Source organism: Polypterus senegalus, chromosome 1 (genome assembly GCF_016835505.1).
Source record: "Polypterus senegalus isolate Bchr_013 chromosome 1, ASM1683550v1, whole genome shotgun sequence".
Classification (NCBI taxonomy): Eukaryota; Metazoa; Chordata; class Cladistia; order Polypteriformes; family Polypteridae; genus Polypterus; species Polypterus senegalus.
In genome coordinates this window covers 253,763,133-253,885,028 of record NC_053154.1, presented here as the reverse complement: position 1 = coordinate 253,885,028, position 121,896 = coordinate 253,763,133, and the positions used below count along the sequence as shown (strand labels likewise).

At 37.0% G+C, this 121,896-nt stretch overlaps 2 protein-coding genes across 3 annotated transcripts; one reads left to right on the top strand and one right to left on the bottom strand.

Annotated features, from left to right (window-relative positions):
• Positions 1-1,381: 1,381 nt before the first annotated feature.
• tbc1d12b (TBC1 domain family, member 12b) lies at positions 1,382-99,334 on the bottom strand. 2 transcript variants are annotated; one of them, XM_039772055.1, is made up of 14 exons: positions 97,958-99,334; positions 59,851-59,974; positions 54,424-54,480; positions 29,388-29,503; positions 28,574-28,656; positions 22,715-22,832; positions 22,297-22,403; positions 22,118-22,198; positions 16,894-16,988; positions 14,371-14,442; positions 5,601-5,729; positions 5,389-5,498; positions 3,261-3,519; positions 1,382-2,933 (listed from the first exon to the last, which is right to left on the bottom strand). In XM_039772055.1, exons 1-14 carry the CDS (start codon positions 99,019-99,021, stop codon positions 2,865-2,867), a joined length of 2,484 nt encoding a protein of 827 aa, XP_039627989.1. In that variant the 5' UTR covers positions 99,022-99,334; the 3' UTR covers positions 1,382-2,864. The 2 variants fall into 2 exon arrangements, with proteins under 2 accessions (XP_039627989.1, XP_039628000.1); XM_039772066.1 differs by lacking the exon at positions 54,424-54,480.
• Positions 99,335-119,285: 19,951 nt separating this feature from the next.
• LOC120519044 (D(1C) dopamine receptor) lies at positions 119,286-121,127 on the top strand. The gene has a single exon (XM_039742125.1). The coding sequence runs from the start codon at positions 119,682-119,684 to the stop codon at positions 121,008-121,010; it is 1,329 nt and encodes a 442-aa protein (XP_039598059.1). The 5' UTR covers positions 119,286-119,681; the 3' UTR covers positions 121,011-121,127.
• The last annotated feature ends 769 nt before the right edge of the window (positions 121,128-121,896 follow it).

The following is a 121,896-nucleotide window of genomic DNA, read 5'->3' as shown; positions in this document are numbered from 1 at the left end:
CCTTCAATCACCACAGGAGGTGCCAGAGAGGAAAAGTGACTATGTTGTGAAGTGAGACGAAGGACTAGACATTTTAGGAAGTTAGGCGGGTCACAGGAGGATTAGGAAAAATAATCCTGTGGAAGGATCACTCTGTAAAGTCAGAAAACATAATGCATTATGGAAAGGGGTTTCATTTCTGCTGCTCCTGTTTGTTGGTTTGGTTAAAGGCAATGTCCACAGTATGAGACGGATGTCTTCAGCAACATAACATACCATTACCCATTGTAGAAGCCAACAGCAAAGTCAGAGAACTGTAGAAAGGTGGCGGCGTATGGGACACCTGGGATGGAAGAACCTATAGAATAGGTAACTGTGTAAGTCATTTGGCTTGCAACAAACCACAATTTTATGTCTTTGAAAGTTCAAAGAAAGACTGATGCAGATGAAGACTAGAGTTGTAGTAAGTATTGCAAACCTGAGAAATGGATGGAAGCTGGTCAGTGGTACATGAATTCCTGAAGATGGCTTCTGTAACAAGAGGTAGCACCTTCATAGTCACCAACAGATCTTTAGTACATACCAGGTACAAAGCCTACGTTGGAATAAAAGTTGGAATAGCTTCGTCCCAATATGGCCCACAGTCCTTCTGATTAGTGTTATGAAAAGAGAAGGCACTGCGGTTATGTGCCAATTCTGAGTCTGCTAAGGGTGTGAGAGCAGGAGAATCTTAAACTTGATTAATACTGAAGACGTGTTTGAGGGCAATGAAGACTTCCTTGTGAGGAGTGACTGAATAAAGACAAGTAATGTCCATAGTAAAGAACTGAAAACTATCAAAGCAGCTGGTCAGCATCTGATAAATCTGGACAAACCTTTGACAAGTGGTCTCAATAATAAACAACATTTCCTCTGAAAGAGTACTGTAAAAGTGCGTAGTATGAACAAATGTAAAAATTAAAACTTTTTTGCTTACTAAAAGGAAGCTACAGCATATGTAATTATTGCACTATTAAGTAAGTTTAAAACAGATTCTATAATTTAACTGTGTCCGCAGCAAATCCTGAGAATCTTCCACATTAAATAAGTGAAGCTCTCAACACATCACGTAGTACAATTTGAAATAACAGCATTTCCATGCACCTATTTGCAAGTCCACTTACTTTGTGATAACTTTGCACATACACCCCCACGTGAGTAAGCTCTTATGGTGAGGAATTTCTTCTACAATACATGCATTTCATATAGTCCTAGTATTCTACTAAGAAAAAGCCAGTAGAGATGTTTGTAAGGATACACATGTAAAAGTATTGCCTTGTCCATGCCTTTTTATCAGAACTTGATTAACCTAATAAACGTAGAGAGAGAGATTAATAAGATCAATCAGTACAAAGCCCACTGATGCAGTTTGCTCAGAGATTTATTTACACATGGGAATTGCAATTAGTGGTCTTGTAACTGGGAAAGAGCCCATTTATTTACAAACAATTTCTATATACAGTACCTTCATGGTAAGTATGAAAAACTGTACAATCAAAAGGCAGAAGTAGAAAAAACAAGAAATAGATGACAGAACTTGAATATATAAATTAAAATCAATACCATCCAAATATATGCTAGTAATACCGCATTAAATAGACAAGGAAAAGGCAAAAAAATATAAACATAAAATCCCAACATAAATCAATTATGTGTGGTCAAATAAAAGAACTACATGATACTGTAATAACATAAAAAGACTATGTAAAATTAACCATTGAAAGGTGTACTGGAAAGTGGACGAGAAAAAAAAAAATGCATTCAATATCGTATGAAGAAAAAATTTAACAGACAACAAAAAAATGTGTTTCTTGAAAAATGAGAAAAAAAAAAAAATGACAATTTTTAACCTTACTCTCAATATGTACTGTACTGTTAACTTCATACTTGCGGACTTAACCAAAGCTTGCAACCACAGAAAAAAACTTCAGTTTTCATTTACCCACAAGCCAGAAAAAGGCAACATAACTGCAAACCGTTGCGCTGTAAAACATTTAAATCCCATGTGCCATTTTAAATTCTCTATTGCACTTTGTAAAAAATACAGTTTTTCAAAAATATTTTGTGTGCTCAAGAAATGCTTTCAGTCATTGGCTGGAAAATTATTACATTTTCTTTTAAGTGTTAAAACAAACTTGCAGTCCATATTAAATACATCAGTTTTAATGGAAAAACAACTCGGTACCAAGATGCCAAATGACAGCAGAAACAGTTTAGTTTTAATGAACTGTCATCCTGAAGAGTGCTTACCATAAGGAATGTCTATGGAATTGTATTTAAAGAAGTGACACCCCTCCCTATGAAGACATTTGAATAAAACAATCTAATAAAAGTGTAATAAATTAACTGGAGTGGCCCATATAAAATCTTTCTCATCAATCCATTAACCTTGTAGGGGAGATAAATTCAGTAGGACGGTTAAGAGTAATTTACCACATCTAGAAATATGTAACATGATGACAAATTTGAGTCAAAACATCTAAGTAAATGTGGTTAGTTTAGAGCACGTACTGGAAAGATGTTCTAAATTTTATGACGGGTAAAAAAAACAAAAACAAAAAAAACAAACAAACCCAGAACGTTAGTTTTTAATAAAATCTTTGCTTCACTTTCCTTATGCCCTTTGATATACACCTCCCCAGTAATACTGACAGTGGTGCTAGAAATCTTTGTTATTCACATATTGCTTAATGATTCCTTACTGACATAATAAAAAAAAGAAAAGTTTTTTGTCCAGGAATCTCCACTGGCAATAGTATTCCCAAGACTGTAGTGGTCTATTTTTGGATAGTTTTGACATATATCCATCGTTTGTGGTTAAAGTGTAGCACACATTCTCTTAAATATTAACTTTTTAGTGCTGGACTCTGATTTTTGTCTCCTTCCTTGTTATCCTTCATTAGTGTAGCAAATACCTATAATAAAAATGAGAGATGAAAACCCTTTAGTAAAAATACATTATAAATAAAAGCAATGCTTCAAATATATGCACATTATACTCATTTTTCATATTGTTCACTGCAGGAACATTATACTATTTGCTTCAAACAAAATCTCTTTTACAAGGCAAACAAAGAAAATAAACACTATAAATAACATTGAAGGGTGTGTGAAGATTTGGATGAAGCATTTATTATAATTATTATTTGTAGCTTAAGACATCTAAATGTTAGAATAGTCACACTGTGAAATTAAAATTGTTAATTGATATGTAATTTACATTTATGCAAATTCTAACTTACTTGGGCCCACTTTTTATTACTGCTCATCATCTGAATAGCCGCAATACAGCTGAAGAGTTTTTCAGACGTCATGTCTTCAGGCAGTTTAGTAAGAAACTGGGCAATATGAATGAAGTCCATCTGAAGAAGTATATCTTCATATGATTTAAGAATTCCAAGCCCTGTTCGAAAAAGAAACTCTTCCCCATCTCGACAGAAGACATCCCAAACTCGACAAGCCAAATCAAGTGGTAAAGACTTGCTATAAAGTGTAAATATCCTAGAAGTAATATGAAAAACGTTTTTTTAGTCTTTTGATGCACTGGAATATCAGCTCACTCTGTCATACTGCTTAATACAGGTAAGTCCTAGCAAGTAACTAGCACTCTCGTATAGTCAAGTCATGTTCGATTATTACCCAGTGCTATATACGGTCTTCAAACCTTGAGCAGCAAAGTTTTACAATTGTTGTTTCTAATGTAAAATCTTCGGGCCTACTTAATCCTGTTCAGGCCCTGGAGACTTGCTTGGTGCAAGGCAGGAAATAACCCTAGACATGGCAGCAGTCAATTACAGGGCCTACGCGCACGTGTGCACGCACGCACGCACGCACGCGCACACACACACACACACACACACACACAACCCCAAGACAGGACAATATGGAGCTGCACATCTTTAGAGGTGTGGTTGTAAATCACAAACATACACAGATAGAGAGCCAGAATGTGCAAACTCCTCTTGAACAACATATGGATGCAGGGCTCAGACCCAGGAGGTGACAGCACTACACACTGTCCCCGCCATGCTCCTTTGATTGCATTCTGAGTGACAGAAAATGAAAACTCTGTATGGACAACAACCTTAATTTGCTAACATCCATAAGAAACAAGAAATTGCGGGGAGGGTTGGTTTGATGTGCAATCTCCTGCCCAACCTGTAATTCAAACATGTCTGATGAGTTGCTCATTCTTCAAAATGTTCGACAGTGGAGAGGTGGCAGCAATCTAAATACAGGCACAAATGTGTCCTTATACTCTCCTAACTTTTAAGATACCAAGAGCACTTAACAGATTAATGCTTCATTTTTCGTTGTTGTAACACAGAAATAACTTTTCACTCTCACTGGGAAATAAAATTGGTTTATATTATTTTAAATTATTTTTTTTTTATTTTTGCCAATGCAATAGATAACATATGCTCTTCATTTTTAAACAAAGCTAAACTTGTTAACTCCATGTTTTTGCTCTTGTCGGTTTATATTTCAATCACCACAGCAAATTAACAAGACAAGACAAAGTTAAATGCATGTCTGAACTTGGCTACTTTCAAAGTAAAAAGGTTAGCACAATTCATTAAGATGAAGTACAGGGTGGTCCAGATCTAATTATGCAATCCCGTTATAACTTAACTTTATTACATAGAGAATTCACAAAAAATTATTTTTGTTGCCGATAGATGGCAGCACCTGCCCTCCAAAATGGGTGGGGTGTTGGTTGTCAGTCGAACAGCAATTCTATTGTCTTGTATTGTTTTCCTGCACTGCATTAAAACTTGCATAATTCCTATATTAAATCAGGAGTTAAATACATAAAAGTGAAACTGACATATTGATTATTATCTTTAGAAAATGATGCGACATTCTAGGCAACTCTGTCCTATCTATAGTTATTCACTATAATAAACCTACCTATTTCAAAGTATATGCATCTCTGATATGGTAACACTTTAATGAAACTAAGATTTTAAACGTGCATATCCTTCAAATCATTTAACTTATTGGAATAAAGCTGTGTGTTTAACTGCTGAAAGCTTAGATTTGAGTAACTGTGCATTCAATGAATGGTAAACATGGAAGAGATATTCCAGGAAATCACAATACCAGGTCATGAAACTACAGCATAAATAGATTATGGGATGCTGATAGAAATACAGTCATATGAAAAAGTTTGGGAACCCCTCTTAATTCTTTGGATTTTTGTTTATCATTGGCTGAGCTTTCAAAGTAGCAACTTATACTCAATATCTGACATGCCTTATGGAAATAGTATTTCAGCAGTGACATTATGTTTATTGGATTAACAGAAAATATGCAATATGCATCGTAACAAAATTAGACAAAAATAAAAAAAATCACAATTTTTTTTACCAGTCAATAAGATAGATGTCTGGTGTTAGGTTATAACTTTTAAAATGTGCAAATAATCTTGGAAGGCTTTCTTCAAAGAAGACTTCAAATGCGGCAAAATATTTCAACATCTATGGGTAGAAAAAAACAAAATGAAAACATTTCAAATGAATCATTAACAACTTGATCACTGGGTAATGGATTGCTAAATTACTGTATATGCTGCACATTACCAAATCATGATCCACTCGGAAAAAAGCCATCTGACAAGGCTTGTTAAGAAGATTGGCAAAAGCTATAAAAGCATCTGCCTCTTCTAAATTTAGGATGAGAACAGCAGCAATGAAAGACATTCCTTGAACCTGCAAAGAACAACATAAATAAAATAGAAACATTACACTCCAAAATGCAAACCTCTGCAATATGGGCTTTATATTTCAACAATCATAATTTTATGAGAGCTCCAAAAACTTGACATTTTTCATGGAAACCAAGAATCTGAAGAGATAGATGATCAATATGCAAAGTCTGCAGAGATATCAATGATGAATATACAAAGAGAATTTAATTTACTGGCCAATGAAGAAAAGGAACAACTACAGCCCCCCAAAAGTATTGGAACAGCAATGTCAATTTGTTTTTGCTGTGCACTAAAGACATTTGTGTGTGAGATCAAAAGATGAATATGAGAAGAGAAATTGGATTTTTCTCACTGCTATTTTGCCCTAGATATAGAACATCGCCCCTTTTGTATCAAACCACTCCGCTTTTCAAGTGAGCACAAGTATTGGAGCATGACAAGTGACAGGTGTTGGTTACCCAAGTGTGTCATAAAAGATTGACTGTTTAATCATTAAGTAGCCCTAGATATCCACACTCAGTTTAAGCTTTGGCTTTCACCTGTGAAGACTGCGTTTGTAGTTAAGAAGGATAGACCAACATTAAGACCAGATGGCTGTCTATGGGAGGGAGAAAAATATGCCATTCCGAAGCTGAGAAATGGGGGAAAATCCATCAGAGGTATTTCAAAAACACTGGGCATATTCAGTACCACAATCTGGAATGTCCTGAACAAGATTGAAATCATTGGTATACTGAGCTACAGACATCAAACTGCTTGTCCAAGGAGAACAACTACTGATGACTGAAAACTGGTGAGAGCAGTAAAAACAAACAAAAAAAAAAAAGTTTCTAACATCATGAACAACCTCCAAAGAGCAGGGGTGGAAATATCATAGGCCACTGTTCAAAGGAGCCTTAGAGAACAACAATATAGAGGCCATACTGCAAGGTGCAAATCACTCTTCTGCAGTAAAAAAAAAATAATATTGAAAAGCCAGACTGGAAGAAGGGATCTGCTTGGGATCCAAAACATACAAGCTCATCTGTGAAGTGTGGTGGAGGTTGTGTCATGGCTTGGGCTTGCATGGCTGCTCCTGGAACAGTCTCAATCATTTTTATTGATGATAACTCATGATGGTAGTAGCAGAATGAACTCAGAAGTCTACAGAAACATACTGTCTACAAATTTACGGAGAAATACATCCAAACTCATTGGGAGAAATGTTATTAGCACGAAGAATAGAAGGTTTTGGACTGGTCACGTCAATCATCAGATGTCAACCCAATTGAACATACATTTCACCTACTGAAGAGAAGACTGAAGGAGGAAACCCCACAAAACTAAAAGATGCTGTGGTAAAAGCCTGGAAAGGCATAACCGATGAAGCAACAAGAAGTCTGTGGGTCGTAAGCTTGATGCAGTTACTGCAAGCAAAGGATATGCAAAAATAATAAGTATTTTTGACTTTAATTTGGTTAAATACATTCTGTCCTAATACTTTTTCTCACATGAAAAACTGGGTGGTTTGTTACAAAATGTTATATGTTGTTTAACATATCTAGAAGTAAACACTAGGGAATTAGAGCTGAAACTCTGACCTCTCTTCTCAAATTCATCTTTTGATCTCACTCAGAAATATCTTCAGTGCACAGCAAAAACAAATTAATTGGTCTTGCTGTTCCAATACTTTTGAAGGACACACCATTCTTATAATGATCATGAAAAAAGGCAAATATGACGTCAGCCCATTAAATGCATAAGACAGACATTCACAAGCCTTATCGCAGAAACCAAAGTTACCAAATACAAAGATACAAGTAATACATTGAAAGGAAAATAGAACAAAAACAATACTTTAGCCAAGGAGTTTGTTTCAGCAAAACAACAATAAGACAACTCTTGGTTTCATGTACAAGCAATCTGGATAAAACTTTAATGCTGTTAAAACTCTACAAAGTAAACGATCTGCAGTTCTATCGGACTATTTGAAATTTGTTTAAATTAGCTCACTTATTACTGCTGATGTTCGCTGAAGGCAGAGAGAGTGCTGACGCTGCTCCTATTGTAAACACTATGCTTTATTTTAGCCTTTCCATAGAAAAATGCAAACTTTTTAGAAGGGCACATCAAAGAGACCAATTTTCTAACTAAAGAGAGATGTTAAGATTATAGCCAAAAATCTTGTGAACAAAAAAACAGAAAAAGAGCTTATTTCTATTTTTTCATGAGATTCAACTAGATATGTTAAAAGAAAACAATTAATTTCAAACCTTAAATACTATTATATATCACAGAAGCAAAACAGTTCCCAGAGGGCATTCATTTTTGATACAGAAAAGGACACCTTTGAGTCAAATAAGAGTACTTGTTTACCAAGCTTATTGGAACTGAGACTTAAATAAATAAACTGCATGGATTAAACATACTTCACCATGTTATTTACTTAAATATGTTTTAGTATTTGTTTTAGAATGTGGAGCAAGCTGAAGTGTCCTTTGTGAATGACATGATTTGCTAAAGCTATCAAAAACTTTCTAGCAGAATTGTACACATATAATTTCAAAATTATCATAAGCCATGCAGCAGAATAACAGATACAATAATCAATCAATGGGCATATTGCAATTCAATGAGAAATGCAAAATAGTTTATTAAATAGAAAAAAAACCTTAATTCTGCAGACAGATTTTATTTTAATAGTCATTAAAAAGCAATGGGAAAAATGCAAGGTTAAGAGAACAGATTTCCTAAATAAAAGTAAATTATGTAAAAGTAGCTCTAATAAACAAAACCTTATTTGTTTAGGCGCTTTCATAAAGCTAACTAGTACCGTGACAAATTCACAGTGAATTGCACTTGTGTATGACTCTCTTTTGAATTGGATGGTATGGATTGTTATTTTGTTATTCAGTTGACACAAATATCAACATTTTACAGGGGAAAGTAGAATTGCTAGCAGCGAGTGGCTATTGTGCAGTTACCAGGCAGTTAGTGGCAAAGGTTCTATGACAATGCACTTCAAAAGACAAAGCAATCGTCATCAATAGACTGGCTGAAACGGCTAGTAAAAGAATTGGTTTAATCTCAATGCTTTTAATATGCACTCAAATCATATCATTAGGAATTTCTGGCGCTAAATGAGATAATCCCATCACACCATGTACATTACCATAACCTTCTTGTTAAATATTACTTAAATATTCATTGGCATCAAAAGAAAGTCAGTCGCAACTGAAGTGTTTAAGAAGTGTGAGCTCCCTGTTTAACCTAATAAGGTCATTTGACAAGACACTGAAATAATAAAACACAATGGACAGTTATAGCTGGGAGGGAGTGGTATGGCTGTAATAATAAGTCAGTGGAGATGAAATGGAAACAACAGACACGGCTACAAGGTTTATAAAGATCAAATGCGACAAAACTGTAAAAATCTTACATTTTTGTGAATTATCTATATCCAGTGTAGGAAAGTTTATCATGTAACAGCACAACCAAAACACAGGGGAACACTGGCTTTTCAAATACAGACAATGGGTTAAAGCTACACATTTCAACAGGATGATGGCATAGTTTAAATGTGGGAAATACTGGATACCACAAGCAACAAACTGAATGACTAAATTAAATGATCTGCCTTCCTCTTGCTTTAGTAACCAGAAAATTCTGAAGTTCACAAATCCAATTCTTTAAAAAAAAAAAAAAAAGGAAATGGTTAAAGACAATTGAAAGACGAAAGAAAAAAATACAATAATCAATCACAGAAGTAGAGACTCTTATTAAAAAGTGAATACTACACTATTTGGCTAAATGTATGTGGACACCCCTACAAAATATCAAGTTCTGGTGTTTCAGTTGCACCCATTGCTAACAAATGCTGTGTTCATATGTTCTTCAGCAGAATGTAAAAATAAGTTTCGGGTGTCAAATTCCAAGGGAACTTGCAACAAACTTGGAGCTCCAAGTCTGAAAACAAAGGTACTTGATATGTCGGAGCTGTGAAGTAATCTTGCCCGAGTCAGTTGTATAAAATAAAAAATATAACCTGGTCAGTCAGAAAAGTCTTTTTTGGACTAAATTGCATTTGGGGCGAGGTGAAAAACATTGATTATGTTTATTTTATTCTTCATTTCAACAAAACATGCCATGTATCTTTAATTGCTTTTTACATGTCACAAATCAACAGCGACCTTGGGTTTGTCTGAATTGGCTGTCCAGAAACTCATGTGAGTGCAATGCAGTGGAAAAGTGAAACATCACAATTTGCATCTCCAAATAGTTTGAGAGCATGTGAATGCAGCAAAGCGTACAGAGCACAGAAAAATAACCTAGCCCTCTGTTGCATCAATCACAACGGTGTGACAAAATGCCCCTGGAATCAACATTAGTACAGGAGCTTCATGAAGTGGGTGTGACGATGTGGGTTCTGCTCCATGCTCCCTTCGGCTGTTCGGGAGCCATTGAACCCAACATAATCGATAGATATAACCGAGGTGAGCTAGACAGTGAGGCAACAACACTTGAGCAAGGGGATGATGTAAAAAAAAGTACAAAGTGCTTTTATTTAAACTCCAACAAAACAAAAACAAAGTGTCCACAAAGTGCAGTGATTCAAAACTGTTCAATAAAGTCTTCTTCAAATAAATAATTCATAAAATAACAAGCGTGGAGATTAAAAACACTACAAAAAAAAAAACAATCCTTTAAAACCAGAGGTTAAAACGTTGCTGGAAGCATCCTTAAAACCAATAAGCCCGGTGCTCTTCTACAGCAGCGTCTCACCTGCTTCTCCCGGCTGGGCTTTGCAACAGGCGAGACGCTCTCTCTGCAGCTGCCCTTTCTCTCATTCACACACAGGTCCAGAGACCCCCCGATCCTGGCTTCGGTCTGGCACTCAACCCAGGCCCGAGACTTGGACTCCCTGGTTTCAAGGATGCCCACACCAAGGACTTCACCTCCAAGCCTCCCAATTCCCGCCCTGCCCTTACGCGGACAGTCTCTCCTTCTTTGGTCACTCCCGCTACATGATCGCTCAGCAGGAGCGACTTCTACTTCAACTCCCGGACGTCGGCCTAACACCCAGGCTTCCAGGCAGCTGCCTGCGAGCGCTCCTTCACTCGCTCGCCCACACATACCATCTCTCTCTCCTGCTTTCTCCAGTCACCTCCGTCTTTCTCTCCTTTCCTTGTTTGTTTTCTCCTTTTTTTTTGTATCCTCCTAACCGACTCGTGCTTCTTTATATTGAGGGGGGGCCATAGCAGCTGCAGCATATTAGCCACAGGAACAATCACGGATGTGGGCAGGCAGTCACCTGGGCACTAGGTGAGAAACGCCCACATCGCAGATCGCCCTGCGGCTTGCTACAGCCACCATGAACCCTCACTAAACCGCCGCAAGCGCGGTGATTATTTATTTAAATAAAAACGGCCTTTGCTGAGCGAGCCGAGGATCCATAACACCACAGTGGGTTTCGATGAATGAACAGCTGCACATAAGCTCAAGTGTAAGCTGGAGTGGTGTAAAGCATGCCGCCATAGGACTCTGGAACAGTGGAAATGTGTTCTCTGGGGTAATGAATCATGCTTCACTATCTGGCAAATCTGACGTATGAATATGGCTTTGGTGGATTCCAGGAGAATGCTACCTTCAAGACCGCATAGTGCCTACTGTTAAGTTAGGTGGAGGAGGGATAATGGCCTGGGGCTGTTTTTCAGGGTTTGGGCTTGACCCTTGGTTCCAAGAAAGGATACTGTTAACGTTACAGCATACAAAGAAAGTTTGTTTACATAGTATAATCGCTCAACTGAAACCCTCCACCTGCGTTCTTGATCCAATACCAACCAGATTTTTCAAAGAAATATCAGGCGTGCTAATTGACAATATTCTGGACATAGTTAATTCGTCATTAGATACGGGGGTCTTTCCAGACTGTCTTAAGACTGCTGTAGTTAAACCCCTGCTCAAGAAAAATAATCTTGACCCCTCTGCTTTTGAAAATTTTAGACCCATTTCTAACCTGCCCTTCTTAAGTAAAATTCTACAGAAGGCAGTCATTATGCAGTTAAATGACCACCTCAATAAACATGCTATTCTTGATAAATTTCAGTCAGGCTTCAGAACAAATCACAGTACAGAAACTGCACTCGTTAAAGTAGTAAATGACTTGCGGGTAAATGCAGACAGAGGCCATTTATCTGTTCTCATCCTCTTAGATCTGAGTGCTGCATTTGACACCATTGATCATAATATTCTTAGAAATCGCCTTAGTCAATGGGTGGGCCTCTCTGGCAGTGTCTTAAATTGGTTTGAATCCTACCTGGCAGGGAGAAAATTCTTTGTGAGTTGTGGTAATCAAATCTCAAAGACACATGATATCCAATATGGTGTTCCACAAGGCTCTATCCTGGGTCCGCTGTTATTCTCAATCTACATGCTTCCGTTAGGTCAGATTATCTCAGGGCACAACGTGAGTTACCACAGCTATGCGGATGACACACAGCTGTACTTATTTATAGCACCTGATGACTCTGACTCTTTCGATACACTAACACAATGTCTTACTGGTATTTCTGAATGGATGAATAGTAATTTTCTCAAACTAAATAAAGAAAAACTGAAATTTTAGTAATTGGCAATAATGGATTCAGTGAGGTTATCAGAAATAAACTTGATGCACTAGGATTAAAAGTTAAGACGGAAGTAAAAATTTAGGGGTAACCGTTGACTGTAATCTGAATTTTAAATCGCATATTCATCAGACCACTAGGACAGCATTTTTTCACTTAAGAAACATAGCTAAAGTTAGACCTCTTATATCATTGAAAGATGCGGAGAAATTAATTCACGCTTTTGTTTTCAGTCGACTAGATTACTGTAATACACTCCTCTCAGAACTACCCAAAAAAGACATAAATCATTTGCAACGAGTGCAGAATGCAGCTGTTAGAATCCTAACTGGGAAAAGAAAATCCGAACACATTTCTCCAGTTTTGATGTCACTACACTGGTTGCCTGTGTCATTCAGGATTGACTTTAAAATACTGCTTATGGTTTATAAAGCCTTAAATAATCTCGCTCCATCTTATATATCGGAATGCCTGACACGTTATATTCCAAATCGTAACCTTAGATCTTCAAATGAGTGTCTCCTTATAATTCCAAAAGCTAAACTTAAAAGAAGTGGTGAGGCGACCTTCTGCTGTTATGCACCTAAAATCTGGAATAGCCTGCCAATAGGAATTCGCCAGGCAAATACAGTAGAGCACTTTAAAACACTACTGAAAACACATTACTTTAACATGGCCTTCTCATAACTTCACTTTAACTTCATACTGATACTCTGTATGTTCAATTCTTCATAATAATTATTCACAGTGGCTCCAAAATCCATACTGACCCCTACTCTCTCTTCTGTTTCTTTTTCCGGTTTCTTTGTGGTGGCGGCCTGCGCCACCACCACCTACTCAAAGCATCATGATGCACCAACATTGATGGACTGAAAGCCAGAAGTCTACGTGACCATCATCATCATCAGGTCCTTCCATGAAAACCCTAAATACAAAGAGGACTGTTTGACTTATGTTAGGTAGATTGCCCAGAGGGGACTGGGCGGTCTCTTGGTCTGGAACCCTACAGATTTTATTTTTTTCTCCAGCCTTTGGAGTTTTTTTTTGTTTTTTCTGTCCACCCTGGCCAACAGACCTTACACTTATTCTATGTTAATTAATGATGACTTATGTTTATCTTTTATTGTGTCTTCTATTTCTCTATTCATTTTGTAAAGCACTTTGAGCTACATTTTTTTGTATGAATATGTGCTATATAAATAAATGTTGATTGATTGATTGAAAGTTAAGAAAATTATGCATTTTCACCTTTGACAATTATTTGGGGAAGATTATTTTCTGTTCTGACATGATCGCACCTGTGCGCAAAGCCATGTCCAAAAGGAGATAAGTACCTGAATCTCACAAATGCTGAACTGGCACAAAATTATCATAAACACATTCTAGAATTAAGTGGAATGTCTTCCCAGAAGAGTGTAGGCCATTATGGCCACAAAGAGGGTTTAGGAACAACTCTATATTAATGCTCATGGTTTGAAACGGAATGTCCACTAAACTTATATAGGTGTGATGGTCAGGTGTTCACAAACATTTTGACGTAAAGTGTATCTTGGTGAGATATAAATTTGATAGTACTCTAGGAAATAAGCTGATTGAAACACTGACAGAAACTACTCTGAAGGTAAAATATATAGTGATATCAGAAATGGTGAATGCATGAATAAGCTTAACAAAAATGCAGAAAGTCAAAAACCTTATACAAAGGCACTGACGTGACACTGACAACATTTACTATTAGTTGAAGCCAATAATATTGCTACATAATATGTTGGTGGTTGAAAGTGACAGAGAGAGAGAGAATGCAGTTGTTCAAGTCACTTAAAAAATAAATCAGTGGAGTTTCCCACTTTGTGGTAATGCCCATGGTAAAGTTCTTATAATAAAAGTACAGTGAACCAAAATTTACAGCTGAATCATCAAAACACAGTCATCTCAAAACATTTTCTAGAATCACTACATTTATAACACATTTACAAATTTATCTATCTTGAAAAAGGAATATAAATTTTTACATATATATAATAGAAGATTACTTACATAACCAACATCAGGTCTATAGCAAGTATAGGCTCCCAGCACACTATGAAGAAGATCATGATATGGTCCCCCCTGTTAAAGATTTAAGGGGTCAACATTAGATATAACTCACTAAAGTAATGCAGGTTGAGTATATGAAATGCCTGGGACCAGAAATATTCTGGACTTTGAATATTTTCAAATTTTGAAATATATACAGTACATAAAGATATCATAGAAGCACACAAGTAGTGGAATGCAGCCAGACCAGTTAAATAACGACACGTACACATAAAATAATTCATATAACTGAGCCATTATTCTGTGCATTGATGTGACAAATGTATTAAACCTTAAAAGTAATGAACAGGAGGTAGATACACTATTGTAGTTCCCTTTTAAGAGGGCCAGTGTTATGTATTTGTGCTGAAGAACTTTTTTGATATTCTGTCATTTATATCGGCTACCACTTCTCAGGAAATTGGCTGGCAGGTCAGGAATATTTTTGCCAGCCTTCACTCCATCACACCTGCTGTTCGGGAAGTCATTAACTGGTGAAAGATGCATTCAGTTTTCAAATGGTGTGATCATACATAAAACATAATATGTTTTTGCCAACGTAAAAAGGCAATTTGCAGCAGTGTAAAGTTTTTCCTAATGTAACTGGAGCAGTTTACTGCACTCGTATTGCAATAAGGGCAATCCATTAACGCGCAAGTCATCTGCGATATCAGTATGAGCTTTGAGGCGCTTCACGTACCCACAGTTACAAGATGATTGCGGTTTATAAATTTATGCATACTTATAAATTAGATTTTTTTTGGTGTATGAATTTTCTTGTTTTTTGGCGTATGCATATTTTCAAGCCAGAATCCAAGCATGCCAGTTGTTACCATTTTACTCCACCCGCAGCATACTGAAACTGACACTTTGCATTGCAGTGCTTCCCTGGGGAAAGAGAGTCAATCAAGTGATGGTGCTTCATTGGGAATACCAACCCTGGTTGACAGTTGTGCATCCTATCTTTGTGGTGCTTCACAGGGGACAACTGTAAAAACCCCTCTCCCCCTGGTTTATGAATCATGTGCTGTAGCTATGTTGTGCTTAATGCTCCCCAGAAGATAAGACTCCTGATTCTGCCCTTGAAAACCTACAACTTGATGCATTAGGATTAAAAGTCAAGACGGAGGTAAAAAGCTTAGGGGTAACTGTTGACTGTAATCTAAATTTTAAATCGCATATTAATCAGATCACCAGGACAGCATTTTTTCACCTAAGAAACATAGCAAAAGTTAGACCTCTTATATCACTGAAAGATGCTGAGATATTAGTTCACGCATTTGTTTTCAGTCGACTAGATTACTGTAATACACTCCTCTCAGAACTACCCAAAAAAGACATAAATCATTTGCAACGAGTGCAGAATGCAGCTGCTAGAATCCTAACTAGAAAAAGAAAATCTGAGCACATTTCTCCAGTTTTGATGTCACTACACTGGTTACCTGTGTCATTCAGGATTGACTTTAAAATTCTGCTTATGGTTTATAAAGCCTTAAATAATCTCGCCCCATCTTATATATTGGAATGCCTGACACCTTATATTCCAAATTGTAACCTTAGATCCTCAAATGAGTGTCTCCTTAGAATTACAAAAGCAAAACTTAAAAGAATTGGTGAGGCGGCCTTCTGCTGTTATGCACCTAAAATCTGGAATAGCCTGCCAATAGGAATTTGCCAGGCTAATACAGTGGAGCACTTTAAAAAAACTGCTAAAAACACATTACTTTAACATGGCCTTCTCATAACTTCACTGTATTTAAAATCCTGATACTCTGTATATCCAACTTATTATAATAACTATTCATGGTGGCTCTAAAATCCGTACTAACCCCTACTCTCTCTTCAGTTTCCTTTTCCAGTATCCTTTTGGTGGTAGCGCATCTACTCAAAGCACCGTGATGTTCCAACAATGATGGATGGATTAAAAGCCAGAAGTCTGTATGACCATCAACATCAAGTGACTCTGTGAGAACCCTAACTACAAAGAGGACTGTTTCATATGTTAGGTAGAATGCCCAGAGGGGACTGGGTGGTCTCGTGGCCTGGAACCCCTGCAGATTTTATTTTTTTTCTCCAGCCGTCTGGAGTTTTTTTTTTTCCTGTCCACCCTGGCCATCGGACCTTATTCCTTTTCTATGTTAACTAATGTTGTCTTATTTTAATTTCTTATTTTGTCTTTTATTTTGCTTTTCTTCATTATGTAAAGCACTTTGAGCTACTTTTTGTATGAAAATGTGCTATATAAATAAATGTTGCTGCTGTTGTTGTTGACCCCAGTAAACAATGTTCAAAATGAATAAACACATTTGGAATTTACACATATTGTTCACTTCTGTTTGCAATAAAAAAAAATAAAGGCAACATACGTGGGGGTCATTTAGGCAGTTGAAAAGTCTCAAATTTAAGAGCATTTCAGATTAGATACATTCAAGTTGCACAAAATCAAGTATGAAACAATTCCTTTACTCATTTTAAAAAACATACCTTTTGAAATATAAAGAGAGATGGGAATGTTCTAGAAATATCCAGCTTTATCAATTCTAAACTTGACTCTCTATCTGCACCAGACAACAAAGAATCTGTAAAGACATAAATATAACTTTTAATTAAATAAATCTGAGCATCAACTGACTAATTGCCACGATCCAGTAATCAATAAAATTAACATTCAGAAAAATAGCTTATCATGTGTAACTTTAAAAATGTAATTACTTATCTCTAAGGTATTGCTATTTTGCTGCATATATATAGCGCTGCAGCTGTTCAAACAAATTCTGACATGATTCCCATGGACAAAGCAGGGTGACCACACATCCCTGAAGATCCTCTTTTGAGGCTTAAAATATTACTTGCCATAATGTATACAATTAGTAAGATTTTGAAGATATTTCATTTTGCTCTTATCCAGCTTGACGAAATAACATATTTCTTTACATGTAGTATTTTATTTGTTCATTGCACTACCTGACAGATACTTTGAATTTGCACGCAGTATAACTTAGCACTGTACATACTGTATTAAGGATGCGGCTAGGAAATGCAAAGGGGTTTATTTAAAGATGGAAAAGCATTTGACAGGTAGGAGGCAGAGACATATTATGACTGATTACCAAATGACTGACACAAAAAATGCCCCAAAACACCTGTACATTTACAGACAACTTTATATACTCAGACTACGGATGCTATGAATGTAATTACTCCGATCTCCAGGCTGTCAAATAAACGAACCACACGCCGTGGCACAGCGTAAAGGGACTTTGTCTCTGATGCTGATGTCCAATTCCCGCGAGGGTTGCAGTTGAGTGTGTATGCCTGATGAGCCCATATAAGAGTGAAACACGTGTCGCATACTCTTTGCATTTTTTGACAGTAAACTATGTAATTATATATACAGTGATACCTTGAGATACGAGTTTAATTCATTCAGTGACCGAGCTTGTAAGTCAAAATGCTTGTATCTCAAATCAATTTTCCCCATTGAAATTAATTGAAATGAGATTAATTCGTGCCAGCCCCCAAAAAAACCACCCTGATTTTTTGTTAAATGTTTTCAACATAAGAAAAATGTATTTATAATGAAAAAATATTGCATACAAACAAAATAAAACCTAATACATAAAAGAGAATGTAAAGAAATAAACAGATGTTGGCGAAGCCAATTAGCGTATTGTAATGTTTTTTTCTTTCACTTCTCTTTTGCTTAACTTAATTTTCTTCTTCAAGAAGTGCGTTCGTCACTTTCATTCTCAAGGCATTTCAATAGAAACCTTTTCAAGGAGCTTTGTTTAGTCTTCCACTTTAGAATGTTTCTGAAATGAGTTAGGCAAGTGTCATTAAATAGCGCCGATGCACGATCAGTTGCAACTTTTTCAGGGTGTTTCTTTTCTTTAAAGTTCGAAATTTTTTCCCACATTGCAAACACCTCCTTTATCTTACTTTAAGAGATAACCTCCTCCGCAATCTCCAGCAGAACCTCTGTATGTTGCTGCATCTGTAGTTCCATCAACTCCTCTGTCATCAGTTCCTCAGAATGTGCGGCAGCAAGCATTGATGGCTCGGATTTCGAATTTTGGCTTGTTAACTCAAGGCAAAAAAAAAAAAATCGACCTAGTGACGGCTCGTATCTCAAAAAACTGGTACGCTGGGGCACTCGTATCTCAAGGTACCACTGTATGTATGTATGTGTGCATATCTATCTATCTATCTATATATATATATATATATATATGAATATGACTTAGAGACTCATTTTCAGTCTGCTGTATGCTGTAAAATGAGAGAATGCATTAGTAAATGCTATAAACTATGAAAAACCAGGTAAAATGGCTATATATAGTTACAGCGTCCTCTGAAGTTGTTTTGACACTTTGCACTGTTAAGTAAATACTCAACCAAAAATAAAAAAAATAAAATAAATATATATATATATATATATATATATATATATATATATAAAAATATGTTACTAACCAAATGGAGTTTGGAGTGGTGGTGGCTGAGAAAAATGTTTACTCTTATGTTTTCATGCTGATGGACAGGACAGAAAAAAAAAGTTAATACTATGTAAAGGCAATACAGGACTCCTGACCAACAAATGTGTGGGAGAGGTGAGTCTTTGATTCAAAAAGTCTCTCATGAAGCGTTTAATTTCCTGTTTATGATTTGTGCTATTAATTCCAGAAGTAACTATTTAACAATATTTTAGGACAAAAGCATGAGCTTTGCACACTTTCAGCATATGACTGGATAACACACATGTGGATTATGCGACATGAGGAACATGCTATTTTTTTTTTCCTTTTGTCTGTAGACATTTTTCACATCTTTTGTCGTCGTACAGCATTGATCACTATTGGGTTGTATTATACGAAACTTTTTCTCCTTTCCATTCTGCACGAAAAGAGGAGATTAAACAAACTCTGTTACAAATAAAGAACATGGGTAAATAATATACAAAAAATATTTTAGGTGGAGTACTCCTTTAAGCTTCACTAACAGAACCAAGACAGCAAAAAGCCTTATGGATGAAAAGGATTGTGTGTGTGTGTGTGATGGCCAACAGAAAAAATGTTTAAATTGTTTCATTAGGTTTTAAGATTGTTAATTTACTGTAAATTATTTTTGCAACTAATGAGGATATGAAAGGCATTAAAAAGGAAACAAACTATGCAGAAAATACAGCTATACGTTTTATCTTCATTTGTACCATCATGGAAGAAAAACAAACTTTTTAAATAGCTGCACATGTGCCAAGTAGTTAAATAAAAACTATGAAACTGGAAAAGGTAATAAGGTGTTATAAATTTGGAGGCATGTATTAAATGTTGCCAATGCACTCACTCCTCTTTTATGAAAGCCAAAATATGTTTAACCGATACAGGTACAAAGTTAAATTCAACTACATAAATATTTATGGTTCATACAGTGATGTCTACACAATAAATGCAACTTAAAGATTTAAAGAAGGAATCACTATTAGCAACCATATCTACAGTAAATGATGATTAGAAAGCATCAAGAAACAAAGATGCAGCAAGGCAACATAAAAAAAAATAAATAAATAATCATGACTCAAAATTTAAAAGATTCCATAAAGCACAACACAACAATTTTGCGTCAGCCTCCATGTGCAACACAAAATGCACAATACAATCATATTAAACAATATATGATACGAAAAAAAGAATACAAAATTACAACATACTTTTACTTTCACTCTAATTTCTAATATATGACCAAAGCAAATAACTATTACAGATTTGCACAAGAAAGATGTCAAGTCACGCACCACAAAACGAAACAGCTTGGGATCCTGGTTGGCAACCCCCCAGGCAAACATGTGGTCCAGTCCTACCCTCCAGAAATGACCATCTATGTGCCACAGCCAGGCAGCAATAAGGATACTGTGAGCCGGATCACCCTCAGGGAATTGTGTCATATGGCCATAGTGACATAACTGATGCTTCCTCACAATGCAGTTAATGTGCCACATTTGGCACTCCATGAACACCCGTTCGTATGACACAAAGTCAAACTAGTGGTACCCAACGATTCTCCGAAGAGACACAGTACCGAAGGAGTCCTGTCTTACAAGAAAGAGGCAAATCCCAAAAGTGCAGTGATGCTCTTACAGAGTAACAATACTCTTTCCCAAATCCACAATGAAACATTTTGGATACTGGGAAATATTTTCTTGGAAATAAACTTTAAAAATATTTTAAAGTGTTCTACTGTAAATTCAATTAAGTACTTTCATCTTTAAAAGAGATCAAAAACGGAAAAGGGTGCAACATTGGTGTTTATCCTCCAAAAGCAAAAATACATTTAGCAATCATTGAATCATGTATGAATAAGTCTTAAGAGGAAAGATTATCTTGGATAGCCCCATCTTATCTCTCAAACAGCAATTTGAAAAAAAAAAAAGATAATTTAAAAATATTTTTATATTAGAAGCAAGCATTTTAATTCATTTTTTAATGTGCTTATATGATGAAGGAGATGTTCAGAATATTTGATGTGGACTTGCTGAAAGAAATGGCAGACCTTCCATAACATGCTGCCAACAATGTGGTAATCTTAAAAACTGCTTGAAATTAGTGGTTTGAAATATGTCCCACATTTAAAAAGAACAGACTTATTTCTCTGTGTATCTTTTTGCCCTTGAATATGATTATTAATAGCACTACTGTTGATAAGACAGACTTTCAATAGATTATTTCCCCAAGTTACAAAACAAATAGCAGCTGCTAGGTCCTGTGACTCAACTGATGATAGCCCTTCGTCAAAATATGTATCATAACAGATGCCTACACATTATACTTTCATAAAAAAACAAGCTTTGTATAAAACAATCATGGAAAAAATTAAGACCCTTTTACTGTTTTCAAGATTGAGGACTTTTTAACATGAGATTTGAAATAAAAGCCTAAAACAAATAAGAAGCATACTTTATATGCAAGCTACATAGTGTATATGAGATTACAGTAAAAACAATGTTAATTTCTTCAAAGTTCTCAAGCACTGGAAAATACCTTATGATGTTTTCTTCAAAAGACATAAAAATACTGTCAAGAAAATAAGTAGCATTTTTCCAGAAGTTCCTATATTGCGTGTGAGAACCTGCCAGTGGTGTGGGAGGTTTAAGGAGCTCTGGCTCTGTCGCAGAGGACTAAGAAAATGATGAGGTGTCTTTGGCAGAGAGAGAAGATATCATGAAGATCTTGTCAATAAACACTATATGGTCTGTTTACTGTGTGTGGATGAAGAAAGAAAAGAAGCTACTTTTAGCATCTTCTATAATTGAGTGAACTGAGACACGTTAAATGGTCCACTATAGGATTCACCTTTAATTTGTAACTTCATTCTGTTTGTCTGATAATTACAAATAGGTTCTGATATTTTTGAGGTAAACAAGAAAAAAGTCTGAAGGCAAGGTAGTTATATTCACTAATCCTGGTGCTGGGGAGTGGCAACATGTTACATGTTGCTTAGCTCATGCATGTGCAAATTTCACTGTATACATGACAATACTGATTTACCAAGGGTGCCAATATTGGTAAAGGGTACTGTATGGTTAATAATTAATTAGACAAATCATATGTTTTCTGCAACATATTTAATTAGGTTTTATAGTTCAATTATATGCTAATTGTGAAGTTAGTGATCTGCAAAAAACATAGTAAGACTTGTTTTTATTCTAACCAACCTTCTGGCTCATTCTCTGATGCTGTTTCACCAAAACTTCTCCACCTTTCCTTTGCTCTTGACAAAAATATTTCATACAGCTCTGTAAGAAAGAAGTAACCAACATATTAATGTTAATGTGCAGACACCATACTATAAATAAGTCCATCCAGACTTTACCGGAAGTAAAATATTATTCACCATGAGTAATGTTGAGTTCATTTCCAATTGCAAGACTCCAGACTTTTCCTCTCACACTGGGTGGTAGACCTTGCCACCACAACTCACGTACTTTTCGAGTATTTCGCCTAAAACATGAAGCAGTGCATTAATAAAAGTAGCAGTAAATGTTCTTGGTACTTTAATCCATATGTAATGTTATATGTATTTGTATAACTTTTACACTTGATTAATATTAACCTGATTATAAATTTACGATAAAAAAATATAAAGTGTACTTTTTGTACTTTTGTACAATGACAGTAATCAGTTAAGGAGTGGTTTGAAATTCTTCATTTAAAATGAACTGAGTTTTTTAATTTAACATATTTTACATATTCCTCCACAATTAAAAAGAACCTGAATCTAACATTATGCGAATAAACAAAATAGTTCTTACATGACTTCCCAGTTGGGAAGGATCTCGGAATTCCAAATCACCATTGCATTAGCTATTGTCTCCTCCTGCTTGTATCTTTCTTTCATTATTTTCTTTTTTTTCTGTGCCTCTTTCATTTCTGAAACAACAAAGTTTTAGCTACATAAACACAACACAGCTATATTAATAATCAAACTTAAATTCCAAAATAACTAAATACAAATCAAAAAAGACAAATCCAAACTGATCTGTAACTTGAAGTACAATATGCTCATTTTTAACCTAATTACCTTATATCAATTAGCTTTAAAAGAACACAACAGCCAACTTAGTATCTCAGCATTTCTAAAAATGTTAGCACAAATATTCAATTCAATTTAGTTTATTTTTGGATAGCGCTCTTCAACAAGTGCAGGCTCTGAGAACTGTAACAAGTTTACAGATAAAATTCAATTACAAACTTAAATCACTAATTATAAAAATAAACACTACCTATCAATATACATTAGAGCTTCGTTTCCCTTTTCTATGCATCCGTCTGTATAGACTAACTCCATTAGGGTGTTATCAGATGGTGCTTTCACATCAATCACTATAATTACATAAAAAAAAAAAAATCTACTATGATCTTAACAGGCAGGTCTGTTAACCTTCTTGTTTGTTCTATATTCCTGGCAAAGGTTAATACAGTTAAAATTTCCATGGCACAAGGTAATTTAATGTATCTCAATGCCATAATTAATGATAACTTGTTTATTGTTTATATTCCTTAGTATTTAATTTGGTAGCTAACATAATGAATGTTTGAGAAATGGAGAATCATTTTCTTTATTTTTATTGATTATAATCATTTCATACAGATAGATCAATTTTCACAAAAAATAGGATTGAAAACTAAACAATCCAACCCCCACGACTAAAAGAGAGCATGGCCAACCGAGTAAAACTTAAAGCTGGTCAAAATACATAAACTGACGAGTTTAATAGGCAGATAAAAAAAGGAAAAAAAATGCGAAAAGAATTATTTCCTCAGTGCTTTAAGAGCTTATTCTAAAATATTATTGATTAGATCCTGCCAGGTTTTGAAAAAGTTCTGCACAGATCCGCTAACTGAGAATTTCCAATTTCAAATAGTATAAAACATCAGTTACCCACTGACGTAAAATAGGAGAGTTAGGATTCTTCCAGTTAAGCAAAATAAGTCTGCGTGCCAATAGTGTAGTAAAGGCAATCACAGTTTGTTTGTCCTTCTCCGCTTTAAGCCCATCTGGAAGAACACCAAACACAGCTGTTAATGGGTTAGGAGGGATTGTGACACCAAGGCTGTCTGAACGGAACTTAAAAAGTTTTGTCCAGAATGGTGTTAATTTGGTGCAGGCCCAAAACATGTGACCCAGAGAGGCTGGGACTTGATTGCAGTGTTCGCAGGTTGGATCTTGCCCTGGAAACATTTTGGACAGTTTTAATCGAGATAGATGTGCTCGATATATAATTTTAAGTTGAATAATTGTATGCTTTGCGCATGTGGAGCTTGAGTGAATTCTCTGCATTGTTACCTTCCACTCCTTTTCTGATATGTTGAGTGATAGATCTTTTTCCCATTTTACTCTTGGATCTTTGAAAGGGAGGAACTGTAAAATAATTTTATATATTGCAGAAATGATGTGAGTTCTCCAAACTGAGCAATATTTTCTTCCGGCATGGAAGAAGGTGCGAGATGAGACAAATCGGGCAGGTTCTGTTTGACAAAGTTTCTATTTGAAGAGAGTGAAAAAAATGTGTAGCTGGAATGTTAAATTTGGAATGTAATTGTTCACAGGATGCAAAGATGTTGTCTATATAAACATCTCTAAGCAATTTAATCCCAAATGTCTTCCAAATATTAAAAACTGCATATGTTTGCGAGGGTTGAAAAAGGTGGTTCTCATGCAGAGGTGCCACAGATAAAAGATTCTCCATCTTAAAATTCTTTCTACATTGGTTCCATATTCTGAGTGAGTGAAGCACAACTGGGTTATTAGTGTATTGGCAATAACCTGCATTTATTGGGGCACAAAGCAGGGAATATCAAGAAGTACTACAGGATTTTACTTCTATTGCCGACCAAGCCTGTGTATGTTCATCTTTTTGTGTCCAGGTTTTTATAGCTTGTATGTTTGCTGCCCAGTAATAGAACTGAAAGTTGGGTAGAGCCATGCCACCTTCTGCCTTATGTCTTTGTAGGGTCCTTCTCTGATAATCTCCTTTATCTGATATGCATTTCGACAGTGAACTGCCAGTGGTTCAATGGCAATTGCAAATAGCAGTGGTGACAAGGGGCATCCCTGTCTGGTACCACATTCTAGTTTAAAGTAGTCTGAACAAATGTTGTTAATACAAACTGAGGCTTCTGGATTGGTACACAGTAGTTTGATCCATCTAGAAATATTCGGGCCAAACCCAAATTTCTCTAATGTAGTAAAAAGGTAGGTCCATTCAATCATGTCAAATGCTTTTTCTGCATCCAACGATATCATCATCTCTGGGGTGTTTGACTTTGCTGGTGAATATATTACATTAAACAGGCGTCGAAGACTGGAAGTGTCAGCCTTTAATAAATCCAGTTTGATCTTGTGATATTACTGAAGGCAGCACTTTCTCCATCCTTCTAGCTATGATTTTTGAGAGTATCTGAACATCATTATTCAGAAGTGAAACTGGTCTGTATGATGCACATTGTAACAAGTCCTTATTTTGTTTGGGAAAGATGGTGATTAATGCTTGGTGAAAAGTCTGAGGTAGAATTTGATTGTCTCTAGCTTCTGTAAATGTTGCTAATAAGAAGGGAGCTAGCCGAGTAGAGAATTTCTTATAAAATTCTACAGGGTAGCCATTAGGGCCTACTGCTTTCCTGCTTTGAAGTGACATTAAAGCATCTATTTATGGTATCTGTAATGTATCTAGAAATGCATTAGATTGTGTGTTGTCTTCTTTAAACTCAGTAGAATATAAGGATTTATAGTAGTCTCTGAATGTGTGCATTATATTTATATGGTCAATGATTTTATCTCAGTTCGTTTTGGTGATTGCTGGGATTGCATTGCAAACTTCTTGCTTGTGGATTTGTTGAGCTAAGAGCTTATTAGCTTTCTCTCTGTATTCATAATAATGATGTTTTGATTTAAAAATGAGTTGTTCAGTTTCTTTAGTTGTTAAGAGGTTGAGCTCTGAATGCAGTGCCTGTATTTTCCTATGAAGAGCCTCACTTAGACACCTATCATGCTCTTCATCTATTCTAGTGATTTCGCTGGTTAGCTCTGATACCTTATTGGTTTCTAATTTATTTCTGTGGGAAAGATATGAAATAATCTGTCCTCTGAAGGAGGCCTTTAGAATTTCCCAGAGTATTCCTGCAGAGATCTCTGAGGATGTATTTGTCTATAGGACGAAACTTGATTTTTTTGGATATAAATTTGGTACAGTTCTCGTCTGCTTATAAGTGGGTTAAGGCGCCATCTGCGAGATGGAGTGTTTGATCTTGGAGCTGAAATCATTAGGCCCCAAAGGGGCATGGTCGGAAATAACAATAGCGTCGGAGTTGCAAGATTTAATCGTAGGCAAGAAATTATTATCTATAAAGAAATAATTCTTGAGTAGCAATGATGCACTGGTGAGTAGAAGGAATAGGTTCTTGAGTTTGGGTTTAGAAATCTCCAGGGGTCTGATAAGTTGTGGTCAGGTAAAAACTGTGCATTTGTCTTTGCATTGTTAGACATCATCCCCGATGTGACAGGAGACCTTTCTAAGAATGGATTTAAAACACAATTAAAGTCCCCAGCCATTATAATTTTATGAATGTTGACATTGGGAATGGATGTAAATACATTTTGCATGAATTCCCTATCATCAACACTGGGTGCATAAACATTTATCAAAATCACTTTACAGTTATATAAATTGCCCATGACAATCACATATCTCTCTTGAGGATGAGATACTATATATCTGATACCACAAATGAGACTATTCTATGCATGAGAATTCCCACACCTCTAGTTTTCTTTGTAAAGCTGAAATGGAACATTTGGCCAGTCCAGTCTTTTTGTAGCCGGAACTGATCCTTGCTTAGTAAGAGGGTCTCCTGTAAAAAATACTACCTTAGCGTTTAAACCTGTTAGGTAAGAGAAAACTTTCTCTCTCGTTAATTCGTGATTCATGCCTTCAACATTCCAGCTCAGAAAGTTAACTGTCCCCGTTCGGTGTTTGGTAAAAAGACAACGCCATCATTGTCTGAAGCAGCCAGCAATACTGCCTTGAGACTTCAGAGGTTTTAATTATCGGAAATCTGAACTACAATTGGACATAGATCCTCTACAACCAACAACTAAAATTAGGACATTAATCAACACCAATTTAACATCACATGAATTGGAATTGTTTTTAACTACATGATATTGTGAAATACTGTTTAAAAAGCATGGATTCAATGCTGTATAAAAATGTATTTAATTGTTTTCTATTTTTTTTTTAATATGACACATTACAAAAATTAAAGAAGAATGTGATAAAGGATTATTTTATGAAATAACTAACATTTAAAATACTTCAATTTTCAAATTAGATAAATAAGTCATCAAATGCACCTGGAAAATTACAACATGCATACATTTTCTAACTTTCAAATACTATAATGACTAATGTTATAACAAAATGCACAGACCCCATTTAAAATACCCCAGGCAGAAACAAACTTTAAATTGTTAGTCAGCGAAAATAAAAATAATGAAGAAGTGATCTTCTAAAATAACAGGTTTACTAAAATATATCAAAGCTTCAAAAGGGTAAAACCCATTATTTCAGTGGTGCAAAGTACTAAACTAGTAAATAGGCATCCCACCTTGAGTGGAGATGAGGAGTTGGAGGGGGAAAATTGGCATGATAGCTTTTGGAAGATATTTTTCTCAAGTCCAACTAAGGTCTAAAAAGGATGTTAATGCATATAAAAACTAAGCCTGATGGTGATGAAATACATTTGTGATCTAATTTTAAATAAAATATTTCGTCCTGAAAAGACATGGACCGATAATAAAACCAGGACACTGGCCAGGAACCATTTTGTAAAATGTGAATGAGCTGCAAATAGAATAAGGACTACTTCTAAAAAAAAATAACCACAAGGATCAGTAAGGCATAGAGTTCATGGTATATTGAAATGAAACAAAAACAGTTTTTCGACTATCTAAAATTCACCTTTGGTTACCAGTGTCAAAATCTAATTCTTCAGCCTCAAAACAAAAGTCAGTTATTTCAAAACTCTCTTCTTAATATAGCTATTGTAAGGAAGAAAATGCATATGTGTGCTATATTCTCTAAATAACTTAACATTTATACCTTTTTGTGCTCTCATTGCTTGTCTTTCCATTACAGCTTTTAAAAACTAGCATATTGCCCCTTGAAAAATAGTAAAACTGTATTCATGAGTGAATGCACTTTCGCCTGCTGCATTAAATACAGTGTCTAACCAGCAAATTTCAATTGAGGAATACCAACGTTATATTGAATGACTAAATGACTGTTAGCTTCTGCTAAGGATGAAATTAATTTTATTTATTTATTTTTTTACATAATGTCTTTCACTGTGAAGTTCATCAACAAACTGTGATTTAATAACTGTAGCTTTTTGGTATATTATTAATGTTTCATAGTTTTAATACAATTCATGTTTTGCTACTTTAATGTACTTTATTTAAAAGAAATACATTTTTGAAAAAAGGCGGATGGTCATATGTAACATTTTGCACCTAAAGCTATTAAAAAAAATTGATTTAAGCAATAATTGAAATATACAATAATGTTTAGCTTATATACTAAACAAGAGTTAGAAAAAGATCAATTACAAACCTCGTTTCTTTGCCTCAGCCACCATTTCATCATACTCTTGTCTGTGTCGCAAAGCTTCTTCTGCCGATTTTGCCGGAAGATTTCTATGTTTAAAAAGTAGTAAGCACATTATTTCAGAAACTCAAAATTAAAAATCAGTGTTTTAGACTACAAAATTGAAAATGTTCACGTGAAATTTTCTTTTAACCATTATCTTAGAGTACTTAAAGACAGTTATTGAAATTAAAGCAGTGCCCATTTACACAAACCAAGAACAACCCACATTAAGTCACAACTAACTCATAAATTTTCTTTATGTAGTACAAAGTGTGCCTGAGTGCACAATTCCAAATACCTGCAGTTCATAGCCTCTTCTTTAATATCCAATACTTTTTAAAAATGTCCTGAAATTCTTTTATGAAAAGTTTTTTTTTTCGCCTACAAGATTATAGTATTTATTTTAAAATGTTTTTAATACATCAAGGAAGTTACATCCAAATTTTCCAGAAAATAGCATGCCAAGAAAAACAATATTATAAACTTCTTTAAACTACTTACACATTATACTCTACATACAGTTAAGTATGGTCAACACTCAGAAGTTGAAAATCCATTAACTGAATTTATGATATAGTACAATACTTACAATCCACGAACACATTCAAGGTAAAATGGTAAGAAAATAAACCAGTACACACTCAGTTAAAAGAATAATACAAAACACCCTGGAAGCCACCAATTCACTTATCTTTATATAATTAATACATTATTAGCACTAGACACAATCAGAATTAGTTTGCAGAAGGTTATTTTGAAATTTTAAGTAAAAACTCACGCAGGCCGGTCTTCTAAAATGAGTGCAGTTGTTGAAAGTGGTTCAAATTCAAGGTTTTTACGACGTCCCGACTGTGGATGGTGATTGGTTGTTCTTGTTGATCGTGCTTCATATTCCTAAATCAAGATAACATTTTTGCAAATTTCAAATTCATATGTAACAAAGTGTGCGATTAAAGTGCTACTGTTCACTAATGCATACAGGAAAAAAAAATCTAGTTTAAAAAAAAAAAAAAAGGACACTGCAAAATGTTAAACACATTTTCTGCCAAACTCAAAGATCAAGCCAAAATATAATAAACACGTTCAATTTTCCATTTCAAAGCAATATGACAAGCAGGTTTGTACAACACGCATATGCACAACATAGTACATAACTATCAATCTCAATTAAATGCCTAGCGATAATACACCAGAAGAAAAAGTAATGAAATGGTTCAAAGGGAAAGACATACACAAACAGCTAACAAGTTAAAAGCTTAAATAGTTTTTTTGAATAGATTAAAAAGACCTAATTACTAAAATATTAAAATCTTGTGAACCCCTTCTAAAAACATAATCAGTGAATACTGTTACTTCAATTCTGAAAATTTCAAATTAGTTATAAAATCTGGTAGTACATTGTAAAGAAAGAGGCAGATAACAGGTAAATAGACATACTGTGCCTGCAAGGTTTGGTTAGGAATGAGGCAAACTGCAAGATTTAAGAAATTTAAAATGTGGAATCACACCAGATGCACCATTAGAAGTATCCATGAGATGCGAGTATCTCCAATAGACCTGCATCACCCAGCTCAGCAAGTAAAAGAAGAAAACAAAATTCAGGGATAACTGAGAATGTAGCACTGGAACACAAAGAAGCACCTCAGAATGTATAACCTAATGTTTTGTACTACAGAAAGTACATAGCCGTAGGCAAGCTGCAATCTACACTAAAAAGTTGTCAAAATGATTGTAGGGCCAAGGCTAAGGTGACTGTTTTGTGAGGTAATGTACCAATAGAAAGATAGGACTTAATTTGTTGTATCAACAATACAGCCTTCTGACAGAATCTGGAACATATGCTAATCTCCTGATATGGACCAAAGAATGAATGTTAGGAGTATGTGGCACAACAAAAGCCCAAAACAGCATGGTGAAAAATGCACACAGTGACAAATGATGCAGCTAGAAGACCACCTTGGGTTTAGGTTTTTTTTCCCCTGAAAAGATATTTTCTTTTAATAATAGAAATGACATGTACTTGAGGCATAACAAAACATATAATGTGAGAAGAAACACTATACACATAATAAAGTCAGCACAAATGTGTGCCAAAATTATTATATTCTTATGCCACGTGTATATATATATATATTTTTTTTTTTAATATTCAAATGCAGGCATACATCCTGAATTAAATGGAGACCCAGTGATTTAACAAGAGATGCACACTAAAATCATGATTTTTGTTTTTATAAACAGTGCCGACATTTTGCATTCATTCATATTGTTATTCAACATAGCAGAGGGAAATTCTCATCATGAGGCAGCATTGTGCATTTGCATGAAACGTGTAATAAATCTAAATTGAAATATTTAACTGAGTTGCTGTTTTTATAACAGCCTTACATTTTGAAATAGTCAAGGCTCCTTGCATGTCAATACTGTGTTCACAATCAAACATACTAAACATTCAGCATTACATACTTTCTGTAGTGTGCTGCGTGCATGCAAGATTAAAACACACACACACACACACACACACACACACACACAGAGTAAATGGGTAAAAAAAAATTAACATTATGATACAGAGCAAAACCAGAATGACGCTGATTGAAGTGTCATAAACCAAGGATAAGGAATTTTAAAGTGTCATGAGTGGCTCTTGCTGACGATATGGTAATAAAAATTTTGAAAATGTCTGAGTTAATGTAGTTAGTAAGTTTCACCGTTTCTTCCTTGGAAAGGTTTACTCAATCCCCATCGTATGATTAGGTAGTAGCTTTGAGTTATGATTCATAGCTATTTTAAATCAACTTAATTTTTTTTCACATGCAGTTAAAGACAAGGAATATTTTTTTTTTTTTAAAGAATTATAAAGGAGACAGCATTTTATATTTGGGCATCAGCATTAAATAATGTCATTAACAGCTACTGGAGACGTTTTCGAAATGAAACCATGTCCTTGGTGATGAAAGGATGACCTCCACAGCTGACTTAATTTTAAAAAGACAATCTCAAAAAAGTTTTGCTTTATTTCCTTTCTAAAATGATATGGATATACAGTTTTAAATATGCGTGTGCAATCTCAATAATTTATTACACTCTTGAATTGAAAAATTGACATATTTGCAAGTTTGGCATGTTATAAGGCTTTTATTTTTGCATTTACACCTCTGTCCTTTCACCTCCATTTTAAAATGCTATGACAGGCTGGGTGTTGGTTGACATTTAAAATAAGTTAGACAATGAATGCATGGCATAACATTCAGGTAATTTCAACAACTATGTTAACTGATATGAATGTTTCGGCATTTCACATTTTTTATGCACTTCTTCCAAGAGTCAGATATTACATGTCTGTTTGTTATAGTTTTATAACAACGACTCCTATTGAAAAGTAACAGGTGACAATAGAATGCAATTACATGTGTTAGTAGAGTACACAACAAGCAAGCTTTTTAACAGCACTCTACAATGGAGCTAAAAATAGCACAAATAAGCTTGTGGTGGATCAGTAGTTTTCATACACAGCAAAATGTGATTCAAGTGGTATGAAAATGGCATCGACTGATGTGTGTTAATGGTGGAGGGTCTGTGAATAATTGTTGTTCAATTTTCTTAAACAGTTTTGAAAGTATACCCAATAGAGTAGTAACCAATACAGTAATCCCTCCTCGATCTCGGGGGTTGCGTTCCAGACCCCCACCGCAATAGGTGAAAATGTGCGAAGTAGTAACCATATGTTTGTATGCTTATTTTTATATATTTTAAACCCTTATAAACTCTCCCACACTGTTTATAAATATTCCCCGCACAGTTATACAGCATAAACCTTTTGTATTCTCTTAGATATTAGGTAAGATTCATTGAAATTATGAATGAATATATATTACTGTTTATATACAGTAAAACCTAATTATTATTTTAAAGATATCGAGTGTCTCCGATATCACATATGTTACAGCCATTATGATAGACAGGCCACCAGCAATAAATACGTACAATGCAAGAAAAATTGTATACAGTAAATGTGTGTACAGTGACACTAAACATACATACATGTACTAAGTACTGTAAGTAGAAAATTATGGTTACTCACGAACAATGACACGATGACTTGTCCGATAACAATGAGTTTAGTTTTACTGCACAACAAGAGAGTGTTACAGCTCTTCTAAAGGAGCCTCTTCAGGCGACTGTGTAGCACCGCGGTTGTTCTTCTGATTGGCAGTCTTCAATCCAAATCCCTAAAGCAGATTCCATCCAGACTACTGCCTTATTACATCCACTTACAACTCGCTTTGCACCCTGGTTAAAATGACACTGTGGCCGTAGATGATCTATTCATTTCCTACTTTTTAAATAAAAAGAATCGTAGCCTCATTGATGCCATAATGGCATCCTACAGCGGTGTAGCTTTTCCCTTCCTTCAACATATCCAAAACGTTTACCTTTTTGGCAATCGTTAACCTCTTCCGTTGGCGCTTGGGCACAGCCCCTGAAGCAGTAGCAGATTGTTTTGGAGCCATAATGAAGGGCTTGACTATGCACAAAGATAAACACAAAAGAGCACAAAAGTTAACTCTTTACACAGCGAAACACGTTGATGCTGAATGAGCAAGACGAGACTCCCTGGTTAACGCCGCGGAATCGAATTCAGCGCTCCATCGCTGAGCTATTCAGCACACGGGAACTTAACTGCGTGCTCTGATTGGTTAGCTTCTCAGCCATCCACCAATAGCGTCCCTTGTATGAAATGAACTGGGCAAACCAACTGAGGAAGCATGTACAGGAAGTAAAAAGACCCACTGTCCGCAGAACCCGTGAAGCAGCGAAAAATCCACATTATATATTTAGATATGCTTACATATAAAATCCACGATAGAGTGAAGCCGCAAAAGTCGAAGCGCGATATAGCGAGATATTACTGTAATTAGCAAATGAAAAATATCTATTAATACAAAAATGGGCAATACTAGCATAAAATCAGTATGCTATCAACGAAAGTAATAAAGGAACTGAAACAAGTTCCCCACCTAGCTATTAATATCAAAACAATAATTTACTAAAATTTTATAACATTATAAATACAGTAGAAATTAAATACCAAAAAAATTACTTGGAAAGGAACTGCTTTATTGTTTAACAGAAATATGAATGGTACATGAAAAACAGGATGACTGAAGAATGCTGGGATTGTTTCTATATATTACAAGGAGAGTGGGGTGATAAAGATCAAGGGTGTAAACCACTGAAGCCTCCAACCTACTGACGCCATCATCCATATTTAAACATTTAGATCACTTAGGGCAGCTGCACCTTTCCCGTGATACTACTCAGTTCAAACACCATTTAGCTGCAGCCTGATAATGTCAGTTCTTTACAATAATGATCTGTAGATAATATTGTTCAATGAATTCAGTTATATATACTTACAGAATTTCTTTTCCCTTTCATTTATTTTCAGAAATGTCTTTTTGTGCTCTATTTGTTAACTTACCTAAAGGAGCAGGAAAAGGCGCTGCTGTGTGAGCTGTTTTGAGGGCACTCTGCCTACTGTTTCACTCACTCGCATTGGGCATTTGAGCAGCTGTCCAACAATTAAAAGATAAAAATATGCAAAAAATACAAGTTCAAGCAACCACTTTCCTGTTTAAGACGGACAAATTCACCAAATTTGCTAGTGCTTTTCAATGGAAAATATTGAAATTTGCAAACTTTGTACAGCACAAAGTGTTTGAGGTATCTGAAAGGAAATTAAACTGTCTTGACAAATTACTATGTTGATAAGTGTGCCATATATAAACAAATTGGTTCACATGGCATGTCATTTCATGCAAACAGACAAACGGACTTTTCAAGTACTGCATTATATGCAAATGCACCTAAAAATGCTTGAGTTTGGAGCACAATTTCATGTGCATAACTACAATATACCAAGATCGTCAAAAAATAACTGACAAGAAAAATATCAAATATATCCTTTAACTGATGTAGGCAGCAAGCTGTATGGCCAAAAAAATTACATTAAGTTATGAATAAAAATTCTAATTGCTTTGGTCAACATTGCCATTAGTGTATTTGGACATTTCAGAAGGAATATACTCACTTATTACACACAGCTAATGTAGAAGTCCATACACAAAGACATGACAACAACAACTTAGGATCAAATTTCCCATTTCCTTTTATGATATAAAATACATAACTTTTTAAAAAGTATTCACAAGGTCTTCAATAATAAAATGCTGACTGGTTTCTTGCCAGGGAAGGAACAGATGCAATCTTTGTTATTAGGCAAATTTAGGAAAATCATCTGTCAAAGACAAAAAAGTGGCATCATAAAGGTATAAAACCTAAAACTAACAACATTTAAATGTACAAAAAAAGGACTCATTGTTTTTGTTAGGCCCACTACTTTAAATTACTGCAATATTCTTCACAGCAATTGCCCGAGATGAAAAGACCAGACCACTAGCTGGTGTGCACATTCTTCCTATACATATTTGTCGGTACACCCTTTATGTTGGGGCATTACATGCATCTCTTCATGGCAATTATTTAACACTAATGGAAAAAAACATAACTCTAATGTGCCATAACAAATAAAAAAACACTGCGAAGTGGTTCCCAGACAAGACAATCCTCTTTAATAAAACCCGTGTGCGTCCAGGTGTCCGTGTGTGTGTCTTCTGGTGAAGTGCGCATGCACGGGCCGCATCGTGCATCGCGCCGTGCCCCGCCCATGTGCACGGCACCGTGGAAACACACACACTGGAAGCTGGGCACACAGTGAATAGCCTAGCCACGGCCATGCATGATAAGAAATAAAGGACAACATTGCTGGGGAGAGTGCTGACTGGGTAGTCGCGGCCGTGCACATAAAATCCGTTGCTGGGAAGACGCCACACATACAATAATCAGCTGCACACCAGCACAGATTAAAATACTTGCTGGGGAACTAAACAGTACTTGCTGGGGAGAAGCCACGAACACAATTATCAGCTACACGCCACACATTAAATCAGTTGCTGGGGACACTCTACTGATTGCCCACTGTTGTGACAGAAAATTTAAGTCATATTACGGGCAACAAAGCCAGTATTACTGTCAGAGAAAATGACAGGCATTTTATGGAAATACAAACCAGTATCACTGCGAGGGAAAATTTAAAGACACACAATACAGTGACTCATATTACAGCCACATACAAGCCAGTACTACTGTAGGAGAAAATATTACGGACGTATCTACTAACAACATGCCACCCAAAAAAAAAGGACACGTCAAGTAGGACAAAAGACACGGACCATCAACAACAACAACAACAACATTTATTTATATAGCACATTTTCATACAAACAGTAGCTCAAAGTGCTTTACATATTAAAGAATAGAAAAATGAAAGACATAATTATAAAAAATAAATCAACATTAACATCGAATAAGAGTAAGGTTCAATGGCCAGGGGACAGAAAAAAAAAAAATCAAATCCTATATAAGCAACATCTCCTGGAAAAACGGTCAGCTCAACAAGTAAACATCAACAAAAGAAAGGCTGAAAGACAAAGAAAAATACGAGCAAATAGATTGATTCAAGAAAAAGAAACAAAGCGTCAGAAAAATGCTGAAAGAGAAAGACTCAGAAGAGCAAACCTTAGAAAAAGTTGGCATTTACTTGCCAGAACCAGTATTCAGCCACTGTCAGTTATATATTGCATTATCAAGAGTTAAAAGTTTTCCAGATGCTGTTGTCAAGGTTGTAGAAGGTCCTGAACAAGGTAAACTGTTGCCAAACTAAGACAGAATATTTACAAGAAATGTTATCTGTAATGAAATTTTATAGAAACATTTCATGAGGTAAAAAAATAGAAAATTTTTCCTACATATCTTCTTCAGATATTGTGTCTTACAGATTGTTACAAAGTTTTACACGAAGACAATATTAATTATACTTACTGTGTTGTCATATACGTTTCTATTTTATTTTTATTTTACTTTAGGCTTCTTGCAAAAATATTTTTGACAAAAAAAAAAAATTAAGACAAGAAACAGAATGAGGTCAAGGTCCCTGGCCATTTAATATAGACTGTTCCTACTAATGTTTATGCACTACTGTTCTAGCACCCATTATTGTAACGGGCTTAATGTCTAGTATTATACTAATTGTCCAAATAAGCAGCTGTGGCATGAGAAGTTAAGTCCTCACAAGAGATATTTTTCACAATCCAATCTGTAGAAACTTTGTAATACAATTTGAATGAGCCAGGATATATATATATATATATATATATATATATATATATATATATATATATATATATAGTTACTGTATATATGCACATAGATATAAACATATTAAGAAGCAGGCGTTAAAATCCCACAAGATATCATTTTCTCTTGTTAACCACAATTTACGACTTCATAGATTTCACTTTTCACATTTGCTTCTGACAAGCTAAGAACACTCCACATAGCTCATCTCTCTTGTTGGGGAAAACATCTCTGATGTCATGCACTGAGTAGATGATAATTCTGCTTTATTTCTGGATCAATAAACAGGAATTATGGGTAAATGTATTAATGTAATCATTACACTTCAATTTCATTACATTTGTGATTAAATTAGGAAGGTCTATTTGGAGACCTTAAATCATTATTATGGGGAAGCATGATAAAATTAAAATTATGCAGCCACCATCACAGTAAAGTACCATTCAGGTTGATGGATTTGACAGAGGGCTACTCTCATGAAAAACACATATGGCAATTTTTTTCTGACACTGACAAGTTTTTTTTTTTTTTTTTTTAAGAGAATTGCATACAAAAAAGGCTGCCAAAAAAGCTGATTGCTAAGTGTTTCTGAAATGTTGCATTTTTCTTTTTTAAGAAAACAAGAACATCAGCGGGAAAAAAAACAAAATCCTAGCAGTACTCTGGCAACTGTCATTTACATGCATGTTGCAATATGTTTGCAGCACAGGGACACCAGCTGAGTGCTATAACACCCACATAATATCATCATAAGGTCTTTGTGATTTGCATAGGCACCACAAGTGACAAAAAGTTTAAACACTAATAAAATAAAAAAATACATGTACAGTACATGTGACTCATAAGAGAATAGCAAGCTAAGTAAAAGAAAAGGCAAGCAGCAGGCAGGCTTGTTTTATTATTTTGGAGGTGTCCAACAGGCAGCAAAAGAGCACAGTTAATACCACAGCATTCAGAATAAAAATGCCGTCAGCACGCCTGTGGACTCACCCTAACAAGGGATTCCTCTGTGGTTTATGGGATTGACACGGTATCAAATCAGTAACAATTTGTGTACTTTCTCTTTTACAGATACAGTAATATTTTAACACAGGTGGCCTGAATATTTCTAATTACACATCACTGTTTTAGGCATTATATGTAAAACAGGCAGCCACATAAGACAGACTAATTGTAGAACACAGCATGCTGCCTCTTTAAAGTGGAGATTTTAAAAGAGTTGTAAAAATAGGAAAATCAGAATTATGAGTTATTTTCCATGTGCTTTAATGAGAAGGTCTTGGCAATAAACAACAGTAAGGGGCCTCAGATGGAAAATTATGCTTACAGGGCACCAGCAAAGAAATTAGAAACACTGCTCCACAGACACTTGTAGGATCAGGAAAATAAACTATGCTGTGAAAAGAACTAGCTCAAGTTTTGCAAAATGCGAGGAAATTAAGTGCAAAAACAGACCTGGCACTTTAAACAGCATGTCTAGAGCAACTTGATGCCAAAATTAGCCCAGGTAAAACTACCATATTTGAACATAGTTTTGTAAAAATTTGACTTGCTTGTATAGTCAGTTGTTTGACTTTAATAAAACCAATATAATCTATACTAATAAAAGGCAAAGCCCTCATTCACTCACTGACTCATCACTAATTCTCCAACTTCCCGTGTAGGTAGAAGGCTGAAATTTGGCAGGCTCATTCCTTACAGCTTACTTACAAAAGTTGGGCAGGTTTCATTTCGAAATTCTACGCCTAATGGTCATAACTGGAAGGTATTTTTCTCCATTAACTGTAATGGAGTTGAGCTGGAAAGACGTGGGGGCGGAGTTTCGTGTGACATCATCACGCCTCCCACGTAATCACGTGAACTGACTGTCAACGCAGTGCGTAGAAAACCAGGAAGACCTCCAAAAAGCGCTTAAGAAAACATGCATTATATAATTGAGAAGGCAGCGAAACAATAAGAAGCGAGCGAGTGACATATACTACCATATTCATGAGTGCTGCTACCTCGGAAAGAAAGCAAGGTGTAAACCTTAACTTTAAATTAAGTTCATAGACAGGCTACCGCTGGCGTTTCACATGCCCACAGGTAATGCGGGATACAAGTTTAATGAGAGGACGCAGGATATAAACGAGAGTTTTGATCACTTTGTAACTAAGTTAAAATTGTAGGTGAAGGGGTGTGCTTATGCAAATTCCCGAGACTGTGTTTGTGGGGGATTGACAGTTAAGGCGGGTGGGGGAGTCACGTCATCATCTCCCCTCCCATTTACCTCATTTCGCTCTGAGCTGAGCTCCTCGGCTAACGCTGTCTTCCGAAGCAACTTCGTCACACTGCCACCAAATACTCACAGAAAAATCCACAAGTTAATACACACGCTGTCTCTAGAGTTTCTCCACACTAAATCCTCCAGGCACTACTTACAAAAGGTTACATTGACAATCGTGTTACGTTATTTTTAAAATCTTTCCTTTTCTTAGCACAAGCACAGCTGAGAAGCTTGATGCATGTGCTCCATAACGCTTAAAAATAATGCATTTAATCACACTTTGCATTAGAAGCAAAGGGAGCTTTGTCAATGCATGATTTCCTGGTACACCGATTACATTGATCAGCGCATCCCGATTCATTTTACCCTCGCACCACCTTGGTTTGAGAAGAAGTATGAAAAAATATGAGATTAACACAGAAAAACAGATCACCAATTCAAGCTTTATGAATAATCGATTAAGCCATCAATAATTGTTTTGGTAAAGCCATCCTCCTTCCATTTTATAATTTTTCCGCCACTAGCCATGATTAAATGAACGGTAAAAAGTAAGAGCAAAGCGAGGTGACTTATTTAGGCAGGCATATATATGACAGCAACACTCATGACAATGTCAATCATATTACGTTATTATTAAAATGTTTCCTTTTCTTTTTCATTACTTCTTTAACACACTACTTCTCCGCTCGGCGCTGGTATTTTGTATATATATATATATATATATATATATATATATATATATATAATATATGAATTACCTCCAAAGAGCGCAAAGTGAGCACTTTTAATTTTTTTTATCCTCCCCCTGCGCTATAGCCCAAACAAGTGCAAACACGGGACCCCTTTTCTACACCATGGCAAAATAATATTAAGGCGATTCACACTTTCTTTTTGCACGTATACGATTATGAGGTCCTCAGCTCGGATTATGAAGACACGCACACGAGTGGAGGACTGACAGTGCCATCACAGCCGATTAATGGCAGGGACGTCTCACCAGTCTACACAAGACCCATCGCGACTGTCCCCAAAAGGCGATCATAACGTCAGCGAACACATCTCTCTATACTATATAAAAGAAAAAGGCAACTTTCCTTTCTTTAAACCTATTTTCCTTTTATCCCAAACCAAAGCCTTTCTCTCTTAACACTGCAGAGGACACAAAAATAATTTTCTTTAATTGCCGGTAAGGCACATTACCAGAGGCACAAATTTGAACGTTCACATAGAAAATGTAATTTCTATACCACAGCCGTCGTGTAGCGCCTTTCAAAAGGGATCTACTACCAAGAGATGATCCATATACATTTTAGCTGATGTTAGTTCTATTTACCTGTTGTGTTACACAGTCTTTAAAATGTAGTTTACCCGCAACCACTCCAGTAGTGCTCAATGTACCTGTACTTCTTAAAACGTTAATATTTTACTGTTTAATAACTTATAGACTATATTTTATTATTTTTCCCTTGCACTCAGTGACCAAAGCTATACACACACACATATAGACACATACAAAAGTTTGTTAGCTTTGGCAACAGCAGACACAGCTCAGCAGGGCTCTGTCCTTGGCCTTCTACTCTTCTGTATCTATACACCTCTCCTTGGCAATATCATTCGTAGCTATGGACTGGGTTATCATTTTTATGCAGACAATACTCAATTCTGTTTCAATGTTAAAAGTGAAACTTTATCAGTGCTTTCTCAGCTCATAACTTGCCTCAGTGAAATTAAAACCTAGATTGAACAGAATTCTTTCAGAATTGCTCTTAAAAATGTATACATTGTAACAAAATGGAACTACTGCAAATTGGCACTAAAAGTAATCTTAAGAAAATAAGCTCCTTCTCAGTTACTCTTGACTGTGATCTCATTGAACCTTCTTCAATTGCAAAGATTCTTGGGAGTCATTTTTGATTCCTGCCTTATTCCACCCACATAAACCACATTAAGAAACTTTCCTACTTTCACCTCCATAACATACCCTGTGTTCACGCATTCCTCCCCTTTTCTAACACTTAGAAACTTGTCCATGGTTTTATCACATCCCATATCGATTACTGTAACTCTATAATGGCAGGTGGCGCTTCTAATCTTATTAGTGGAATCAAAAATATGCTGAAAAAGAGCCCTTACAACCAGCAACAGTGAGCATATAACACCCATTCTGCTTCGCCTACACTGGCTCCCTGTGAATATAAAATTCTATTAATAACCCACAAAGCTTTAAATGGCCCTGCAACGGAATACACCAGTGACCTTTTCCATCGCAATCTTGTTGTGCCCCATACTAACCTGCTCTATGGGTGACAGGGCATTAAGCTGTATAGTACCTAAACTTTGGAATGACCTTCCTAAATTAATTAGATCATCTGACAACAGTCATTCTTTTAAAAAATACACTTTAAACTCATCTGTTCAGGAACTTAACCTGACACTCTGCCTCTTTCAGTCTTCCTCTGTCCAGATGCTCAGTTTTTATTTGTACGTGTGTTATACCACAAATTATGTTATTTGCTAGGCTTTCTTTTAGTATTAAATCTAGTATTTTACTCTGGTTTATTATCTTTTATTCTATTTAATGCCTTTGTATTTTCTGTATCTGTTTTAATGTTCAGTTGAGGAAACATCTATGTCCAATGTTACATTACCTGATGTTTCTTTATGAGACTCTGTAAAGCGCCTTGAGTGTGGGAAAGGTGCTATGCAGGACAAATTCCGTTATAATGAACTCCTAGGGACCTAAAAAATATTTTGTTATAACGAAAATTTCGTTGTAATGAGATTCTGTATTTGTTACTATAGTGCTTTCTTTAACTTGCACCCAGGCATCTGCAATCATTTCAATAGCTTCTTTTGTATTCATTTTAATCTCCTCCTGCCTACAAGTTATGATGACGAGAATTTTTCTCAGCATTTCCTTGCAATAAAACACTTTTCCCAAAATGCGATGGCAGCATCTGTGGAAGATTGTTTGCCTGTTGCCCGGGCAGGGCAAAAACAGGCTCATAGCGCTGCAGTGAAGTGACACAGAAGCAAATCATAAAAGATCAGGGTCGTGCTAGAAGTCCCTGTACTCAGTACTTTAGGAAAACCAACTTTGTTCAACTTGAAACAGGAACGGCACACTTATTTATTGTAGCGTGATCTGCCACTCTGCTATACACAGACACAGCAGTCAGGCTGCATCACCCATCGATATCTTTTCTGTTTGCTTTGGCGGAGAGACGCAGAATATCTTTGAGCCAGCGATAAACAGTCTTCCATAGACGTGGAGATCGGACATCGCGATGCTCTTTGGCATGTCATCCAGTTAGGGGAGGTCCCAAGAGAGTTTACAAACCTCACATTTACCTTGAATAAGTACCTCATTAATAGGAATGTTTCTTGAACGAACATCTCTGAACCATATAAAAACAGCTTTTTCGACATCTTCAAATGCAGCAGTTCACATACGTTTGCAACCTGAGATTTTTTTCTTTTTTTGCTCAGGCTTTCAAGAAAGTTGACAGCATCGATGGCGAAATTCCAAATTCACTGGCAACTTCATTTTTTTTTTGCCGCAATCGAGAGCTGCAAAAATGTAGTTTTATTTTTTTCTAATATAAACTGTTATTGTTTTTTCATGTCTACCGTTTCTATAGGAGGGTGACAATGAGTTAAATTCCAATGGATGTTTCTTAAATGTTGATGAGCAATAAGCAAAATTTATCACTGAAAACTGAAGGAAACAAAAAGGGCAAAAAAAAAAGTACGAGGAAAGTTCAAAGAAAGAAAAAAAAATTGCAATGTTTCTGTTTGGGGATCATTGTGCACAACTGAGCTGCGGCCACAGAACCAGCTGCTCTGCAGATGATTCATTCAGGCATTTCAAGGTCTTTTGGGCACTTCGTTATAATGAAAGTATCTGCTGAATGTACTTCATAATAACGAGATTTCTATATACTCGTGTCATATGGGGAAACAGTTGGGACCATAAAAACACTTCACTGTAATGAAAATTTCGTTATAAAGATATTCGTTATAACGGAATTTGACCTGTATGAATGTATTATTATTATACACCTTTAGCTCACTACAGCCAGTGATCTATTTATATACAGGTAGCTACATTAAAATTTGCCACACTTGGAGCATTATGCGGGTCCTCATGTTAGTAAAGGTGAGGTTCAGGCCTGAAAAATCATGTTCACATTCTGTAGTTTTTGGGTTTATATTAAAGAGCATTTTCATAGTCTCCAGTATATCTGTTCAGAGGCCAGACAGGTAATGGGGAGCATCTTTTTCTGTATAAGGCAAGATCTGTTTGTGATGGTATGCAGCCCTTTGATTTTGAAAGTTTAATTTTGCATTTCTTAAGGATGAACACTTGTAAAATTTGTGACAAGCATAGTTGGAACATTCATGTCATCTCATGTGATCAACAAGCTTCTGAATATTTTAGGTCATTTTCTCTGTGGTAGCAAGCCCTGTGTAAGCTGAACAATCACCTGCTGCATCAATGTACATGTTTATAAGTTGCACATGTCATGAAAGATTCCACACTGTATCAGCATTTGTAAGACAGTGCAGGCTGAATAGTAAACAGTGAAATGTCACTATGCTTTCTCATCATTTCAATCCTAAAATGAATCTGTCCTGAAAACACAGGACCACATTTTATAATTAATTTCTGGATCCTCTCTGCATAGAGCACGATGCATTCTCTGACTTGGTTGTGATGCTGTCTTCTCCCTGCTGTCATTGCTGTTTTCTGGAATATGCCCCACAATTTTGTTTCCCTCACTAAAAAAGTTCTTCCAGTATTTGAAAAGAAATTGGTTTTTTTTTGCTGAAGATATGATTCAATTTTGAATTCTTGGCATCTCTGGCCCTCTCTTGCAATACAGCTAATGCTACTGTTTCTATATTGCTTGCTTTATAGACTACTTTCACAATTTCAATATATTGCTTTCATGTGGGTGGGTTGGTGTTGGTGTGTGTGTGTGTGTGTGTGAGTGAGACAGAGTGTAGGCAAAACTGGTGAAGTGAGGTCGAGTATAATATTCTCATGAGTGGGAGATGTAAAAGTCTTCCTTGCGCTATTATGATCTGTTGTGTCATATTCAGCCCTTTGTTTATCATTTTGGTAAATACATAACCAGTGATTCATCGACATTTACCATTTAGGTTCAAAAATATTGTGCATAGAGCAAAATGAAAATACAGCACATGTCGCCGTATGTGACATGTTTGCTGTTCTGCCCTTCTAATCAGCACAGACTTGTGAAGTAGAAACCAGGCTTTAGACTGTGGTTATGGCAGTCTGGAGCGCAACGAGGTCTGTCTTTAAAGGCGATGCCAAACTTAAGACCGTACATGAATTGAGTTTTTTGTTTTTATCAAACTGTGTTTAATCAGGAAATCATTGCACAGACCAAAGTCCCGAAATATCTGGCAGTCCACCAGGTCTTTGCAAATCCGTACTTTGATTGTTTGGAATTAAAACTTGTTAGTCCCAGAAGTCTGGAATACCAATTTATCCAACCCAGCATACCCTACAATGCATAAAAGCTACTAATGACAGCTTTCATACTAGTTACATTTATGACTTCCAAAATACAGGGTGGGCCATTTATATGGATACTCCTTAATAAAATGGGAATGGTTGGTGATATTAACTTTTGTTTGTGGCACATTAGTATATGTGAGGGGGAAAACTTTTCAAGATGGGTGGTGACCATGGTGGCCATTTTGAAGTCGGCCATTTTGGATCCAACTTTTGTTTTTTCAATAGGAAGAGGGTCATGTGAGACAAACTTATTGGGAATTTCACAAGAAAAACAATGGTGTGCTTGGTTTTAACGTAACTTTATTCTTTCAGAAGTTATTTACAAGTTACTCTTTGTTCACAGCCATTGACATGTCACAGAGGTTAACACAAGAGGAGCGGATAGAAATTGTGTTGATGTCTGGTGAACGCAGTAACCGGGTCATTGCAGCAGATTTGAATGCAAGACACCCTACAAGACCACCCATCTCACATGCTACAGTTAGCAAACTGCTTGCTAAGTTTTGTGAAACTGGTTCAGTGTTGGATTTGCCAAAATGTGGACGCATGAAAACTGTCACTAATGAAGAAACATCAGTGGCTGTCCTAGCTTCATTCAGCAAGAGCCCACAGCGTAGCACTCACCGCATGTCACTGGAGAGTGGCATTAGTCGAACATCCCTTCGGCAGATATTAGCTACTCACAAATGGCACCCTTACAAACTCCAGCTACTGCAGCATCTCAACGAGGATGACCCAGATCGGCGCACTGAATTTGCAGAATGGGCAAAACAAAAATTGGAACAGTTTACGCAGAAGATTTTGTTCAGTGATGAGGCAAACGTTTATGTGAATGGTGAAGTTAACAAACAAAACCACCGCTATTGGTCTGACACTAACCCACATTGGATAGATCCCTCCAAGACTGTTGGAACAAAAAATTGATGGTATGGTGTGGTATATGGGGTACAAAGATAGTGGGGCCATTCTTCATCAATGGAAACCTCAAGGCCACTGGATATGCGAAATTGCTACATGATGATGTGTTTCCCTCTTTATGCACTGAAGCTGGCATGTTCCCTGAGTTTTTCCAGCAAGATGGTGCACCACCACATTATGGGTGTCAGGTCCAAGCATTCCTAGATGAACAGTTTCCTGGAAAGTGGATTGGTCGTCGTGGGCCAGTTGAATGGCCCCCCAGGTCTCCCGATCTGACCCCCTTAGACTTTTATCTTTGGGGTCATCTGAAGGCAATTGTCTATGCTGTGAAGATACGAGATGTGCAGCACCTGAAACTACGGATACTGGAAGCCTGTGCTAGCATTTCTCCTGGTGTTGCTATCAGTGTGTGAAGAGTGGGAGAAGAGGGTTGCATTGACAATCCAACACAATGGGCAGCACATTGAACACATTTTATAAGTGGTCAGAAACTTGTAAATAACTCATGAAAGAATAAAGTTACGTTAAAACCAAGCACACCATTGTTTTTTTTGTGAAATTCCCAATAAGTTTGATGTGTCACATGACCCTCTTCCTATTGAAAAACAAAAGTTGGATCCAAAATGGCTGACTTCAAAATGGCCACCACCCATCTTGAAAAGTTTTCCCCCCTCACATATACTAATGTGCCACAAACAGGAAGTTAATATCACCAACCATTCCCATTTTATTAAGGTGTATCCATATAAATAGCCCACCCTGTGTGTGTGTGTGTATATATATATATATATATATATAATTAATATATATATATATATATATATATATATATATATATATATATATAATATATATATATATAATTAATATAATTAATATATATATATATATATATATATTAATATATATATATATATATATATATATATTAATATATATATATTAATCTATACTAATAAAAGGCAAAGCCCTCACTCACTCACTCACTCATCACTAATTCTCCAACTTCCCGTGTGGGTGGAAGGCTGAAATTTGGCAGGTTGATTCCTTACAGCTTCCTTACAAAAGTTGGGCAGGTTTTATATCGAAATTCTACGCGTAATGGTCATAACTGAAAGCAGTTTTTCTCCATTTACTGTAATGGAGATGAGCTTCAACGCCGTGGGGGCGGAGTTTCGTGTGACATCATCACGCCTCCCACGTAATCACGCAGTACATAGAAAACCAGGAAGACCTCAAAAAAGCGCTCAAGAAAACATGCATTATATAATTGAGAAGGCAGCGAAACAATAAGAAGCGAGTTCTGCTACTTGAAACAAAGCACGCGATGTAAACCTACACTTTAAATTAAGTTCATAGACAGGCTGCCGCTGGCGTTTGTAATTTAGTGCCTGCCCATATAAGGCCGTCCGTCAGCGGCAATCCAATAGCAAACTGCCACGGGTAAATATTCACGGGTGAAGGACTGTGCTTATGGAGAGGAAGATGAGATGGTCAGGGTGGTGTTTGACACAAACTCAGCGAAACTGCGAGAGAAAGTTTTAAGTGCCAGGACTAAGGTAACATTAAATACAGCCATGGACATAGCGAGATGGCACCAGCACAGCTGGGAACCTTCGATGCATGTACACCGAGCGGCTCACGTGAACTGGCGCAGTGCACAGATAAAAGCAACAGTTCCAAAGAGCTGAACAAAACCGAATTACACAATTGAAAAGGCAGCAAAAATATGAAGCGTCTGATAAGCATATTCATAAATCCAGCTACTGCGGAAACAAAGCACACGGTGGAAAAAGTCAATGTCCGCTAAAGGAAGACAGTGTAAAAAACCCGTGCATGTAGTGTGTCAGGTCTCAGATAAAGAAGAAGACGAGCTGTTTATTGATGCAGTAAGAAACGAATCGATGAATGAAACCTGTCATCTTTACAGCGATTGACAAACACGGAATGTAACTTGAACACAACACATCCTACAAATACGAACCTGATTGAAAGAAATAATGATAATCAAATCCTTGATGACAGCAACACTCAGTAACACTCACAAAACAAATACTGTATATTGACAGTCATGTTACGTTATTTTTAAAATGTTCCCTTTTCTTTTCTACCTTTTTAACACACTACTTCTCGCTGCGATGCGGGTATATATATATATATATATATATATATATATATATATATCCCGCTCTACATACTCGAATAATGGATACTTTATTAGCCATCAATGATTGTTTTGGTAAAGCCATACTCAGTGTATTCATTAGATGAGCGGTAAAAAGTAAGAGCGAGGAGGATGACTCATTGAGGCATGCAGGCTGTAGTGCGTGTCAACTCTATCTGAATTGCGATCACATTTGAAAAAACATATCTTTTCAAGTTCTATTTAGTCCATATGTGTCAAACTCAAGGGCGCGGGCCACATCCGGCCGGTGTAATTATATCCGGCCCGAGATCATTTTATATACTGTATTATTGTTATTAAAGCCGGGTATATGAAGCGCTGGTAACACAATAAACTACAGATCCCATAATGCAGCGCTTCAGCTGCCTTGCATCAGGGTAACCTGAATGCAATTCAGAAGATACAGAAAACAGCATAATTAAATAAGAATCTGACACTTCAGCGGACGTTTTAACCCGTGCACAATCACAAAGTGATTTCAAGTGAAGCTGCTTTTATGGGAGACACAAATGCACCAGTTCACCTTGCCCCACTTTCCCTGTTGCCAAGTACTGTTAAACCAAGTCGTCACTACGGTGTTCCCAAATCGCACTTTGCTGATAAACTGGCGCACTGCGCACTGAGTTTGCACGGCGCTTTGGTGACTTTGATGAACAAAAAGTCCGTCTACATGCGGCTCGAACCTTGTGCATGTTTGGTAGCACATATCTGTGTGAGAAGCTCTTCTCAGTGATAAAGACTAACAAAACAGCACACAGGAGTCGCCTCACTGATGAGCACCTGCAATCCATCCTGAGAATCTCCACAACACAGAACCTCACACAAACAGAAACGAACTTGTGGCCAAAAAGATGCCAGGCGTCCAGCTCTAAAATGACATATGAGCAAAGACAACTGAATGATTTGATTTGTTATTGCGTAAGAGCGGGAGTCATCCGTTTTAACAAACAGCGTATTGCACTGATACGAAATAGCTGTGTGTGTATATATGTAGATATGTATGTATATGTATATATATGTTTATATATGTGTGTGTGTGTATATATGTATATATATATATATATTTGTGTGTATATATGTGTGTATGTATGTATATATGTGTATATGTATAGATATATATATATATGTTTATGTGTGTGTGTAAATATACAGTATATATATATATATATATATATATATATATATATATGACAACAACACTCATCACTCACAACAGTGACAAAACAATTACATTGACAATCAGGTTACGTTATTTTAAAAATGTTTCCTTTTCTTTTCATTGCTTCTTTAACACACTACTTCTCCTCTGCGCCTTGGTATTTTACTAGTTATATATATATATATATATATATATATATATATATATATATATATATTAATAAAAGGCAAAGCCCTCATGACTCATCACTAATTCTCCAACTTCCCGTGTAGGTAGAAGGCTAAAATTTGGCAGGCTCATTCCTTACAGCTTACTTACAAAAGTTGGGCAGGTTTCATTTCGAAATTCTACGCCTAATGGTCATAACTGGAAGGTATTTTTCTCCATTAACTTGTAATAGAGTTGAGCTGGAAAGACGTGGGGGGGGCGGAGTTTTGTGGGACATCATCACGCCTCCCACGTAATCACGTGAACTGACTGTCAACGCAGTGCGTAGAAAAGTCTACATGAGTCACAGGTGCATCTGGACTGTGCAAAGACGACAACGACTCAAGTGACGAGTTGGAGGTGGCCACATGAGCAGGCTGTGAAGGCGCGATGGTGGTCCGCCAGTTTTCAGTCACGGACGATTGTGTGTTGGTTCGTTCCGTGCATTGTTACAATGTTGCTTTTCTTGCTGATTTATTACATTTCCGATTTTTCAAATGTTAATTTTCTCCCTGTGCTTAAAAATCATTAAAAAACCGGCCTGATTATGCGGTGTATGATACGCCGCGGGTTGGCTAGTACTACATAAAAGGACAAACAGGCATTCCTTAAAGTTAAAAATTTCAGGGCTATTTTAGCATTGGGTCAGCTATAGGTTTAGTTTCAAGCAGAAAATTAAAAATTAAGTATTAATAAAAGCAAACTTACTTTGAACATTAAACCGTTGAACTTTTCACCATTTTGAATGTAATTAGAGAATATCCCAAAACTCTATATCACAATGTAAAACCAAGTCCTCTACACATTTTTACAAAAGAATATCATTTATAACAAATTTTACATGTCCAAAATTTAATTTAATAAAGTTTTAGTCTTTTATACAGTAATACAATTAGCTTTAATAATAGCATACATTAAAACTAATGCTCCGAAAAGCTTCTACCCATGGCTTACCGTAATAACAACAAAGAAAGAACACTTTTTTTTTTTTTTTAAATCAGTGTAAAAAAAATACTTCTCCCACTGCAAAGTCACGTTCAGCCATTTTATTTAGCAGATAAAATGTAAAATCAACCTTTATAATTAAGTTGATTTTTTTCTGAAAAAAAGAGAACTCTTGCATTAGGAAGTCATGACATCAGGAAAATTGGCAACAGTAAGGCATAATAGCTCCATGAACTTTGTGAACCTTGCAAGTTTCTACATCCTAGGTATCCTCCAGGTACTCCAGTTTTCTCCCACATGCTAAAAATATACATTTTATGTAATTAGGCAAAAATGAACCAGTGCATAAAACATCTTACTAATGGTGTGTGTCTGGGCAGATTACTGCTTATAAAAATAAAAAAATAATAAATATAATGCATACAACTGAATGCACCAATAGAATGTGATCAGTGGTCAGGCTAACCACTATATCACCATGTTACAATTTTTTAAATTATTAATTTATCAGACTTACAAATGCAGTAATTTCCAATACATATTGCTCAATATCTAAAGACGTTTCAGCATGTTGACTTCAGCACATTAAGCCTATTACATCACATAAACTGTATAATCAAGCAGAACCTTTTTTGTACTGTATCCTTGCTTTTGCAGAGCTGTTCTACCAAGTTTCTGTACTCTGCATCCATATATTACACAAATGCATTGCAAGATTAAACTTTAATTAAATTTCATAATATATATTTCATTACAAGAACTCTATAGATAATTTAGGATATAAATAAAAACAGAACATCCTAGAGAGCTTCAAAATAAATTAAATAAATTTTTAAATAACAGATGCTGTTTTTTAATCTGGAAAACACTCCAAAGCAAAGGTTTAGCTGCATGGTTGATGCTGATGTGTTTTAAACAATACATACAATGCCCTCCATAATATTTGGGATGAAGACAAATTTTTCCTTGATTTAGTCCTCTGCTCCACAGGTTAAAATTACAAATCAAACAATTCAGATATGATTAATGTGCACGTTGCACATGCAAGGCCTGCTTGAAGTCTGCGATTCATAAACATCACCTGGTGCTGGGTATATACTCTAGTGATGAGGTGCCAAACCTCTGATGGAGCCATCTTCAGCTCCTGCTTGTTTTCTCTTCAGCATATGGAAGGCAAGCTTAATAGGATTTATATCGGGTGTCTGGCTTTGCCATTTGAAAAATTTTCAACCTTTTACTTTTGAGAAACTCCTCTGTTGCATTAGCAGTATGTTTGAGATCATTATCTGTTGTAGTTTGACATGCCATATGATAGGTTTGGAGGGATTTACTCGAACTTTAGTAGAAAAGATGTTTCCTCAGAATTCATTGTGCGACTGCCATCAGCAGTTACAAAATCAATGAAGAGAAGTGTGCCACTACCTGTGGCAAGCCATACATTCCCAAGCGATAACATTCCTATCACCATGTTTAAAAGATGAAGTGGAATACTTTCTTTCTTGGGCAGTGTTTTTGTCTATACACTTTGCTCTTGCCATCACTATGACACAGGTTAATCTTTCTCTTGCCCTGTCCACAAGACCATACAGAATTTGAAGTACTTTTTCACAAACTGTGATCTGGCAATCTTGATTTTGGAGCTAACTAATGGCTTGCATCTTGCAGTTTGGTGTCTGATTTCTGTTTATGTACTCTTCTGCAGATAGTAATCTCTGAAACGTATACATCTCTTTCCTGAAGACTGTTTCTGATCTGTCGGACTGGCGTTTGGTTTGTTTTCTTTACCATAGTGAGGATTCTTCTGTTATCTGCAGTCTTCCTTGGCCTACCAGTCCCTTTGCAATCACTGAGATCACCGAGGTGCTCACTACTCTTAATGATATTCCTGACAGTTAATTTAAGTACAGTAGAGTCTCGCTTATCCGACAAATGGGCCGGCTGATGTCGGATAAGTGAAAATGTTGGATAATGGCAGGTGTTAAGAAAAAACCTATTAAACGTCAAACTATGTTATAATTTCACACATTACGAACCTAATAATCATGTTTTACAACATAACTGAATAAATTAACTGAAAAAATGAACTTAGTTACAGAATTGTCTGATGTTAAATATAGTATGTACTGTACTTAAAAAGTTCAGTCCTGTGATGATTTAAAGACATTTTTGATCACAGTCTGCTTTCCTGACGAGTGCCGTTTCTTCACTGTAAAGTCTCACCATCTTTGCAGCATCATTATGTTGATTCCTGTAGCTTCTTCTTGTTGCTCAATGTAATTAATTGCAGTTTCTAACCTTAACTCCGTCACTAATATAGTCAACATCCGTTCAAGTGTATACTGTTTACTACAGCATTGTGACTGTGTGTGTGTGTGTGTGTGTGTGTGTGTGTTTGTGGTGTGACGTGCGAGTCCCCGTCTTGCACCCGAAAACTCAAAGCTGAGTCACAGTACTTTTAGCAACACCAACTTTATTAAGCTTGAAACAGCAACAGCGTGGTTATTTAATGTAGCGGGATCTTTCATTCTCCTATACACAGATACAGCAGTCAGGCAGGGTTGGGGGTAAAGTAATACTGAGGCCAGCGCATTTATAATGTTCCTTGTTCCTTGTATCACCCATCAACGGCAGGAGCTTATAGCATGTCTGCGATCTTTTCGGATTGGCTTTTACATCAAACTGCTACAGAGCTGGCTGCCTGCGATTGCTTTGGGACGCTCTTCCGCGAGTCGTGTCGTCCCGTTGGGTGGAATCCCACAAGAGTTTAGAAACTCACTCACACCAGCCATGATTCTTTTCAAAAGGTAAAGTGCAGGTTAATTTGCTTTATGTATTTTTACTTTATATTTTATATTAATCATTTTTATATGAATAGTTTTGGGTTGTGGAACGAATCATCTGAGTTTCCATTATTTCTTATGGGGAAAATCGCATTGATATACTTTACCGAGTGCTTTGGACTGCAAGCACATTTCCAGAACGAATTATGCTCACAAACCGAGGTTCCACTGTAATTAGCTGCGGCACAGTCGGGAGCAACAAAAAATAGACTACGCTCATGCTCGCAACTTGCAGTTCTTGTTGCCGATTGATGCGTTTTTTTTTGTTTTTTTTGCGGTGGGACGTCGGATAATACAGAATGTTGGATAAGCGAAGGTAGGATAAGCGAGACTCTACTGCAATCCAAAGGTTTTACTGAGGTCTCTATTGGCTTTATTGTTGTTTTTCCGCCTTATAAGAGCTTATTTGAATATCACTGGCATAGCTGTAGTCCTTATGTTGAACAAGGGCAACTACAAACTCCAAAGGGTAGAAGCAAGCCTAGGTATCTTATACCAGAACTAATAAAGCAATGAAACACACCTAAATAATCACAAAAACCTGCAACACCAATTGTCCCAAACATTATTGTGCCATGAAATGGGGAACATGTATAAAAGCTTTTGTAATTTCTACATGGTGTGACCAAAATATATGCAAATACCCTTAAATTAAAGTCTGCAATGTGCACTTTAATCACATATGAATTACTTTTTAAGATTTGTAAACTGTGGAGCACAGGAATAAATCAAGGAAGAATGTGTCTTTGTCCCAAAAATTATAGAGGGCATCATATTCAGTTTGTTATCCAAAGTTAAAGCTGATGCACAGACAAAGGATTAATTTTACATATGCAAGCGAGCCAAAGGTAGCAGTGTAATGTCAAAGCATTTTTATTTTGCAGTTGAGAAAAATAAAAGCATATTGGGCACTAACATATCACAATGAATGTGTGCCATGCAGTGGGACTATGTACTATCTACTGACAGTGCACAAACTTAAATGAAAAAACAAGTTATGGAAAGTAATAAAATGAAGTTTTTTGGTTTTTTTTTTTAATATATAATTTTTTTTATATAAAACATGACCAGTATTTACCTGTTCATTAACCAAATAAACTTGTATTTACATTATACATTATATAATCATTAACAGCATGGACTATTACAACGTGCTTTACAGAATAAAAAAATAAAAACTATTTTCAAGTACTTGTCAATGAGTTTGCTTCTCCTTTCCAAATGGACCAACCTTATGGTGGTATCTAACAAGATTATTAATGCCAAATGGGAGAAACACATAATGTAGCTAAATCAGATGTTATAAGTAGGGAAAATCATTTTTATGACAGTAGATAACACCATTTCATATTAGTTTCATGATGCTTTTTTCATGCCACTATGAAAATGTAAGGTGCAAACTTGTAGTGAGCTATGGAAATGAGTGTTTTGCAGCTTCATGCATAAGCAGAAGGATGACTGAAATATAGATTGATTAAATTTCATACCACTGTGCTTAACAGATTTGGTGTTGATACAGATGTAAGATTGCCAGGATTAGTGTCCTGATAAGAGAAAAAAAAAAGATATATATTCTAAAGCAATGATCCATAAAGTCAATTATAAAATGACAAATGCTTTAGATTTCATGTTCCTATTTGTACAAAAAAGTTTAATTTTACAAATAACCCAAACAATGACATTTAACCAATAATACACCTAGTAACTTATACTTACTCAGTTAATTTCCAAGCATATTTACATTACAACTTGAATGGAACATCCTTGGCACCAATAAGTGCTGTTCAAAGTAAGTCAAACAGGGACTACCATATTACTGAAAGTTCTAACTAAAACAGATTTAGCCAAAACAAAAACGGAACATAAACAAAAAAATCCATATGTCATAATTTCCAAACAATTAAGAATTAATAAACTTGCTCCCCTTAAATAACCATGGAGTTCAATATTTAAGCAACACAGAAAGTCAATTTTAATAATTATCTGAAAAAAACACTAAGATTAGTAATAACTTTCTAAATTCTTCTGGTTAATTAGTAAAATATGGGCCAAGTAGTTAACAATACCCAACATAATTACAGATTACAGTATGTCTCTTTGCATTTATAGCATACACATTAGGATAGAAGTCGTCAACAATACTATGGGGTAAAACCTACAAAATGCACTATTACTTAATAATACATTTATTAAACAAACAAAGAAATGAAAGGCTGCCTAAACTTCCAAAGCATTTAATTTCATTCAGTGATTGAGGATTTAAAAGTCCATTTTTATTTAAGCAGGTCATGTCTGATTCTGATGCTAGTCATAACTTGACTGAAATTTTCTTATGTTTTGATAAGCTAAATTCGTAGGTTGATAAAACCCAAAGACATCATAAATATGTATAACTGTAGAAAAATTCTCATTTAAATGAGGATTTAAAATGTGGTTACCACAGATTTGTTTAAAACTGTCTACAGTATACTCCTGTATACTAATACCATAGATGGATATCCTCAAAATTTCACCACAATTTACACATATAGCACATATCCAGAATACTTCATAAACAAGTAATACTTCCATCACCTTAATAAATATTAAAGAAAACAACCTAATGCACTGAGTATCTTACCTTTCATGGTCATAGCATTTTTTCTAAATTCTCAGGTAGTCCAGTTTTTCTATTTGACTAGATGAATGTACCCCACAACCATACACAAAAGACTATTCAAGGAACAAAATGTTTTTGTAACAGTAGCTTAAAAAGTCCCTCTCTTGTAATGCTGGGACTCAAAGTTAAAAATCAGTAACTTCTGTTGAAGCATTTGAAATGTAGTAATGTTTCTATATAGCAATAACACAGCTTCAATTAACACTAACTTTATTGCAGAATATGCAGTACAAATTTTAAATTCTGTCCTATTTGCATGTTCCTTTTTGATTGTAATTACCAAGCAAGATCAGACTTTTAAGTGTACAATTTGAACTATGCTGCTTTTGGAATGATAGTGCCACTTTGTCGCAACTGAGAATATGTTTTATTCCTTCTGGCCAAATTTACTTTGTGAAATGTTCAAAAGATGAATGTTGTATTAAAAATTAAGAAATCACAAAAACCCTTAGCAATAACTACACAACTAATCAGTGTTCACAAACTAACACTAAATAAAAAAAGATTAGATACATGAAAGACTTCCATTATAATAGAGTTAAAAACAAGAAATGGATTTGACACAGTCAGGACAGCAAAACGATCATAATATTCAGTGCAAAATAACTGCAAGAAAATATTATTTTTAGTACCAACAAATGAAATTAGCAAAGTAGAATAATCATACTCATTTGGTGAAATTAATGCCATCTTAAACCTTGAGTTACAGAGAAGAAGACTTTGACATTGTTTAATTTCATCATCAGAGGCACATTCCCTTCCTTTAATAAAAACTCAACTGGCTAGACTGTTTTCATGCATCAAAGATTTTAACTGACTAATATGTTTTTAAAGCTTTTAATTGGAAAATGATATCTAAAACAAAACGAAACTGAAATTAAAAATGATTGTGTCACTTTGGGATGATCAGTAAAGCTCTTGATAGGTTTTATGAATTAAGGTACTAATTATTAACTACTGTCACAATTAAGCAGACTTTAGTTTACTTCTGTATTAGTTGTACTGTATTCTTATGTAATTTCTAAGAAACATGGTGATAGCATTCTTTGGTAAATGGAAGATTTTTTTTTAACTGTTTCTAAAGGCTAATAACTTACAAACAAGAATGTGAATAACTAATTCAGAGTAATGTCTTTCAATGCAATAAATAAACAGTTGCTAAAATAAGTAGATAATAATAATAATTCTTTGCATTTATATAGCGCTTTTCTCACTACTCAAAGCGCTCAGCAATTGCAGGTTAAGGGCCTTACTGAAAGGCCCAACAGAGCAAAGTCCCTATTGGCATTTACGGGATTCGAAGCGGCAACCTTCCGATTGCCAGTGCAGATCCCCAGTCTCAGAGCCACCACTCCGCCCAATTTTTACAACTAAAGAAAAACTGTTCAATAAAGCCAAGATTTTAAAAATCTGAATGACAAAACTGCATGGGTTAAACTTCCTTTGAAAAATCTGTTGTTTCAAGTAATATTAATAATTATTTGGGCAATAGTTACATGGTGAAATGTAAACAACTCTTAAGTCTGTGTTCCTTTATTTCTGGTGTTTAAGGCCCTCCTTTTACAGTTGCACGCATTCAGTCATCTTCTATCTTGGTTTTATTTATTATTTCATTAATGTATGTTTAGGTTATTTGCTGAACACCAAATAAAACAGTTGTCTGCCTAATTCACAAAACAAAAGTAAAAGTGGTTCATACATTGAAATGTATCTAATTCCCCACATTGGCAGATGACTTAAGTAAACATTAGAGGAATCACTGGCTAACAAAAATGTAATGGCAAACCACAGGAATGAGGTGCCTGCTAAATCATTTAAGGAGGAAACCACCAGATCAGGTGATTACAATAAGTGCTGAAGTGCACTTTGCACTGGGAATGACATCGCTGAGCAATAAAGATAGCAGTAACAAATAAATTAAATGTTTTTTTATCAGGCATGTGATCGACATGCACAAGCCACAGGAGGGTAATGGGCTTGAGATATGACAAGAAAAGATTATAAATGACCAATATTTTTATTTGCACAGTACCTTAAAGCAAACAACCCAGCCACAGGGGATGCTCAAACCAGTGTGTTTCTTTGCGCTGGTCCCAAGCCCAGATAAATGAGGAGGGTTACGTGCATGTGGTGTAAAATTTTGCCAGATCGATATGTGGACAACAATACAGATTTCCACACCAGATCAGTTGAGGCTCGGGTTAACAACGGTCGCCACCACCACTGTTAGCCAACAGGGTGCTGGTAGAAGTGGGCTACTGTTGGCAGAAAAAGAAAAGGGAAGATGTGTCCAGAGTCAGGGGGAGAAGAGGAAAGTAAAAAGAGTGTAAGTGAAGATAGGAACTTAGAATGTTGGCGGTATGACTGGTAAGGGGAGAGAGTAAGCTGACATGATGGTAGAAGGAAAGTTAATATATTGTGCATGCAAGAGACCAGATGGAAGGGGACTAAGGCCAAGTGCATTGAAGACAGGTTCAAACTGTTCTACCATGGTGTGGATGGGAGACTACCCTGAAGGAATAGCATGTCAAGAATGTTTTGGATGTGAAAAGAGTGTTAGACAAAGTGATGATTATAAAGCTAGAAATTAAAGGTGTGACGATGAGTGCTGTTTAGTGCATATGCCCTGCAAGTTGGGTGTGCGATTGATGAAAAAGAAGATTTCTGGAGTGAATTAGATGAAGTGGTGGAGAGCAGACCCAAGGGGGAGAGAGCGGCGATTGGAGCAGATTTCAACTGAGATTTTGGGGAAGTAAACAGAGGAGATGAGGAGGTAATAGATAGGTATGGTGTCAAGGAGAGGAACGCAGAAGGTCAGATAGTAGTGGATTTTGCGAAAAGGATGGATCATAGATGTGGTGAATACTTATTTTAAAAGGAGGTAGGAACACAGGGTGACGTACAAGAGTGGAGGAAGAAGCACACAGGTAGATTAGAAACTATGCAGTAAGACTGGTTTGAAGGAGATTGGAGATGGCAAAGTAGTCTCAGGGGAAAGGACAGTTAGGCAGCATAGGCTGTTGGTCTGTAGGAAGACATAGGATTTCAAGAGGGGGAGGAGAGTGAGGGCAGAACCAAGGATCAAATGGTGAAAGCTGAAAAAGGAAGACTGTAAGGTTGTGTTCAAGGAGTTAGGTAAGACAGACACTGGGTGCAGTGAAGAGTTATCAGATAGGTGGGATTACATCAGGGATTATCTTGGAACCCTTTCTTATTTGCAATGGTGATGGACAGGCTGACATACGAGATAAGATAGGAGAAACCATGGACTATGATCCTACAGGCATTGTGATCTGTAGCAAGAGAGCAATAGAGTGCTATAGAGAGGAGAGGAATGAAGGTCAGTAGGAACAAGACAGAATACATGTGTGTGAATGAAAGAAGTGGTGACGATGCAGGGAGTAGATTTTCCAAAGGTAGGCGAGTTTAAATACTTGGGATAAACAGTACAGAGTAATGGGGAATGTGGATGATAGATTAAGAAAAGGGTGCAGGCATGTTGAAATGGCTGGAGAAGATTGTCAGGAGTTATTTGTGAAATTAGTATATTAGAAGGTCCGCCCAGGGTGGATAGTCGGGAGACTAAGTCAGAGAGGCGAGATTGTGTTGGTTTAGACATGTGCAAAGGAGAGATGCTTGGGTATATTGGGAGAAGGATGCTAAGGATAGACCTACCAGGCAAGAGGAAAAGAGAAAGGCCTAAGAGAAGGTTTGTGTATGTGGTGAGAGAAGACATGAAGGTAGTGGGTGTAACAGAGCAAGATGCAGAGGGCAGGAACATATGGAAGAAGATCATAAGAAAATATTGCATAAAAATGACCTGGCAATACAATGGAACAACGTGGTTAGGTGCCAACAGCAAGAACCAGAGTAAAAAACACCACAACAAGTCAAATATTTTGGTATTATTAGGGATTCTGTGTATTTGTGTGAAAGAAATTGATAGTAACTGACAGAGTATTGAACCTTATTAAATAGCCTGGCATCATTTTCTGCTGGTTTTCTAAACTAAGAAAAAACATTCAGTGGATGATCTTTAGAAAGGCATAAACATCCTACAGCATCATAAGTCTCCGCAGGAAGTGTCAAACCTAAAGCAGGAAGAGTGTGCAGCTTCTTTAACAGTATGATTATTCTAATTGCTTTAAACACATTCCCTGAACAGAAAACTAAACTGGTAAATAAAACACAATTAGACAAGATAAATAACATACTAAAGTTCAATGATAAGTAGCCTAAATCTTGCAACACCAACCTGCTGAATAGTTTTTGGGTCTTTTGGAGGGGTTTCTCTCAAAGGCACTTTTCCAAATAATTTCCAGCCAGGTACACTCTGGGATGGTGGTTTTAAGTCTTTTATCTTCCTGGAAAATAGATTCCTGAAATAAATAATTATATTTTAGCAAAGTCAGAATTAGTTTACTCCAAAGTTAATTAAAACATATATTGAGATCAGATTGAATTTTCTTGATTTACATGAGAAATATTTTTTTAAGAAGGATTAATATTCATTTAAGAAACAGAAAAAACAGTGATATTCTTATCCGTAGACAGTACAAAAGCATCATTATCAGAGTTAATAAAAATTTTATAGTCCTGTTATGATAAAGAGAAAGTTGGGATGTTGGAAAAGAATGTACCAAAAGCAATGCACTTACTGTAGTCAAATAAAAGCACCAGTGGGTTAAACAGACACTAGAAGATTATAATGCATTGCTTTTAGTTAATAGGTCAGTATGCTCACACACACAAACAGCAAACAATATAGCAAAATTGTGTCATAAATCTAGAAAGCAAGGAAATTATACAATAAAAAGATAATCCATATTTATAAATACACATTAAAAATTACAAATGTCTGGCAGATACACAAAATCCCCCAAAAAACAAAAACTACCTGTATAAATGTAGTAAAAGTGTATTTTAACAGAAAACCGCTTTAGTGCAGTTAATGATTTAAAATAATTAAAACATGCTAAGTGCATGCACATTTAAACAGTGTTTAATTGCCAATATAAATTGATTGTATGAGAATATATATTTTGTATTGTTACAGAATGGTGAAAACATTTTTAATTAAACTTTATTTCAGGTAAGTATATTACAGAAAATTTTAAACAATATGACAGCTTGTAATTATGAGAAGCATTATATTTTCCTTTATGCCATATTTATTATGAGTAAATAATTTTGTATATATATTTTATTAAACTATGTACTGTAAGGATAATGATCTATTGTAGTATTGTTATGGCCAATGAACAATAAGCCCTACAGAATTTAGTTTTGTTAATAAAAAAAGAACAGTTAACAGCTATGGGCTATAGTTTAATTATAAAAATACCAAAATTATCACTTTAATATAGGACACTACACATTTATGCATCTGAGCTTAGTGTAAAAAGCTTTTTTTTTTTTTTAAAAAAAAAGGGACAAGGGGCGACGGGGGATCTGAATCAATCAGTCAAGTAACATTTAATCTAGAATCAGTATCAGCCTTAAAATACCTGATTGGAGCATCCGTAGTTTATACTGTCTGAATCTTTTTGAAATGGCTTTATAAACTTGATTTGGGCGCCCAATACATTATTCTCCTGATTTGAATGATGTGTTATACAGGCTTGCTCCTCCTTTACATGTCTCTTCAAATATTCAGTTTCATTTATCAGCTTCTTTAACTAGTTACCAACCTGACCACACTTTATCCCTTTACCTCAAAAAAAATCACTTATGTTTCACTTGCAAAACAGGACTATTTTAAATTGGACATTTTCTATCAAAACTAATTTAAATTAGTAATTCTTGCGCTTTTTTAAAGTTAGGAATAGATACATTCTAATGATTAAATATGCATTTAGTAGGTAAAGAAAGGAAAAAAAAAACTCAAAATATGCAACAAGTTCATAGAGAACAACTATACAGGTGCCGGTCATAAAATTAGAATATCATGACAAAGTTGATTTATTTCAGCAATTCCATTCAAAATGTGAAACTTGTGTATTAGATTCATTCATTACACACAGACTGATGTATTTCAAATGTTTATTTCTTTTAATTTTGATGATTATAACTGACAACTAATGTATGGATAACTGTCAAGTCAGCAGTCTTCTCCATGATTGTGTAGCCTACAGAACTAGACTGAGAGACCATTTAAAGACCTTTGCAGGAGTTTTGAGTTAATTAGCTGATTAGTGTGGCACCAGGTGTCTTTAATATTGAACCTTTTCATAATATTCTAATTTTCTGAGATACTGAATTTGGGACTTTCATTAGTTGTCAGTTATAATCATCAAAATTAAAAGGAATAAACATTTGAAATACATCAGTCTGTGTGTAATGAATGAATCTAATAAACAAGTTTCACTTTTTGAATGGAATTACTGAAATAAATCAACTTTGTCATGATATTCTATTTTTATGACCGGCACCTGTATACAACAACGCATTTGTTTTTTTAATATTTCAAAACTCGAAGAAACTTCTACTCTGAAGATGTGAAACTAAGTGAAACTTGAATAAATCAAAGTAATGAATATAGATAAAGTCAAGAACTACTGTACTTCATACCTGCTTAAATAAATGTAAGCCATTAACAGTCAGACTAAAATGATCATTATTTACAAATGGAACAAATCAGTGAAACAAAAGAAGTGTCAGTTTTAACAGAGGTTCTCTTATCTGATGTCACAGTACCTTTGAGAAAATAAATAAATCTATACTAATAAAAGGCAAAGCCCTCACTGACTGACTGATTCACTGACTCATCACTAATTCTTCAACTTCCCGTGTATGTAGAAGGCTGAAATTTGGCAGGCTCATTCCTTATAGCTTCCTTACAAAAGTTGGGCAGGTTTCATTTCGAAATTCTATGCGTAATGGTCATAACTGGAAGGTATATTTCTTCATATACTGTAATGGAGTTGAGCTCGAAAGCCGTGGTGGGCGGAGTTTCGTGTGACATCACGCCTCCCACGTAATCACGTGAACTGACTGTCAACGCAGTACGTAGAAAACCAGGAAGAGCTCCAAAAAGCACTGAAGAAAACATGCATTATATAATTGAGAATGCAGCGAAACAATAATAAGCGAGCATGTGACATATACAACCATATTCATGAGTGCTGCTACTTCGGAAACAAAGCACGGTGTAAACATTAAGTTTAAATTAAGTTCATAGACACGCTGCCTCTGGCGTTTGTCATGCCCACGGGTAATGCGGGATACAAGTTTAATGAGAGGACGCAGGATATAAACGAGAGTTTTGATCACTTTGTAACTCAGTTAAAATTGCAGGTAAAGGGCACTGCTTATGCAAATTCCGAGAGACTGTGTTTGTGGGAGATTGACAGTTAAGGCGGGTAGGGGAGTCACGTCATCATCCCTCCTCCCATTCACCTCATTTCCCTCTGAGCGGAGCTCCACAGCTAACGCAGTCTTACAGAAGTGACTTTGTGACGCTGCTACCAAATACTCACAGAAAAATCCACAAGTTAATACACACGCTGTCTCTAGTTTCTCCACACTGAATCCTCCAGGCACTACTAACAAAAGGTTACATTGACAATCCTGTTACGTTATTTTTTAAATGTTTCCTTTTCTTAGCACAAGCACAGCTGAGAAGCTTCGATGCATGTGCTCCATAACGTGTTAAAAAATAATGCATTTAATCATGCTTTCAATTCCAAGCAAAGGGGAACTTCTGTCAATGCATGATTTCCTGGTACACCGATTACATTGATCAGCGCTTCCCGATTCATTTTACCCTCACACCCCCTTGGTTTGAGAAGTAGTATGAAAAAATATGAGGTTAACACAGAAAAACAGATCACCAATTAAATCTTCATGAATAATCGATTCGCCATCAATAATTGTTTTGGTAAAGCCTCCTTCCATTTTATAATTTTTTCCGCCACTAGCCATGATTAAATGAACGGTAAAAAAGTAAGAGCGAAGCGAGGGTGACTTATTCAGGCAGGCAGGCGACAGCTCAATAGCTAGAATTTGGATACAAGTAGATTCTATTTAGTCCCCAGAAATCTCTTTTGTAGGAATGGAAGTTGAATTTAGTCTTTAAATTTCTATGGTGAAGAAAACGTTCTGCAATGATGACTAAATCTAACTATATAAAGTCAAAACTTGAATATACTGTATAAAGTCATTCCCAAATATATAAAGTCAAAACCTGAGTATATAAAGACGGTGTTAGAATATTTCGGAATATATAAAGTAAGCGCTGGAATATATAAAGTCAAATATTTCAATATATAAATTCAGCGTCGGAATATACAAAGTCAGCTCTGGAATATCCATCCATTTCCCAACCCGTTGAATCCGACCAGAGTGTCATGGGGGGTCTGCTGGAGCCAATCCCAGACAACACTGGGCGCAAGGCAGGAACCAATCCTGGGCAGGGCACATGCATCATTTTCAAAACATTAACCGAACAGTGTTTTTTTAATTTATTTTTCTGAATACGTTTTTGTTAACTTAGTTCAGTTCAGAATCGTTTCAATCAATAGATTTTGACTTTATATAATCAGGAATGACTTTATATACTCCGATGTTGACTTTATATATTCGGGAATGACTTTAAATATTCAAGTTTTCACTTTATATATACACCAACGCTGACTTTATGTATTCAAGTTGTGAATTTATATATTCCAACAGTGACATATATATATATATACTGAGCACTGAGCTATGGGAGGGTACTGATACACGTGCTCTATCAAGGACAACAGGGCAGCGTTGCCAGTCTCATTACTTTTCAGAGATAGAGATAGAGATAGAGAGATATATATATATATATAGATATATATATATAGATATATATATAGATAGATAGATGCCAGCAACACTCATGACAATGACGTTGTCAATCATGTTACGTTATTTTTAAAATTTTTCCTTTTCTTGTCATAACTTCTTTTACACACTACTTTTCCGCTGTGAAGCGCGGGTATTCTGCTAGAGAGTGTGTGTGTGTGTATATATATATATATATATATATATATATATATATATATATATATATATATATATATATATATATATATATAAATAAATATAAAGATATAGATATATACACTTATATACATATACACACACACACATATACATATATACATATACATACATACATACATACACATATAGATATGACAACAGTCATATCAATGACAAAACAATTACATTAACAATCATGTTACATTATTTTTAAAATTTTTCCTTTTCTTTTTCATAACTTCTTTTACACACTACTTCTCTGCTGAGAAGCGCGGGTATTCTGCTAGTCAATAAATAAACCTGAAGGCCAGTATATATTACTAATGGCTGTATAAAACTTCAGTTTGCTTATCCCTTCGCACTACAAGGACAATAAACAGAAAGAGACATGCAAATGTGAGTATTTTCACGAAACAGTAAGTAAACCATTTCACTTTTCTTTCTAATAATGTTTATAAATTTTGGTAAATATCCAAAAGTTCATTATTGCTTTTAATCATTAAAGAAAATGTTGGCATATTAGATTACTAAGGAAGAAACTGAACAGAATGTGTATATTTCATATTTTTGAAACCTATACCCATAAATTGTCAGTTCCCACTTGAAACAGAGACCCCCTTGGTCATTGGAACAGTAATAGGGAACAGATCAATTGTCAAAAGAAAGAGGGGAATGAAATGAGTCAAATATAGAAAAATCCTTCTCAGGACCTAAAAAATTTACATCATAAAAGACATACTCTAAAAGCAAGACAACAAAATAGTGTACTTTAAAGACACTATGTCTGAACTTGAAATCCCACAGAAAAACCATGCAATCACTTAAGACTCTGGTTCTCCATGCATCCTGGCACAGCTGGCAAATCAGCCAAGACATTAAGTAGAAATTGTGTATTTGAGTTTTTATTTTGTAGTTTCATGGACTAAAAACATCCTTCCAAAGGAGAGTGTTGAATATACTATGCAAATCAATATAAAACATTGAAATGCAATCAAATTCCAGGTAGTAAAAAAAAAAAAAAATCAGCTCAGTTTTTCAAGGGCTGCGAATACTTTTAGAAGGCACTATGTACATTGTAATTGGTCTTGGGAACTCATTGGGATGTAAAAATTTACAGAGTGTAACTGATATCTCTTAACCTAATTTAATGGACTTGGTAACTAGTTATTCAGAAACATATTTTCATAAACCAAAATATCTTTGCATAGGAGTGGTACAAATTATCAAAGTTGTGACCTTGAAAATAACTGAACACTGTGAACAGAAAGAACAATATCTCAAAGTAGAATCTGATAGCTTGAAGGTTAAATACATAAGCAAAAGATTTTAGCTTACAATTGGAAAAACAACACATCGAATTAAATTAAACATACTTCAATTAAGATAAATCTTTGTTATGTCAACCTTCTGGCCAAATAGCAAATCTGAAGATGTATGTAAATGAAGAAAAGATATTGAATAAAAAAGCAGGCTAGAAAGACAGACAGATGTATAATCAGCAAAGTATTCAAACTGCAGCAGCATTTCAGTTGAGTTTAATATTAAACATTAAAATGCAATAAACATCCAGGTAGTAAGAAGAATTCAGCTCAGTTTTTCAAGGGCTGTGAATATTTGGCATATCAGAAAGCGCAGCATGCATCGTTTCCAGATCTGGGATCAAGATTGTGCACAAGCCTGCGAACACTCTGCAGATGGTCCTTTTCAATGCCAAAAGCGCAAATAAATAAATAAATAAATAAAATTGACCACAGAGACAAGAAACACAGTTTTGTCACTGTTGTGAGTGATGAGTGTTGCTGTCATATATATATATATATACAGTATATATATATATATATTTACACACACACACACACATATACATACATACACACACATATATAAACATATATATACATATACATACATATCTACATATATACACACACAGGTATTTCGTATCAGTGCAATACGCTGTTTGTTAAAACGGTTGACTCCCACTCTTACGTGCAATAACAAATCAAATCATTCAGTTGTCTTTGCTCATATGTCATTTTAGAGCTGGACGCCTGGCATCTTTTTTTGGCCACAAGTTCGTTTCTGTTTGGTGTGAGGTTCTGTGTTGTGGAGATTCTCAGGATGGATTGCAGGTGCTCATCAGTGAGGCGACTCCTGTGTGCTGTTTTGTTAGTCTTTATCACTGAGAAGAGCTTCTCACACAGATATGTGCTACCACACATGCACAAGGTTCGAGCCGCATGTAGACGGACTTTTTTTGTTCTTCAAAGTCACCAAAGCGCCGTGCAAACTCAGTGCGCAATAACTCTAGCTTCGCAATAACTTGCAGCATCATAAGGTAGACTTGATTAACGCGGTAAGTGTTCGGCAAGGCAGCTGAAGCGCTGCATTATGGGATCTGTAGTTTGTGTTACCAGCGCTTCATATACCCGGGCTTTAATAACAATAATACAGTATATAAAATGATCTCGGGGCGGATATAATTACACGCGGGCGGATGTGGCCCGCCCTTGAGTTTGACACATATGGACTAAATAGAACTTGAAAAGGTATATTTTTTCAAATGTGATCGCGCAATTCAGATAGAGTTGACGCGCACTACAGCCTGCATGCCTCAATGAGTCATCCTCACCTCGCTCTTACTTTTTTACCGTTCATCTAATGAATACACTGAGTATGGCTTTACCAAAACAATCATTGATGGCGAATAAAGTATCCATTATTCGAGTATGTAGGCGGGATATATATATATATACATATATATATACCAGCGTATCGCAGCGAGAAGTAGTGTGTTAAAAAGGTAGAAAAAGAAAAGGGAACATTTTAAAATAACGTAACATGACTGTCAATATACAGTATTTGTTTTGTGAGTGTTACTGTCATCAAGGATTTGATTATCATTATTTCTTTCAATCAGGTTCGTATTTGTAGGATGTGTTGTGTTCAAGTTACATTCCGTGTTTGTCAATCGTTGTAAAGATGACAGGTTTCATTCATCGATTCGTTTCTTACTGCATCAATAAACAGCTCGTCTTCTTCTTTATCTGAGACCTGACACACTGCATGCACGGGTTTTTTTACACTGTCTTCCTTTAGCGGGACATTGACTTTTTCCACCGTGTGCTTTGTTTCCACAGTAGCTGCATTTATGAATATGCTTATCAGGCGCTTCATATTTTTGCTGCCTTTTCAATTGTGTAATTCGGTTTTTGTTCAGCGCTCTTTGGAACTGTTGCTTTTTATCTGTGCACTGCGTCAGTTCACGTGAGCCATGGGCAGGCACTAAATTACAAACGCCAGCGGCAGCCTGTCTATGAACTTAATTTAAAGTGTAGGTTTACATCGTGCTTTGTTTCCGAAGTAGCAGAACTCATGAATATGGTTGTATATGTCACTCGCTTCGCTTCTTATTGTTTCGCTGCCTTCTCAATTATATAATGCATGTTTTCTTCAGCGCTTTTTGAGGTCTTCCTGGTTTTCTATGTACTGCGTGATTACGTGGGAGGCGTGATGATGTCACACAAAACTCCCCCCACGGCGTTGAAGCTCATCTCCATTACAGTAAATGGAGAAAACTGCTTCCAGTTATGACCATTACGCGTAGAATTTCGATATAAAACCTGCCCAACTTTTGTAAGGAAGCTGTAAGGAATGAACCTGCCAAATTTCAGCCTTCCACCCACACGGGAAGTTGGAGAATTAGTGATGAGTCAGTGAGTGAGTGAGTGAGTGAGTGAGGGCTTTGCCTTTTATTAGTATAGATACACATATACATATATATACATATACATATATATACATACATATACATATATATATAATATATATATATATATATATATACATATAAATAAATAAATATGGCTTATGCTTAGTGTTTAAATATAAACTGCCTGTGTTTAGCTTCTGTTAACATATCTCAGTCTGTATTATTCTTCTCCACTTATTAAACCAAGGTATATTTTTTGTTCAGTTACTGCTAAAATACTTAATAAAGAGCAGATTTTATGCAAAGAGTAAAGTGAGCAGACAACAGACTAAATAAGCAGTGGAGTAGTGTACTGATAGAAAGCTGATGAGATGAATAAAAGGTCAAACACACACAACCTTTAAACTTGTCTTACACACAAATAGTACACATACTGTATAATGTAACACAGGACAAGTGAATATTGCATTATGTCCAGGAGAATGACACTACTGACTGTCATATCAAGAACGCATTAAAGAATTAAATTAAAAATACAGACTGAATCATTTACATATTTGTTTATTTATTACTGTTTATGTGCATAATGCTAAACATAATTACCTTTGACATTAAAAGAATCATGATGGATTGGGGCTTATTGAAGAGAAAATAATACATTTTGTACTGTCAAGCCAGTAGTTTAAACACATTTAAATCCACCATTAAAAAATAACAATAAAACTAAACCCTTTCTTACTATAAGGTTAACCTACACCAGTGAAAACTACAAGGACCCAAAAAAACATGTGTTTACTCAAGAGATGCATGGCTAATGTATTTGAAGGAATAGTCATACACTGTTTTAGAAAGCTGGGATAATTAAAAACATGCAAAAATGTATCTAGTGGAAAAAGTGCATTACTCGTAATTTTGTTGATTGATATTTTGATTATATCTTTGCAGATAAAAAAAAGGTACACATTTTGTATTTATTCTCTCAATGTCATTTAATTTTACAGAAAACAAAGAAAAAGTCTGCACATTTACACCAGCTTTTCAGATAAGGAATTAACAAATAGAAATGAATCCTTTAAAGTTTAAAAGACTCTACAAAACACTGTGTGTTCCCATTGTAAGTAACAACATCAAATATTCACAAAACTCCTATTTAACAATCCTTAAATCTAAAAACTGAAAAAAGTTGTTATCTGCACAAAGTGTTTTGCCAAAGAGAGAGAGAGAGAAAAAAAAAGTTCTGTTTCAACTGAAAAAGAAAATCATCATGGAAAAACTGAGCAAGTGGGGACAAAAGAATTCTGCTTATGAATTAATTATTAGTGTAACAACATGCAACTTGTTTAAGGCACTGATACACAATGTATCAAGAACAGCTACTCTACCTTTCTTTCTGGGTGAATTAATGTTATCTAATCCTCTCTGTAGGCAGGATTTAAGAAAAGGCTATAAAACATTGACCATGTATAAAATATACAAAGGCATCAACATTCAGTGTTTATTGTGTGACTATTTTAGGAAGCAATATGCTGGCAAAATTCAACCGAAACCCTAATAAATATAAAAAAAAAAAAAAAAAACACAAAAATCCCACAAAACAGCCACCAGGAATTTGACAAGTTTGAACTGGTATTTGCAGCAAGACAAAGTACACTTCTCTACTTGTGCATGCTATTTACTAAATTATGTAACTCAACCTATACTCCCACATAGTATATAACGAAACAGGACAAACTTTAGATGTTGGCACTATATCGGATCGTGTTCAGCTTTGTTAGGAGAGCGTTCAGTGTGGGGAGAAAAGCATATGGCCGTGATATGTCTGGTAATCTGTAGCTACCCTCTAAAACACATGGAGCTCTGATCGATCTCTCTCTCTCTCAAAAACATCAAACATTACTCCTTAACAATCTGTAGATAATGTCTGTTGAACAAACAGGTATCGCTAGCTAATGAGGAAGGCCCTGCCCCCATGCTCTCGGCCCACAGCGACTCTCTTGGATTTGCATAAATACATCAGTACCACAACTGAACTAAGGAACGTCGCGCAATGAGAGAAGTTGCAAAATCAACCGTAAACGTCAAGCAAATTATAGAAAGCAACCAGATCTAAATCCGTTAATTCTCTCATGAAAAGCGGACAGACATACAGACAGAACGTGCTTGGACCACAAAATTTTTAAAACAGTTTCTTAGCGAGTCCCAGTGTGGCAACGTCCCCGGGCGTCTGTAACTAATTATATATATGTATAAAATGTATAAAAGAAATCCCTGGGGCACCTGGAGTGCTTCCGGGTGCTCGGCTGACACTTCCGGCACACCAGGAAGTGTCGTTGGACAGAGCACCTGGAGTCCTTCTGGATAATTATAAAAGGGGCCGCCTCCCTCCAGGAGACGAGCCAGAGTTGGGAGGAAGGAGACGAAGCTTGCGAGGAGGGAAGTAGAGGCGACAGAGAAAGTTGGCGAAGGAGGCATTGTGGTACTGAAGAAAATAAAATGTGTTTGTTTTGGACATTCTGGTGTCCAGGGGCTGGCTTTCCACAAATTATATATATATTACATATTATCTATACTAATAAAAGGCAAAGCCCTCACTCACTCACTCACTGACTCATCACTAATTCTCCAACTTCCCGTGTGGGTGGAAGGCTGAAATTTGGCAGGTTCATTCCTTACAGCTTCCTTACAAAAGTTGGGCAGGTTTTATATCGAAATTCTACGCGTAATGGTCATAACTGGAAGCAGTTTTTCTCCATTTACTGTAATGGAGATGAGCTGCAACGCCGTGGGGGCGGAGTTTCGTGTGACATCATCACGCCTCCCACGTAATCACGCAGTACATAGAAAACCAGGAAGACCTCAAAAAAGCGCTGAAGAAAACATGCATTATATAATTGAGAAGGCAGCGAAACAATAAGAAGCGAGCGAGTGACATATACAACCATATTCATGAGTTCTGCTACTTCGGAAACAAAGCACGATGTAAACCTACACTTTAAATTAAGTTCATAGACAGGCTGCGCTGGCGTTTGTAATTTAGTGCCTGCCCATATAAGGCCGTCCGTCAGCGGCAATCCAATAGCAAACTGCCACGGGTAAATATTCACGGGTGAAGGACTGTGCTTATGGAGAGGAAGATGAGATGGTCAGGGTGGTGTTTGACACAAACTCAGTGAAACTGCGAGAAAAAGTTTTAAGTGCCAGGACTAAGGTAACATTAAATACAGCCATGGACATAGCACGAGATGGCACCAGCACAGCTGGGAACCTTCGATGCATGTACACCGAGTGGCTCACGTGAACTGACGCAGTGCACAGATAAAAGCAACAGTTCCAAAGAGCTGAACAAAACCGAATTACACAATTGAAAAGGCAGCAAAAATATGAAGCGCCTGATACATACAAGCATATTCATAAATCCAACTACTGCGGAAACAAAGCACACGTTGGAAAAAGTCAATGTCCCGCTAAAGGAAGACAGTGTAAAAAACCCGTGCATGCAGTGTGTCAGGTCTCAGATAAAGAAGAAGACGAGCTGTTTATTGATGCAGTAAGAAACGAATCGATGAATGAAACCTGTCATCTTTACAACGATTGACAAACACGGAATGTAACTTGAACAAAACACATCCTACAAATACGAACCTGATTGAAAGAAATAATGATAATCAAATCCTTGATGACAGCAACACTCAGTAACACTCACAAAACAAATACTGTATATTGACAGTCATGTTACGTTATTTTTAAAATGTTCCCTTTTCTTTTCTAGCTTTTTAACACACTACTTCTCGCTGCGATACGCGGGTATATATATATATATATATATATCCCGATCTACATACTCGAATAATGGATACTTTATTCGCCATCAATGATTGTTTTGGTAAAGCCATACTCAGTGTATTCATTAGATGAACGGTAAAAAGTAAGAGCGAGGGAGGATGACTTATTGAGGCATGCAGGCTGTAGTCGCGTCAACTCTATCTGAATTGCGCGATCACATTTGAAAAATATATCTTTTCAAGTTCTATTTAGTCCATATGTGTCAAACTCAAGGGTCAGGGCCACATCCGCCCGGCGTAATTATATCCGCCCGAGATCATTTTATATACTGTATTATTGTTATTAATGGCCGGGTATATGAAGCGCTGGTAACACAATAAACTACAGATCCCATAATGCAGCGCTTCGGCTGCCTTGCCGAACACTTACGCGTTAATCAAGTCTAGCTTATGATGCTGCAAGTTATTGCGAAGCTAGCTCACACGATGCTGAAGAGAAAAGTTGATTCTGAAAATAGAGCCTTTAAAACCGATGGGAGGCTGAGTATATGTTTACTGAACCCGTGTGTCTCATTTGTGGAGCTAATGTGGCTGTAATTACAGAATTTAATCTAAGACGGCACTATGAGACAAAACATCAGGGTAACCTGAATGCAATGCAGAAGATACAGAAAGCAGAAGAATTAAATAAGAATCTGACACTTCAGCGGACGTTTTACCCGTGCACAATCACAAAGTGATTTCAAGTGAAGCTGCTTTTATGGGAGACACAAATGCACCAGTGCAATTTGCCCCACTTTCCCTGTTGCCAAGTAATGTTAAACCAAGTCTCACTACGGTGTTCCCAAATCGCACTTTGCTGATAAACTGAGCGCACTGAGTTTGCACGGCGCTTTGGTGACTTTGAAGAACAAAAAAAGTCCGTCTACATGCGGCTCGAACCTTGTGCATGTTTGGTAGCACATATCTGTGTGAGAAGCTCTTCTCAGTGATAAAGACTAACAAAACAGCACACAGGAGTCGCCTCACTGATGAGCACCTGCAATCCATCCTGAGAATCTCCACAACACAGAACCTCACACCAAACAGAAACGAACCTGTGGCCAAAAAAAGATGCCAGGCGTCCAGCTCTAAAATGACATATGAGCAAAGACAACTGAATGATTTGATTTGTTATTGCTGAAAGGAACACATTTTATTTATATTTCTAGGTTTTGTTATGCAGCATGTTCATATTTGAATTTGTATAATTTTGACAGGATATATTTTTATGGAGAGCAAAATCTTTTGGGATATTTAAAATGTAAGTTTATTTTTTATATAAAATTACATAAGAGTAAAGAAATTTGAATGTTTGTTCTTTTAACGTTTACTTTATTTCTAACTTGTATAATTTAGACAGGATATATTTTTATGGAGAGCAAAATATTATAAGTTGTTTAAGGTTTGAGTTGATTTATTCACGAATAATATTCCTGTCTGTTTTACCATTCCTACCAAAGATATTTCTGTCGACTAAATAAAAATTCCTTCTATTTAAAATTTAAATAGAACTTGAACAAATACGATAGTTCATAATATCCATGCAGACTTGCACGTAAGAGCGGGAGTTATCCGTTTTAACAAGCAGCGTATTGCACTGATACGAAATAGCTGTGTGTGTATATATGTAGATATATATATATGTATGTATATATATATGTGTGTGTGTGTATATTTATGTGTATATGTATAGATATGTATATATATATGTTTATGTGTGTGTAAATATATATATATATATATATATGACAGCAACACTCATCACTCACAACAGTGACAAAACAATTACATTGACAATCATGTTACGTTATTTTCAAAATGTTTCCTTTTCTTTTTCATTGCTTCTTTAACACACTACTTCTCCGCTGCGAAGCTTGGGTATTTTGCTAGTATTATATTTATATACACACACACACACATACATATATATATATATACATATATACATATACACATACATATATATATACACACATACATACATATATATACACATACATACATATATATACACATACATATATATACACATACATATATATACACATACATATATATACACATACATATATATACACACATACATATATATACACACATACATATATATACACACATACACACAAGAATAGTTTGTTTGCAGTGATTGCCTCAAAAGGTTGTGCAACAAAATATTAAGTTGGGGGTACCATCATTTTTGTCCAGGCCATTTTCATGAGTTTATTTTTGTAAATAATTCTGTTGAAGCATGGTTGAAAATCAATGTCTGACTTTTATTAGTTAAATTTCATAGAATTTTTATTTATTATTACTTTTGTCAGATTAAAGTTATTTCTGTGACCATTGTGAGTTTTTCTTTCATTGACTGAAGGGTACCAACAATTTTGTCCGTGTGTGTGTGTATATATATATACATATATATATATATATGTTTTACCCATCGACAAAAACTAAAACGAAGAAATAATGAAGCATGTTAGACAAAAAAATAAACATCATTTTGATAAAAAAAAAAAAGTGGGGGAAAAAAGTCTGAACATTTGAACTAAATGAAAATCACAAAATAAAAATGAAAACAAAACTAGCTTTAGTAATTTTAATTTTCACCTGACATTTTGCATAATGTACATGCAAGCATGCAGCTGTCAAAACAGTAGTATTGTTATATGAGTTGTGCCACTCTAAGGTGGGTTGAATTCTAAGTAATCAATACGGACCTCAACCTTAACGTTTGCAGTGGACCATCTGTGGGAATGTATTTTGCAATGCATGTACACTAGCGATCAAAATTAGAGAACAAATTATATTTTTGTAATTTATAAAGTTACTATTTATCTGAATCGAATATGATCTCAACATGAATATAAGAGACGTAGTGTAATCAGATTTCATCAGTGAAAACCATCCCACATCAAAAATTAAGATTTAAACAAGGCAACTAAAGAACATTGGAATGATTTGGACAAAAACAGGCCATTCAGCCAACAAAGCTCGCCAGTCCTATCCACTTAATTCTTCTAAAACAATATCAAGTCTAGTTTTTAAAGTCCCTATAGTCTTACTGTCTACCATACTAATTGGTAGCTTATTCCAACTGTCTATGGTTTTCTGTGTAAAGAAAAACTTCCTAATGTTTGTGCAAAATTTACCTGTAGGAAGTTTCCAACTGTGGCCCAGTCCCAATGAGCTCATTTCAAAATAACAGTCTCGATCCACTGTACTAATTCCCTTCATAATTTTATACAATTCATTCATGTCACCTTTTAATCTTTTTTTGCTTGAAATGAAAAGGCCAGGCTCTGGCAATCTTTCTTAATTCTTCATAAGAAGGTCAGCAATCAAAATTAGAGAATAAGTTGTATTAATTAACAGCTGGTTCTAATCTGGAAGTGTCTTGAAACATCAAGCAACACCAACTAATTAGTCAACAGTGGTAAGCATTTTGCAAGATGGTACAGCCCTCTGCGGTAACAAAAGCCACAACATTAGGTTGTTTAGATGAAGGCTGACGGAATGACACATTCAGCCACTGGAAGAGAAGATGAAAATTCCAAGAACGTAATTTCTCAAATATTGAAGCCGTACAAATAAACAAATGCTTCGAGCATTCAAAAGGTGCAATATAAAATTGTTATGCAAATTTGACTATTATGACGAAAAAAAAGTGTCTACACTTGCAGAATGTCATCTGTTTGGATGTATTTGGCAAGTAATATAAAACTAATAAAATGTGACAAAAGCTATAAGTTATTTACTGAAAAACTAAAAAAATTAAATTAAGAAAAACTAAAAAAATTCTTAAAACTAGATAAACTTCTAGTGCTGCAATGTGACATTAATTTACTCTGTGCTATTCTTCGAGTAAATCATTTTGATTCAGAATTTCTGTGCATATGTGAGTATGAGATATGCTGCTCTTCATTCATTCACTAGATTTAGGAATAAACCTGTAACAGCTAGAGGTTATCCTAAACAAGGTTATTACCTTTCAGTTATGGTGACACCAATACAATACATTAGCCAATTTTAACCTATTAAGTTACAATGAATAGCTCTTGGAATCAAACTAGGCATACTTATTGTCTAGTTGGCCTTCTCCAGGCACATGGTAAATCTTCAGCAAACTCTTGTTTCTTTTAAGAGCGTCTCCTTTGCTGCAATTTCTGGTGGGGGTGGTACTAAAGTTTCTCTTTGAGGTTAATATACACTGTTGGTTATCTTGTTGCCAGCAAAATCATGTCTGCTGGGCAACTGGTGAGTAAGACAAACACAAGGTTCTATGTAAAGTCTTCCTCTGCTTGGGCACTTGCTATCTTAGTAGGTTTGGACTAATAGCACTCAGTGCCCAACTCCTTTTACAGATGGTATTCCACTTCTACAGTCCAGCACCAGTTACACTTTGGAGTAAAAGGGATTGCTCTAACCATTGATACAGCCACTCCCTATAAACACTGCGGTCTCTACAATGGAGCAAAAGTTACGGCCAGGTTAACAGCAGTGAGCTGATAAAGGAAACCCAGATTTTTGGTGCAAAGGATTTAAAAGAACCACCAATCATCTTACCATAGGATTCTTTTGTGCACACAAGTCCACTCATTCTGGTTAGTTACTGTTGCAAGCTTTCCAGTCTTTGAGATATGGCTCTTTGTTCAAGTTTGGGCACTTAGATGGTACCTCAGAGAGTTAAATCTGGGATGTAACTTGGCTTGTGATTGATCACTTTAACAGATAAGAGGGAGAGGCTACATTCCAAGGAGAGGCCCAGACAAGAAGATGAAGAAATTAAGAGCGTCTGGCACAGGCTTTTTAAGCCAAGGACTTGTGCATCAGCCATTGCAAAATGGATAAAGTCAGTCTGTCCTACAGGTCCTACCATGCACTTGGTTCACAAAACTTTATTTCATAAAAATCAATAAGTAAATGGTCACTAACTGCATATTAGGGTTGTGAAATTACACAAAAATTTGAATTTGAAGGCTCATAGAAAAATAAATTTCAATATATTCAAACATAGGTTAAAAGCAGTAAGAGCTGCCACATGTACATCTGTACTTAATGTGTCTTTGTATGCTCCACTATTATTACGTTTGCTTTCTTTTGCTTGCAGTACGTCTCCAAGGTATGCAGCGTTTACAATTTGTACACTGGCACAGCCTTCACCTAAAAACCCAGTTCTTCAATAAAACAGGAATTTATGTGCATGGAGAGTTACATGGTCACACAGAGAAAAAAAAACTGGAAAAAGACACTTCACATGCTTGTAATGCATTAAAAAAAAAAATCGGCCCTCTGCTATATGCTGTTCATAAGGAGGCAAAAGACACGAAGTTAGTGTCCATCTGCACTTTAAATAAGTCAAGACAAGGTAAGTCTACTCTCATTCCAGAACAGGAGCTACTGAAAATATATGTTGAAGAGGAAATACTTAAAGATCATCACAATACATTATATTTTTGTTTGGAAAACAATTCATTTAAAAGTAACCTAAAAAATCTGCTATTTAGTAAAATACAAAAACTTAAAACAAATCACAAGAAGCCCAAGTTACAGTAAAAAAAACAACAAAAAAAAAAAAGCTTGTGTAAGATAAATTAAGTATGCTGAGCAGCCTGATTTGGTAACTTTGCAGAGTGTACCAGCGGTGGTCAACAAACAACATACAGTTACTAAAGAGGACCGCCTGCGCGCACTTCTCAATGAGAAAGTTTCAGATGAGTTCAAATGGTATACAGTATGCAACATGTCCTGGCTCTATAAATCTATCAGTAGCACAACATGGGCATAACAGCAAACATGATGGGATGACTCAATTCCCAAAAATCCAAGATCCAGTCTTGCAAAAAAAGAAATAGTACATTAAATATAAATACATGAAAGTGACAGTATGCAATACAGTAAAGAGTAATACTATTAGAATTTACTTATGTGATTGTTAAGTGATTCTGAACAGGAAATAAATGATCTCCAATTATATATTTTATGAGAAATTGGAAAAGGGAAGGCATATATATTTCTTTAAATATGAGCTACATTTTGAAAGATATATGCGAGAGCCGCATGCTATATCACATATCTTTGGCTAACAAAAATGTTTAACACAAAGCATGGGTTTAGCTGGCTAGAGTCCAGGCAATGTCATTTGCGAGACAGATACCATCCCAGGATTGGGGAAAGGAGCTCCTCCCAGCGTCTTGTCATCCACACACACTTTGGAAACACCAGTAATCTAACAAACATGTACTTATGATGCAGGATTACTGAAATAAATTTGCACAGAAACAAGGATGTAAAAAGTTAAGCTAGTTTTTATTTTATCACAAACAACCACCACAGCCTCAGTTGCTCCTGAAAATAATACCCACAAGTTCCTTGAAATGCACTTGCCAAGTCTGTTAAAAGCAGGATAATAAATAATACCACCTTGCAGCAATATTAATTTACTAAACAAGCATAAAAAAAGTAACATTGCAGAGGAAGGAAAAAAAATACACACAATGCAGACACTATGATAATATGCAAAGTTACCTCCTGCACCACTGTGCTATTCACATAAACTTAAATAAGTAAAGGAACACTTAAAGCCTGTCGGGTTAATCTGCAACAGCAAACCAAAAAAAAATTGCATTCTATCAAACCAGATGCAAAAAACAGATACCGATTGCGTAGTGATAATTACTATATAGACGCTAGATGTTAATGCTTATCATAGACAGAGACATTATCAGAAAATTAAAACAGCTACAATTTCAAGTGGTAAAAAAATTAACACAAATTAAAGATTACAAAAATGTGTCATGAAATAAATCTAATTACTCATTTGTAATTAATGTTATGAAGAGGAAGCATGGAGAGAACCAGAAACTAAAAGGATAAAATTACTTATTCACTCAGAATATTAACGTAAAATATCCTATTAAAAATACTTTAAAAAAGAGGAATACAAACGCTTTTTTCTTTAAAAATTGGCAATCTAAATTTCAGACAAAGAGATGACTATGTATAGTCATTTTATAGTCATGCTGCATTCAACCTATCCTCTTCTATTTATACTCTTACTTTCAATGCAGATGGACAAAGCCATATGAAAATACCAAAATACTGAAAAAATCCTGTGTGTGCGCTATCGCGTGTATAATATATACATAGCTACATATCTCTCGATATACCTATCTGTAAAGCTATATCAATTTATCAAGCAATGTTGATGCCAGTCTAATTCGAACCAATGAACAAAGCTGTACACTTGAAGAATAAACCTGCCTGAGGTGTGTAAACAGTCATCAAATTCCAACAAATTACAATTTCTGTCAAATTTGTATTTTAACTAGTCACAAAGACTGAAATAGTAACACACATAAAAAAAAAAGTAATTAAACAAACATTTTAAGAGACACTTCAAAACAAGAAAACTTCTCCAAGATGGAAGCAAGCTCACATTGTAGCTATAATATTATACCAACCATGTGAATTATATGTACAACGGCAAAATAAAAACAACATTAAGCCATTAACCACATTTACAACAAATCATTTTTCTTTAGGTCACACAGCACCCATAAAACAAAAAGCACTCATGGCTCATTTACTATTCTAAAAAAGATAGCTTATGATGATCATCATAAACAGCAGCTATGGTTCTTTATGTCGCCAAAAAGATAACAATACTGTAAATTTTTCTTTAAAATAATCAGAGACTTCATATTTGTTTCATGTACAGGTAGTCCCCAAGTTACGGACATCCGACCTACGACTTACAAACGGGGCCACAGCTGCAGAAAAGAGTGTGCCTCGTGCCTCCCGGTAACAGAAATCTACAAATAAAATGTCAAATAGACTAAAATTACAAGAGGCATCATGCTTATTTTTTGGATTCATGGTGGTGTATAATGATGTTTAACTCCCTTTTCTGCAGTTTAAATGATGAAAAATCACTTGCCCAAGTAAATGTGAATTTTTAAGAAACCAGGTTATGGCTGTGTAAGTAAACACACTCAATTTGTGTCAATACAACAGCCAACTAGAATGCAGACTACAAGATATGCTCCTGCCATGCGGGCAGCTACACTTAATGCTCAACTGCATAACATGCATGCTGCAATGGAGTAGCAAGAACAAGGTTAGTACCATCCAACAGGACAGCTAAGGAAGACTGAAACATTCAATACTTAATGTAAACATCACAAGGAAATAACCAAATAAATCAGTTCAATAAAATTACACGTCAGAGGAGAGACCATTTGCCACCATATATTATACATTAATCTCCATTCTTAAGTTCCACTGTAAAATGTAACTTTTGACGATTTTTTCACCCCGATGTACTCAATGTTTCCTGCACCAATAGCTGGCACAAAAAAATATTACCACAGAAAATGTAAATTCTGTATATGAAAAAGTAGTCTAACAATGTAAAATAGAATAACACCTTGAAGACCTGCAAAATTGATCTCTGCATTACTTTGGGTAAATCAGAAGAATAAGAACTGATGGGCTATTGTAGGCTCAATAGCAAATTTGTGCCAAGGGTTTTTTTATGGATATTATTTATCACTTTCATAAACGTCACAGAAGCTCAGTCTTAAAATGAGAAAAAAAATACTTTTAACATTGATAAAACAGGTCTATTTAAAAACAGTTTAATGTTAATATACTTCCTCCTACAAGGAAAAAAAAAAAAAAGACTACTGAATTATCTGTGTGTCTCAATTTACAAAGACAAACTAAAGGTTAAATATTAATGTAAGTAAGCTATACAGCTTACGTAGCCAGCTTGCTAATGCTACTCTTCTGAAACTTGATATAAATGACATCCATTTGACAGTCACCAAAAGAAAAGAAAAAAAAAAAGATGAATATTCACAAAAGCACAAAAAAAGGCAAAGGCAAATCAAAATTATTCATTAAGTGTTTTAACACACATAATCAAACTAATCACAGCTAAAAAGTATGATGTACATTGAAAAAACATGTCCAGCAGCTTGAAAACCAATGACTTATTAATCTTAAACAGTTGTTAAATCCATGTTGGATGTGTGAAATAAATGAACTGCTAAACAATGAGAAAATGTGAACTAAAAACTCACCCTATTAACACTAGAATTACCAGAGCCTACGAAAAAACTCGTAATTCCGTCCCACCTTAAACTGCTTCTTAAATCCCTTCACACCTCTACGCCAGCGTCCTTTGTCTTCTAAATGTGCTGATAAAGAGAAGCTTGGAGCAGCCGGCTATTCCATCCCCCCACCAATTTAGAACGTGCACGAACTTCTCTCAGCTCATGCCTTGATTGAATATCTGGGAGTGAAGTGGAGTTTTAGAGTGGAAATAATAGATCGTTATTTGGAACACACGCATTTCATGTCTGTTCCGTTTCTACAGTAATCTGTGTCAACACATTGTTAAAACAGAAACGTTTTTTATATTCTAGTAGTAGATGACAAAATGTAGGCATAAACTATATAGTGTATGAAGCCTGTAGTCTAAATAGCAAAGAAACATTTTCACAAGAATAACACAATTGCGCTTTTATTCAAAAATATAACTGCAGAAACAAAAAGCCGCCTTAACATGCGACATTGGCAGCCGTTTATTGTAATTGCCTCTGTGGTTCAATAGACTCAGCCACCGCTTGGGAATCAAGAGGTCACGAGTTCGATCCTGCGCCCCTCCGTTTTGAGAAGTAAACTGCTCTTAGTCTTACTGTTTTAGAATAAAAGCATACATTTGATTTCAGTCTGTAACAGCGGTGCAATTTATGATCCTTGTAAAGGTTAGCTTTTTTTTTTTTTTAATTCACTTTTCATTCTCTCAGTCGCGTTCAGAATCAATCCATACAACCCCATCTGACACGGCTGTTTTCACTAAAGACGCGCTATAGCTCTGCAGTGGGGGTGGAAACATTTTGCTTTGGGGGTGTTTTTCTGCTAAGGGCACAGGACAACTTAATCGCATTAACGGGAAAATGGACGGAGCCATGTATCGTGAAATCCTGAGCGACAATCTCCTTCCCTCTGCCAGGAAACTGAAAATGGGTCGTGGATGGGTGTTCCAGCACGACAATGACCCAAAACATACAGCAAAGGCAACAAAGGAGTGGCTCAAGAAGCAGCACATTAAGGTCATGGAGTGGCCTAGTCAGTCTCCGGACCTTAATCCAATAGAAAACCTATGGAGGGAGCTCAAGCTCAGAGTAGCACAGAGACAGCCTCGAAACCTTAGGGATTTAGAGATGATCTGCAAAGAGGCGTGGACCAACATTCCTCCTAAAATGTGCGCAAACTTGGTCATCAATTACAAGAAACGTTTGACCTCTGTGCTTGCAAACAAGGGTTTTTCCACTAAGTATTAAGTCTTTTTTTGTTAGAGGGTTCAAAAACTTATTTCCCTCAATGAAATGCAAATCAATTTCTATCTTTTATTTAAAGTAATTTTTTCGATTTTCCTTTTGATGTGCAATCTGCCACTGTTGAAATAAACCTACCATTGAAATGATACTGTTCTGAGACTTTTCATTTCTTTGTCATTGGACAAACTTACAAAATCAGTGAGGGGTCAAATAATTATTTCCTCCACTGTAACTGTTAAAATGAACACAAAAAATGTGGGTTTACTGCAAAAGAAGAGTACAGTGATCCCTCACTATATCACGCTTTGACTTTCGCGGTTTCACTCCATCGTGGATTTTAAATGTAAGCATATCTAAATATATATCATGGATTTTTCACTGGTTCGCGGATTTCTGCGGACAATGGGTCTTTTAATTTATGGTACATGCTTCCTCAGTTGGTTTGCCCAGTTGAATTCATACAAGGGACGCTACTGGCAGATGGCTGAGAAGCTACCCAATCAGAGCACGTATTACGTATTAAATAAAACTCCTCAATGATATACGATATGCTTCCCATGCAGTACTTCGCATACTTGAAAGCCCGAACAGCACGTATTGACTTTTGATTGTTTGCTTTTCTCTGTCTCTCTCACTCTCTCTGACATTCGCTGGTCCTGACGGAGGGGGTGTGAGCAGAGGGGCCATTCACACACTGGCCTAGAGGATAGGGAAGCTTCTCTAAAAAAATGCTGAAAGACTACCTTCACATTGCTCCCTTCCTTGCAACTGCATTGTCCTGCAGTCTTTCGCATACTTAAAAGCCCGAACAGCACTATTGATTTTTGATTGTTTGCCTCTTTCTCTCTCTCTCTGACATTCTCTGCTACTGACGCGCACTCCTTTGAAGAGGAAGATATTTTTGCATTCTTTTAATTGTGAGACGGAACTGTCATCTTGTCATGGAGCACAGTTTAAACTTTGACCAAAGAGTGTTTTTTCAGGTCTAGAGGGCTCTACTGTTAAAAAACGTATTTAGAAGGTTGTAAACAGGTTTTCTATGCTCTAACTACGAAAATATTCGATTTATAAATAAAGAATCCTACTTTGCGGAAATTCATTTATCGGTAGAGTCTGGAACAGATTAACCAAGATAAACAAGGGTTTACTGTAACTGAAAAAACTAACATTGAAATTATGTATTTTTGTTATATGAATAGATAATGAAAAAATTAGCATGGGGAAGCAGTACAAAAAATCACCTATTTATTGCATATTTCAGTAACATCATTTAAAGCATTCCACTCCCTAGTTTCTGTATATACGAGACAATTACTGGAAGGAATGTGTACTGCGACTAAAACTTAGTCATTTAAACTTCAAATCAAATTTCTTTCCAATCCATTAATTTTGTAAGGAACAGTTTAAAAGCATTCTTTTAATCAAAACAGTATTTTACACTCAAGGCCATTACTGCATTTTGACCACCTAAACTTCGTTTGCATTCTGCCTCTTCTCAACTTAACTACTTTGCAGGTAGCATTTGTTGTGGTTTATTGTTTATAATCTGGGATGTCCAACTGCTCCAAGCAAATCAGCTGATATTACTCTGTACTCTGGTCAGATTTGAACGGTCACTTTCATAGAAATGACAAGCAATGTAATTGAAATATGTACATCATTGCTGCTAATAATGTCAACAAATTTCAATCAAATCAGTCAAAGCATTTCTGATATTGTGGGGTATTTAGTTTTTCTATTAAGGTAGGTTTTTTAACCAATAAATATTCATATACTGAAAATTAGTGGATACCTGTAGTTAGGATCTAGTGGGTTGGATAATGGATTGATACCTACTGCCAAATGTCAGCTTTTTTATCTAATCAAGAAACAGTGTTTTTGTTGATGAGAGTGCCAGTCAGTCAACGTTGCACTATTTATATAGCTTTGCACATATCTTTTAAGTCAACGGTCCCCAACCACTAGGCCACAGACCGGTATTGGGCCATGGATCATTTAGCACCAGGGCACAAAGAAAAAAACCTTTTTTTTTTTTTTAAATTCCATTTCATGGACTATGAAGAGTCTGCAGAGAGTATTTGATTTTGAACAATGACCAGATCGTCTCTGTACAACAGTGACTATGTTGTGCTGTTTATGTACCTTGACAGCCACTGTAGTTCAAGTGGATGTCATCAGGTATTTATTTTTTGTATGTGTTGCAGATTATTGTACACCGCAAACAAGTGAAACTGTTGATATCTTTTAATAAACTATGACCACTCGTCATTCAACATGGTGTCAAAAGTCGTCAACAACTAACTCTCACTGAAATCCAGAGAGCGACTGAACTGCACATGGTAATTAAATATACATTGACAGTACAGCAGAAGGATTTTGTAGACCCAAACCGCTTGTGTCTGATGGCAAGTCGCGTAGACTGGACATAAGGAACATACTTCGGGTGTTATTGTTTTCATCACTACCTGAGATGGGATCATCTCGTTGCAGGGAAACAAGTTAACAGCTCCCACTGATTCTGCATTATAGTGAGTTGCACTTATTATGCACACGCAATGGCCGGTGCATTTGGATGCTGGTCACATAATATTATTATGAAATATTCAAATCTAAACTGTTATTTTAGCAGGTCTAGCATACAACATTCTGACATACAGTTCAATGTTTAAGTTGACTGTGCTTGCTGTTAAAGAATGCTGGTTAATTTACTTTTAAAAATCACAAATTCATGGGTTAATATAAAATACAACGGTCACATACAAAATAGTCTGATTTAGTAGGAGAAGCATAGAAATCAAAGGGATTCAATTTAAAATTTCTTTTGGTACTAAGCAACTGATGACACTGACTGAAGTGACTTAAAAGCATGATGAATGAAGCCTCTTTTCAACTGGCATTTGTATACAGTTAGCATAATTGTTAAACTTCACTGGTGTGGAGAAAAAAAAAAATTAACGAAACGGCACTGTAGGCAGCACAAATAATAACAATGTGTGGGTGTTTTTTAAGTTCAGTTTAGATAACTTGGATATTTCCCAAATTGCTAATGAAAATTAATCTACAGTATATATATATATAAAATTCTTTTGACGTTTGAAACGGAAATTACGTATGACCGCGCAAAACGGAAATTACGTATGACCACAGAATATATAATACAGGAACTAATCACTTCATTTTGGACGCCATTTTCTATCGTCTTTACGAATTGTTATTTGTGTGAGAATTATTTTACTGATATTGAAAAGAAGTTCACACAAATGCCGATCTATCCCATAGAAGTGCACCCCGCGTCGCCCTCTCCCAGCACACCTCTCTGGACTCCAGCGCTGAGCCATTCGCCGCCAGGCGCGTTCTGACAGAGAAGTTTTATTTATTCGTCCACGTGACTGTTGCAGAAACTGCCACATAACTTTTTTTTTTTTTATTGGCAGTACTCGATAGAAGAGATGAGGAAAACATCTTTGCATCTTTCTGCTTTTTAACTGTGCCAAGCTGTAAACAATGTGAAGGCGACGCTGCCTTCAGCGGCGAGGAGTCGTGAGAACAAAGTGGACGCTTGGAGGTGTGGAATGTCGGGCTGCTCCCCTGGGTCCAGAGCTTTGCAGTTTCGGGCGGCGACCTCTCTTCTCGCACTGCTTGTGACACTTCCGAGTGCCCCGTCGGCTCATGGGAGAATGGAAATCTTTGCAAATAAGTATTATCAGCACCATCGAAGCAAAACTCTCTTTGTAAAATTGTCCTGCACGACTACTTACTGTCCCTTAAGGTGAGTTCAGGTAACTAAAACCCTGCAACATTCAAGGTTGTTTTTGTGATGAATTCTTTTAAGAAGATGGAGGGTTTACATCTAAGATGTACCGACCTCTTCGTGTTAAGTTTTGGACTTGGGAATTGTTTGAACCTTCTGCCCGTTAAGAATGGAAGGGCAGCGTCCACATTTCTCCGAATAACCACTCCAGTACTGCTCAATGTATCTTTACTTCTTACATGTTTTACTGTTTAATAATTTATATACTATATTTTATTTTTTTCCTCTTGCACTCAGTGAGCGAAACCACTGGGTAATCAGCTAGTTTAAAATAAAAAACCTCAGCTAACACACCTCGTTATTACAAACCTGCTTAAATAACCAGAACACACAGAAAAAAGAAATCTTAAAAACCATGACAAACACAAAACCACAGTCTTTACAAAAAAGTATAACATTTTTTCACACCTCCTCATCCACATCTTTGTTTTGCAGATGTGTCAATCAGCACAAGCAGCAGGCAGCCTGCTCACTCATCCCCCACCGAGGCAGCTGAAGTCACTTTATTTTGGAATGAGAAATATTTCATGTTATAGTAATAATTCAGAAAATGCTGATGTATATAATGTGTGAGGTCTGAAGTCCAAATATCGAACACTTTCGCAAAAGGTATACCAACTGCACAAGAATATAACTGAAGAAAAGGAAATTGTTCAATTTACATGTTACTGGCAATGTGTAAAAACTGAAAACCAACAATAAATCGATGAGGTAGACAAGTCCGTTTGGTTGGTGCAGAGGTAAGGAATGCTTCTTCTCATTTACTGTTCTGAACAGTGAGCTGCTATTATTGTTACTATTTTATAATGAAAACACATTTGATTTGAGTCTGTAACAGCCAGTGTAAATTTATGTATGGTACTTGTAAAAGTTAGTGCTGAAGGGATAAAAGTAGACACACATAAGCGCAGCTCAATCATTATTATTTCTTCTTTCTGTATGCTCAACAAGACACTACTGTGTCTATGGTGGATGTTACTTTTCCTTGCAAATCGACATTCACATCAACATGTCATTTGAACAATTGTTTTATTCAAGAATCCAAGAATTAAACTGAATAACAAAAAAAAAAAAAAAAAATCTTTCAAATGTCATGTTGATATGAATGCCTGTGTGCAAGTAAAAGTTACATCTTTTACAAGTACCATAAATTTACACAGGATGTTACAGAGCAGCGTTACCACTGTGACAACTGGTTGAAAATGAAACACACAAAAAAAGTGAACGTGAATGTGAACGTCTTACTTTTACCGACTGATAGTTGGGCTTCAGTAACATGTCAATTAAGCAATTTCAATTTTTTTTGGTTTTATTCTTGAATAAAAGCATACCAGTTTTGTTACACCTTTTATGAAAGTGTTTCTTGGATATTTGAGCATCAGTCTTTACACATCCTATACATTACGCCAAAATGATCTTGCTATTACTACAAGTATAACATATGAAATCATTTTCTATTTTAGACATGGGTTCAGCATTTCTTGCCTCTGATTTCCTCGGTCATTCTATATTTACGCAAATCATTGTAGACACAGAACACAAGTGAAATGTATTTCAAATCACGTTATGTCATTATCTATATATATATATATTTTATCTATTATCTATATATTATATTTTATAATTTCTTACAAGCACAGTAAACAATTCAACACAAACTTCAGCTGTGAGGACTGCAGCAGGGCAATACACTTCCAACCCCCATTGAGTCAGATGAAGGTAACAGGCTGCATTCTGCTAAGCCACATATTTGCAAAAAATAAGCGGGCTATTAGCGAAGTGAAAAGGAGCTACGAGCTCCTTGGCATATGTCAGGAAAATTTAAAGCAGGTCAGGGACAACGAAAAAAATTGTAAGCTAGTTGAAAGAATCATATGAACACTTCAATTTTTTGCTTTAAATACACAAATTATTTAAGACTTTAATCTGAGCTCAATTTGAGATTGTACTGCTTCACAATTAAAAATATATTTAAATCTGCATTAAGAATCAGGGGACTACACACATTACAATGAGATAAACAACTTGTAAGGAGACTTAACATTTGATTTTACAATAAATCTACAATACAATAAATCTTTATAAAACAAAAATCATGTTAGTCATAGAACTTTTGTTACATATTCAAAAAGTAAACACAGGTTAAATCCCATTATAGCAAATACTGAAGTAACGAAATTTTCTGAATAACGAATACTTTTTGTGGGCCCAAATGTTCACAGAACATCATGTTAAATGAATCTTGTTTTAATGTAATGTAAATTTCAGTAGAACAACCATTTTTTCAACCAAAAATGACCACTGAAGATAATGAGATGCAAAAAATGCTCCTACACTTTCCGTGATGCAAAGAGAGTGTGTCTCGGGCCATTTTGTTGAGCGTGTAAGCGTGACACCATACACACAGCTGAATTCTGCGTCAGTGCTCCACCAAGCATCTGCGTGAATAGTTGTGCTGTGCGTGGATACCGTACTGTTCAAGTTTCATAGCGCTTCTCAAAGTTTTCTTTGAGATGAACCAAAAGAAGTGAGAAATGGCACCAGTTAAGATTAACAATCCTGGAAAAGTTGATTCCAGAATGAAGAAAAAACGATATGGAGAAAGCATTTTGGAATAGCACCTCCATCTTCATCTAACAACTTGTTTTCATTCTATATTTTCATACCGGTATTTCCATTTAAAAAAAAAAAAAAAGTACACATCTCATTTTTATTCTGTATTCATCTAATGTCTCATCTTCATTCTGTATTTTCATATCTGCATTTATTAAAAAAATAAAAGTTACATCTAATGTCTCACTTTCAAATAAAATGCTTTTTGCTATTTAAGAAGTGGTTTTTTTATATAAACACAGGTACTGTCAAACTTAGGTGATACAGTTGCACAAGAGACAGTAAGAGAAGTTCAATTTTTCAGGAAAATATAGGTACGTTATTACTGTAAAGAGAAGAGAGTCTCGAGGCTTCATTCAGAACAGGAGCCGATAGGAAACGCAGCACAGGCAATCATATTGCTTCAGCTCCCATCTTCAGATTAGAACAATAGCAGGGGCTTGGAATCACCACCATGGTAGATGCAGTCTGGAGAAGACAGATCACGAGACAGTGAGGAAGAGCAGATCAACGCCCTGTGTTACGAAATCTCAGTTATAACAAAATATTTTTATGGTCCTGCAAGTTTCATTATAATGGGATTCCACCTGTATTTGGTCCTTGATACTTAACAGTTACATACTAAAACAACTACTGGGCAAAAATGATGCAAGGATGTAAAGGATTTATTACATTTAACTATTTTATCTGAGAAAGATGTGAAGCCTTAAAGTTTATATGAGAGAGAGAGAGAAAGAGACTGGCAGAGATTTACACATTCAAAAATAAGGCTGCACTCAAAGAATATACAAATAATAGTAATGTGTTGATAACTACTGTTTAAGGTGTTTCACCAATCACTACTGGTTTAAACTGGGTTTTGCCCAGACAGACAGAGACACACACACACACACACACAGATGTATCAATCAGTGTGCCAATGTGAAGTATTCAGAATTCATCTTTGAATGATGAAAACATTTGCCATTAAGCAAGACCTTAAGAGATCTAGATGTAGTTGAGCATTTTCATGACTTTTAAAAATATAATTAGTGAGACTGCCAATATACCAAAACTGAGTGCACTGATTAACATTAGGGATGCTCGTACCAAAATCAAACTTTCACAAAAAAAAAAAAAAAAGGCTGGGAAATATGTATATACAACCCCTGTTTTGTCTCTAAATTATTTATTGGTTATTAAGTACTGGTGCTCACTTACAATATTTGAGCAACCTTTTAATTCCTTAGAATCACTCTCACAGGGAGTGGGATATCTTATTGTCTGTACAAATAAAAAAAAAAGTTGGAAATAAAGCTATAGCTTACAAAGCACCTTATTTGTGGAATAACCCTGCTGCAGAGGTAGATTATGACAGTCTGTGAGCCTTCGAATCTTAGCTAAAAATGTATTTGTTTAGTCAGACCAGGCAAGTCAAAATTACAGTGAACCTACATTCCTATTTGTTCTTAGCCTTTAATTTTAAAAGTTGCTATTCTATTTTTAATTTGTATAAAACAAAACAGATAAACTTACTTTGTTCAATAATGATCTGATGCGGACTCCGAGATTTTTTTTTCTTAGGGTTTAAGGCCTGGAAATATTTAAAGTTGCTTTGTGACAACACTCATTATAAAATGCACTAAATAATTTAAATTTGATTGGGTGATTAAAACAGCACTTAATGACTACTATGAGCTATTACTGTAGATCTACAATTTAGAGTTGCTAAAGCCATCTTTTTGTCATTTTTATAGAAATACGTAACAATTCAAAAAGTAGAGTCAATACCATCTTTGACTCAGTGCAACAGATGTTGCACTTGGTCTCGTATACAGATTTCAGCAATCAGTATAATTTTTCGGATTGCTCAAGAGATCAAAGTCTGTTGCTACATTAATTATGTTTGTTACTTGTTGTACTTTATTGTGTCTATGTTCTGTTGGTTTCAGTTTAGAATACTTTGATATTCTGCTTTCTTTTGATGGTGGGTATTTTTTGAAATTAAACAATTTAACTGTTTAATTTAATTAAATTTAATTTAACTCTTTTTGCCTCTGCCTCTCATTTTGAAATATTATAATTAGTTTTTGTTACTTGTGTTAGTATTTTTAAAGCTCACTTAATGCTATCAATTTTTTAAAAATTTCATAAGAGAACAAACAAGTACCGTAAATTAGTAGAAATTACTCCTTTTGGAAGCAAGTGTTTTTGAGGGTTTTCTAGGAAGGCAGAATGTAATTTGGTACAGTACTTGAAGATTCAAGGTCTTGGACATTATAAAGACACTGTTTTACAATATATTTTAATGTAATATTGTCATTTTACAAGTCACTACACACATTACTAAAATACATTCAAAGACAGTTTTGGATAACTTCTGACCTTCACAAATGCAGTAGTGTACAAACATCATATTTTAATTTTTTATTGAGAACCATGAAGATAATTGTTATGTCCCTCAAACTTAACATTTTTTTCAACATATGTACTACTGAGGGACTTACAAATGCTTTCTTTACATATGTTTAAAAATATAAGACTGGCTAAAATTTTCATTTTAAAATGATTTATAACAATATTGTACAAATGAATTGTAAATTTTTCTAATTTAATCCCATTTCTTATTAACTTTTATTTAAAAGGTGATGTGATATAAACATTGTAATTATATTGCTTATTGTGTTCATGAATGTAAACAAAAAAACTTTTCAATTAAAATAAATTTAATAATTTTAATTTTGCAGACACATTAAATGGTTCCCACAGACCCAAAAACAAGGTAAAGGTTAATAGTGTATTTTAGAGAAACGATCCATATTGTTTAGTTTGATATCTAACATGATGTGATGGCAGAAACCCACCGAACTTCATAATGATACATATTGTTTGGTGTGAAGCACTGTTTTTCTTTGTCAAAACAGGCAGCAGAAGGTAAGAGCAAGGAAAATGTTTTGCACATTTTTAAAATGTAATTGTTTTTTCTTATTTAAGTGAGACTTCCCAAGTACCTAACTAGGAGATTTCAGAACACTGTCAGAAATCAGGTATTTCAGTAATATCTACCAACTATATTACAAATACTATGCAAATAAATAAAAGCTTGCATAAAAAAAAAGAAAAAAAATTACACCACCACCACCACCAAGTGAAATTAAGTATTATTCAGTAACTGAAAAGGAATTCCAAACAAAAAGTAGCTCACTCATGTAATTCAACAGGTCTTTTTAAAAAGCTCCATAAAAGCTTAGACTATGTAGGGCATTTCATCATAACTTGTTTTACATGGCATACAAAATACAATAAACAAAATAAACAGCAATAGAGGATAGTTTGAATAAACAAAGTACAGGGAAACACACAGTAGGAATAGGGTGCAAAAAGAAAAAAAACTGACAAGTACAGGAAGGCTAAGAACAGCAAATAAATATCACAGTAGATTGAGCATTGGCATAGCGAATCCACAAGAGTAAATAAAAAAAAAAAATCAAATAGAATTAAAAAAAAAAAAAATCAAGGGCAACTTAAGAAATTTCCAAAGTGTCAGACCCATAAAAAATTTTTCTTCCTTAAAATAAACCATGCTGTGTCACCAAGTTCTTAAGAACACATTTGTCTGATTTACAAAGCAGCTTGCAAACTGGCAAAATCAGCAGCTGAGTACTCTGTAAAATCCATCCTGGAAAGAGTCCTGCAACAACTCTCTGGGAACCTCTTAAAAACATCTCTGGGATCAAATAATACGAAAGGATATCCAATTACTTCACCCCTAAACTTGACAAAGAATACAGGAGGTTGCCAAACCTAGGTCTCCAAAATACCTCTGCTCTATGAGTCCTCTAGTGTAATGACCTCTACTAAAATACTAGTTTCCAATCTTATTTTTTTTTTATTCAAATGAAGGAATTGAAAACCTGCCTATTACAATAGAAAAATTATTTTTCCCCTCTAAAATTAGAACAAATATGAATTAATTCAATAGGAAACAGTGCATACTTTCAGGATATGACAACCCTATTTCCTTATCATCCATTACAAACACTTTTTAACCTCTTTAGCGTTTGGATAAACCGTGATATCTCGCACTGCCACCTGGTGGATTCCTCCAGATTAACGTAAAGTACGCACGCAAGAATGAACACTACAACGCTTGTGTAGCAGGAGCGTCCGCTGCAGCATGCGTTGTAACGCGTAAAGTATAACTTCGGCCTAAACGTTTGCTCTAAAACAGGCTTTACAGCTTCTCGTTTACACATAAATGTGTTTTGGTTGAAGGCTCTGCCCCACTCATGAATACTGACGAGTTATCTTTCGGCTAGAAGACACATAGAAACCATTCATAATTTTTTAAAATGTCATTTTACCCACTAGAAGGCAGCAGAATGATTCCCCAAGAGTTATATGGGCATAACAATGCAATGTGGATCACCACATTTCGTGCCAAGTCTAACACAGTCTTAACTGTACTTGCATACAATTCTGAGCGAGAGCCACACTATGCTTAACATGTAATTACTACAGACATTCTAGCCATTTGAAAAACCTTTCATCACGTAAGTTCTACTATTTAGATAGGGAATGTGAATCAGAATAATACAGACATAGCGTAAGGGTTGTATCAAAATTTTTAATTTGCAAATACTGTACTGTACTGTGGTTACCTTTTTAAACTGACACAATTTAACAAAAATAAGATGAACAGTTCTGAACCAGCTTACATTTTCTAAAATGGCTAATATAGGCTGCACTTTGTCGGTTAAGCACAATTATTCTATCGATCAACATGGCTCTACAGCTACAGTATGAATCACAAACAATTGAAGGTAATTGAGGTGCAAAGCACGGCCCATTGCCCCAAGCTATTTGCTTGTTGAGAACTTGAAAGTGAAAATGTAAAGCGGAAATGCATTTTACATTTCATTTTGGCAGCTTCATTGCTGTTCAGGCTGAAAATGAAATGGCAAATGGGGTTGTTTAATTTTATTTTTAATTTTTTCCAGCATTCTTGTATGTAGACTTTAAAAACAAAATCACAAATGGGGTTATTTTAATTTTTGCCGCATTCTTGCACAAACTTTGAAAAAGAAATTGCAAAAGAGAGATTGCATCATCATTTTTTTAAATCTTACTCTTCACTTTCTTTCCTACAGAAAACGCCTCCCATGTTCTTATGACCTTAAGTAACTGCATACTGAAATTTGATGGTGTGTAAACTTTAATGTAGTTGCATTAACTGGAAGAGTATTGCTTAACAGTTCATGTGACAAAAGTATTGTTGCTGCTTTTTGCTGACTAGCTCACTTTCATGCAAACAGAGCACTAAGAACAGCATTTTGAACACGAGGCAGCAAGACACTACATCCAACCATGGAGCTAAGCATATCCTGACAACACAGGAAGGAATCAACCTAATTGTGGCAGTTCAACACAGTATATTCATCAAACTGGCTATTTATACCTTGGGAAAAAAGTAAATGTTTCAATAATACAGATATTACTGAGCATGCAACTGTCACTACAAAACAGCACTAAACACAAATCCCAGTAACCTCTAACAACTTAGATCATCTTCAGGGCATTCCCTTCTAAGCACTATTCATTCCTTTCTAACCCAGATTATTCATCTAATACATTGTTGCAGGAAGTCAGTAAATATAATTAAATCCTATTAAGGCTGCACAGTTCATCCCATATAAACAATGCGGGCACTGTTGCCATCTTGATTAAAAATTATGGAAACTTATTCTAGCTTTTGTTTAAAGTAATTGCATTATTTCACACACACAAAAAAAAAAAAACTTTGAACTTTTCATCTGTGTCCCAAGTGCAAAGCACAGCTCAACCAGAGTCTATGTGAAGTTGGCTTGTTCTCCCCATGTTAATGCGGAAATCCTGCAGATATTCCTTTATAATCCAACATGGTAAAAATACTCACATTATGTTGTTTACTAAACCAGAATGTGTGCTCTGCCACAGGCTGATTCTTGCCTTGAGCTATTGGGGGATAAGTATCAACGAATGCACACAATGCACTATAACCATCTAAAAAACAAAACTAAAAACAGACAATCTGATTAAAACTATAGAGACAGTATAGTTCTGAAGACAGATTATTAGTTTAATGTACAAAATGTGCAATGATGTAATAAAGGAGTTTTAGTAAAGTATAATGTGAGGCAATTATATTTAAAAGTTTTTATATATAAATAAAAGCATGAGATGCTTTGTTATAGAATGCTAATCCTGCCGATACAGTGGTTAGTGTGGATGGTTTACAGAGCCCTAGGTTAGCTTTTTCAGCTCTTCTGTTGTATAGGCAATGTCTGCATGGACTTATTCCTTCAAATGCACAATACAAAATGCACACATTTCAAATATATGCACATTGGATTAATTTCACTCATTGGTTCTATGCACCATTTTATTAACCTGCTTATGTAGCTCAGAGTCACTGGTATCTGGACCCTAACTCTGCTGCACTTGGTGCAAGACTGGAACCTGTATGTGTGTAATAAACCAGTTAAAATATTGTATGGAATAATTTTGAACTATTCTATATACATGGTTATAGTAACAAACAGAAATGAGGGAATACTGTTTACCAGATTGTCATTTCCATTTGTTACTGCATCTCTTTAAAAAAGTTCAAGACAGAAACATGAGGGAATACTGTTTATCAGATTAATGTTTCCATCTTTTTACATGAATATTTTAGATATAACATGAGCTAACCGATTCCTTGAACCCACTTATTCAGATAAAAGGTTTCAGGAAACTGAGCCCTGCATTATCAGCACCAACACAAGGAAAGAGCAAACTCCCATAAGCTGCTCAAGTCTACTGCAAGGCATATTTGAACACAAATCCACACTCACTTAAACCAAACAGAATTTCAAGATAACATTTAACCAAACCAATAAACAATAGTGCAACACAACTATTTCAAAATATTGTGATATTTCTGGGGTAGCAGTTTCAAGCCCTAACCTGTACAAGCTACATACAGTGAATCCTCATCTTAGATAATTCAGCGATCACAAAGAAAGGACTTAAGTTTTTGAAAGTTTATTGAAAAAATGTACTATACATTACCGTTATAATTTAGAAGTCTACCACAGTTTGCAATAGTGAAAGTACACTCTGCCAACCCTATCTTGATTTGTCTACTAACTTAACACTGTCACCCAGTTACATATGTTTACTATAACAGTGCTCTAAAAGTGAGTTAGTTAGTAGGGGGAAAAAAAAATCTAATTTAAACACCAGTGATGTCTCCCTGACTTGCTACTTAACTTTCAGTAGAAAGTCAATTCTACTTCAATTCTGCTCTCTTAGCAGCTTGGGTGTACAGTAAAAAAAAACCCAAAAAAAACACACCACTGAATACATATTTAAAACCTACACTCACACATTAGTGTACACAGCCACAGGGAAAACATGTAAAGTTCATAAAGACAGAAGAGGGTTACACACGAGCCCCTGGAGATGAGAGAGTGCCCCTACATCACCAAGTCACCCAATTTTAAAAAAATTTATCTTTACAAAATAATATGACTAAAGACTATATTTTTACAACAGCTTTTGATCCTAATGTTGCCAGGTGGACAATATTGTTGAACCTCTATGGGCAGGAGAGACTCCATCAGTTTTGAAAAACAACATGAAACAGTTTTTGGGGATAAAGACGAAAAATGTTAAAAGGCAACTCAAAACTACTGTAAAAAAATATACACAATACCTGTTAGGTGAACAGCACACTTAAAAGGTTTCCATTATTACATGCAAATTGACAAGACGTTCCTGAATGGACCAAGTTACAGTATTGAAAAGAAAAGGCTTTCAATTATAGTGTACATTTACTGTGCACAATTACAAATGTACCCAGAAGTTATGAAGTAGACTCACTGTGATGCTAAGCATATATGAAATGTACAGAACATGAAACAAGATGCTACCTGGGACTGGACTGGCCCCTAGAGAAGAAAAGTTCAGATAATCGATGTGTGATTTTAGCCACAAAGCTGAACATGACAACATCAGTCTGATGATCATTTTTGATAAATTAAGAATTTTCATTCAGAAGCAAGAGGAATAATAAAGAACAGTACATTATTTCCACATCATCAGCCATGTTCCTGATACTGCTTGGGACTGCAGTGCCCCCAGGACACTAGAATAGGATTAAATAGGTTCAGATAAGGAAGATAATGAATGGGTAATATTGGCCACAATGCTGAAAATGACACCTGTATGTTCATTTTTGGGGAAATCTAGAGCTTTTACTCACGAACATGAGGAACTACGCTCTTACTATATTACAGAAATTGAAGTGACTTAACGATTATTGCACAAAACAGAAACATCTCACTAAATGTGATAAAAGCAAATCCTGTGGAAGAATGGGAAATGAAACATGATGAGCAGTTTAAGAAAGTGTTCAATGAAAGATGGGTACTGGTTACTGAGAAAAGCTGGCAGTTTAGCAAAAACAAACATTGTGGTTTAAGTGTGGGTACTCCGGCCCCAAAATTCGACTATTTCCACTGGTTTTCACTCTTTATATATACCATTAGTTTAAATATAAACTAGAGAGGCAGGGGTTACACGATTACACTGTTAAAAGGGTAATGTGCATCTGAATTTTTAAGTAAAGAGAGAATTTTAAGAAGCAGAAGTACGCTTGAAACTGGCCACCGTCATTAAGTATTGGCACAATCACTTCGCTAAATTTTGCTCTAGAGATAATAAAGATCAAGGTTTTTGCACTCATTTGAAACGAAACTGCTGCCGAACTGTGAAAGGAGGATGTATTTTTTATATAATGTATGGTCATAACATAACTGCTTCATGAATGGAAAGTCATGTGCTTGATAGTGATTTTTTTCTTAAGTAAAGAATATTGTGCAACATGTACCAACTCCTATGTTACAGAATATTAGGCGCATTTGGAAATCGCGCAACTAATTAACGGAGACTAAAGTGCGGATGCTGGAATCTAAAAAACTAGCGCTTCATGAAAACATTCTACACTCTATCCAATAGGTCACCATTGCTGTTTAAAATACCTGCTGAAAAAATCCGTGATGCCCAGCTTCCTGGGTTTAGTGCTCTGGTCGCTCTCTTCTTCGGGCAAACTTAAGCCATCGGGTAGGTTGTCCGGAGCGCTCTGTCGCCGGCTTACTTCGAACGTATTTCTTGAACACAAACTGACATCCATGAATCGGATATCCGAAGAGGCCGCGTCTTCGGTACTGGCGCTAGTCCTGAGGTGTAAACGAACGTCGGCACACTCGGGTTCATCTTGAGGCTGTCGCTCCCCAGTACTGTGCACAGGCTGACAGCAAGTGCTCGCGGGGCTGCTCAACCCAGGACCCGAACTCTGCTCGGTATCTGTCTCCGACTCGGACGAAACCTTTCTGATTTGCAAACTGCCATCGCCCGCGGCGATTCCTTCTTCTCCCTCGAGACTGAAAGATGACAGCGTCCCGCTGTAACTCAATCCACCATTTGGCAGCTTTGCCGTCTGTTCTAAGGGCTCTGATGCCACAGTGTGACAGTCTCCTTGGAGCACACCGTTCGCGAGCTTCATGTCGACCGCAGCGTCACATGATCCGACACACGAACGACCCCCGTCTCGTCTCTGCGGCAACTTTCCATAGTCGGCAGCCACGTCAGGGAGCGTCTCTGGCTCTGTGAGAGAAGGACTGGGAAGCTGGCATCGAAACCCAGTTCTTCCCTCCTCGTTCACAGATACCTCCCATATAGGAAGTTGCTGCTGCCTTGACGAACCGGTAAATCCGTTGAGCCCTCCGTCTGTAAGGGGAACCCCGGCAGGGGGTCGCTCTGCCAACAGATCTAGCATCTTCATATCTCCTGCTGTGTCGGGCGGAAAAATAGAAACATTCTCTTTAACTGCTTCCTTCTGAACAGCCTTTTGACTGTCAGCAGCGGAAAGAGCGGAGACGGGCGCACTGTCTTCCGAACAGGGCTTCGGACCTCTCCTTAATGCAACAGTCGGGTTGTCGCCCTTGTAGCCTGGCAACGTGCCGTAGCTTTCCCCATTCTCTTCGTTTTCGTTCACATCCACAGACAACGGTAGCAGGGAAGCCCCGTTTTCCGATATTTCCATTTCATTTACAAGCCCCGTACAAGCCCACACTAAAAACGCTGCTGCGTCGCTGCTGCTGTCTTGGAAAACCGGGGTTCCTCTTCCCCCCGGCCCTGGAATGCGTTTGCATTGTACTTGTATTCCACAATATAAAAAAGATGAAGAAATTAATTCCCAAGCGCTGACAGCTTTACCCTTGATAAGAAGACGGAACAGGACGGCGGGTGATTATTTAAGGGTTAGCCCGTCCTACTTGTCTGTGTCTCCGGCGGCAGCTCAACCCTCAGCCGGAGACAGAAGCCATTTTGAAATTAGCTATGACGTCATTACGCCAGGACGTAGGAACGCAGAGCGTCAGTGCGCCCTCTGGTGCTCACATATCTCAATTGGATCATTTTATGCTTGGTGAGCAAAAAGAAGTGCACGCGATGTTTTATCAACTCGAGACAACCGTCTACGCACTGGTTAAAGACGGTGGGTTCACTTGCTGTCCCTCTGCTGACTATCGCGTATTTGTCAGTGAGTGCTGTAACAACGTATTTTACAGGCAAGCAGCTTTACAGGAGAAAATTACACAAACAGAAGAATGAACTACTATACTGTACGCAGCAAAAAGGTAAAAACAGTAGTGCTTAAACTTTTGATTCCGAGGACCCACATAATAACTACATAATTTGTTGGGCTGAATGGCCTGTTCTAATGTTCAAATGCTCTGTAATACTATAATGGGACCCAAGAAAAGGATTATTACCATAATAACAACAGAACTATGTATATACAAATTACAATGACAAAATAATAAAAAAGTACATTTTTGTTTCCAATGGAGTATATTTCTCACATGAAAATTGGTACAAAAGAGAAAAGTGTAAAGCTTAATTTCATACTTTCGTCTGTCATTCCCTCCTTTCGTGTCTTTGCTTGTCAGTCATCTCAGTCATGACTATTTTACAGTTGTGTGCGTAGAATATTAATTTTATTTTTGTACTCTACAAAGGAAACCTCCCTGTGATGCATCAATCCACGTTGCTTACATCCCAGATTGCGCACTACCGCATTAAACAGTACACTAAATAGAGGGTGGCACATCTCTAGACACATAATTCCTGCTTGGACAAACTCGGCCAAATTTTTTTACTTCCAATCTTGAGCCGACCCATCACCAAGCACCAGTATAAAAAACAGACTATCAAATGGACTGTGCAGTAGCCATGGGCAGCATTCATCTCGTGATCATCACATTTTATTGAGTTACACTGTTCATAATGAGTATTTAGGTCTTTGATGATGAGTGAGCTTGTACACTACTGGTGTTTCTTTTTTTTTTTTGGAAATTAAATTGTTTTAACTTATGTCCAAGTTTTGTCTAAGCCCTTTATGGATCTATTGTTACATTTGCTTTTATCTTTTGGTTTGGCAACCTCATTATTAAGAATATGAACAGCACTATAAAAAATTAGCAGTATAATTAGTGGTTCGCAGCAGAGCTTTGTCACTGAGCTGTATCACAAACAGATTAGGAAGGCCTCCAGCTCAGTTCTGTCAGACAGTAGCCATCCTCTTTTTCCTAAGTTTTAGCCGTTACCGTTACCATCGGGCTGCAAATTTATGCTACCAAGAGCAAACAGTTTAAGAAGTTTTTTATTCCCAGAGCTATATGTATTTAAATTCTTTTACTTGTAGAGATGCTGCTAAATTGTGAATTATTATTTTGTATACTGTTAATGGGAATTAGTTGTCTTTCTACTAATCTTGAGTGTTTGCACTTAACAATAAAATTAGTTGTCAGCTGTTGTGTCTTGACTTATTGTCTTTTATTTGTGTAGCAGTGCCTTCTGTTTTGTATTTTTCTGCTGCAAAGAAATTTCTCTCTGGGATAATAAAGTCTACGAAAACTAACTTAATAAAAACAGACTCTTACCTTGCAATTAGTGATGTCCTGGATGGAAAATAGATAAATGGCTTATAGTATCTTGGACCAGCTCATTGTAAAATTCTGTCATACATTATGTACCTGCAGTTTCAGTTAAATCCAGTGTAGGAGTTTTGTTTCAATATTGATGCAAGGTGTTGTAGGAAGGAAGATGGTATGGAAGCTAATTACAAATAGTAGCGCATATTAAGCATTTAGACTGCTTGTTTTACTTTTGCCATAATTAACTGTAACATAGCTCTCTACATTTCCAAAAAAAGGTAAACAAAACATAATATTTTTAGACCAGCTTAATCCAATTTATTTGTGACAGGGGACTGGAGTCTAACTTGGCATTAATGGATGTAAGGTAGGAAACAGCCCTGGGGATAAAGTGCCAGTCCATTGCAGGGCCTTCTCATACACACACCCACAGATTAGGGCAAATTTATAGCTGCCGGTTTACTTGTAAGATAGGGGGAAAACTAACAGTGAATGGTGTCCAAAGAAGGGCCTTATGGGATGCAAACAAAAATAAAGCTGTTCCTTGTTTTTGCCATTTCTTTTTAACCATAAAGGTTTCCACAAAGCCAGGTTATTATAGTTTTACATTTTTACATTTGGACACCAACCAGCTCAAGTGACAAGCTCAGGGTCATGCAGGAAAATACAATTGTAGCATCAATGCTCACTCTTAAATAGACCAATGCTTCATCACACTAATTCTCTGCCCCAACTGTGTGGTCCAATGGAGTGTACAAGTTATTTATAATTCTCCTAATTCACACAATGGTTTGCACTTGCTGTTTGACTTAATGACTTTATTTTCTTTGTTGCTTCTACAGCAAATGAACTTTCCCTTGGGAATCATTAAAGTGCTAGATATTTATTAATCAGTTTCTTGGTCTATTCATTAGTGCCTTTCTAATCTAAGATTATAAAGCACCCCACATATTCATTATAATGTCATTGAGAGGTGGAGAAATCTCTACCAGGAAGTGCTGGGGGGAAGAAGACAGGGGACACCCGGCCGGGAGAAAGGCACAAGGACTGTGAGGCCTGGACATTTGGGGGAACGGTGCAGGAGGGACTGGGGAGTGAACATGATTAACTGTAAATAGTACTGTAAATAAAACGTGTGTTGGGTGAAATTAAGATGTCTGTCTGTCTGTGTCCGGGTTCAAGTCCACAGTGGCGTAGTCGGCAGGATGCTCCACCTGGGTCGAGGTGGGGACCTGCATTACAAAGAAATATTTCTGTGGATGGCCTGGCGCAGCAGCGGAAGTCAGGTAGAAGTGGACAGAGCTGGAGAGAGGATTGGAGGCGGCCAGGAGAAAGGCACAAGGACTGTGAGGCCTGGACATTTGGGGGAACGGTGCTGGAGGCACTGGGAAGTGCACTGAAGTAAATATTTGTGTAAATATTGTAAATAAACCGTGTGTGGTGGAAATGACGATGTCCGTCTGTGTGTGTCCGGGTCCGAGTCCACAATATATATATATCCCCGTGACCCTGTAGTTAGGATATAGCGGGTTGGATAATGGATGGATGTATACACTAAATGGTTTGCCCCCTGTTCGCTTCACTCGCCAACCCCCTGGGCCTGTGCTACACACCAGCCACTTCGTGTCTCTGCCACTCGTGTTGTGAAGAGGGGTGGTGAACTCTTAAATGGTGATACAGTGGGAAACAAATAGTTTTTTCTTACCTCCCCTTTATCGATCAGCTGCTGGCTTGCTGCTGCTGCCGTGCTGCGTGATCTGCATCTCGCACGGTATTTGGAACATTTAAAAGCTTGTACAGCAGCTGTCCTACTCTTTGTCTTATATTTCCTATCACTGGCGTGGTTTAATCTCTTGGCACAAAGTCTTCTCTTGCGAGAAGTGAGTTCCTAATATTTTTTAGTTTATAATTTAAAAATGGAATAAGAATCTGAAAATCTAACAACATCACATTAAAGTTCGATAAATTCTGAAAAAAAGTATACCAAACATATATATGTAGGTTTTAAAATAAGCCTGATTAAAAGCGTGACAAAAAAGTGGCATAAAAAGTCACATAAAATCTTTGCACAAAATCGTTGCACTTTTAGGGTTAGGATTTTATATATTTTGAGTAGATATATATATATATATATATATATATATATTAGGGGGTTCCCCGCTCACTTCACTTGCCAGCTACTTCGCATCTCTGCCGCTTGCGTTGTGAAGTTGGAGGCAGAATGCACCCCAAGGACACACAGTTGTTCTTCCAAAACCCCCTCCTAAACGATGATACAATGGGAAACAAATAGTTTTTGTTTTACCTCCTCTTTGCTCAATCAGCTGCTGGTTTGCTGCTGCTGCGGTGCCACGTGATCTGCATCTCAAACAGCGCTTAGAACATTTAAAAGCCTGTACAGCAGCTGTCCTACTCCTTGTCTTTTATTTCCGGCCCCGGGCATAGTTAAATCTCTTGGCACAAAGTCAAATCTCACGGAACATGAGTTCTTGATAATTTTTAGTTTAATTTAAAAACAGAAGAGGAATCTGAAAATCTAACAACATCACATTAAAGTTCAATAAATTCAGAAAAGAATGATACCAAACATATATATGTAGTTTTTAAAATAAGCACGATTTTAAAGTGTGACATAAAAACGGCACTGCTGCACTTTTAGGCTTAGGATTTTATATATAGAGAGTATATATTTACACACACACACACACACAATGCACATCCTTGGAATATAGGAAGAAACTGGAACATTCAGGCAAAACTCAAAGGGACACCAAGAGAATGTGCACACTCTGGGGTGGAAATGAACCCAGGTCTTTTGAGCTGTAAAGCAACAGTGCTAACGACAGTCCCATCCTGATCAAAAAATAAACATAAAGTAAGATTGTCATTGTATCCATGTTGCTCATTACCTCTTCTCTTCACAGGTTCTCATAAAATCAGGTTTTCTCCTAAAGCTTTACATTTGCCTTTTTGAGGTGCTGTACTGCTCTATTGCTACACTGCGTTCACCATTACATACTTTGAATGATTTTGTAGTGTGGGGCTTGGTATACTGTATAACTTAAAATGTGCTAATGTTGAAGGGTTCTATGTAAAAATAACCTTTGATAAAGTGTGAGGCAGCAAGGTGAAGCAATGTGTATGGTTGTCTTCTCACTGCATTTAGACATCAGGTCAATTTTCATTGTGTTCTCTTTGTCATTATAGGGATTTACTCCCATGGCTGAAGGACATTCTGTTGTTACATTTTATGGTGATTGGCCTGATTATGGAGGTGTGCTTTGTCAATGAGAAGCTTTTCATCCACGGCTTGTTTCTGCCTTGCTCCTGCACATTTGAAGATGGGTAAACAGATGGATGATTAACTAAATGACTGAATTTTTTTTTTTGCAGGCATCACATTACCAGTAAAATATTAAATATGTCTAGTAATTGCTGGTATTGTAGCATCAGCAAAAAAAAATAATTTCCTACACATTGAAGAGACAGGAAAACAAATGGCTGAAAGAATCTGGGAATAATAAGGAGCTCACAAAAACCATCTATATAAATAAACCCATTTCACTAAAAGGCAGTACAACTATGGCACCCGTTTTTGTGACTTTACCCACAAAGCAGGTCAGGAAGCCAAACATGTAGATCCACTACATTGTGTTCCTCTTTCAGCCTGTAGGTCACCCATTCTCATCCTTTTTCATAACTGTTCACTTCCACCTACTCCAATTGAGTAACCTCTCACCTCCTAGGAATAGTTGGTAGCTGTTGATCTACAGAGACTTGTAACATTAAATTGCTGACAGAAGGGCATATATTGATTTCTTAGTTTTTTCACTGTAACTGGGGATGTGTTTTTGGTAGACTGATGTCAATAAATGAATACGTCTTTGGCAGTTCCACTTTTCCTGAAACTGTTCTGTAGGCTCCCTTTGTATTCTCCTTATCTTTCTTTGTGGATCAGGATTCCTGACTTGCATCAAGGCAAATTGAACAACACATATTTTAAAACTGAGTACTGATCACATACAATGATACTTGCTTATACTATCACCTATGAAGACAGGGTGTGTCCAGTAGAGAGTATTAGCTTCAGAAATGAACCAGGTTCAATGTTGGGAAATGCATTGTGGAAAGGTTGTTCTGCTTACAATCCTGCCTCAGAGCCACAATGGTGACAAAATAACAACAAAAAAATAATTATGCCAAAAATAATAATTTAACGTTTAACTTGTATTAAGCAGTTATTCAGCAGGAAAACACCTTTGGAAAGTCTGCAGAGTGAATGCCACAGCAGCAGTTAAGATGCCCAAGCTCATTGTCTCTCTTTCTTTGTTCACGGAGGTGCTCTCAGTACTCCAGCTGTTATCTTCTCCAGGCGCTATTAGAACAGGCAGACATTTGGAGAGTGGAAGATTATATTGAACTGCAGTTTAAAAGTCCCAGGGTTAAGCAGGGCATGTTCAGAGTTCATCATTGGTAGGGTTTTCAAGTGCCTGGGTGTGGTAACCTTTAGACAGTATTGCTGTGGTACATTAAAGTCAATGTTGAACTAGGAGCATCACCCCTTTTAACTAAAAATCTCTGGAAAACAATTCTCAGCATTTCTCCTGGAAATATTTTCATACAGATAGACATACCGTACATACCATAATAGAAAAAAAGAAAAAGTAGTAAAGTATTGTAACGTGAAAATTCAATTAAAATTCTTTCTTACGTGCCTAATCAACATGTTACAAGTTGCCACTCTCCAGAAGTAGAAATGTTTACTAAAAAGTAATATAACACAATAAATGGAAATAAACTATATACTATAGATTTAGAAAGTATTCAGACACCTCCACTTTCTGCACACTTTATTGTGTTGTATGTATAGAGGAAAGATTTAAGTTTTTGAATTTTAACCTTTCTGAAATCATGTTTTCAATTTGTTATTATGGGTTATTGAGTGTAGATAAATAGGCAAAAACAGAAAATTTATCAATTTACAATTAAATCTACAATACAATAAAGTGTGCAGAAAGTGAAGAAGTCTGATGACTTTCTGAGTTCGCTCTATTTTATCTGAAAGAATATTTCATAAGGAAGTTATTAAATACACACTCCACAGTAGTGTACTAAACCATGATTGAACTTAATTGCTGTCCACATGAAACTTGAGACAGATGAGACAAACCTGCAGAAGAGACTGTTCTTGTTTTATTTAATGGTTTTCCAGAAAAAACATGGTTAATGTTCCTGAATTTCCCAAGCCTTGCTTTTTGTTTTTTTTCCTATTGGAACTTTCTTGTGACCTCACAGTCAGCTTGACTTTTCTTCCTCCAGTGTGCATGTATGGGTAAGAGAGGGCAAAGGCTTTCTGCTGTTGACCTAAGGCTCTTTCTTGCTATTTAAGGAAAAACTAGAAGTTTACCTGAAACGGTTATTAATAAATGAACTTGTTAAACAGTAACAAACATGTGAAAGTAATACTTTGGTCAGTTGTAATTTTTCTGCGTTCTAATTTATCTTGGCAAGGATAAAGCATTTTTAAAAACATCAAGCCTTCAGGGAAATATCTAATGCTATGTGGAGTTTGCTCCAGATTCAAGTGAATAACTTCTCTAGGGTGGAGTTCACATTTTTTTGTGTAATCCTTAAACTGTGCCTGACAAATGGCTTTCCTCGTGTATGGTCTGCTAGGCAGTTAACTGTATTACACTTTCTAGCACCCTGTTTAAGCACTATAGCTGCTTTCCATGAGAGATTAGGTGGTGAGATTACCCTGTTGAACAATTTGTTCTGATCAAACAGTCTGTTTGGAAATCACAATCACTAGCAGACAGAAAACGGCTTTGAAGAACTAACCTAAGAGACAGTGACATGTTTAGTCACAATAGCTGCAAGGAGAGAATGAAAAAATATGCACAGAAGATGTAGCTTCTGCTGAATGCAACAGAGTCCCTGTGATGTCCTGGTGTTCACAGCCATGGGTACTACCTTGTTCTGGGTCATCAGTAGTCATGTTCGGAGATGGACTAGCGCAAGTGAAGAGACAGAATAGACTTTCTTTGCAAAAGTATCACAGGTGTTTATTAAACAAAGAATGAAAGTGTCCAAACTGCATCAGTGCTTCAATAAATAAAGTCTACGCAAGACAAATTCTGTCCATGGAAAACAGTTTCTTAGGATGCCCTTGATAAAAACAAAAAAATACCTTGCATACATATATACATACATGCATGCATAAATTAATACCTTTAAAATTACACACACCTAAATTGCCAATTGCAACAGTAACCGCAGCACCTGACCTGCTACCTCATTTGGTGCCCTGCAACCCATTATTGCACCTTGCCCTCAACATGGATGCTGGTATACTGTGGATTCTCCTTTCTTCTCCTTCTGGGGTCGATCTCCATTCTCCTCTGCTCAGCAGATTTCAACATACAGTAGGTGCACCCAAGAACCTCTACCCCAGTCATCGGTCCTGCTTCCTTAGGTAAATCAACATAGCCAACATTCTCTGCCAGCAAATACCTCTCAGCTTAATAGTGCTCACTAGTTTGTTTTTGTTTCATCCTTCCTTAAACACTAACTCACAAATCTTATATTATGGCCACTCCCTCTGATTCTAGTCAATTATGCCAACCATCACCTCTGTCAAATGATTGGACTTGGACTATTCCATGCTCTTACATTCAATTTGCTTTTCTGAGATCTAATTCACCTGTGAATTGCACTAAAACTCATTAAAATTACTAATTAATTAATAAGTACTTGACTTATTACTGTTCCACACAAAAACCAAAGCATCCAATTAAGTGCCAGCGTAGGCATTGTGTAACTGATAGATTAGCCTAAAATCAATGTCTTTCCAGGCACCTCTTGTTGTGACAAAGTCTACAAAGATATCACCTCACTTAGATTAACACTGCTTTATAATCAGGTGAATCTGGGAAGTCTAGCTGAATAGATAGATAGATAGATAGATAGATAGATAGATAGATAGATAGATAGATAGATAGATAGATACAGTGGTGTGAAAAACTATTTGCCCCCTTCCTGATTTCTTATTCTTTTGCATGTTTGTCACACAAAATGTTTCTGATCATCAAACACATTTAACCATTAGTCAAATATAACACAAGTAAACACAAAATGCAGTTTTTAAATGATAGTTTTATTATTTAGGGAGAAAAAAATCCAAACCTACATGGCCCTGTGTGAAAAAGTAATTGCCCCTTGTTAAAAATAACCTAACTGTGGTGTATCACACCTGAGTTCAATTTCCGTAGCCACCCCCAGGCCTGATTACTGCCACACCTGTTTCAATCAAGAAATCACTTAAATAGGAGCTGCCTGACACAGAGAAGTAGACCAAAAGCACCTCAAAAGCTAGACATCATGCCAAGATCCAAAGAAATTCAGGAACAAATGAGAACAGAAGTAATTGAGATCTATCAGTCTGGTAAAGGTTATAAAGCCATTTCTAAAGCTTTGGGACTCCAGCGAACCACAGATAGAGCCATTATCCACAAATGGCAAAAACATGGAACAGTGGTGAACCTTCCCAGGAGTGGCCGGCCGACCAAAATTACCCCAAGAGCGCAGAGACGACTCATCCGAGAGGTCACAAAAGACCCCAGGACAGTGTTCAGGACTCCACCATAAGAAAGAGACTGGGCAAAAACGGCCTGCATGGCAGATTTCCAAGACGCAAACCACTGTTAAGCAAAAAGAACATTAGGGCTCGTCAAAATTTCGCTAAGAAACATCTCAATGATTGCCAAGACTTTTGGGAAAATACCTTGTGGACTGATGAGACAAAAGTTGAACTTTTGGAAGGCAAATGTCCCGTTACATCTGGCGTAAAAGGAACACAGCATTTCAGAAAAAGAACATCATACCAACAGTAAAATATGGTGGTGGTAGTGTGATAGTCTGGGGTTGTTTTGCTGCTTCAGGACCTGGAAGGCTTGCTGTGATAGATGGAACCATGAATTCTACTGTCTACCAAAAAATCCTGAAGGAGAATGTCCGGCCATCTGTTCGTCAACTCAAGCTGAAGCGATCTTGGGTGCTGCAACAGGACAATGACCCAAAACACACGAGCAAATCCACCTCTGAATGGCTGAAGAAAAACAAAATGACGACTTTGGAGTGGCCTAGTCAAAGTCCTGACCTGAATCCAATTGAGATGCTATGGCATGACCTTAAAAAGGCGGTTCATGCTAGAAAACCCTCAAATAAAGCTGAATTACAACAATTCTGCAAAGATGAGTGGGCCAAAATTCCTCCAGAGCGCCGTAAAAGACTCATTGCAAGTTATCGCAAACGCTTGATTGCAGTTATTGCTGCTAAGGGTGGCCCAACCAGTTATTAGGTTCAGGGGCAATTACTTTTCACACAGGGCCATGTAGGTTTGGATTTTTTTTTTCTCCCTAAATAATAAAAACCATCATTTAAAAACTGCATTTTGTGTTTACTTGTGTTATATTTGACTAATGGTTAAATGTGTTTGATGATCAGAAACATTTTGTGTGACAAACATGCAAAAGAATAAGAAATCAGGAAGGGGGCAAATAGTTTTTCACACCACTGTAGATAGATAGATAGATAGATAGATAGATAGATATTAGTTCAGCTCAGCAACTCAGAAAAGTGGATTTCTGATCAGTCAAGCCCTCCTAATGTATATTCCTTAGGTTTGGAGTTTAAAAGGGAAGGATATGTGTGTCTATTTGTTTTGGCCCTCACTATCTCTGTGGCTATTTCATGATCTCACTATGTCTACATGTGTTTTTCTCCCAGTATTTGTTTTCCTCCAGCATCTTCAAAGATGTTGATGTTGCCCATTCCAGATCATCTCCGTTTAAGTGGGGAGCTGCAATACGCTGACCCATTGTATACAGCTATTGCCTTGTATCTGATGCTGCTAGAATAGGCACTCACCTCCTGCTTCCCTGAAAAGGATTAAACAGTCTAAATGAAACAAGCAAAGATGAAGGTTTGGGACACCCTCAGGCAAACCCATATATAATGTATATAATAAATACATTTTAAAGTGTAGTGTGAAAAACATCTACTAATCCTGAGCAGGGTCGCAGGGTGCCAGAGCCTATCCCAGCAAACATAAGGTTCAAAACAGGAAAACAGGAACAATCTCCAGGACAGGGTGCCGGTCCATCACAGGGGAACACACTCATATCGCATTCCCACAAGGGCCATATTACCATCACCTGCCCACCTATTCTGCATGTCTTTGAATTGTGGGAGGAATCAGAGCACCTGGAGGAAACCCATGCAGACATGGAGAGAACTTGCAAACTCCACACAGGGAGAACCTGGAACATAGTCCCTGGTCTCCTTACTGTGAAATGGGAGCACTACCACTGAGCCACCACGCCAGTAATTTCTGTAGTCCAGTTCAGGTTTCCTGTAAATGTTAAAAACAGTACTGCACTAAAAGTACTAAAAGCAAAGTCATCACTCATTTGGACATTTTTGAAAAAAGTGAAAAATATGAGAGCCAGCAATCAGGAAAAGAAGGGTAACAGGATACAGTCAGTCATTGTCCAACCCGCTTTATCCTAACACAGGATCATGGGGGTCTGCTGGAGCCAATCCCAGCCAGCACAGGGTACCTTTTTATGAAAGTGCCTTTTTAATCATAATAAAAGGTACTGTATAACACAGACAGGTATATAGATAGGAAAAAATAGACTATATGAGAGATAGCAGATAGATAGATTCCACAGTAGAATGGTCTACTCTAGGCTTGTTCATTCACTCAATCCAATCAAATCTTTACTTGTCAGCTGCATTCATTACCCTAATTGTGAAACATTAAATTCTGCAGAATTCTGGGTTGATGAAGTTCATATTTGCAATATGGAAAATTCACAAAAGAAATTAATTTTATAGTCTACAGTTCCAGACATCATTCCAACAAAACCTTGCTGCTCTGGCAAGTTGAACATAATGAAAGCAAATCACCAGATCTAAGTCAACAGGCAAATGTTCTCCTGTTTAATTTTCTCCAAAGGAAAATGAGATGCAAATTAAGATAATGTTCTACCATATTTTGTGCTTATTTGTTTGAGATATGTACTTGGAGAGTGCTAGGATAAACAAGTGTAATATGTATTCTCTAAGGTTCAAATCCTGGCTCAGTCACTACCTGTGTGGAGTGTGCCCTTATAATAATACATTTTACTTATATAGCGCCTTTCTCATGCTCATTCATTATGAATGAATTGTGCTCCATCCTGGGTATGATGTTAACCTGTATCCAGCCCTGCAAGCAGGTCCTCAAACTTGCAAGGAAAACTTGGGGTTTGGTGGCAGGACTGGCACTCCAGCTACTGTAAACAAACCTTACTCTGTTCCATTTGAATAAGTGTGGTTCTGAGGTGGTACTTGTTACATGGCTGTGCTTGGGTCCTAAATTGGGATCCTGAGGTGGTTCTTCGTGTGGTGGAGGCAGCAATGTGCTATATCAGTTCATGCTCCCAACCTCCTCCTCCTCCTCCCTGCCTTGTGCCTGAAAGCTCCTAAGCCCCCAGGTTCTGACTCATTTTAACTCTATAATGGAATAGGCCCTCCCCATGGGCTCACCACCTATGGGAGGGGCCAAGGAGGTTGGGTGCAATGTGAGTTGGGTGGTGGCCGAAGGCAGAGACCTTGGCAGTCTGATCCTCGGCTACAGAAACTGGCTCTTGGGACGTGGAATGTCACCTCTCTGAAGGGGAAGGAGCCTGAGCTAGTGCGCGAGGTCGAGAGGTTCCGGCTAGATATAGTCGGACTCACCTCGACGCACAGCTTGGACTCTGGAACCAATCTTCTTGAGAGGGGCTGGACTCTCTACCACTCTGGAGTTGCGCCGGTGAGAGGCGCCGAGCAGGTGTGGGCATACTTATTGCCCCCCGACTCGGAGCCTGTGCATTGGGGTTTACCCCGGTGGACGAGAGGGTGGCCTCCCTCCGCCTTCGGGTGGGGGGAAGGGTCCGGACTGTTGTTTGTGTGTATGCCCACCTTCTGGGGATTCCCTCGTTTTGCTGGGAGACTTCAATGCTCACGTGGGCAATGACAGTGAGACCTGGAAGGGCGTGATTGGGAGGAATGGCCCCCCCGATCTGAACCCGAGCGGTGTTTTGTTATTGGACTTCTGTGCTCGTCATGGATTGTCCATAACGAACACCATGTTCAAGCATAAGGGTGTTCATATGTGCACTTGGCACCAGGACACCCTAGGCCTCAGGTCGATGATCGACTTTGTGGTGTGTCGTGGACTTGCGCCATATGTCTTGGACACTTTCGGGTGAAGAGAGGGGCGAGCTGTCAACTGATCACCACCTGGTGGTGAGTTGGCTTCATGGTGGGGAAGATGCGGTCAGACCTGGTAGGCCCAAGCGTGTTGTGAGGGTCTGCTGGGAACGGCTGGCAGAGTCCCCTGTCAGAAGTAGCTTCAACTCCCACCTCCGGCAGAACTTCAACCACGTCCCGAGGGAGGTGGGGACATTGAGTCGAATGGGCCATGTTCCGTGCCTCTATTGTTGAGGCGGCTGACGGAGCTGTGGCCGCAAGGTGGTCGGTGCCTGTGTGGCGGCAATCCCGGCACCGGTGAGGGATGCCGTCAAGCTGAAGAAGGAGTCCTATAGGACTTTTTGTCCTGTGGGTCTCTGGAGGCAGCTGATAGGTACCGGCAGGCCAAGCGAACGCGGCCGGTTGTTGCTGAGGCAAAACTTCGGGCATGGGAGGAGTTTGGAGAGGCCATGGAGAACACTTTGGACGGCTTCGAGGAGATTCTGGTCCACCGTCCGGCGTCTCAGGAGGGAAGCAGTGCAGTGTCAACACCGTATATGGTGGGGATGGTGCGCTGCTGACCTCACTTCGGGCGTTAGGGTCGGTGGGAGGAGTACTTCAAGACCTCCTCAATCCCACTAACATGCCTTCCAATGAGGAAGCAGAGCCTGGGGACTCTGAGGTGGGCTCTCCCATCTCTGGGACTGAAGTCACCGAGGTGGTCAAAAAACTCCTTGGTGGCAGGGCCCGGGGTGGATGAGATCGCCGAGTTCCTTAAGGCTCTGGATGTTGTAGGACTGTCTTGGTTGACACGTCTCTGCAACATCGCATGGACATCGGGGACAGTGCCTCTGGATTGGCAGACCGGGGTGGTGGTCCCCTCTTTAAAAGGGGACGGAGGGTGTGTTCCAACTATAGAGGGATCACACTCCTCAGCCTCCCTGGAAAAGTCTATTCGGGGTTCTGGAGAGGAGGGTCCGTCGGATAGTCGAACCTCGGATTCAGGAGGAACAGTGTGGTTTTCGTCCTGGTCGCGAACAGTGGACCAGCTCTTCACCCTTAGCAGAGTCCTGGAGGGTGCATGGGAGTTTGCCCGACCGGTCTACATGTGTTTTGTGGACTTGGAAAAGGCATTCGACCGTGTCCCTCGGGAATCCTGTGGGGGTGCTCGGGAGTATGGGGTACGGACCCCTGATAAGAGCTGTTCGGTCTCTGTACAACCGGTGTCAGAGCTTGGTCCGCATTGCGGCAGTAAGTCGAGCCCGTTTCCAGTGAGAGTTGGACTCCGCCAGGGCTGCCCTTTGTCACCGATTCTGTTCATAACTTTTATGGACAGAATTTCTAGGCGCAGCCAGGGTGTTGATGGGTTCGGTTTGGTGGACTCAGGATTGGGTCACTGCTTTTGCAGATGATGTTGTCCTGTTTGCTTCATCAGGCCGTGATCTTCAGCTCTCTCTGGATCGGTTCGCAGCTGAGTGTGAAGCGGCTGGGATGAGAATCAGCACCTCCAAATCCGAGAGCATGGTCCTCAGCCGGAAAAGGGTGGAGTGCCCTCTCAGGGTTGGAGGAGAGATCCTGCCCCAAGTGGAGGAGTTCAAGTATCTCGGGTCTTGTTCACGAGTGAGGGAAGAATGGGCGTGAGATCGACAGGCGGATCGGTGCGGCATCCGCAGTGATGCGGGCTCTGCATCGGTCTGTCGTGGTGAAAAAGGAGCTGAGCCGTAAGGCAAAGCTCTCAATTTACCAGTCGATCTACGCTCCTACCCTCACCTATGGTCATGAGCTATGGGTAGTGACGAAAGAACGAGATCGCAATACAAGCGGCTGAAATGAGTTTCCTCCGCAGGGTGTCTGGGCTTTCCCTTAAAGATAGGGTGAGAAGCTCCGTCATCCGGGAGGGGCTCAGAGTAGAGCCGCTGCTCCTCCGCATCGAGAGGAGTCAGATGAGGTGGCTCGGGCATCTGATCAGGATGCCTCCTGGACGCCTCCCTGGTGAGGTGTTCCGGGCATGTCCAACCGGGAGGAGGCCCCGGGGAAGACCCAGGACACGCTGGAGGGACTATGTCTCCCGGCTGGCCTGGGAACACCTTGGGATTCTCCCGGAAGAGCTGGAAGAAGTGGCCGGGGAGAGGGAAGTCTGGGCCTCTCTGCTTAAGCTGCTGCCCCCGCGAGCCAACCTCGGATAAGCGGAAGAGGATGGATGGATGGATGGAATAGGCAGGTTCTAAAATAAATGAATGGATGGATTTATTTTCCAGAGTTCAAATGAGTTTGGATTCCACTAGGTGTTCAACTCTATTAGCATCATGAAGCATTAAATACATATAATTTTCTTTGGCAATAAACATTCCAAGTATTTTGTATTTGAAATATACTTTTCTAACTCTGTGAAAGGGATCTGTTGTGTAACTGTCAATTTTACTAAAGCCAAAAATTCCCCTCATAAAAATCTCATTGTATGCTGCATTGTCATGTTGGATGGATACGGCGGGATCAGAGCAGTCAGTGTGAAAAACCTAATGTCATAAAGATGTCTGAACATATCTGAGTAATCTCTAAATTAAGCATACAAGGTGTCATTTGATAAAAATAATAAATAATAAAAACAATATTACCTGTTAACCTAGAAAGTCCTGTTATTATTGAAGGGAACAAGCCTGCTGTGAAGAAGAGATGCCCCTGCAGTCAGAAGCCGATTAGTCACTTGAGTTGATGGAGGTCTCCTTTGGCTCAACTGGTGAGAGTGGAGCTGAGTTCTTGTACTGGGAGCCCACTGGGGATGACCTATTTGGGGTTGTGCTGCCTATATATTAAGAGAACCTGCTTTTACTACAGTAGATGTAAAACACAAAAAGACATTATTGACATGAAAGTACTGCACTTGTCAGGTCAATTTGGTTGCAGGACTATTAACAGCAGCTAAATCAAGCAATACAATAGTAATCGATACTTAGAAACTGTGTTAATATATGCAGACTTCTGAATATTGCATTCCTTTTTTCTTGATCCTATATGAGTGACTTAATGTGATTCTTTTGCACAAAATCCTAAGGCTATTGACTCTTTCTGCTTCCTGCTTTCTTATTGTGAATGAGTTATTAGGGAAATTGGATTCATTTAATGAACTTAGTACCTGTGCCACTACAAAGGCATATCATTACAGATGTTGCTATGCCAATAGTCATTCTAACAAATACTTTTGGAGCTCTTTTGCAAAAAATTAGGATTCATTGTGTATTGATTAAGTTCCAAGGAAGCTTCCTAAATTGTGTTTATCCGTGCTGCAAAACAAGATGATTTTTATTAATAACAGGATGCCATGGCACATTAAGGAAACAAAATTAGGCTAAACTTTTGTCAGTGAACTACCGCGGTGGGGTTGTGAATTATCTAAAAATGCTTTATGCTTTCAGTTTATAATAATGTAATGTGCAATTTCAGCTATACATTGATATCTATAATTATTTCTTAATAAAATGCTTCATGAAAGTGACCACAGACAAAGAGCCATCCATCTATCTTCTGTCTGCCTTAATCCCTCAGTCATGTGGAAGAATTCATAAAACACCATTCTCAATGCTGCTTAATCTAAATCAAGAGTTATGGGTGGTGAGGCTTACTGTGGAAGGAAGGCAGGAATCAGCCCCAAAGAGGACAACAGTCTACCACAGGGCCAACTGACATATACTGTACATATACATTGCCGGGTATGTACAGTAGGAGGGCACACACACACACACAGGCAGTAAATCCAGGACTCTGAATCTGTGAAACAACAATGCTAAAAACTGTGCTATATATTGTGCCACCTTATCATAAAAGATGCTATATAAAAAGAATCTGAATTTAGCATTGGCCATCCTATTTTGAGGTGTTCACAAGAAATGTAATGATTTACAAAGTGATTTAAAGCGTTCACAAGTAATTCTTATAAATAAATTCTAACTGATCTGTTATCAGCCACTCATTTTGGAACACACTTTTCAAGTTCAGGGTCAGAGTAGGCCAGAACCTATCCCTTCAGCATCAAGTTCAAGGCAGGAAGGGTACACTCACAATCACTGAGAAAAAAAATGCTGCTGCAGCTAAAATATTAATAGTATTAGTGACAAACTAATGCTTCTTTTTTTACATATCCCTAATAGTAGAAATCCATGTCAGAAAAAACATTCTGGCATCACCTTGATAAAGTAAAGGATGCTGTCTGGTAAAAAGTAGGGTGTTTCCCTATGTTCTGTCTAAATTGCCCATTATAACCTGGTCATTTTGGACCCCTAATCATCCCCCATGTCTAACTGGCTAATTACCCCCCTCAGCTATTTACCGTCTAATAGCTAATATGTGGTGAATGTACTGTTGCAAAATGGCTGCCGTCACATCATCCAGGTGGATGCTGGACATTGGCAGTTGTTCAAGTGGCTCCCCCCTCTATGTAAAGTATTTTGAGTGTCTTGAAAAGGGCTATAGAAATGCAATATTTTCTTCTTCTTCGCACATGTCTATTATGCTGAATGAATAGTTTTAGTGATCTGCCTTAACCTGAAAAGCCAGAATGGAATCAGATGACGTTAGTTATCTTGTGGAAATTCTTCAATGAAGATAATAATAATGGTGTGTACAGATGTGCTTCCAAGGAAAAACATTACCAGAAAGATTAAGGTTACCACTGTTCTTCACTAAGTACCATATTTGAGAATCACTGAGGTGAGTCTAAATTCTGTGAAGCAACACAAATCTCACCACTTCCTTAAAACTCTTCAGGTTTGTGTCACGATATATTCAGTAAATGGAAATATGTCATCTCTACACTATCGACTTCACAAAGGTCAGTGCCTGGTCTCCACCAGTAGACGGCGAGCTTGCTAAAAGGCTCAAGTTGCTGCCTTCATGGATCTTGGATCAATTCACACATTGGCCAACATCTGTATCAAAGTTGCACATTGGCCCTGTATCTACAGCTATGCTGGCTTTCTTGGTTCCATCTGATGGGACCTCAGAGGTTAGTGCACCATACTCTTGTGAACACCCATGTAGACTTGCTACCTACTGTACACTGAACATTTTCTTTTTTTCCCACAAAGTTTCAGGAATTGGCAGAGTAAGTGAACATCTGGTAGGCTGATTGTTTGGGACCTAGAGGTATTCTGAGGGAAAATGATCTACAATCTAGCATGGTATGTCAAAGCTTAGGAGTCACTTAAACTTGAATAGGCACCACACAGGGCCATCAAGTAGTGCAACGGTATAGATGCATGGATAACGGCAAAAACCACAGAAACAGCCTCTGAGATTGTGAGTGATAGAGAAGGAGAGGGACAGGGTATGCATTGTCAAATATTAAAAAGCAGTTGTGACTTCAGATCCCACTACTGACACTGTATGACCATCAGCAAGTAACTTCAGCTGCCTGGGCTCTAATTGGAAAAACAAAAGAAATTACATACTACATTTACATTTATTTATTTGGCCAATGCTTTAATCCAAAGTGACTTACAATACTTGAGATACAATTGGTTACATTTCTTGTGTATTTCCAATTGGAGCACATGCAGGTGAAGTGACTTGTTCAGGGTCAGTGGTAGGATCTGAACCAACTGTATCTCAAATGTTGTAAGATGCCATGGATAAAGGTGTCAGCTAAATAAGTAAATAATAAACAATAATAAAATAAACACAGTCTGATCCATTTCAACTAACTTTTAAGGGAAAGAATAAGAGTGGGAGGATAATATTGAAAAACGCTACTCTAGCAAAAGTTATTTTCACAATATTGGGCATTCTCAGCTGTTAAGGTAAAACTAAGAAACAATAAAAATAGAAACACATCAGCCGATTTATTTATTTGAAGTTATTATCAACAAAACGCAAACATCTGTCGAGAAAGGTTAAACGTTTTTCCACTGGTGATCTGTACATTTCAACGTCATGTTTAGAATAATTACAGGCAGCTAACAGTCACCAGCTCGTCCTAACTAAGATCGGGCCACATGTGGCGTTGCTTTGCGGTGCTGATTAGTTGCTATGCTCGTCTGTCGGGCTAAATCACAATTAATCACAAAAACATACCGTCGTTTATTAACTGACTGGAATTCTGTAAGGGATTCATCTTTACCTGATACATCTGCTTTGGATGCTTCCATGCTGCCCCATATACTGTACATTCAGAAGTGGCGTCAGAGTTTGCTCTCCGTTCCGGCTGCCCGTATGCAGTTCACCCCGGTGCTGCAGATGCTGTCCAACAACCACCCTCCGTCACAAACTGCAGTTCATCGGAGACACGTAAACTCGAGGCGACTGCGTGCGGGCACAAGGGAGACTTGCGATCCTTTAGGATGAAAAACGCTGGACGAAGTCGACACTTGCGTGCAAACACACACGAAGCTACATTGAAACTGTGAGTTAACCTATTTTTGCGGGTGTAGCAGGAAGGCTCAGTTGCATACTAGTGAAACGTTTAAATACAACAGTGGGTTCAAACTTTGGACGATTCATCCATATTACCGCAACGCTAACCGCTGCGCCACCGTATAGTATTAGTGCCACCTTTTCTGTTATATTGAAGCTGTGTCTAATGTGCCACCCAGTTACAGTTCAATCACGTCAAGATTCCCACCGATGACAACACACCTGCTGCCCAGGGTTTTTTTTTTCTTCTTTAGCAGATCGTACACCCACAGCGAGTCAATGAATTGAACAGGCACATTTTTGGGATGAGGAAAGAAAGCTGGAGTACTCGGAGAAAACGTACAAACTCTACACAGTGGCTGGGTCGGCATTTCAACCCACTCTCCTGGAGGTGTGAAATTGCAGATACCCTGTATAACCATTGCGCCGTCTGTTACCAATGTGTTTTGATCTTCAACGTTGTTATTTTCAGAACATCTTCAATTAAACACAACTTCGATTTTTTTTTACTGCAGACTAATAGATATGATTTCAATGCTATTTTTCACGAAGTAGAATCTAATTTAAAAAGTGCCAGCCATCTGCGGACACCCTGAAGTCGTTGTGACAGAATACAGACATCAGACAAGCTGCACATTTTGATGCTTCACTGACGAAACGATGCGCTGAGTGACGCTCTTAGCTGATCTTGATTCTTTATAAGTGGAAAGACGAAAGCCAATCGCGATCCTCTTCTTTATATGGAGGAGTGTGGAGGGGCTGCTCAAAGATATAGCCTACCTAGCTCAGAGATGAGAAAAATACAACCCATTTAAGAACGAAACACGAAAACACACGCGGATCTTTTCTGGTGTTAACTTTTTTCTTTTGATTGCGTTGGATGCCAAACTCGGAGCTGCCAATGTCACTCTTAAGCGTCTACAACTAATCAGAGAACAAACGAAGAGAGACAAGCAATACCGCAACCCCTAGGAAAGAGGGCTTCTGCCTCCCCATCAGGTCCTGCTCCACTTGCACACAGGTATGTCACTTTTGTTGGACAAAGCGCTGCCGGCAGTTAGAGCAGCAGAGTCTCTGCCACATGGAAAGCCTGAACAACGAGACGCAGGTTTCGGCTGGCACTGTTGGGGAAAGCGCCGACCTCAGCGTTCGGATTCTCACAGGATGCGTTTTATTTCTGCTGATCGTCTCCACGCTATTGGGAAACACGCTGGTCTGTGTCGCGGTCGTTAAATTCCGGCACTTGCGGTCCAAAGTCACTAACTTCTTCGTCATCTCCTTGGCCGTGTCAGACCTCTTTGTAGCTGTTTTAGTAATGCCTTGGAAAGCTATTACTGAGGTAGCAGGCGGCTGGCTTTTTGGCAGTTTCTGCAACACCTGGATCGCCTTTGACATCATGTGCTCGACAGCCTCTATCCTTAACCTGTGCATCATAAGTGTAGACCGATACTGGGCAATAGCGAGTCCTTTCAGATACGAGCGTAAAATGACCCAAAGGGTGGCCTTCATTATGATTGGGGTTGCTTGGACGCTTTCCATTCTAATCTCGTTCATCCCAGTTCAACTCAATTGGCACAGAGCGGAGGAATTAGAGCAGGTGGCACATTTCAGCAACCAGACTGAAAATTGTGACGCCAGACTTAACAGGACATATGCGATCCTTTCGTCTCTGATCAGCTTTTACATTCCCGTGGCCATCATGATTGTCACCTACACTCGGATCTACAGAATTGCACAGACTCAAATCCGGAGGATCTCCTCCCTGGAAAGAGCGGTGGAGCACTCGCATCCGCACGCCAGCGACTGTCCCCACGAAAACTCGCTCAAAACTTCTTTCAAGAAAGAAACCAAAGTTTTGAAAACTCTCTCCATCATCATGGGCGTCTTTGTTTTCTGTTGGATGCCCTTCTTTCTACTGAACTGCATGGTGCCCTTCTGTGACTCCCCCGGGGAGCCGCCATGTGTCAGCCAGACAACCTTTGATATTTTTGTATGGTTCGGATGGGCGAACTCGTCAGTAAATCCGGTGATATATGCACTGAATGCAGATTTTAGAAAAGCCTTCGCCACCATCCTGGGCTGCAATCGTTTTTGTTCCAGTACAACAGTGGAAGCGGTGAACTTCAGCAATGAGCTGGTTTCCTACCATCATGACACCACATTTCAAAAGGATGCTCCGAACATCTTTAACGCGTCTCCGCTCTCCAACGCGGAGGACCAGCCAGGTGACGAGGAGCCGTTCGACAAAACGTCAGTCAATTCACAGAGATCCCTGGGCCACAAGAACACCTTGCTGCCCGGAGTGCAGTTTGAGTGCGAGGCGGAGATCTCGTTAGACACGATCACGCCTTTCACCTCCACGGGGCTGCACGAGTGCGACGCGATTCCCGGACAGATCCGAGAGGAGTAAACGGGTATCTCTCCGGTCACCGTTGGTGCAGCTGGAACATACTTTACACAGCATGGGAATCTAAATAAGAAAACGTCGCGCCTTGTTAAATGGCCAATGTCTAATAAATAACTTAATTTGGGGTAAAATAATTCCTGAGTGGATTTTTTAATGAGTGCATATTACATGAGGCGTTATGAACCTTAGAATTTCTTTTGGCAAGGGTTTCTTTTCCATCTTTTAAATGTTAATTTCCGTCCATCAGTCTATCGAATTTATGAGAATAATTTATGATAAGCCATTCCATATCTATCTATCAATCAATCATAGTGTTTTTCTCATCTATCTATCTATCTATCTATCTATCTATCTTATATAATGCATTTCCATCTATCTATCTATCTATCTCTTATATATTGCATTTTCTATCTATCTATCTATCTATCTATGTTATTTAGTACCTTTTATAAGTACCTTTTATGATGGGTAAAATGGAACTTGCAATTTAATTTGCATTGGGCTCCTTATTCAAACATCTGCTTATAAACCCTCCAACGTTTTATTGTGGTTAGGACTTGTTTCGTAATTACATATTGTTTAAACAACTGGTTAACACTTTAGCCATAAGAAGGACCAGTAAGGTGGTACTGTGCACTTTCAATGCCACATTTATATGTGTTTTTAAGTTTCATAGCAATAAGCCGCTCTTGTATCCTCTTACCTTTAATTTTTTTGAGAGCAGGCCCACGTGTTTTTCATATATTTTTTTTTTTTTATAAAAATCTCCAAATAAATCATGACTTTGCTAGTCCTTTTTTGGCAGAACTGCTTTAATATTTACAGGAAACCTGAATTGGACTACAGCACTTACATGTGAGGTGGTTGAGTGGCACAGTGGTAGCGCTGC

Excerpts from the sequence above, each read along its gene's own strand:
- LOC120519044 (XM_039742125.1), top strand. The coding sequence starts at position 119,682 with ATGGAAAGCCTGAACAACGAGACGCAGGTTTCGGCTGGCACTGTTGGG.
- tbc1d12b (XM_039772055.1), bottom strand. The coding sequence starts at position 99,021 with ATGGAAATATCGGAAAACGGGGCTTCCCTGCTACCGTTGTCTGTGGAT. Across the intron at positions 22,404-22,714 it reads CTTCCCAACTGGGAAGTCAT|GCGAAATACTCGAAAAGTAC; the intron begins GTAAGAACTATT and ends TTCATGTTTTAG. Across the intron at positions 14,443-16,893 it reads CTCTCTTTATATTTCAAAAG|GGGGGACCATATCATGATCT; the intron begins GTATGTTTTTTA and ends AATCTTTAACAG.